Source organism: Vespula pensylvanica, chromosome 22, assembly GCF_014466175.1.
Source record: "Vespula pensylvanica isolate Volc-1 chromosome 22, ASM1446617v1, whole genome shotgun sequence".
Taxonomy (NCBI): Eukaryota; Metazoa; Arthropoda; class Insecta; order Hymenoptera; family Vespidae; genus Vespula; species Vespula pensylvanica.
In genome coordinates, this window is record NC_057706.1 from 3,622,625 (window position 1) to 3,766,803 (window position 144,179).

Below are 144,179 nucleotides of genomic sequence, written 5' to 3' on the forward strand. Positions count from 1 at the left end.
TTTTATTCTACATATAACGATTTTCTCTTGTTTAGTAGTTAATTTCGTTTATCAACCTGTATGGTAATTATTTCTAATTGTTCCTTCAATTTTTGATTTTTTAATAATATAATGTATTGTAAATACATATCTTTCCATTAATTTGAAAATCTGCCTGTATGATTTTCCATGTTTATGTAATTTTATTAATATCCTCTCGTATATCTCCATTATCAAATTTCTGAGATTCATTGTCAATATATAAACTAACGTTATTCATAATGAAGCACAAAATTCACTACACTATGTCACATCAATTGAATCTACCAATATTTACAATTTCTCCACAAAAACATTGTTTGATTGCTTGATCTTTAGGCATTCGAATACTTTTATGATCCTGTTTCGATATATCTTTCCAATGAATATTTCATAATTTTTACAAATATTATCCGATTCACATCAAATTTCGTATACATAATTTCGATAGTAGATATATTTTATAGTAGTTGCAACATTACTTTCAGAACTTAAGTCTAACATGCATGTTTTTATTTTTTTATTTAAATTTAACATTTTTAAAAGTTATTATTTAAATTTTTAATAGCCATCGTCCGAATACTTTCGTGAGCTACTATAGTAGCAAAGTTCGTTTAATTATCATTGGTACAACAGTGTAACACAAGAAATATTAGGAAATGACTTGAACGATATACAAGATAGTATAAATAATTTGCAACTAAACTTTTTAGAAGTAGAAAAGGTAGTGAATAACTTAAAATCTTGTATAAATTGATTGAAAAAAAGCAACCGATGTAAGAGTTATATTGATTGGAAGAAAATTCTCAAGAAGATGCGTAATTACCAAAAGATAAGATGACTTTTGGCAAGCTGATATAGTGAGTATAAGAGCATATTTAAATGTGAATTTTAAATTTCAATAACTCCATTACATATTCAATTCAAGATTTATGAAGAAACGATATCGAAGGAGGACTCTACGAATACGAATTATTAAAAGTTAAAAATCCCATTGATTCTTATCAATGGTTTAGAATACGATAACTTCATGACTTCAGATTTCAAATAGGAAGAGAATGGATCAAGCAATAAAAAATTTATCGACTTATGTCTTTCTGATTAACTATAAAAACTAAACAATAAGTGTATAATAATAATAAACAATCTTGTGTAAATATCGAAAAATAGGGAAAACACCAGCTGTGATATTTAAACCATTAGTATTATCAGAGCAATTTACCACATATTTGATATCATCACATATTCACTACATATTTAAAAAGTGTATTTTATAGTTTCTGCCGCAATTTTGTTATTTTTTGTCATAATTTAAGTTTATTAAATTAAATACTATAAAAACATCATGAAATCTCGCAAGAAAGAGCAGGCGATCTGTAGTGAGGCTCGAAACATTGGTTGTCGTGTCATCAAAAATGTTATGAAGAAACAAGAAAGAATCAATTCTTAATGGCATTCAATAGATGGATATTGATACAGCTAGTTTATTCACTAAATTAATTAGTAGTATTTATAAAATAAAGAAGAAAAATTAACATCTCCGAGAAAAAGGATCAAGAATAGAAAAGGTATTCCATAGCTCTGAGAAAAACAAAATGACAATAAGGGACATTATTTATGATTTCTGTATTGAAAAGAAAACTATAACTAATAACTTAGGGCTACTCGGTGTGTGATCCTAAATTACTAGGAGCTAAATTACTTAGCAATAACTAGATTAATTCAATTCATTGGTCACAACATTACATTTATCTAATTCTAATGCATCAGAGTTAATTTCCTCTGAAGAAGACTAGAACAGAAAGGCTTTTCTTCTAACAAGATATTATTATAGATTCATATGATAAATTATCCATTTTCATCAAATGAGATATGTTCTAATGAGTAACAATTTACAGAAATAAAGATATTCATTGGTTATAATATATATATAAAATTAAATATTACTGTAGGATTAAGAAAATCCGTGTGTACATGTGCGTGGGTTGTATGTCAAAAGAATACTAGTATCTATAAGATAGAAATGTAATCCTGAAAATATAAATAATATGAATGATATGTGAACGAGAGTATATGAGAAATAAAGATGAATATTTATACATGTGCAGAAACTAGATGACGTTTAGGACTTTGTGTATTAAGATGCAGTTTGTAGTCCCATATCCTAAAAGTTATACATGGATGAAAGAAAGGAATAATAAACGAGCAAAAGAAAGAAACGATAACCAATATAAAAGACTATGTATCAATAAGGAAAGATTAGAGTAGAGATCAGAGTATTACAGAGTAGATCAAAATAGAAAACACAGTAAAAAAGAGCAGAGCAAAGCAAAGTGGAACAGAGTAATTGAATACTGTATAGTATTAAATGTATAGACAAGAGAAAGTTTGTATATCTTGAGAAACAATAAAGAAACTATTAATATTTTTTATTTCAATAAAAGCATTTGTTTCCTATGCACTGTTATCATAATTCTGAAAGAAATAAAAATAATTATTTTTGTTTCGTGTTTTATATTTCAAAATACAATATAAATAGTCATATAACATTACGTAACTGAATGTAGTTTAAGTTGGCACTTTATAAAATGTTAAAGTATTTTATTACTGTCATATTTATCTTGGTCAAATCAAATGAAGGGACATCTCCGTCTCCTATATTTCTCCTTAGTATTATCCTTCTCCCCTTAGTAGCTTTTCTCTTCAAATAATATCTCGGTAATCTATCATATATGTAATGTATAGCTTACTACTGTGCTCTTAAGTTTATATAAAGAAGCCTCAATGGGCTTCATTTACCTGTTCTATTAGTTCTTTTCAAACTTCATGCTTGGCTCTTTTGTAATTCTGCAACTCTTCAATTAAGAATTGTTTGAAAGTCCTCCACCAAACATTAGTTTGTATTTATTTTTGCTGCTATATAGCCTTCTTCCCTTACGATGTTTCAAAGCACAGATCCAATACCAGTATGCCTGTTAAAACGGCTAGGGAAAGTTATAAACAAAATTCAAATATCTATCATAAGTAGAAATGTAAGTATCAAGTGTAATGTCTCGCGCAATATGCATTTTATTAATTATTAAAATAAATATATAGATCTGGTACAGCTTTAATTTTTTTTCAGTTAAGCTTACAAAAAATTGTTCAAAAATCACACAAGATTGTTTGATGATACCATTGCATGTTTTAAACATGATGTTAATCCTCTCTTTTTATAGAAAAATTCAAACAAGCCTTAACAATTCACTCTTGAAGTTAACAATTAATTATCATTTATCAATCAATTAGAGTCCTGTGCATTTATCACATGTTTGTTTCATTTATATTTTTTTATCTGATATACATTTATATTTAATATAAGATATATTTCTATATCTTATATTATGTAACTGTTCCGTTTATATTTCTTGACAATGAACTCGTTGCCTATAGATACGATGAAGCGCCGATATATAGAGAATAATAAATATAATTAATGCATATAACTAATATATAGATTTTACGACAACAGGTTTTGTCGAATGTTCCGTAAAAAATAATAATTAATGAATATTTATATACTAAATATTATTTTAATAGAAATTAAAACGTGTTCTCATTTTTATAGAAATAATATATAAGTAGCATATAGAGTTTTGGTTCAGATGTGAAAGAGAGTAGAAGTAATGTCCATAAGCTAAAAGAATAAGGAGAGTAAAGAAGTGTGAAGGGAAAGAGAGGCAGTGATAAGGAAATTGGACAGGAAATGAAAAGGGAACTAAGAGAGCAAAAAGTTTGAAAGGAGAAATGAAAAATCTAAAGGAAGAAAGAAAAGGGAGAGAAGAGAGAAAAGAGCAGAAAGGGAAATAGATAGAAATAAAGAAAAGGATAAAGAGGATGAATTTGTGAAAAAAGCTAATGTGTAAACAAAATCTTGAGAAAGATGCACATGGCCATCTTGCTATATTCAAGGAGGGGAATATAAAAGAGATAAAGAACAGTTAATCCTAAAATTAAAACTGTAGTTACAAGATAAAAACGTTATTACAAATCTACTTTGGCAGAAGATGATGAACACAGAATTTATTCTGCTAGCTGGTTGTTGAAAAAGATATACAAGTCCTTATAGTGAATATAATCAAATTCTGTTAGGTGAGATGGACTATCGACAATCAATTTTTTTGAATATAATATTATATAGATAATCTTGAACCTGCCAGACTGGTATTGGATTGGTGCTTGGAAACATCATAAGGGAAGAAGACTATATGGCAACAAAGATAAGTATAAACTGGTGTCTGAGAGCTTTCAAACAGTTTTTAATTGAAAAGTTACAGAATTACAAAAGAGCTAAGCGTGAAGTTTGAAAGGAATTAATAGAACAGATAGATGGAGCCCATTGAGGCTTCTATATATAAACTTAAGAGTACAATAGTTATGCGACATATTGCCAAAATATTATTTGAAGAGAAAAGCTACCATGGAAAATGTTATGATATAAAAGAAGTGGATGTCCCATCATTTGATTTAACCGAGATAAATATAGCAGTAATAAAATACTTTTCTAGGTTCTTGTTTCTATAAGACATCAATACCATCATGTAATCGTCTTAATAGAATTTATTTGTAAAATGTGATTCAAAAGTCTATTTTTCAACAATGACATATACTACATAACTGCACAACAAATCACTAATGGATTACTAGCAATTTATAAAAGATTTATCATACAAAATCTTAAAACGATTATATATTAAATTGTTCAGAAAATCCGTAAGTCATTCAACCAGGCAAATATAATATTAAAAAATTTATCTTTCTATTAATTTTGATTATGAGCCTATTGGATTATCATCATTTATCAATCTAAGATTAGTACTTGGAAATATAAATAATTTATGTGTATGCATGTTTAATAAAAAATTTCTCCAAAAACTAAATATTTATTATATATAAACTAGATAAATTTATTTGTAATATAAAATAAATAAAAATTCTCTAATAATTCTGTAAACAATTTGTAATGCACTAATGCAGCTATATTGCATTATGTAATAAAGCTGCAATAAAAGGTATTAGTAATATATACATTGTAACTTTGATCTTACATATTCCAATTCTAATATGATACTTAATACATACTTATATACTATAAATATGTATATATATTTTTGGTACCAGTTATTTCTTTTGATTATTGCTTTAAGTAACGTATATATTGTTGTTTCTTTAATGTTTTTAAGCAAATCTTGCTTAATATATAAAAGTAAAATTTTTAATTACTTAGAATTAATTGTAAATAATTGCAAATATATTATTTACATTTCAACATTCCAAACAAGTGTCAATATACATTTAAAATCTATCTTTATAAGATAAAACTTATTATCCTTTCATAAATTAATTGCATATATATATATATATATATATATATATATATATATATATATACACTTTTTAAGACAGAAGAACAAATGTTACTTATTACTTTGTGTAGAAACATTAAATTCATCTTGAGTATCCAATTTAAAAAAAAAAATACTTTAAAAACCTTAAAGTATACAACTGTAAAAAATTCTATAATTTTATCTTTACAGGTCTGGAACTTTAATGAATTATTTAAAATTGATACAAAGTATTCAAATTAAAGCTTCAATGAACGATTAATTACTTGTGCTGGTAATTATTTCTCAGATGCGTATGCTATAATGCTATACTGTAACTTTTCATGAACCATCACTTGAAACAAGAAAACTGTAGAATCTTATACAAAGAATTTTATACAGACATAAATACTAATCTCTTTTTATTAATAATCTTATACAGTATGGTATATTTTATCAGTCTGAGTTGCGTTTGGGTTGTGTGTAGGTAAAACAATAAAGCCAAATAAGCATTTATCTCGTCTATATTCGTATCCTTTCAATTTTTTTTAAACTTTTTTAATTTGCAAGTCTCTCTTGGATTGTCTGTCTCGCGTAACGATTAAATTCTGTCACAATGATTTTTCAAAAATCTTCTGTTAATATTCCATTTACCATTTGTAAAGCTGTAATATTTTTCCCAACTAGTTATTTATTTTAGAAATTTTTGAATATTGTCATATTTTGCTTATATTTTCAGTATCTTTACATATCCATTCCTTAGATATAAGATCGATTTCACAATCTTCATTTCTACTTCTCTCCTTGTCATCATAATTATATACCGCTTCTGAAGTGGAAATATAATTTTATCGAAATTTCTATCACTATCTTCACTATCTATTTTAATTACTCATTTTCTTTTTCTATTTGTCAAAATTTCCATTTTACAATATGGATTGAAATTAATAATATAAAATATTTGTATTATTTGATTTGACTGGTATATAAGAAAATTCATTGCAAATTGAAAGAACTTTGAACTAGTAAATCTACATGAGAAATAATACAGATAATTCTACATCACACGGTACACTCTGAATTTATACTACAACAATAATCTCAGTCGATGTGCCACTTACGTCTTATTTATTTATTTATTATTACAATTCCTATCAACGTGTACAACACGTTGTTGATAATTTTGAGATGAGAACATCTCAACATATATGGCACATCTTTCCAGTGCAAGTGCTTAAAAATATTTCTCCTATTTTAGAAAAATATAATGTAACTTTGATGATATAAAAATATATAATATCACATAACGATCATACATCGTTATGTATTTGTTATTGTTTTTAATGCAGCTTTTACATTCATTCTAATTTTTGATTTTGGAGATACTATAAAACAATCTAATTTTTATCTTTGCACTATTTCTTCCTCTTTTAATATCAATTGTTGGTTTTTCTTTGTTTCTGTTAATTTTGAAATATTTTATAATACAGTATCATATAAAAATATAAACATTCAAATAATTTAAATGATATGAAGATATTATTGATTAAATCAATAATACTTTTGAAGCATTCTATGATCTTTTCATCATTTTAAGCAAATATATTTTCACATAAATATCTTTCAGTAGTATTGCCAAATTATTGTTCTAAAATCCTTTTTTTAATATATATTAATTACATAATATACATTTAATAATTTGTAAAATATTTTCTTTATAACAAATGTACAAGTAATAGGAACTTTCACTGGTTCTTATTCTCCTATATCTGCTATATCTTTTTACTTGTTGTTTTTATGTGTATTTTTTTTTATACTTTTAGAACTATGATTCTATGACAGATTATTGTAATTGCATTAATAATCCTTTTAATATATAAAATATTACTTGTTTTGACAAATTACATAATTTCTCTTTGAATTTCAGATAGATCTATATCTATTTTTTCATCATTATCTTCTACATGTGCAATATTTGTTTTGTTTTATTCCATATATATAGTATTTCCATTATTATATTTATCATCATAATGAGTATTATTTTTATGTTCATTGTTATTTCCATTTTCATCTTCTAAAGATTTTTATTTTATAAAATAATAATAGAAAGAATCTAATATTTACATTGTTGATCAGATAACCTGTTTTTGAAATAAAATTTTTTTTTTAATTTATTTAAATAATATTTTAAAATAGTATAACAATACTAAACAGATATGAAAATATATTAAATTTTTACTTACAGATCAGATTCATCTTTTAAAGTTTTAAAATAAAGTAACTACATTTGATCTTTAAAGGAATGAAATTGACTTGATATATTAGATATTATTTCAAACATTAATTTTCTATAACAACAGCCTCCTATAAATTATTTTCTAATATTTTAGACAACAATTGTACAAATCTTTAATTTTATGAACAAGAAAAAAAAACTTTCTGAAGTAAAATTGTAAATACAAAGCAGTCGCATGTTAGTTTAAAATGTTAATAAACTATCCAAAACTGTTTTTATATACTTGATGAAATATTGCTGTAGAAATGCTGTAGAAATTTAAATAAATTAGCAACAGCTTTGAACGTCTATAATTTTTTAATTCTGCATTTTTTGTTTATAATAAACCGATTATAGCATTCAAAAACAGAAAGATGCTTAAAACTCTTTTTATAGATCTTTTAATATGGCTACTATTTATTGACTTGAAACATATAATTATCGTATAATTATCATATATCATATATATGCTACCTATATCATATATAATACTTCAGTATTAGTTATAGAAATAAAAGATCTTGTTTCTTTAGATGTTTTATAAATAAATAACATTGTTTTTTATTCATTAATTAAGACAATATAAAAATTTTATGCATCTATTCCTTAAAATTATAATACTTTATGAAAGTATATTTTCATTTTTACATTTTTTTTATTTCTATGAGCTATATAATCAAAAACGTTAATATCTATTTTACTTATTCTTTCAGAAATTGTTTCAAACTATGATAGTAAAAAATAGTATTAAGTAATATATAATTTTATGAGAAAGCAACATTTATTCCGTAATGATAATTAAAATGTATGTTTCTCTTTATGATGTGTTCGTTTTTCCCTCATTTTCATATAATTTTTCAAAACTGCATTTAGTATATTTTGAATTATATTTTTAGACACAAATAACGTTACTGAGTAATATAATTGATATTAAGTAGATCCCGCAAAGATTAGTAGATATCAAGTTGTAGAGATTTTAAGAGAATATCACCTTGACAAATTTATATGGCATTATAATTAACTTTATTTACTTGAGTCCTTAAGATCCAAAATATAATATTTAAATTGTCTTTAAACTGATATCTTTAAACTATTTTCTTTAGTATGAATATACACACACACATATATATAATACTTCTACTAATTAATCATATATTACAAGTATTTGTATCATACAATGTATTATGAAAGAAAAATATTTATTATTTTTCTATTTAAGTTAATATATTTCCATTTAAGGTTAGTTAAAGAAACAAAATTAATTGGCTTGACACTCTATAGTAATTCGCACTCTTATTCTGGCGGCTTTCCAGCGCTATGTAGTTGAGTAGCGGGATGTTTGATTCGTAATCGCTTTTTGGACATAAGGTTTCCTAATTTATCAACATTGGAATGACTCCAACAATTGTTACATGGAATTTTACAAAAATTAAGTCAAAAAAATTTATACTTCCAAATATAATTATCAAATTTAATTAATAAAGTCAAAATTAATTATCTCTTTTTTCTTTCTTTATCATATTTATAAATAACCAGATTATGTGAGAGATCCGGAATCTGGTCGAGATATCGAATAGATTTTTTTCAACTTTACAGTTAATAGAAATGAGCGTATTTAGACGTAAATAATAATACGATTCTGGTGTGAAATATATAAATATGATCAAATACATGTTCTCTATACTAGTATACTCTGTAGTACTCTCTGTACTTTATGAAATTGGTTTTGTATCAAATTGTTATTTTATTAATATTGGTATTATTTAAAGATTAGAAATAAATTGAAGCAATATTATATACCGCTTTCTAACGAAAGGACAGAATAAATGATAATAAATATATATATACAATATAAAAATAAATAATTATGCACGGGGCGCCATAAATCAATGATACATTTCTGAATTATCGATAGTTGTAATTGGGCTACAGATCTAGACCAATAGACTGTCTTTTAGATTATCCTTAGAACTTTCATTTCAATGAAAAGAGAAGACTATCGTCAAAAAGTTCATTCTTTGCCGAGTTCCTTGGAAGGATGGTTGCAGGAAAGAATCTTAAAGGTCCTCGCCTGCTCTTCTACTGTACTTGCAATTATTTAATTAGGTAAGATCTTTAGTATTTTATTTATACATCTTTTTTTTCTAATATAAAAATCTTTAGGAATTTTACAGATTTAAAAAAAATCTTTAAGAATTTTAAGAATTTTAATTTTAAAATCTGTGCATTTTAATCAAATAATTTACCAATTTACAAACCTAACATAAATAATTTGTAATTATCCTAATAAATAATTACAATGCAAAATTTTTTATTCTCATATATTTTGTTATCAGTATATATAATGTCGTATAACATTATTTTTGTATATGATTTTGAAACTATTATTTTTTGATTGATAACTTATTAATTTATAAGAAAGTTTATAAAGCTGCGTGATTTTTTGCAGTTTATAGTATATTTTGTTCAATAATTGTTTTTTCTATTACGTATAATTTTTCTTATTATATATTTTCCTTTTACTTATAATACTCCTTTATTACATATCTATTATGAATTTTTGTTATCTTTAGAACATTACATTTGTTTTCGTAAGAATTGCTTTATTACTTTGTCTTTTGTAAGCGTTTGTTTTCTGTACGTAACAATAGTTTTCGAAAGGTCTAGAAGAATATGTAGAAAAAATTGTTATTTTATGATATTCATTACAAGTCAATACGGTAGAGGTGACATTTTTTGTAATGTTTGTTGTCCCGATACGCTTACGATCGCTTTAGCAAGCTAACCGTCTTTCCTTTTTTTCGATTCATAAATTCATAAAAATTCATAACAATTCGTTTTTACTTTTTGTATCCTTATATAATTATATGATTTATAATTATATAATATATAGTTAATTTAATTTTGTATCCTTACGTAATTATATAATATTGCAATAGACAATTTTTATAAATTTGAGCCGATTTAATGTTATAATATTAAGATATATATATCTTTCTTTTTATTATGTGCTATTTCATTGTACATACTTCATTTCTATTTTGTATTTATAATAAATAATTTTATTACTCTGACTATTAATTTTGATATTCAAAGAAAAGTATAAATCGCAATTCAGAAATAAAAAATAAATAATCATGAAAAAGTTGTACAAACTTTGAAATAAGTTAATCTTATACATATAATTAAAAAAAAGTTCTTTTAAATATTTGTAATATTTTTTTTAATTATATTAATAATAATTGAATAGAAGAGAAAAGTATTTTTAATGATTATAATTATTGAAAAAAGAGAAATGTTTTTTACTGTATTTTTGTTTAACGATATTTTTCCACTTTTTCATAATTCTTTTTTCAGTTTGAGCTGATTATATTTTTTCTATATTATTTTTCTTGTTGTAGAAATAATTTTATTATATTATGTTATTTGTTCTTAAAAATCTTATGCAATATACAAATTATCGATAAATTTCCTGACTTCTCTTTTAGCATGATTCAATTAATTAATTTTAATATTGTTTTACAAAAAACAATTATGTATTAAACAATCTCACTTAATTTTTACTTTTGAATTTATATTATACATGAAATTATCAATTTTTATTTGGAATACAATTTAATATCTGCTATTTCTTTTCAGAGGATATACCTCCATTAGCAGAAAGAAGATTATCAGTATGTTTCCAGAATTACATATAGAAATGGATTTTTTTTTGCAAGTCCTTAATATTATGTCAGCTTGTTATGTAAGTTAATTGAATTCAGATTATTTCAACATTACATTATGTGAATTTAGATCATCTCAATAGATGGATAAATAGCCATAATAAATAGCCATAATAATCATAAATAAATTTATAACTCTAAATAAAATAAAGTATATAATTGCAGGGAACTTAATAACTACTTTGTTAATTGTTTTTGCTAGTAATTAAATAGATACTGATTTTTTATATGCAGTTAACAATGTGATAAAAAAAGTTCTATAAAATCAGAAATAATAATAAGAACAAATAAACAAAATAAATATTTTATAAGATTGACAATACAACTATGATAATATATAATTATTAGTACTTCTTGTGCAATTAGATATTATTATATCTGTTTAGAGCAGCATGGACACAAATGAAGTATTTTATTATCTAAAAAACTTTTACAATAAGCAAAACTAATTAACAAAGAAGCTCTTGTAATATACTAAAAACTAAAATAAAATATCATTTAATATTTTTTATACTAATTTCTATTTACAATAATATTTTTTTTTTTTTTGTAACACTGAATATCACTGAAGTATATTTTATAGAGTATCATGGTGTTAAATCATTTTATTTTTATGCCTTTGCATTCCATTGTTGCCAATAATACATTTGAGATATGAACTTTAAATCTACTGTTACTGTCTTAGTGATTCGATTGTTTTGCTAATTTCATCGTTTAACATAAACTGATGTGTCTGTTTATAAATTCATACTCTTTATATAAAAGTGTGAAAAAGAACAAAAATAAAAATTCATATTTGAAGTACATCAAGAGTAGATCAAGGTGATCAACTAGTAGATAACTTCCGAGGAGAGTGATTAAGACTTTCAACTTCGGCATCTGAGACCAAATTTGATAAAATGTTGCATATAATGCGAAAGGGAAAGAAATGAGATTGTGCTTTATGCTCTAACAGACAGGAGAAAGGAAAAAGATGTGAAACTAATGAATTTTGTGATAGTTGCCCTGGGAAATCCATTTATATGCATATAGGTGGTTGTTTAAAATATATGACAAATTGCAAAACATAAAATTTTCATTTTGTTGAAGATTTATAAACTTGAGTTTGTTTTATATAATATAGCTAACGAATGAATATTTTGTTTTATTGCAGCAATTGTATTTTTTGTTTTACACACACACATACATACATGTAAATAATATAGTGCTGAAGTTGTTGATATACTATATGAGGCTGGAATGCAAAGGATTAAATGTATGTTCTTATTCTATTATTTATGATACTTGAAATGATCATTGATAACTTCAAAACTTGTACAATTTTAATATATTATTCAATGGACAGGTTGCAGTTCATATTTGTTTTTAAAACTACTTGTTTTACAAACAAGTTGTTGTCAATTCATTTAATTTTGGCATTTTCATCATAGTTGCCAAAAAATATTTACTCCACTGGAGTCGACAGTGGTAAAAATGTGTTATATATAAATATAAATTTTATTTCTGTTAAGTATCTACATTTTTTAATTCTGTGTTTAAATCTTGAAAATATTCTGCTATCATAGCTTTTCTTTCAGCTATTTCAAAATCAATTTTACTACAATTTGTTTATCATATTAATATTCAAGAACTCTTCACTTTTATTATTTTTAATATTTAAAATTGAAGGAATATTTTTTGTGTATTTTCTTCATTTTTTGTGTAATTTCGTACATCTTTTGGTAACAGCATCTTCCTCTTATTGAAATGAAGAAATAAAGTTTATGGAACTCATTAGAAACAAATATCAACCATCTAGTTTTCATCTATGCACGTTAAAATGAAGATATAGCTACATTCTTACTGTATCAAAAGTGAAATTAGAATATGAATCTTAATTTGCAGCTTTTTACCAATGTTTCAATGTTACAATAAAGGAACTAATGAGTTTTCACTGCAATCATAAAATAGAAAATAAAGTTATTCAGTAATGTATACTGTATTATAAGATATCAATAAACAGAGATTAATGAGTTCTCGCTACATTCAAAAAATACAAGATAAAGCTATTCTCCATAATGTATATTCTCTTGTAAGATATCTAAATCTTGTACAAATGCTCTTAGATATTTTAAATACTCTCATATGTAACAAACTTTATGATCTTTTAATGTTTGATATTTCCTTTTATGAGTTCAGAGAAATTAATTGTTTTTATTTTCAATTTTATTTTCAATCCGATTACATCGAGTTCCATTAGGTTTGTGTGAGTTTGGATAGGCTATATCCTAAAATTTTGATAATTTCATATACTTTTGATCTTTCAGTTGTATTTCATAAAGACATACATTTTTTGATTGTTTGTGGATATCAAATAAGGAAGATATAAATCTTTATTCATCCTTCCAATATCTTTATTGACATCCATTGTTATATGTAAGTTAAGGATATGAGCATAGAATATCAAATACTTAGGCAATGAAAAAGTATTTTGCTCAAGGAAAGACTGCATTATTTGTATTATTTTAATTGTATAACATTACCATTTCAAACTAACACAATTTAAACATTAAAATATGATATATTCTGTGACTGCTATCTTAGATTCTATTCTAAACAATTTAAGTGAAATTAATATATATTATAGCCTTTTATATATGTAGTGGGTATTTTCGATGATATATGCGGTCAATCAGTTGTGTTTATTTGATTATGCACTTCCAAGATAAACTATAAACACATATATATAAGACTCCACCATATATAATTAACACAAATTTTAACATATGTCCATCACATGTACACATACATCAAAGAAATCATTATGCATACATATAAATTGATATATTCTAGCTCAATACAACAAATACAACAAAGCTCTTTCAATTTACAAAATTTCCAGTAAATTTTAGTATAAAAACGGACGAACTTTCTACTGTTCTATTTTGATTAGTATGATTTAAAAAATTCGTCTTTATTTCTGAATGTCAGATAAATAGCAACGGATGAAATTTTCCTTTGAAGTGAGAATAATATTATCCCCATTAACGACAACATTCGGTTGTTTTGTTGCATATGTTAATAAGTAAATTCTTGTTAATTAATTATTCTAATGAAATTTTAACTGTATTTGATCTTAGGATAATTAATAATTATCATAATTATTAATAAATCACAATTATTAATCTTGTTACATACTTTCATTATAAAATAATTAGCTTTATAAACATTATTAATATTTTGTAGCTCAGAATCGAGTTTCTGGTAGATCACTAGTTGCATGTAATTACTTCTACTTTTTTGTTCCATTAAGATGGAAGGAGACTACCGTGTCCTGAGAATTATATTGCTTTTGTTTCTAATAAGATGCATGAAATTGTGGCTAGTAAATTTAAGTAATACTTGAACTAGCAGAGGAATTGATAATGTGAATTGTGCAGATCACAGTAGAGAAATTGCCCATACCTGTTATAGGTAATAGTTAATATCGTTATTACATTTTATTTTGTATTGTTTTTATTTATTTAATTTCTTAATTTTTATTAGTAAAAACTTGATTAACTTCTTTTTGTTTTCACCGATATATACTTTTAACTTCATTTTTTTTTTACTTCATGTTATGAAAGTTTTCCTATATTATTACAAATAATGGAAATATTTAAGATGCTAGTAGTTATAATAAGACCATCTTGTGTATTTTTAATGATTGTTATAACTGAATATAGTTATTAATAATATTGTTTTGATTTTATTTTAGATTATTATTATGTAGTTATTATGCATTCATATAAATGGATGAATTAATCCTTGTTTCGATAAAATAAAAGAAGAGTTGTGAGGTAAATGTTTTTCTATTATTTTGAATTTGTTTGAGCTTTACGATTTCAATTAACTATTAGATATAGTTACCACATAGAGTCAGTGTTTATTAGAATAGATCTTACTTTTTTGTAATTATATAGAACGTATTTATATATAAATGAAATAATAAATATTCGCGAAGTGAATTTATTATACGTTTTTTAATTAATAAATTATGGCGTATTAAAGCCAGTGACATCATAGGTGATCAAAAATCTAATATACTTCTTTTATAAAAAAAATAATATTACCACTATTAAATAAATATTGAAATTTTGTAGTCAATATAATTTTACGATTTTTTTCTTATTAGAATAAATTAAATAAAAAATTTGTTTATCTTTTTTCAGATCATTAGTGCATTTTCAAGTTAATTTATGAAGTCAATCTGCAGCAATTTCAACCTACTTTATTTTCAATCTACTTCGGTGTAAATCTACCTTATTTTCAACCTACTGCGAATCAATATACTTACTAAATTGGACCCACAGCGTGGACGAGTCTTCTAGATCCCAGAACTTTCTAAGTAGTGAGTGAATAAATGAAAATCTTTTCAGTGTTTGTCATGTTGCGGATAAGTGGTTCGAATCGGCACGAGATATTGATTGTAATGTTTTCCATAAATTATTGACGAGCATGATCATTACTAATTCCTTTTTTTGGATTTACTTATGAGTTGTACATTTTTAACACTAACCGTACTAAGCCTCGGTCATTTGACTAATACACGATTTCATTATGAATTTGTGTGTGTGTGTTTGTACATACATACATACACATATATATTATTTTTTCTGATTATCATCAATTATTTGTAAAGTCTTAGATTCTCTTGTTAATCAATTTCTCACCTTCGGTTTTTTTTTCTTTCTTCTGAGAAAAATTCGTCACCACCGTTTCTTACCATAACCGGTCATTTGACCGGTGTACAAATTTTTTATCATTTTCTAAACTTTTCTACTTGGGATCATCTTTGGACTTAAGTATCATAACTATGGATAGTTGTATACACCTTAACATGATTTTGCTCTAATTTTACATGTAATGAACATGTTATTGAGAATAATCAAAATAGTTACAAAGTTTGAAAAAAGTAAAAATTTTTAAGTAAAAAATATGTTTGCGATAAATATAGTAAGGAAAATCCTATCATTTGCAAAAAGTGCCACTAAATAAATTAAAATAATTCTTCATTTATTTCTAAGTAAAGTAAATACTGCCACTATTGATCTCCAGTATGATATATATATATATATATGATATATATATATATATATATATATATATATATATATATATATAAATACGTTACTTCTTACAATAAGTTGATAATACCAGCTGAAAAAACATTTATTACATAAAATTTGTACACCGGTCAAGTGACTGGTTTTGGTAAGAATCACGAAACGCCGGTATGTTTAGTGTTAAATGGTTAGGCATATTATACACAAGGAATATTTTAATAGAATATTTTTAAATTGTTCTTAATCGCTTTATTCCTTGTCGCATTTTTGCACGAATATAATTTTACGAAACGGATAAACTTATCTACTATATATATTTTTCTACACATGCCTATTTTTATTAGAAATTATAATAGCAACAGTTTGAGTTGTTTAATTAACAATGTAATTAATTAAAATTTCTCTTGTTCTTGTTTGCTTACGATATTAGTAGTGAAATCAAATATTAAATCACCTGACATTGTCGAAAAAAGCACGTTATGCAGTGTATGTTTTACTTATTGTTTCATATTTAGTCTATTTAATTGCAATCTAAATCGATATATCGATGTTAAAGTATTAAGAAATGAGTGAGAAGACAAATGATTAGACAGATTCTGGAAATTAAAAAGTTACTTGTACAGAGTTTACGAGGTTTTTTGACTATCTTTGCATGAATATTAATTATTCGATCAATTTTATTGATAAAGAAAGCATCTGAACGGAGTTATTGCTTGTCCTAAATCGGTCTCAATATTTCAGTGATATTGGACAGCGGGTATGAATCTACTTTAGTTACATCATTTCATTTTTTGAAGTTCACTGCAACTCTTGTACGAACGTTGTCATCAAATAACTATCAGGTTATTTTTTTAGACGAGGAATAAATCATTCCTCAGGCTCTTGCTCGGTCATATTATTCCATTTTTCAGATTCATGATTTCTTATTCCTGACCTCTTTTCGTTATAATGCGATAATAATAGAATTTTTGACGTTCATTAGACGCTGCATACAATTCGAAGTCCCAAACAATTCGAGTTTTTCCTATGTACTTGGTTATTTCGCACGGCGTCTCAAATCGTATTATTTGTTTCGCATGTTTTGGATGACGATATTATTTGTATGATTGGATATCTTTGATGAGTTGATGAATTTGTCCTCTGTTAATGGTATATAATATTGGTTCTCTCTGTTAATTATTATAATTTTGTTAACATTTCTATAAATTGAAAATTATTTTTTTTATTCTTACAGATAGGGAGTAAACATTATTAACCCTATCCTATATTTTTGATTAATGATAATTTTATTATTAGAACGAGCATATTCTTACTGCAATATGAGCAAACTTCTACGACCTTGAGAAAGTTGTTCTTTCCAAAGTTAAGTTCTCCATTGAATTAAGTCTAAGTAAATTTGGATTAATTATTTGTATATATTAACAATCCTACGAAAAAACTCGCTAATCAACGTACATCGTCCAATAGTGTACAATAATAGTGTCTATAATTATATTAATTGCGATTATTCTTTCATCTACTTTTTGTCTAATTAGTATGTCCATTCGATTAGAAGACTATGAATTAGAAAGACCATCTTTTATTTTGGTTATTATATATTTTAAAAGGTTGTAGTTCCCAATGAGACGATTAAACATTCCTATAGTTTATTCCTCATTTTGAAAATTTGCTTTAAAACGCCCTGTTAGCTTTTGTATTTCATTTATCGAATATTGATCGCATCTAAATTGCTTGATTGATTTTATTATTGTCTCCGGTTCGTCAATTACTTTTCTAGCTAATTTCTTTTCTATCCTTGTGACATCCTATATTGACTCTATTTCGCTTTCTATTTTCTTTATTATGGGCTTGAGAGAATCCGTTACGGTGTATAATGGTGCATAATGCTACATTACGGTACATTACAGAACGTTATCGCGTGTCAATTAACAGATTTTGAATTAATTTTGTAATGATAATTTTGTAATGTTCGGCGGCACGTGTTGTCAAAATTATCTCTAAATCTATTATTTGACAGAAATGCTTCGCATATGGTATATTACACATTTGATATTTTTGTGCAATTTGATACCTTTTTATAGTTTTTTTAATAATAATATAAGAAAATTATAACAGTTATATTTTAAAATTGAATTTATAGCACTTTATAAGGTTTATCAGATTACTCAGTTATTGATAATATTTACCAAAGTTATTCGCTCGTGACTGCCGGCCGACTATCTTACTTTCGGCATCTCCTCAGTGTTTTCACTTCCCATGCTACTTTCTCACACATATGTTCTATTGAATTTTTTATATTTTTGTTGTTAGTGATTTTGAAAATTGTTTTATATTTGTATTATTAATTGTATTTGTATTATAAATATTTAAAATTAATACCATTATTAGTTTAGTAAACATATCTAAACAGCATGTAGATTTTTCTTTATCTGTATTTATGTAAAGAGAAAAAGAAAGTATTTTTAATGAGATTATCTTGCACAGTTTTCAAAATTGTTGCATATTTTAATTATCTCACTACAAGAGAGATTTTGAAATTAATTTCCGCGCATACATAGTGTGAGCGCATTGGAGATAAGAATGATTCAATAAACGGTATCAAGGAATATCCTTCGTGCAATAATATACACTCCTTATCAAAAAGATATCAGGTGTGCTATTTTTAATTTCTCAATGAAGCATATAAAATTTTATATCTATGATAATAAGTATAATTTCAAAATGACCCCTGCATATGCAGTTCGGTGGGAATAAGTCACAATATCATAAAGTTTTGTGGATAATAAAAAAAAATTGTTTTATTCGAACAACGAAATGAGAGCATATGTACAGTAATTAAATAATAATCAACATATATTGTACCTAACAATAATTATGTTAATAATTAAACATTCATTATTATTTAATAATGGATACATCGCCTTTGGTTTTCTATTATTTCTATTAGGCGATTTTTGGAAAATTTGGATATGATTTTGATTTAAGCTATACCACCTGTGTACAATAAAATTTTTCAATTTTTGTACGTGTTCATACTGCTTATTATTCTTATATATATCGCGAACAACTTGTAATCAGCAATTTTCAATAACATGAAGGTCTAGGTACAGATCATGGCAAAACGGTTGTACTATTTTCATTAAAATATGATTGGATCAATCTTGTGTATTGCTACATTATCTTGCTGAAAAATGAAGTTACGTTCAGAAACGAGTTATGCATGTTTATTTATTTTATTTTTAATTAAATTTATGTAACGGTCATTATTATTCATTCTTCTTTTTATGAATTTTATATTTGCCTTGTCGAAATAACTGATGTCGGTCCATTACGCTGTCTCCTTTCATTTGTCGTCGCATTGTTGACATTGTCTCTTTTCGTATATCGTGAAAGTAGTATCGAAACTCATCAGGACTATTCAGATCAAATTTTTCATCTAAGAATAGTATTCTTCTCCATTTTTCTTCCAATGATTTTTTTTTTTTGGCAAAGCGTAGACGTTCGATACTGTGTTTCGTCCTTAAGACTGTTCATCACTCCTGGGTTTATTATAATGATTTACTCTATCAAGTAAAACAGGCATAATTCTTGACGGATTTTGATGAACAAGGTCTCATTTTAAAGATGAAGCTTTAATTTATTAATTCTATTTTTAAAATTTTTAAAAAAGCTTTATTTTCTTTGAAAAAAGTCGTGTTAAAAAATGTTTTTTTTTTCGAGAATACTATTAACAAATTTAAAGCTTTTTCAAAAATTCTAAGAATAGGATTAATAGATTAAACATTCACAATTGCGTTCAAATTGTAATGTAGCATATTAATAAGCATTTAGATTCGTAATACAGAAATCATAGATTCGAGACTAAATGATTCGTGTCTTTTTATTGTTTCGATGTAAACGAAAATAATGAATTAATTTATTCTTTTTTTTCTTACTTCATAATTTAGTTAAATCTTACTATCCAATCTCTCATATTTATTTTTTCAATTGATGACTGACGTGAATTTCACTTTGATCTGTGCTAGATAGGACACAGCAACAATATAATTTTGTTTGATGACAAATATATATAAAATATATACATTTATTAATTATTTTTTCAAAATTAATAATTAAAATTAATAATTAATAATTAGACTATATATTATTTTTAGTAAAGATCAAAACATGAGTTTGCTTCCACATTATTTACGATATTTTTCTTCCAGCGTCATTTTCTTATTTCTTCTGTAAGAGTTTACTTTAAATAGAAGAATATGCTTATAGTATGTATATCAGGATACATGTGATGATGGTAATTCGTGATAAGAAAAAAAGGAAAAATGTGTCATTTTACGTCATGGTTTATTGCACGATCTTTCAACAAATCGTTTCTCTTTGTCTTGATACCTTAAGATCATATTGCATTTGTTTTTATATTGTTTAATATATATAAATTATATTTAACTAAATTTCTGTTATTATCATTATTTATATTGTATTATATTATATTATATTATATTATATTATATTATATTATATTATATTATATTATATCATATCATATCATATATTATATTATTATTATTATTGTTTTCAGTAGTAGTAGTAGAAGTAATATAAAGTGGACTAGTCATACAGTGAAAATTACGTAAAAGAAAAAAGTGAAGGAACTTCTACCTCATAAGTAGTGTGGAAATGAACTCATGTTTTTTCCATTTGTATTAAAATATTATAATATGTAAGTATTCAGTAATTATTTTTAATATTCGACAAAATCTTAATTTTGTCGTAAATTTATACACTGGTTCTTATGTGTCAATTATATTTATTATTTTCATCATGTCTGTTGTGAAACAAATGCGTACCGTGGATCTAACATGCATCACTGTGAGATGCACGGCTACTATTGAAAGAAGATATACATATGAGAGACTGAAAAATGTGACTTCATAATCTACTAACACTACATATTTTAACTTGCAGGAAATCAATTGTTATGTACGTGCGAGAGGGGAATAATCAAATGCTTTTATAATCAAAGCTTGTACACCGATATGATAGACGAATTCTTAATTTATATTTTATCCATACCTGTCGCTGAAGTTATGCACACTTCGAGTGAAAAGTGACGGGACAGCCTTAATTTAAGAATCTGTTTTTTTCGGACTTGTTTAATTTTTTCCTACGTCCCATAAATTCGTATAATATTATACTGTAATCTTTACTCATTGATGGATCGTGAAATATCGATCAATTTCTAAACGTATTAATAGAATATGTTATCATTTTGACATTGGTACGAAACAGTTTTTCTTTATTGTTTAGAAACATCCACGATATTGCGACTTATTTCCAATGAACCGTATATTCTAGGGTCATAATGTTTTGAAATTATTCGTCACGGATACAAAATTTTACATCCGTTATTAAGAAATTAAAAATTAATTATTAAGAAATTATAAAAACACACCTGGACTATCTTTTTGACGAGGCGTGTAGGTCTACAGTTCTTGCAGAGATCAACCTGTGTGTAAAAAAGGAATTAACTTGTGTAAAAGAATCCCAAATTAATCCAGCTTCTTTTATTGAGTCGGAATATTTTTTTAAAGATGTCCCCTAAAATCAAAAACAATATGTACACATATGATTGTGTCAGATTTGATCGCGAAAATACTGCAAAAATTGCTCGAAAAAGCAGAAATATCTCATTCTATATTTGACAATTATTTATTTACCATAGAAAGAAAACTTATCGAGAAATTAGTAACATATTAAATTTAAGCAAGAGTACCGTTAATTATATTTGTATAATTATATTATAAATAAGTATAATTATATTTGAGTACAAAGAGGACAAAAAAGAATATGTTTAAAGAAACTGTCTATACTTTAACAAATAATAATATTAATTTTAACATACATACTATAAGGTTTAGGCCAGAGTATTTTGGTAAGAATAAATGATATATTAATCTCTGTTGCCTTCAGAGATATACAAACTTCCTCTTTTCTATACATTCGCCCAACATTCGATGTTTGATATTCAAGGAGTAAAACTCAACTGAACTGTTCTACTCTGTTCGCACTCATGCCTACTATTTTATATCGATAATTATGCTTTTTTTCTTTTATTCGCTTATTATCGTTTTTTTTCATTCAAGTATTTATTCTTTTAAGGCACGGGCCTACGAACTACATCCAGACAAAGTGCGCCTAGATATCGCCTAATCTCCACATCTGCATATTTTTTATATATTGTTCACGTAGCTTACATTTATTCTTAGAATTACGCCGAAACTATCATTCCTTGACACTTACTAATACAAACATTTTTCTAGCCTTATAGCAGTATAGTTGAAGTAGTATAGAGTGAACTAATCTTATAATGAACTAGTCCTTTTCTTTGCTGTTCAACACTCAATCGGACTTTGTTTATTTTACATACATTCTTTCTTATAAACGCTTTTTCCTACAAATACTTTTTCTTCTTTGAAGGCGATTTTGTTATTTTCTATGCTGATCCTTACGAATTACGTGGCACAAATTGCAACGTACGAAATGTGATAAACATTACAACTTATGATTATTATTTCAACCGGCTTTTTGCTTTTTTCTTTCGGCGCTATATCGAATATTACATATCCGATACATAGTGTAATTGATGAAACACCATTAAGCTAACAGCGTAACATTTATACAGCATAATTATCTTCAATATGATGATAATGGTAATGGATGGTAAACATTTGTATGTAGTGTGTTTTGTTTTCGTGAAGTAAACGATTGCCTGTTTGTTATATGCATTTGTTTTCATATTAATATAAATAAATTAAATTTAAATAAATGTTTACTATTATTATTATATTATATTGTATTATATTGTATTATATTATATTATATTATATTATGTTATGTTATTATTATTGTTTTTAGTAGTAATTGTTAATGTAAAGTGAATAGACGTATTCGTAATTTATATTTTGTCCATATCTATCGCTGAAGTCACGCGTGCTTCGAGCAAAAGATGATGAGCAGCCTTAACAGTTCATAACTATTTAATAATATATAAACTAAATTATAACAATTTTTTAATATTTTGCTGCTTATCCTTCTTGTCTAATCATTTCTCTCAAACGTGTGGGCATAGCAGAAATTATTTTTACTAACTAATTTTGCGATGTCTTCATTTTTCTATTAAATGAGCTTTCAATGTTCATTATTTTTATCGGCGTTATTCTAAAGTTGCAATCCACTAAATCCCATAGATTTTCCGTGGGATTTAAATCCGGTGATTATGAAAGAGTATCTAATATTTTAAGGCAATTATAGAGTAGATATTCTTGAACATTCCGAGATTCATGTTTCGGATCATTGTCTTGATAAAACTTATAACTATCACTTATGGCCATTTTCACTGCACTTTCTGTTAAATTTTCTTTTAAAATATCTAAATATTTATTTTTATCTAAAATACCATCGGTAAAAAGTAGTTCTGCTACTTTCTCCTATAGCAGTTGAGATGCTCCATATCATCATTTCTTCACCACCATGTTTCAGAGTAATTTGAAAATTCTTTTAAATTGTGTATTAATTTTTTGCTATATTAATTTGTTAGTTGCACCCTAACTCAAACTTAAGAACTCAAACTTATTTTCGTCAACAAAAATTATGTCGTTCCACCATATTTTTTCTTTCGAAATGAATTCTTTCGCAAATGTCATTCGTTTCTTTCGATTTATTTTATTTATGAATGACTTTTTTCGAGCTACCTTTTTGTGACAACCACCTTTATACATCACTCGGCGAATTGTACTCACATGCACTTTTTTCCACTTTCTTCAAATAATTCGAAAGTTAATTTTGGAGCACTTAATTCAGGATTATTCTTTACTTTTCATAGAATTCTATTTTCCTCGCATGAATCAAATAGTTTTGCAGAATATATTCGATTATATCTTCTTTGATGTATTTTCTTATTATGTCAGTGACGATACCCTTGCTTAAATTTAATATCTTACTAATTTCTCGATAAGTTTTCCCCTTCTTTCTATCGTAAATAAATAATTGTCAAATGTAGAATGAGGTATTTTTGCTTTTTCGAGCCATTTTTACAGTATTTTCGCGATAAAATCTGACATAAAAGTAATTCAACGAAAGACATTTCGCATTGTATTTACAAACATTAATATCACCGAGTCACTTTACGGACTGTTTAGAAAGAATAACCTGGAGATATACATAAAGTTCGAATATTTTTGAGATCCCAAAACTGTGCTTAATTTTGACTAAAATTTAATATGTATAAACCAATGAAAAATAAAGCATATATTTTTATTTGTATGTATACTGGAATAAATATTTTAACCTATTACAACAAAATAAATTCCGTAAACACATAATAAATAAGTATGTGAAGTGATAATTTTACAATCATTACGTGTCCAAATATTTGTGAGAGAACTGTATGTAGTTCGAAGCATCTATAGACGACCAATGATCGAATGAAAGACACTATAATATAAAAGACACTATAAAAGATACTATAAGTGATTCCTGACATAATAGATTTACTAAATGTATAAAAGCTGTTTCTTGTATTTCTTCTCGATTCTTTTTAAAAATATTCGTAAGTAGTTTGCTAATGGTTAAAAAACTAGGTATGAGATATTTGTAGTATTCAGTAAGACTTAAAAATTGTTTTATGTTTTTTGCCAATCTTGACCTTAAAAAGTCTTTTAGTATCCTTATCTTACTTGCTGCTCTAATGACATGACCCAAGTATTTGTCATTTCTTTCTTTAAAAATGACACTTATTGGGTTACAACTTTAAATCTGTTTGTCATAATCTATGGGATAGTTTTCGGAATTTTACGACGCGTTTCGTTACCAACTTGAAAAAATGACAATGTTATTTAAATAGACGGAAAGTTCGTTCCCTTTTAACTCGGACAATATTGAATTCATTAATCTTTGGAATGTTCATGATGCATTTTTCAGTTCAAATAGCATTCAAACGCATTTGTAGTAACCATAGGGAGCAGAGAAAGTGATTTGTGTCTCTTCCTTGCTCATGGAAGCCAGATGCAAGGTCAAATATGTTAAAATATATAACACCTTCAAGTTGATCTAATATCTTTGTAATACTAGGGAGATAGTAACTATTTGTGACCATTTTCTCATTCAGTATTCTGTAGTCGATCATGAGTTTTTATCTCTTATTACTGTTTGAATCAGCTTTCTTTGGGACGATGCAAAGATGTTAATTAAACAGCAATATGATATAAAGACGATTAAATGATATAACTGTCTAGCAAATCGCTTATCTGCTTATTAATCTTGCCTTTATCGTATGTATCAGAATGTCGTAGAGCGATGGCTATTGAATCAACCGTCTCGATGTTATGACTGATGATATTTGTATATGTAAACTTGTCGTCTGGCAAATGGAATACATCCAGTGACTTTTGGATCATAGTTTTGGCTCTCTTTTTCTTCTTTATTTAATGGATCTAGTTTTATAAATTCGAGTGCTTTTTCAAAGCGAAATTCTTTTGCTCTGGAGATTGCGGTACAGAGACGATCATGAAGGGAGATTGGAGAGCGATGTTTTAGATTCAGAGGAAATATAGAATTATGGTGGTTATATATGCAGATTTATAATTTTCTTTCTCTGAGCCGTTTGTGGGTCGAAGATATTTGTTGCGATTCGGCTTTTTCATTATGCCCTAGGGTTGACGGAGAACACGTATTGCCCATTTCAAATTATTCGAGCTCGATCATGGGAATAAATATTTTGGTCTTGTGTTCCTTCGTATTATATAGAGATAAGCTTTGCCATCTGAATTTGATGCTAAGGCTTCATTAGCATATATTCCAATGTCGAATTGTATTCATTAATGGTTTTATTTTTACAATTAAAAATATTAACGTGGAAGACATTGCTCGTTCTTCCATTCACTTTTTTTGGCTTAAAAGGTATCGATATGTTTTCTACGTTCTCTTTAATAATCACTCATAAAAAGATCACGATCGCTTGAGAATTTGTTTCGAAAGTGATTAATATGCTAATTTAATTGAAGTAAACATGATATAGGTTTGTTTCCTTGAACTACGAAAGAAATATAAAAAATCAAGTAAAATCTTGAAATTAAAGATTCGATAATACAATGAGTTACAAAATAACTTAGATTTCTTTAGATTTTGCCAGAAGTTGTGTCGTAAGTAGAGATACCGACTCGACTAATTTAGGCGTGACTCTATACCATGCAAATAGTACATACTCGTTGCAATCTTTTGGTGGAGCTCCCTTTACTTTATTCTCTATCAGATAATTACAAACAGCTGCATTTAATCTGTCTCTATTTGTAAAGGGGCAAGATTCTTGACGCTTTGCTTGTATGTCCACGTGGCCATTCGAATTGTTTCTATGCGAATGATGTGTCAGGATGGGGTCTTATTTCGGCGAACAAAGAATTTTTTCAATGAAGCGATGAAGGTCTCGATTACCAAGTCGCTGACTAATTCTAAATAAATAGTTTGCGCAGAAAAGCAGATGAATACAGCCACGTATACCTTCAGCCTTTCGCGATTATGATTACGTTTTTCCCTAATATACAGTGATCTATAATAATCGATACCTACAATCAGAAATGATCGTAACTGTCAGTAACGCGATGACGCGGCAGATTGCCCATGATGTGATCCAGAATCGTTGGTTTAGCTCCACGGTATGTTATATAACCATGAATATGTTATGTAATGCTAATACCAACTTGCCAATAACGCATCCTTACTAATATTAAGGTAATTTGAACGCCAGCATGATAACAATATTCTTAACTTTGATCGTTACGTTTTTAGCTAATTGTTTGAATTCGTTAAAAGATGCTTCTACTTGAACAATTTTCAATATAGTGATCATAGAGTGCTCTAATTTTTTGACAAGCAATCCATTCAGTCTAGGCTTACGATCTCGTTTGTTCAAGTTAAGCAATAGACAATTTTCCTTCTTAATCTCGTAATTGGAGAAAGTCTTCTCGATTGCATTGCAAAACCCGCGGAGTTGAAAAATCGCACATTCGCTCACAATTGTTTCTTGTGGAATACGTAGTGTATTTAACAAATCTAATTGGTCTAATTATGCGGTCCAAGATGTATGGATATCTATCGGAATCGAATAGTCAGAACACTACTCATTCAAAAGAAGTTTGTGCATCATTATTTTGACGTTAGCGGACCATCCATCCTTTGAGAAGATACAGTGACTCAAAAATTGATCAAATGTTCTCATAGTGTTTGAATTTTTATTTAATTAAACAAATATTAATAAGATATGTAGCAAAATATTTGGTTACAATACATATATAGTTTTAGTAGTTTATATAATACACAATTTTAATATGTTACAGTTTTTAAACAAAATTAGATAAAATTAATAACTTGATAAAATTTTTGAATTTGAGAAAAATGAATGTTAGTATTTCGTATACCTTCCTTTTGCTTTCACGTCTCCAATGGTTTTTATGTATCATGATATAGTATTTACTATTATATAATCTTTTACATTGTTCAGCCTTAATATTCTCCCAAACGGTTTTAACATCTGACCATCATAATTTAATAATACTTCTTGAATTGTGATCGAAGTTGGCAACTGCTCTTTTTAATAAATCTCATAGGTGTTCTATAATATTTAGATCGGAAGATTGCAGGGACCAGTCTAAAACAATAAATTTGTAAGCTATTAACTATTGTTTGATGGTTTTAATTTGGTGTTTTGGATCATTATCGAAATTGTGATGGTCCAAAGTGTTGGAAAATGATTTCTTCTGCGGTCTTGTTCTATTTTCTTCCAATTAAACTTTTTTGCAAAACGGATGTGTATGATGCTGCAATCATTCAATCTTGAATATTTTCGACACATCCTATGCCTTCACTGGTCATACAATTCCAAGTAATGATATGACCTCCTCCAAACTTTAGTATTGAATAAACGTGATGTAATTGTAGTTGTTCTTCAATTCTCCGCTATGTTTATTCGCGTCCATCACACCCAAAACGATTAATTATCGTCTCGTTTGACCATACTATTCATGCCCAATCAAGATCTGTATAGTTTTTATACTTTTTCGTAAACTGCAGTCGGAGCTTCATGTGCACCTTGTAAGAAAAGATTTCTTTATTTTTGCACGTCCTCTTAGATTCACTTCTCGTAATGCGTTACGAACTGTTTCTGCAGTCATGTCAATGTTGGTATATAACTAAATCTTTTCGCATTTATTTAGTATTATCAATGTTATCGTTGCATATCGACTACATGATCAATTGCTTTGAGTAGCGGATTTTTGTTATAATGCTAAATTATTCTCTGATATGATGAATAATAACCAGGATTTTGTACATGTGACCTTTGTAATCGTTAATTTACAACGGTTCATAGTTTGCGAGAGTATAGTTTGATTCAAGTTTGGAAGTATAAAGCAATTTATTTTATATATAAGAATTCGATTTTCAATAATTCAAATTGCATCTTAACCGAATTTTGAATAACCTTACTATCATTGTACAATCCATGGACAGTATGTCATCATTCAGGAAATTTATTTGTTCGCCATTTTCTCGGACATAAAATACGACTTAAACCATTATCTATTAAAATACACGATACTTGCAGGTACAATTATCCTTTTGAGGTTGAATTATTGGTGTTAATAAAAGGCTATAGTAATATGCAATTGCGGAAAAATTCGTATTATTCGATAATATAGGCGTTGTTAGTATTGTTTCGTTATAATGTAACATGTAGTGTTACGTCGCATCACTTACGATACGATGGCAAAGTTTTGACTTTCTCGCTATTTGATCGCTGTTCGATCGTTACTTCGATTAATTTAGAGCACTAAAATATTTAATGATTCGATTGACAAATGATGCAATGTATGCTTATGCTTGCGGAGAAGACTTATTGAGGCCGTATACGCAGGTTTCGTTCGTTTCTATTGCCTTGATAGCTTGAGTGAGAGTTCGAATGCTTATGGAATTAATATCGTTTTGCAGACCGACGAGATTCTGGACCGAATCGATAAAGCTTGCTATAACTCTGTCGGAAGTTGTACTGGAAGCATTATTATAAACATTACCAAATGATTCGCCGAAGATAAGAATGAAATCCTAGTTTAACCCTCTCGCTATGCTTCATCAAAGCACCTCGACTAAATCGTGCCAAAAATGTATACGTTGCTCGCAAACAGTCGTCTTCGACGTTCGGATTTATTTCTTACGCCTGAACAACGTCGTTTCGACATATTTTAGACGCAAATAATATAATTCATATATATTATATAAATGAATACACACACAACAATATAATATATAACAATAATAATTTAATTAATAATTGGAAATTGTGGTACAATAATAATACAATAACTTAATAATATAACTCGATACGATGTTTTTTAAAACATGGAATCACGAAAAATCCAACATTACATTCTTCGCATTGGTAATTTGTCGTTGTTGCTACAAACGACACATCTTAAATTATTTTTTCTTTGGGATATATAAAGTGAACGAAAATGTCTTCTGTTGAGTTTTGATGAATAATTATTGTCGGATATAATAAAATGACGGGTTGGTAATTTTTGATATTTTTTAGTGTCTGTTCTGTTAATTTCAATTAAAATTTTGCTATCGATATTGTTTTGTCGGTTTTCAATTTGTATAGACAATATGCATTCTATAAGCATATATCGATCATATGGAAGAAATGTTTTCTATACTATTTAGTTGTCCGGGGTGATTGAATAGTACTGGTTATCATATTAGTCCTGTCTATTGCACCCATCAAATTCGAATCAGTTTCGGTACATCTACAAATTCTTCTGTGTGCATCGTCGAAATTATATAAGCATCTTCCTTATCGTAATATTTTATACGTAAAATGTTTTTAGACGAGCGAAAGCAGGATTTTCCTTTTTGTAATTTTTCGCATTCCTTTCCTCCTCTTCTTTAAGGTACCACACGCATCTGTATCATTTTTATGCAATATATCAAACAAGAGCGGACTTGTATACCAATTGTCTTTACAACATAAAAAGCGTGAACTGTATCTAAATACTGTTCCAGAAAGGACATCACAACACTTTTCGATTTTCTAATATCGTTATGTTGGGATTCTATCGAAGTTCTAGACCTCATATAAATAATGAAATCCTGGATATAACCCGTCTTACAGACACAAAGAACGAACGATTTTATGCCAAATGAATTTCTTTTCGATGGAATAAATTGTTTGTAATAGTCTTTCTACATAGGTTGCGATAAAGATAAAATGTATAATTTATCAATTATGTTTCAGATTTTCTTGTAGATGATCGAAATTGCATGCACTATCATCACTAAACTGTAACATTTGTAGCAGTTATAAGTGGCGGGCTCTGCTTATTATTTTGTACTAGCTATTATATTATTGTTATTTTTTATCACCAATAATTGTTTGTCTTTTCAACAATATACTCTACCAACTTTTCGTAAACAAACAACTGAAAATAATTTATAATTTTCCATGAATAATTTATTTCTGTTTGAATACCTGAATTTTATATGGTTGTAAAATAATGAATTATAAAATAATGAATTTTGGGGCTAAATTTTTCTCTTGTCCATATATATGGGTACTGGATACGGTATATAAAAATCACTAATATGGAGTAATGAAAAATATCTTCAAATAGCATTAGGAGAGAGGAATGTATCACATAGCATATTATTTAGTGAACACAAAAAAGGACAGTTCTTTTCCAGTATTTATTTTGCCCAGTTCAGAGTATTTAAAACAGGGTTACGCGTTACACCTTCCATGATGGTTACAAGTTAGTTCAGATGATCTAATCTTCATGAAGCAATTCCATATTATTTGATTTATATAATTTTGGAATTGTGGCAACAATGCCATCCAGCGTGTTTAATTGGCACATTTCAATAATCGATATAGTCACTAGGACATCTTTTTGTCGTGGCTTCGTTTTCATTATCGATTCGTGCCACATATATCTCTATTTAATCTTAATAAAGTGATAAGAAGTTATATCGTGTAAGCTACTATCTTCCAGCATTGTCCAATTAGTTTTTTTTAATTGGTTATGATTCCAAGGATTAAGTAATTAAAATATAATATAAAAAGGAAAATATAAGTAGAAATATAAAAAGGAATTAATCCTTAGAAGAAAATAATTATGGGATATGATAGTAAAAGATAAGTCAACGATTTCAGATACTACATGGATAACCAAGACTAGTAAAATAAAAGCAACTAGTAGCTTACTTATAAAGAATGTCTATCTCATACATATACGAAATGCTATGAGTGCAAAGGAAGATTGGGTTGCTTTACAAGAGTATCATCAAAAATCATTTTTACCAAGTAAGGTTTTATTATTAAAAAATCTATGTAGTCTAAAGCTTCAAGAAGGCGAAAGTATATTAATTCTATGATAGAGACAAATAATCAATTAGAGGCATTAGGCGAATTAAAGAAAAGCCGATTAAAGGAAATCTTAAAATCATTCGTAGCAATGATTTTAAGTAGTTTACCAGAATTATATAATAATCTTATAAATGGATTTGGAAGCAGACCAGAAAAAGACGTAGCGTTTAGTTTGAAGATAAATTCATAGAGGAATATCGACTAGAGACACAGAAAATCGATATGAATGAGAAAAGATTAAATATTCAAAGTGGAAACAAGCCAAAAATAGCAGAGAAGACCAACTTGATCAGGTATTTTTTCTGTAAAAGAAGAAGACGTTTAAAAAAATATCCACTGAAATTATAAATCATGGAAGAACAAATTTGAAAAAAGCGAACAAACTAATCTATATAGTAATCTTTGTAAAAGAACAAATACATATGAAAAGAGTATATGGTATATAGATTCCGAAGCTACGATATATAGAACTAATAACCTTTCGAGCAATTTAAAAGATAAGGATGAAGTGTATATGGTGAACGGTAAGCCATTGCAGGCAGGGGTACAAGTACGATTAAATGTCTGTGAAATTTTTGAAAAGAAAGAGTTATAAAAATAAAAAATGTTTAATATATACCAGAATTCTACAAAAATTTATTATTTGAAAACGAATTGAAAATGATGGTTTTAAAATTAATTTTATAATTAATCAATACACAATAACCGATTATAAAAAAATAATTGCGATAGCAAATTCTGTGGGAAAATTATCCAAATTGCAGATGAATCATAAAAATTCAATGACCTTGATTAAACATAAGGATTTTTGCATTCTCACAGGAGATTTTTGCATAGTTCAAGAAATTAGGACATGAGAATCTGAATAATATAAAATATTTATTAAAGGACCTCCAATCAAGGTGAAAATAAAGAACTGTGGGTCAAAAAGAACAAGAAAATTAGCATTTCCAAAAGATTCAAATAGAGAAACAAAAGAGGTATTTAACTTGATATACACATATTTATGCGAACTTATGCAAATCACGATGTCAGGAGGAAAACGGTATGTATTCGCATTAAAGAGTGTTCATTACCTTTCCTTTAAAGCGTATCTCACTTCAGCGATAAATATTGACAAAATATGAATGACTAACGTAAATAATGAATAATGTCCCCTCTACGTGGCTACCGTATCAGTATATAAGCTTATATAGGTTATACTCTCTTTACGCGTAACATAGAATCAGTTTTGTAGTGGATAGTGGACGTGCGTTTTCTATATATGATATTAGATACGATATTAGAACAAACTGGTAAAATAGAAAGCTACTGAATTATATACGTGGACAACATCTTAATTTCATTAAAAGTTATAAATGAAATTGCATGAGTAGAAAAGAAATTTTAAATTCGTTCATTATTTCACAACTTGGAAGTATAAAGAATTATTCAACTATTCAAGTCATAAGGTATTAAAATGATAATTTCTAGATATTTCAAAGAAGGTACATAAATCAAATTCTAGATATGCACGGATTGAGAAAATCAAAAGCATCCAGTATATCGTCAGATATAGATCAAAACAACAAACTTCTACAGAATAATAAATAACTGCAAAACTTGAACGGGAGATGTATTTAGCTGTGTCTATACTCCCTGGTATAGGGACAAGTGTTATTATATGAAGTAGAAAATTAAAAAATCTAACAGTAGTTAATTGAAACAAAGCTACAAGGATTTCTCGTTATCTTATACAATAAAGTATAAACTGTGATTAGGATACGATGCAAAGGAAGCAGAATTAGTAAAATATGCGGACATAAATTGGGCAGAAGAAAGAACTCGTAGAAAATCTAATAGAAAATATTTATTCAAATATTAAGTTAAAAATATTAGTTGGGTTTGAAGAAGTAAATTTGCGTAATTCTTTCCTTAAGCGAAACAGAGTATATGAGTTTAAGTGAATTCTGTAAAGAAACTTATAATTCAAAAGATTGTTGCAATATTTTCAAGAAGAAATAAAAGAGAACTATTGTAATTATATGAAGATAACTGAAGTTGTATAGAATTGGCAAAAACTCAAAAGTTCAGTAGGACATAGACACTATATACCATTTTATAAGAGATCTCAAGGAAAATAGAATGATTGATTTGATATATTCCAATAATAATTATACATCGTCAGATATGATAACAAAACCGGTTAGCTCAACAAGATTAATGGAATTCTTAACAAATTATGGATGGATAATAATAGAGAATGCTGATCTTGAGAAGTGTTGGAAGAAAGACAATAATGCCATCCGTAGTGTAACTAATTGGCAATTTTCAATAGTCTATATAAACAATAAATATTTCTCTTTTTTCTATTCTTGTTCTCATTAACATTCCCGTGCAACACATATCTATATTTGGACTTAATAAAATGATAAAAAGTTACACTGTATAAGCTGCTATCCTCCATTACTATTCAATTAGTTTCTCCCAACATGATGCAATGAAAATTATGAGCTAGGAGTTCACGATTTTTCTACATGTCTTCTACAAGCATGTCAGTAGGGATTCTAATATAACATAATATCAAGTTGAATCAAAAGAATTTTTCAAGCATTTCTTGAAAAGTAAACTTGCCTTTTTTAGATGCATACCAAATTCAAGTTGATATTGGTCCGAATGAAACTGTGATTTATTCGTCATGATAAAGGAATTAGAAAAACCTACAATGTTCTTGACATTAACTAATAATAATTAGCCAATGGGATAAATTATTTTAGTAACGCTCTAATCAAAGAAGGAAGAACTTCTAAAAAATTCAACTTCCATTGTAGGAAATATATAAAAAACGTGCAGTTTTATAGATACATGAAATGTATTTTTCCTAGTCCTGGAAATTATTTCTGTTATTCTATATCTAGACATCCATTAATGAATTTTTTAAACATTTTTAGTATCCACTTTTACCCTTGGGTCTATATGTTATAAAATTTAATTTATTACCTACTTATATACATAAATATATGTACAAGACCATGGTATATAAAAGTGATAGTATACATTGCAAACTAATAAGCGATTGGTTTGTTAAATTAGAATTTTAATTAGAATTTAAATGTAATTGCAGAGAGGATAAATTAGTTGATCAGATTTGTTTACATCTATATAATAAAGAATAACTGACGGAAACATTTAATCATTTTTGTATTACGATTGCCATTGTGTTTCATGTTGTTTCTAAAATTTCTACGTCTCGAGCATTTAAAATATAAAAATAACTACAAATTTTTTAAAAATTTAACAATCTCAATGTCTCGGACATTTATTCCCATTGACATGAGGAGCAGAATATGTATTTCCTTATTTTGGGAATTATTGTCCAAAGTAGAATCATTTGTCCGAAGCTTATTAAAATAATATTATAGAAAATTAATAATATTATAGAGTATTTACTTATAGAGTATTTAATTGATAATACTATTAGAGTATTTAATTAATAATACTTATAGATTATTATAGATTAATTATATTAACAATACTATTAATGTTATGGTATTAATAGTACTGTTAATATAATTAAATTTGTAGATCCTCTACAGAGTGAAAGAATTACATGATATTAAGGCTATGAGTCTTATCTTTTAATCTATTTTTTACGTCTATGAGTCTATGAAGAAATTTGAGAAAAAATGCATGAATTCTCAAAAAGATTGGAGCTCCAAATTAAGACTATGTTATGTTATAATTCTGACGGTATCGGATACTCGTCTGAAAATTGTAAATCTCGTATATTGGGACTGATAAATGCATTTAGTTCAGTTATATACTCTCAAATGTAGCGCTTGCCGAGGGCGAAATACTTTTTCGCGTAGTATAAATCTATCGATGTACCGATCGATTACACTGTGTAGTTATTAAATTAAATTATTAAATAGATAGATATGAAATGTTGGGTTTTTAAATGAATATTAAAAATCTTGTATATTTTCCTAAAAAATGTTTATTTAATCAAAGTAGGCTCCATTTGTTTCAATACACTTTTCCAACGAGTTTTTAATGCCATTCTCAAAGAAGTTTTGGTCTTTTAAGTCGACAACTTCTACTATGGAAGTTTTATGATTCTCTTCATTTTCGAAGTGTCTATTGCCTAAAAACAATTCGAAATGTTTCAAGAAATGATAGTCCGTTGGAGGTAGGTCGGGTGGATTTTGCAAAAGTTTATACTTTATGTCAGTTAATTTTGCAATTATCTGTTGCGATGTATGCGGTGGAACTTTGTCGCGTATTATTTTTAATTTTTTCTACATTTGATTAATGTACTAATAGTATTTCTCAGTAGTAATGCCAAATTCGTTCTTTAGTTCGTAGGAATGAGAAATAAATTTTTTCACTTACATTCTACCAAACTGTCATTACAATTTTTCTTGGGTAAAATGATGATTTTGGAACATAAGTGTTCGGGCCATCGATCAGATTTTTCTTTATTATCATCAAAAATCCATAATACATCTGTTTAATCAATTCAGCAGTTTATATTGCTAAATCAATTCGTGTTATCCATTTATCCATTTTTTAAATCTTTCTAATTGCGGAAAGGTGTCCTTCATTCTGACAACAATTTTTCTTGTTGTTACATTTGCCTCAATTTGCATCAATGAGAGAAAACTTCGGTCTTCCAAAAATTTCAATCTCTAGAATGAAATTTTTCACATTAATGTTGAACTTTTCTTTGGTTTACAGCGTCCTCTCTAAATTCCTGGTTTATATTGTGTGTGGCTTTTGCAGCATTATTGTCAAATTCGAACTCGTACAAAAAAAATTACACGTATATCAGTAGAGTTCGTTCTTATTCAAAAATCAAAATAAATAACTAAGATAAACAACTCTGCTGAAATCTTTTTTGACGAACTATATCATTCTGACAATAGTCAATATGATTCTTAAAGAGATTATATCATAAACAAAAACATAATGGAAGCATAACGAAATATTTATATGTAATTAAAATTCGATATTTCATATGCACCAACCTAATAGAAGTGTCATGATATTTGCCGATTATCCAATGTTGGTACAATTGTGAAGAAAATCTGTATTTTTTCCAGTATAGATTATAAAATCTAATATATAGTTCGTGGTATAATAGCAAAGTATAAATGATTTTATACTGAATCTGCTTCTTTTGTAAAGACTAAATTGTTTAAAGTAATATCGGCCTTGTAAGAACAAAAAAATTCTCCTTAATGCACACATCTTTGTATGGATAGAATGATTGCAAGAAACAAATCTTGAATGAATTAACTATCGGTCGTATCTTTATTAATGGATCATCATTATTATTATTATTAAAACGTAGCATTTGCAATAATATCATATCTGTCTCTTACCATTATTTTATAAAAAATGTTTTTCAACCAATTTTTGGCGTTAACATTGTGATGGCTAAAAATCTATACATGTTACATGTAGGTGATCCAAGAATGTATATGCGAATGCCTTGTATATACTCCATAAATTTGAAATAATTGTTCTTCTTTTATGTGATGTGTGATACCAACTCTTCTGAAAAGAAAAGTTGAAAAATACCCAACGATGTGGATTTGACAGTTAAATTTCCTTCTACTTCAGAATTTTAATAGCTTCATGGATTTGAAATTACGCTTCGATTGCGATAACGTTGAAAATATAATATTTCATTCAAATGAAAATTCTCCATATTCGAATTTGAGTCTGAATTATCCTTATTTGTAGATGTACTCAGTACTCCGAGCTATTGTAAATTTTTCGTTTTACATCTAATTATTTCATTATTGATGATTCAGTATTCTCCATATCTTTGGAATAAGAATATCACCGTCAGTACTGCATGTGGAGGCAGAGTCAAATCCGATATCTTGATAACTAAATAACCCCATCGCCGAAAGTTCACGAGAAATCTTAGCATCATTCCGGTTAATGTCTACTACGAACAATTTATCAGTATATTCACGTACAATTCCAAGTTGAACGTTAGTAAAAATTACAGTAAATTGTAAGAATGTGCCAGTAGCAATTAGAATTAACTTAACTTCTTTGGAAAGCCAAACATTGTAATTAAAAGAAAGTATATATCGGATATTATATTCTTTAACATATTGATGCCATGAGGGTTATCTGCAACGCCAAGATTAGTAGAATATTGTACATTTTTTTTTATATCTCCATTTTTCTTCTTGGAATATGTCCAAGATGGACATTTAATAAAGTTGGCAGATACATTTAATAAAGTGTATTTATATCACGTAGATTTTCTCTCATTAGAGAAGATCTTTATAATACGTAAGAAGAATTGTTTTAACTTATATTCTAAGGAGATCTTTTGGGTGTTTGCTTTTTCTTTTGGTTGTAATCTTCTTAGTATATTTTCTAAGTAATAACTTCCTTACTGGAATATTTGGGTGATTTCTTAGTCTTTATTTGTATTTAGCGCACATGTTGGTTATTTCCTGTTCTACTGATTTGATCTTGAGATCTTTACGAATTTGTTCGTTGCGGATGTACCAGGGAGCATTAACTATTGTCCTCAGGATAATGGATTGCATTGCTTCCAGTTTAGCTATGTAACCTTTTGTTGCTGTTCCTCATATAACGATTTAATATGTCCAAATTGGTTTGATTATAGTTTTGTATATTAATAGCTTATTGTTTATGTTTAGTTTCGAATTTTTATTTATAAGCCAGTACATATTCCGTCTTCCTATGCAGATTTGTTCTATTTTAGCTCTTATATATTGTTTTCATGTTAGTCTTGTATTCGTGTGAATACTTAAGTATTTCATTGTATTTGTTTTAGCATTTACTTTTATTTTCCATAGTTTTAACCACCGCTTGATTTATATGATATGTTGCTGAAGTGAAAGGTGTGCTCATATAGGGTCTTTGTGAGTAGCTAGGGTAGCCTTGTCGTCCGCAAACGTGAATATTATAGTATCATGTGTAGTGGAAACATCTGCAGTAAATAAAGTCTATAAAATAGAGCCCAGAACACTTCCCTGGGAACACCAGCTTCAATATTAAATGCCTTTAAATAAGAGTTCTGGACTTTAACAAAAAATGATCTATCTTCTAGGTATGATTTAAGTAGTTAGTAAAAGGACAGAGGAAAATTTTGTTTGATTTTAGATAGGAGGCCTTCATGCTACACTTTGTCAAATTCTTTCTCTATGTCTAGAAACAGAGCAGTACAATATTCTTTACTCTCAATAGCCGATATTATTGTGTTTGTCATTCGATGAATTTGTTCGATCGTAGCGAATTTGTTTCTAATGCCAAATTGGTGAGGAGGTATTAACTTATTATCATTGATTAGTATTTTCATTCTGCGTAGGATTAGCTTTTCTAGGAGTTTTGGCATTAGAGGAAGAAGGGAAATCAGCCTGTATAAAGATGGTAAGTGAGGAGTCTTTTTTTGACTTTGCAAGCATAATAATCTAAGTTCTTTTTCAAAAAGCTGGGAAAAATTTTAATTTTAAGGCTGCATTAAAAATTATGGTGAGCACCCTTGTTGCCCGTGGTGGTAGCTCCTTCAGTATCTTCCCTCTAATCAAGTCAGCTCCAGGCGACTTATTGCTTTGTGTTTCATTAATAAACTTAGTGACCTCCTTGGCTGAGGTTGGAGTCACGTTTTCAATGCAGTTTGATACATTTGCTAGCGAAGAGTATTGGTCAGGAGAAACTACAGAAAAGATAGTTACGTTTGGTTTAAATGTATTATGAAGGTAGCTTGTGAAAACTTTTTCTGTGGCACTTTTTGCCTGGGTGGAGTTTTCCTTCTTGATAGCTGGTAGAGGGATGATTGGCCGTTTAAGTCTTCTAGTAATTTTCTAGAGTGAATAGTTCGTATCGCTATTTGGTGATAGATTTATAATGTATGTATGGAATTCTTCATTGCAGTGGTTTTGTATTAATTGTTTAACTTCTTTAATAATCGTGTTTAGTCTCCTTTTGTTGTGTTTTTTTATTTTTATCAGGCACTTTTCATTTTACGTTTCGCTTTAATTTGTTGCAATATGAAGTCAGAGTAGAAGAAATATTTTATATTATTTTCTTCTTGTTTGATAGCAACCCAGTATGCTTGTTTTATTGTATCTATAAAATTTTTTACCACTGACTCTATTTGATCAGGAGTTTTTAGAGATATGTTATAATTTGTGTGTTCTTCTAGATATTCTTTAAATTTGGTTCAGTTAGTGGTTTTGTTACATATGTATAATGTTGTTTTTGTAAGTGATGGTTTTTGTAAAAGATGAAGTAATATTGGAGAGTGATTAGAGAAAAGGTCTAGATAGAATTGTGTTTTGAAGCGCGTCTTGTATATCCCTTTAATTACAGCGAAGTTTAATAGATCTGGAATTTTTCCTTGAGCAGTTGGCCAGTAAGTTGGTTCACCAGTAGATAATGTATCTAACGATAGACTCCTTATTGCATGGTGTAGGATTTTGCCTCTAGGTGAAGTTGTTTTGGAGCCCCATTGAGTCTTTTTGGCATTGTAATGAATTTATTCACCTGCAATGAATTTATTCCCTAGTACTTTACGGAAGTTTACGTATTGTTGGATGGATATATTTTCATTAGCAGGAGACTGTAATACTGCCGATAGTGTTATGTTTTCGTGTATTATATTGATCGTTACAACTGTAATATGTATTTGCGAGTCAACAATCGAGCAAAGAAGAAGGTGTTCAATTTCCTGTTTTATGATTATAGCTACGGGCTATCCCGAAAGGATATCTATTATCATAAATATTGTAGTGTGGGATTTTAATGTAGTTTTTTTCGCTGAGATGTGTTTCTGCTATGAGTATCACGTCAATTTTGTTAGAGTGTAGGAAGATTTTCAGTTCTTGAAATCTTTGATATAACCCGTTTGCGTTCCAAATTGCAATTTTTAGTGAATCTATTTTATTTGTTATTCTTGTTTAAGATAGATGTTAAAAGTTCTAACATTTTGTTGTGATCGTTGAGTTAGGAGATGGTTTTGTTGAATAAGTATGTTGGATATTACTTCTGAGTTTTTAGCTGTAATTATCAATAAGTTTTAATTTCAGGCATTTCAAACTCAGTAACATTATTTACATTCGTTATTAACGTCTCCCGCGATCAAGTTACATCTGCTTATATCCTATTGCTTGCATTTAACTATGGCCCTACGAAGAAATTGTTGCTGAAGTTTGCAGAGGTAATTTTGTTTGGTTAATTAAAGTTTTCAAAAGCTGATTTGTGTTTAAGTTCAGGATAGAGTTTTTGCTGTAACTGTTTCCTAATTATACAACCTTTGTAACTTGCTGGGTGATTTCCCTGATAATTAAAGCATTTAACATTGCTTACTTTGCCTGTATGTGGACAGCTCGAGGTCCAGTGCTTACCTGCGTATTTAACGCATGCTGGAGTTTTATTACAGTAATTCTTGGTATGGCCATGGTTTTGACAAAGTAAACATTGCGGAATATCTCTTTTTGTTTTGGGAAATTCGAAGAAAACTATCGTGTTAAGCAGCCTATCGATTTTGTATATATCTTTGTTATTATTATTCGGTTCGAGGTCGATGAAGAATAGTGGCAGCAGTTGCTTTGTATCACGTTTAATTATGTTGTTTATTTGTCTTATCTGATGATTCATTTTTTTTTAATTCATCAATTATAATACCAGTATCTATTCTGGGATCTAAGTACTACCTTTTAACTTTTGTCTTTTTTTGGCTGATAGGTATAAAAATTTGCGTTCTTCTCTTTTAGGGCCTTAGTGACCTTTCTGTAGGTGTCAGAGGTATTATCTTTCACTTTAACGTGATTATCCTTTAGTTGCTTTAAAGTGTACTCGTCTTTAGTTATTTCTTTCAAAAGATCAATTAGCGGTGCAATGACCTGAGCTTCTATATATATTGATGGGGGTTTCGGCTATGGATTATTCCTTTCCGTTCTATCGTTCCTTGGAAGTACTTCATCTACTTCTTGTAGTTTGTTAAATGAATTGCTTACTGGTATTTTGCTTAGCTATTTATCATGTGGTTCGCCCAGATCTGCTAGGGATAAGTAGCTATTTAATGTGTTGAATTTTTGTTTCTTTGCAGCATCGTATTTAGTGTTAGGGTTATCGATATCCATTAGACTTGTCAAAGTTTCTAGTCTCCGGGTTATCGATTGATTGTTAATGGTATAATTTTTGCCTCTTTTGTTAATAAATAACTTTAGATTATCATTTTGCACCATTAGTAACTCAAACTTGCCGTAACGGCAAGTTTGTTTATCATTCACTATCACAAGCTGACAGAGAATACGCAGACCTCCAAATAAAAAGATAATTATAGGTTCGCGTAAACCTATAATTATTAAACTTCGAGAAAAACAAGAATCTTCATCGAAAATAATTTGACTTCATAAATTCAAATTGAATTATGTTTAATATGCAACATTAAATTTGAAATAACAATCAAATCTTTAAATTAAGTTAATATATCTCATTCTATTTAGACATATCTTTATCAACTAGACATCTTTAAAATCATATGCTCTTCTTTCAATGTTATAAAAGATTTCATTCAGTTTTGCATATCATCCATAAAGAATTTATTGCCCTATAGAGAAGAGAAATCAAGGTTATTATCGATTTTAAAAGATTTCCAGTTCAGTTTTTATAGTTTCTGAATATGTTTCTATATGTGTATGTGTGTATATGTATCTGTACTTTGTGTGTGTGTGTGTGTGTGTGTATAAATTAATATTATTATATGAAATTCTTATATTTAATGAGAATAATATAAATACAAATGATTATATTGTAAGAATGGAAACAAAGTTCTTTGGTTATTATTATTCACATAAAAGTTTTATTCTTATTAATATTATCAATATTAATAAAATGTTATAAATTTAATTTTTTTATGAAAGAAACTAGAAAAAGTATTGATCTTCTTTAGGAAAAATTTTATATGCAATTCATTTATCTTTCTCTCAGTATGTCTTGTTAAGTGTTATTTAATTTATTCATATTAAAATTTTTTGTTTTATTGAAGAGACTGTGTCTAAATTTTGATAGCCAAATTGAGTATATAATAAACTCTGTGTACTTGAGTTGTCTTATATTAATGTAAACAATATAAATCTTTATACTGTATATATATGAAATATATTTAGTTGTACATATACTATAAAGATATTGTAAATATAAATGATATATCAATTTTCGTGTATTATAAGAATATTAGAAATTTTATTTTTATTGTATTTAACATTACTTTTATTTTTTGAATATTATTTATATCTACATATCCTTTTTTTACGAGTAATCTTGTTTTATGTATGTGTATTATTTTATTATTTGTAATTCTAATGAAAAGTTAAATCCTATTAATTTTATCGTAGTTAATGAAATAATAGTAAATCTATAATTTTATTAGAAAATAATAGACTGTAAATATTATTCATATTTTTCAGAGAACCATAAATGCAATCTGAGCTATGACGAGTAATAATCGTTACAATGGAATTTGTATAGGTTTTACATCTTATTTAGAATCAGTACATCATGGAAAATTATCAAGAATTGTATGGAGGAATTAAGTAAAAAGTAACTAAATGTTTACATTTTATTGTCTTATTTTACAATTTTTTATATCATTATAAATTTAATAAAACTTTTTTTCATTCTTTTTCAGATTATCATTACTTTCCAAGTAAATTTACTATAATTTCAATCAACTTCGTTTCTATTACTTTTCGATGTCAATCTATCACATTCGGGATCTATTATGGATCGATCAATTTCCTTCATTATCAACTTACAACGCGAAAATGTATTTAAGAGCCACTGTAGAACATCTTAAGTGGTGAGTAAATAAATTTAAATTCCACCAGCATTTATGGCGAGGACGAAAGGTCCGAATTGATATGAGTTACAGATAGTAATTTTTTCAATAATTTATTGACGGCCATGATCATAAGCAATTCATTTCAGATTTACTTATATGTGGTTTTATTTTATATTACAATTTTCATTTTTTATGTTTTTTCATTATCTGTTTATTGTGTATACTTATTGCGTAAGATAGTTTAATAGGTCTTCGTATTTTATTGATTCGAGTCGTTTAATTAACATAACAATTAATTAATGCTTCTTTTGTATGTATTTGTTTACGATATTGGTGGTGATCATTTATTTAACCAATTTCTTCGAAAAAATGCATATAATGTGGTTTACATTATATATATTGTTTGGTCTATTTAATCTGGATCTACTTTGGTATATCTATATTTTACCTCTAATCTATGTTTACCATAAAGTGAACAAAAAGGCAAATGTGACGAATAAATTTTGAAATATTTATATATATATATATATATATATATAATATTTCATTATTTTGACTGAGAAATAAACCACATTATGATAAATGTAAAAATATTTGTTTATTAGTAATATTATCAAGTGATACCCCAAATCAATTTACTCTTCTACACAGTAAGAAGTGCATATGCTACAAGGAAATAAGTTTAATGTGCAATATTGTCCCTTGACAGTTCAATCGCTAATTGTTATTTGTCCAGGTCTTTCGGCCAATATCATTTACCATAAAAATTATATTTAATAAAAATTTGTTACTATGCATCGTTCAGATATTATCGTATAAACACACAGATACACACGCACGCGCAACAAATATACAGAATATGGACCTTGATATTTATCTCACTTTACTAGTTAATATAAATAATTAGAAAATTGTGAGACATTTTTTCTTAAATTTTACTTCTAAATATTTCAATCTATACTGGTATTTTTACTATCAAGATGAACAATAATTGGACGTATTATATTAATGATTTGTTCTTCTTGTGATCTCAATATTTCTGCATTTATTATCTTTTATTACTAACATAGATTACTTCATTAGAGTATATTTTATTACATTGCTTGATTGGAAATTGTGTCAGCAATAAAAATATTCATTGACAAATAAAATTAAAATTATATTTATTATCATAACTATTATTATTATAGTTATTATAATTATTATGGGATTATTCGAGATATATACAGAACACGAGGCTTTGTAAAGCAATAAAAGAATATATTTTTAAATTAAAGTAAAAATACAGTGATGCAGCCTTCTGACTGTTCGATCGTGCATTTTTTATTAAAAGAAAAAAGAACCAATGTGTCTTGTCTTTCATTACTTTCGTATCGGTTCGGTCTTTTATCATTGTGTGTCTTTCTTAATTTATCATTTGTTTAACATTTGTCTCATCTTTTTTTCGACATTAACTACGCTTTTGTCAGTCTGACTACTATAAACGAATACTATTATAAACTGAACAGCACAAATTAGTTGCCAAATTATTAGTCGCTATAAATTATATATGTAGGATATTTTTATATCCTAGTAAATCTACTTAGAAAATATAAAGTAGCGAAACTCGAATCACTAATTCTTATGGTTAAGAAGGATTTTATTGATTAATATATTATAATGATACAACTTTTTCTTTATTCGGTCTATTCAAGACCGTCTGTTATTTTTTTAACTTCGTTTGGTTTACTCAAGATCGCCCTCTGTTGCCCTATTTTTCCATCACCTTTCTCATCCGTGCTCATACATTTGTTCGATACAAACAGGGATAATCGCACAATCTAGCCTTTGAAGTATTAAACGCGGTTTTCTCTTTCTTTGCAAAATTAAGCTTTGCATTCTTCTAATAGGCTAAGTAGGCTAGTCAGTGATTGAGCGATTTCTAAATATTTCGGTATGAATTTATAGAAGTGACTATATTGTTACGTGTAACCACGCGTTAAAATGTAAAAAAAAAAAAATAAGGGACTAAAACATTAATAACGAAACAAAAACAATTTATATACAATTAACATCTCTTCAAACTCTCTTCAGAAAATATACAGATAACTCGGAACGTTCGCGATTCACATTCTCTTAGGCCAAATTTCCGTTGAAGACAGACGGCATCGATATCTATTAAAATTCTTTAAGTAGCTAGAAACAGCCTTCTGGTTTTGAGTTCTTAACTCCTCCAAGGAGATTCATAATACTGCCCTTCCTCCGTAGGATTTCTTCCGATTTTTTCGTGTTCAAAATATCTATTGACAGCACTTTTCTCGTAGGATCTCTCGTGCTCCGAAGTTCTTGGTCCCAACCTCCAGATCTCCATGAAGTAAAATTCTTGACTTTCTCTCCAGAAGAGGAAGTCCCCTTCTAGACACATTTTCATCATAGAGCACCATAGGCATGCAGAGGCGATAGGCTACTATAGGCTTATCCTATTCGATGACCGACCTGGCATTCACTCTTAGAACAAACTCATTCCGGAAAACAAACTATGATTTAAGAATTCCTGAAAATCGGTTGTACTTTTTTATTTCTTCTTTCTTCGTTCCCAAATTGCCCATAAATTATATTTTTTCTTTCTTCATTTTTTTTTTCTTTCGCATTTTCCCCACTCGTCCCAGATTTTATATCTTCTCCGGAAACTGCTAAAACGGGAATTTTATCTGGTAGAATTTTCTAGGAACATATTTTACTTAACTTAATGAATTTTCTTCTCCTTCTCGAACATTAAAATGATACATAACCTCATTCTTATTAAGAAGCTCCTTTCGATACGATCAACATTTGAACTTACTAGGGAAACATCTGAACCTGTATCTATGAAAAAAAGTGCACACTATTATTTGCCCCTCCATGAAAACTCCTGAAATTATTTTTTCCTTGAAGACATGTTACTCTAATTTCTTAACAATGAGCTTGAGGTCTCTTACTTTTATTTGAATTCGACCCCGTTCCTCCCCCAATTCGACCATTTCTAATTTCCCCTTCGTAACGTGTTTAGACATTACGCCTGATAATATCCCTTTAACGTACATGTTCAATATTCTTCAACGTTTTTTTGGTTCTTCTTTTATCATCTCTACTTCGTTCCTGCTGATTTCTGGAAAAGTTTATCCCGACATTCCTCTGCTCCATCCTTTCTCGATGATAGTCTCCTATCCTAGAAAACTATCCTACCTGTTCATCCTTGCTAGACACAATTTGACTTTGTAAGAAATACGAAACATTGCTTTTTATTGTTCAATTTCTATTGCTCTCGTCACAGTCTTTAGAGACTTCACTCTCTCCAACTGTAATGTTTGAGGCAAGAGAGGATTTCTAACTGCGTTTATGAATTGTGTACAAGCAATTGTATTTTGTGTGTCTGCTGTATATTTCTCATACGCAAATCGTGATAGTTTGTTTAAATCTGCGGCCAACGTTGCCAAATTTTCCCCCGTTTTCTGCTTCCGATTGCTAAACTCCATATGGTTTCTTTGTATGTTAAAATTTTCTCCAAATCGCATCTTCAATTGCGTCTTTAATTTCAAAAATGTCAATTCTGAGAGATCTCTTACTGTCTCCAAAACAGATCACGCCCTCCACGTAAATATAACGTGAGAGCCATTGTCTTCGCTGACTCATTCCAATAATTCGCATTCGCAACAAACCCGAAATGTATCAAAAACTCTCTAAAATGTTTCGTTCTATCATAATTATCCGAGTTCACTGGATAATCTAATCCAACCACTGAATTTCCAATAGAATTTATCGAATTCTCATTTCTTCCCGAATTCATCCTTGCATCTAATGCACGATTTGATTCCACTAAAGGATTTTTGAAATTGTCTATATTCCTCTGCACTAGATTCATTTATCTTAATCCAAAAATCCCCCCTAGCCGGATTACTAATACTTAATCGATTACTTATATGGTTCCTCCTTTGAAATATCGGGACGAGCCTCTATTCGTGCAAGTTCGTCATTTAGCCTCCTCTTCACTTCGAATTCCTACCGCCGTTTCTTGAATTTCTCTAGAGCTCTTGGATAAAGAGAGTGAGCATTTGTATCTCCTTTTTTCTCCTTTCTTCTACTTGCCGACCTTTCTATCTCTTCCGTGAAATCATGTCTCAATAAAAAAAAAATGGAGATGTATCTCGGATGAGTCTTCAAAATTGTTACGTACAATCACGGGTGAAAATGAAAATGGACTTTAACGACAAAACAAAGACAATTTATATACACTTAATAGTTTTTCAAACTCTCTGAAGAAAAATATGCAAATAATTCGGAACGTTCCCGACTCACGACTTCTTAGATCGAGTTCTCTTTAAGTTAGATCAAGAAAACTTTGAGTCTGTCGAGCTATAGATGGCTTCAGAAACTCGAGTACGGTTTCAGTTTTCCTCTTTGATAGAAAAACACGACTGTCTTCTATGACGTGCTATAAATTTGATACTACTTTCAAGGAACTTACATTTTTTCCAATTAATCGAGAGGCCTCCCACTCGTGATTTTAACTTTCTTACCCCGTTCGCTAAATTTTTCAATGGTACGATAAGGTTGTCCATGTAAGTCAGCACTATTTTATTATTTATCAGATCTTTAAAAATTGCATTGATGTATCGTTGAAACATTGAAGTTGAATTGCTTAAGGCAAATGGAATTTGTAAGAATTCATATGTCCATGAAGGACTATGAGGGCCATATATTTTCGAGATCATTTGTCAACTGGCACGTGAATGAACGTTTTTAAGATCTAATGTGCTAAGTATCTTCGCGTCTTGTAATACGTCCAATTGAGCTATGAATGATAGCAGATATCTTATTATTTTTCTATTCAATTCTCTGTGATCTATTAATAATCGATTGGATCAGTTTTTTTTTTTTTTTTTTTTTTTTTTTTGACTAAGACTATGGGACTCGCGTACTTTGAAAGCGATAGACTCACGATACCATCTTTAATCCATTTCGTGATTTGTTTCTCGTTCATTTCGAATCTATTTCTCATCTGTCTTTGAGGGAGAAAGTCGTTGTGCTCGTCGGTTGGTTGGTTCGTCATCTTTAATCATTATGATCTTTATCGTTACCTTTCGACTCTTCTCCAGATCGTTCCCATCTATAGATGTTATACCTTTTCCCTTATGCCTGGATTGGAAATGTTCGATAAATCTATTAGATTGGTAAGAAATAATGTCGGTTTTCAAACTTTATCTTTAAAATTATATATATCAACTCAAAATAATCAATTTTAATCAAAATAAGATCCATCTGATTCCATACATTTTTGCTAACGTAAAATAAATTTTAATCTCATTAGCGTAAAATTTTGGTGTTCTAGAATTTATAAATTCTTTAAACGCATTTTCAGTAGCAATTTGGTTAGTGAAGGTCTTCCTTTCTAAGTAGTTGGGTCGAAGTGTTTGAAAAGATGATAGTCGATTGACGATAAGTCCGGGAATATGGTAGATGAGTTTCACAGTCCAATTTGTTTAACTTTTGTAATGTGTCGAGTATAGTCGTGTAAAAAAATTGGATTTTTTCGATTGACCAATGCCGGATTTAATTGTTGTAATTTTATGTATATTTGATCAATTTCTTGACAATACTTTTCTGCTCTAATTGTCTATATATTATCTCCTAGATTTAAAAAATTATAATGGATAATAATTTTTTCCAACCACTAACTAGTCAGCATAATTTTTTTTTGTTGGAACTTCGGTTTTGGAAAGTGTTTTGATTGTTCGTCGTGATCCAACCACTGTGCAGATCGTCGAAGATTGTCATATATGATCCACTTTTTGTCACACGTTACAAAACGATGAAAAAACGGATTATTTTTTTTTTTACGCCGAAGAAATGCAGAACTCATTTCGTAACGACGATTTTTTTAATGTTCGTTTAATTCATGCGGCATCCATTTATCCAGCTTCTTCGATTTTCCTATGTCTCAGATGATGAATAATAGTTGGATAACTTACGTCTATCTTCTATGCAAGTTATTGAGCCGTTAGCATGGATCAGCTTTAATGAATATCTTTAATTCATCGTTGTTAAGGACAGAAGATCGTTCACGACCTTGTTCATCTTGGAGGGCCTCATCTCCCATTCGCAATTTTTTAATCAACGTTGCATTATACATTCATTCACTATACCTTGTTTTAATGCATGATTAATATTACAAATCGTTTCCCTAGCTTTATGACTAAGTTTATACTTATATAAGAAAATGATACGAATATGCTTTCTGTCCATCAATAATCTGGACTGAGTATATAGAGTGACATCTATACTATAAAATGGTATTATAAAATAAGAACTTGAATTGAGCAAACTTCACCGACCATCGTAATACACAACTTAAACAAAGGTGAAAAGATAGCACACTTTCAATATATATGTTTATATCTATTTCAAAAACAATTTGCATACCTCTGAGTTCACATTAATAATGTATAGAACCGTTTTTATTTTTTATCACTTCAATTATACGTTTAGATAATGATTTAAACAGCTGTCGAATTTTATTTTGAGACAAATTGTCCCATATCTCTTTAAGAGATTTTCTCGTGGATGTTATCATTAACCATGTTTATATACTGCCCTTGCTATTTTCTCTGCCTAGATATTTTCAATAATATTTAAATTTGGGGAGCCTGCAGGCCATGACAGAAAATATATATTTTCCCGTGCAAAGTATGTTTCAATAATTTTTGCATAGTGAACTGCAGCATTATCTGGTCGAAAGATATATCCGTTTGTTGTTATTTGTTCACTGTGCTTGTTAATTTGTTCTTGAATTACTTTCAAGTATTTTTGACTGTTCATTTTCCCTTAATAAACAACAAATCAGTTTTATCGTTATATCCAATTCCGACTCAAATCATCAGACTATCTCCACTTATTTGTCACTTAGTTTTTCTAACTTCTTTCTTTTATAGATTGTGGTAATAGTATGCAAATCCATCTGGGCCGTTTAGATCAAATTTTTTCTCATCAAAACTTACTTTCATTTCTTTTTCTACTTCATGCAGTCTCTTGCAAACTGCAAACGTTGCTTCTTATGTTCTTTTGTTAATGGAGGTTCCCGCTTCATTTTAAATTGTTTGAGATGTCCACATGTTTGAAGAACATGACGAACACTTCGAACATCTGCTTCACGAGCAATTTCTCTTGCTGTACAAGTTGAATTTGAAACGATGCGAAGAATAGCATTACTCTTTTTTTTTTTTTTTTTCATAATTATCCGGACTTTTTAACCCTTTTCTTATAGCCATTCCCTCCGTCGAAGTAATACCACTGAACGGGGCATTGCGCCGTAAAATGTGCACATTGCACTCGATAGTCGGTAGTGATGTTCGCACTTACGTCTTTCGATGCTACTTTGGTATTCTCTTGTTATGTATATTTTTTTAAGTGTTACATAATAACTGTTTCGTCGTATTATGAGAAATATGAAAATAAGTATTAGGGGGATCGGAAAGTAATGTCGTTTTTTACATTACTTAGCATCAAAAAACATAAATTAAGACAAGCGCTATTGTGTTGATTGGTTTTCTTTGCACCCGATGGAGATAAGCATTGTAGCGTTATTTGCTATTTTTCGAAAGTTTTTTCAATAACTTTTGGGATTCAAACAGTTAAATCCATGTTAGTTTTATTAACAGCCACTTTAGAATTATAATCAATAACGTATAATTATTTTATTGCTGTATCCTTGTGCAATGACCTATTTTATTTGTGTCGACATTATCTGCTGTCTGAATGACAGGTGGTTAGCATTCAAATATCTTTTATCATGTCATTATAAAGCTAATGAATTACTGCTAGAAAGAAAATCTCGTAGGAATATCTGGTTTTTCTGTGATTTATCAGGAAAAATATTTTTATAATATTTCTACAAGCATTTGTTTTATTATTTTGTCATGTTGTAAATAAAGTGACGCTCATATACCAATTATCGACAAAGAGAGTGTAGCTTTTTTCAACATATATTCTAAAGGTTTCAAAATGATATTTTCTTATTTGTCTAAATTATTATGTTCGTTAGAGTCAGTAGATTTTTCGGTATATATAAAGATTTTTATAAGATATTGATTTTGACAGGGATAAATTACTTAAAGGACAATCTATCTTTAAAGTATCATTAACTTTTTCGATATCGCTATATTGTTCACAATTATGCTTAAGTGGAAGTTCGAATACTCGAATACGAATGGTTTCGTCAAATGAAAAATACAGTAAGTGGATTGTTACATCTATTATAGATTTACAATTAATAATTTCATTAGAACTTTCTTCGTGATATTCTGTTAAAATTTGCCTGATTGGTTCTAAATGTGTGATTTCAACAGTGGCTACGGAAGAAAATGAATTAAAAAGCTATCCTTTGTTTGAATTCGTTATATCGATGTGTATGTTTGTATAGGTACGTTATATTTCCTCGCATTTGGAACGCTAAATTGAATTTTTTTTTTTTTTTTTTTTTTTTTTTACTTAGAGTATTTACAATCAATTCCTCTTAGAAATTATAAATAAATTTGATGACATTATTCACGGCGAGTGTAGCATTGCATACTTAATTCTTGGTTATAGAACCATTTTACTTATACCTCTTTGTGAGATTAAGGGGTGGTTTATCTCTTTAATCTATATGAACTAATGTTCGTGTGAATTAATTGAATGGCTAAAGGATTTTGATGCTGTAACAGTTAGTTATGACGTTCGCTGTGTTTTAATATTTCTTGTTTTATAGTAGATATTGCTAGATCTTTATGTAGTGTGTCGTTTGTGATATACCATGGGGCATTACATATGCTACGGAGGGTTTTTAACTGGTATCTTTGTGAGATTTCTACATTTGAATTGTTAACCATACCCCATAGCTGGATACCGTAGGTCCAAACTAGTTTTATTGGATATGTTTTTTCTAGATTAATCTCCTATCAAGAGTCATGCTTAGGTATTTTATTGTATCTTCTTGCGGAATTGTTACATTATTTAGTTTAATTCGAGGGCATGTGTTCTTGCGTAGGGTGAATGTTATATGGAGCGATGTGGATTCGTTTACTTGAATATTTCAATCTTTTAGCCAATTTGCTATGACATTTAGGTGTTCCTGTAAGTTTCTGGTAACTAATATGAAATTGTCGTAGGATGCAAGTATTGCTGTATCGTCTGCAAATGTAGCAGTTGTTGCCTTTATAGATATTTGAATATCCATTGTGTATATGAGATATAGTATGGGTCCGAGGACACTTCCCTATGGAACTCCAGAATATATGGAGTGTAATGCAGTAGTTATGCCTTGAAATTGAATTTTGAATTTCTTGTTACTTAGATAAGCGTGCAAGATGACGTATAATGGATGAGGGAGTAAGTTCTTTAATTTGTAGAGGATTCCGCTGTGCCAAACTTTATTAAATGCCTGTTTGATATTTAAAAATATAACAGAACAATATTGTTTGTCTTCTAGATCTTTTTTATATGATCGACAAGAATGATTTGCTGAATGATGGAGTGCTGTTTTCTGAAACCAAATTGATGATCACGTATTAAGTTAGTTTCTTTTAATATGGATTCGATACGCTTTAGTAGTAATTTTTCAAATATCTTTGAGAAGACTAGTAAAAGATTAATAGAGTGATATGACGAAATTTTGTGTGGAGGTTTACCTGATTTGTTTATTACTATTATATGTGACATTTTCCATTGTTAGGGTAGTGACCAATACGTAATACAGCATTAAATGCCGAGATTAGTGATGTTATACTTTTCATAGAAAGCTCTTGATTATTTTACCTGTAATCAAGTTGTACCCAGGAACCTTTTTAGGATTTAATTTTGTGATCTCCAGTTTGACTTCATCATAGCAGAATGGTTTAATAAGTGGAGATAATTGATACGGAGACTTTAGGTATTCTCGAATTTCAAAATTCTATTATTTGTGACATCGAGGGTAATGGTTTAAATATTTCAGCAAAATAGATATTAAATGCGTCTGTCTTTTCCTGAGAGCTTTTAACCTAGGATCCTTGAAGGTTCTGGAAAGGAGGAATCTTTTTTTGCAGTGTTGTAATCCTTCTTGTCGCTTTCCAAGGGGAGTAGTTAGTGGCTTCAGCAGGTGTTAAATTATTTAGATATTTGGTGAATGATTCATTTTTATACTCTAATAATAATCGGTTAAATTTCCTTGTTGCTTTGGCAAGTAGATTTGGTATTTTATTAAGATCAGTCGGCCAGTAAGTGAGTTCGCCGCTTATGCGGTGCTTATGCTTTCCAATTTGAGAGACTGAATATTTTACAGGAATACTCTGCCTCTTGGGTTTGTAATTGTGATTATTTTATATTTTATATCCCAGTGATTATTTTTTGCATTGAAGTTTTCACCTATTAGAAATATATTACCTAGGTTAGCAAAGAATGTACCAAAATCACCTTTAGAGACTGAATGTTTTGGGGGCAGTAAACTGCAGCTATCGTGATTGGATCTAGCCAACTTTCTATTACTATACTTGTTGATCATAGATAATCATGATCGCGATTTTATAAAACATAATGTTTTATGTTGGATTTGATAATTATGGCGATACCCCCGTGTACTCTGCCACTAGGATGTTGGGTTGTATATACTTTATAACCTTTTATCTTTATGTAATTTTTGTTAGTGAAATGAGTTTCGGAGATGAGCACTACTTGTATTTGCTGGCTTGCGATAAATGCTTCGATCTCAAGTTTACGTCTCATGAGTCTATTTGAGTTCCATAAGGCAATGCGAATGTTTTTAATGCTCATTAATTTATTGTCGACTTAATTACTATTGCTGTTAACAATGTTAGTTATTACTGATCTGTTTACTATGTTTTATTAATATTTGTTCTAGTCTGCGGAGTGATTGTATGAATATATTAAGGTTGTTACTTGCACTGTTGTCAGCATTAGTAGCGTGCTCTTTAGCGAATCCTTTAACTGCTTCAGCGTATGTGGTGAAGCAGTTAAATTTTACTTTGTTCAATGATGTTGAACTATGGTGTTGCACTGTTGGCTGGTTAGGCAATATTTTAGGTCTCTGCCTTGGAAATTTATTTTGTTGTAGTTTTTTATGAACTAAACAACCTCTATAATTAGCAGGATGATCACCTTCACGTAGTGCACATTTAACTGGAATATTGGCTGATTTCATGCATACAATGGTGAGATGATAACCGGAGCATTTTACGCAGCGGAAGTTGGAGTTACAATATCGTTGTGTGTGACCGTATTGTTGGCATCTTTTACATTGCACAATTTCTCTTTTTTTCTTGTAGGGCGGTTCTATTTATATTATGCTGTTTAGTAATGTTTTAACTTAATATATTTCTTTATTGTTCTGTTTCTGCTTTAAGTCAATGAAAAATGGAGAAAAAGATTGGAGTGTTTTATTATGATTGACGTTGGATATATTCAATATCTCGTATCCTAGTAATAAAAGTTCGTCCTTTAGTTCAACCATATTTGCTAAATGATGTATATTGTGTAGGACAACCTTAAACGTCCTATCTTGTTTGAATTGATATATGTGAAATCTAGCATTAGCTTTTTTCAATTGTTTGACTATTTTTTTGTATGCATCTACATTCTTAGGTAATATTTTTACTTTATCATTATTAGCTTTCAAGCTGTAATTTTCTTTTTTGACGACCTTTTCTAATAAACTAATCATACTTTGCATATCTAGAACTTCTTCTAGGAAGATTGCTGGCGATGAGGGTATTTTATCAGGTGTAGAATTTTCCGACGTTTCATGATATTCTGGTGTTACTATCGACAAAAATCTGTTTGATGTCGGAATTCCTAATGTGATGGGGACTAGTTTACATTTTATATTCCATTCCTCTGGTTGTAAATTCCTTTTGTTGATCGACTTTGATCTTACTTGAAAAGGTCCTTTCTGCCATGCTGATGAGAGGCTTGTTTGTTATGATTGGCGTGTTGTTGTTATGTTTTACTTTGTTTAGGTCCATGGGCATTTTTACAATTTTTACACTATCTGTTAACTAAGTTTAAATAAACCGTGCAAGGTTGAACCTTGCACATCTTCTCCTTCTTATTTACGAACAAGTATTCGATTTTGAAGAATTTTATTATAGAAACGGAGAAAGGAACAATTTCACAATAATACACTAATTTGCTACTATTACAATACAAGTGAAGTCTATGATTCGTGTTTATCTCAGCAAGCTAACCGTTTCACGTCCATCCTTCTCGAAGGTAAACACTTGATTAACAGCGGAATATGTATGAACTCCAAGTCAAGAAGATAGATGTGTGATAATAAACATTACATTATTCTGGATGATAATAACCATTGATGGGTTATAAACAACGATATATGTCTAACTAAATTTATTCATCACAAGGATAATTATTTTTAAAAATCTATAGATTATTTGTTTTTTCAATCTATCGATAAATTAAAATTAAATGCCATTCACATGCGTCATTTTCTCGATATAGGATAGTGTAAAGGCACAAACATATCTATTTGAAATCATTGCAATATGTTGCACAATTTTTATTCTAGATCGCAACCAATTTTTTGTTACGTTTTGGACTGGTGCGGGCCTCCGGCTGTTATATCGTTCCCGAGGAGCTTATACCTTTTAGGATTTGTATTTTTTTGGTCTTTATTCTCTACGCACGGTTATGGCTCGGGATCGGTGTCAACGCAATGTTCAACAGAATTGTAGTTTCAGTCAGTGTATTGCTGATTTGAATTTATAGAAAAAAAAATTCAGAAGGAAACATTCATGAAATCACCGTACGAAAGTAATAATAACCACTTTTAATTGAATAAATCAAAAGATAATACACTTTTTTTATGCTACTTAACGAATAAATCTACGAATATCTTATTAAGATCACTAAACTAACTCACTAATTTCACCAAATTAACAAGCTAAAATTGAACTGCTATAATTATAGATTACAACAATTATACTACCGTACAATATTTTATGTCGATTAATACCGAAACGAAAAGTTGAATTTCAAGTTTACTGTCCGAGAGTTGGTTTTTGTGCTGATCGAGTACTCATTCGAAGGAGAAAGGTTTTCTACATGAGATCATTGTTTTCGATTTTCAAGACAGACTTTTAGTTATATGAAAATTACTTATTTTTTAAATATGATTTTTGCAAAGAAGGTAACATTTTTTAAAAATTCGATAAGTGTGGAAAGTCTTTATCTTTAGAATAAGTCCTTGATCACCAATCGAACAAAAGCTGTCCATGAGAATTCATGGTGTATACCTTTAAAGTGGACGTAACGCATATTGAAAAAATTTGTGTCGGTAGTGGTAGTGATATTGTCGACAACGACGTTAGTGGATTGTTAGACATACATTGACAAGTTCGCTATCAGCGTTCGACTTTCTATGCAATCGTAGAAAGTTTGGCTCTAAGAAGAATACATTTCAAATTCAAGTCTGTTTTTCATCTCCCGATTCCTAAACTATCTGACTCGTTTCGTCCCGCAAACACTCTTCATTCTTCATTAATTCTATCAACTTCTCTTATTTGATATTGCTTGATATCTTATCTATTGCTGTACTCAGATTTTACACAATAAAGTACTTATATCAAGTTCATAAGAAAGTTCATAAAGAAAAAAGAAAGAGTATTTTTTCTTTCGATAGATGAGGTAGAAAACGAATGTTCACCTGATGCTTACCGATATCGATAAATTTATCAAGGATACACCGGTATTTCGTCAACATATCACTGGTTGTTCTGATAATACCGTTTTGCCGAATTATACGTAATGTTTACTATCGGTATTGTCGCTGGTATCTAATACCGACTTTATCGGTACGAATACCCTTTTTTACAAATGTATAAAAGAAAATTTCTTTAATCGAGTAGAAAAAATTCATTTAACAATAATACATGATATTTGAACTCGAAATTAAAGCATTGCGTACGGCACTTTGTTCGCTTAACACGCTTCGAGGACTCGCACATTTTTGGATGCTCCAAAAAGACTGTACAATGCATATATGTACTTTTTAAATTCACATTTATAAAGTATTGTTAAATATTACTACATATTTCTTATTATTTTAGAATGGATACATTTATTTAGAATAGAAGCTTTTTAATTTTAACTATTATATATTATATAAATAAAATTAAATCGATTAATTATTATTTATTTTACAAACTTAAATAATGCTTCGGAATATGATATCCGGTGAAATATTCTCCTTTGTGCAATGGTATTTGGCGTAATTTGCAACTATATCTGGTTTCATTCCTTTTTCTATTGAACGAACAGACTTACATTTTTTCTCGAGAATTTCTTCTTGTCTTTTTCCATTATTACTTTAAGTGTATGCTGTTTTCAATAACCAGAAAGTCTACATGGTGGGTCGATGCGTATATAATTTGTTGTATTTGAAATACTTTCATAACTATATTCATTGATTATTCTTCCGTTGTCCATAATTTCGTTACAGCAAGTAGAAAATCTTTATATTTCATCTTTTTATCATTATAAAAATTATAAATTCTGAAGGTATTGAATAGGGCGCAGTTGATGAGATATAATACCACTTTCTTGGACGATTTAATTGTTTTTCTCAATATTAAATAGTATAAGAGACATTAATCTGCAATGTCGATGCCGTTCATGTTTAAATTATAATCTACATATAAAGATCCATATTAAGATGGTGCCATTGTTTGAAATACAATGTAAGTATTGTTACAGTGTTCTACAGTTTTTTTCTTTGTCCACAATAAATTTCTATATTACAACACTCCGTGCCGTCCTGATTTAAGACATTTTCCATTTAGGCCGTATAGGCCAATTACATTGTTTTGCTTCTGACCTATGTCTTGTAATGATTAAAGTAATACAAAAATTATAATTATCAAGAAAAGGGTGTATAGTTTAAGATGCATCAGACAACAAGAAAATAAATTAATTTTTCTAGGAATTATTTGAATAAACTCGTGGATTAACATTACTCTACCAGGCGAGTCGCATCCTCCCACATAATATTTTTTATGATGTCTAAATTAGTTTAAAATAAAACATTTTAGTTCAACTATGTTTAATATTATCTTTTACGTTACAAATTTGTATACAAAAGAATATTACGGTGAATTTTGTTAAAGTATGGTAAACATAAATGAGATTTATCGATACTATCACAGAATGTTACAACTTTTACGGTAGAGTTTTTTGCGACTGAGAACCAAACATTTTAATGTTATTTTTATAACAAATTTCACAACGATGTAATACTTGTAATACTTCTTATTGAATTAAAGTTTTCCTCCTTTTTTTTTTAATTTCATGACGATATATTTTACTATATATATATATATATATATATATATATATATATATATATATATATACATACATACATACTATGAGTGGAGAAGAGTTATTATTATAAGACATCAGAGTCACAGTTAATTTTTTCCTAAATTCGATGGTTGATATTTTTTGGTTTGTAAGGCTATTATATATAATCCATACATTCACTACAGCTGTGTTTAGATACTTATACAATTACAATTAGACACAAATACAATTTCTTTTTTAAACCACTTAATCGGTTTTCGTAAAAGACTGCAATACGAAACCATTTGATCTGAAACATCTGCATAGGACTTTCCTTCATTATAATCTATAACAATTTTTAGTTTTATATAATTATTTCCTCTTTTCTGTATAACGACAGTTTGATTAGAGTGCTTAGTTTATAATAAAAGGATATCACTTGTCTTTCCATTTGAGTACAGTCAATCCATCTTTATTTTCTTTGGCAACATATTCATGTCGCTTTAATTTCTTTGCAAGCAGATCTTTTGGAATTCTGCGATGATTTGATCGCATCGTTCCAATTAGTAAAATATAAAATATTTTTCCGAACATTGAAACAGTTAGTCGACTTTGAGACTGTTCACTTCATTCAAAGGAAAGTACTTTTCCATGAGTTTCGCACTCGATTTTGAAGGGATATTCTTTTTTTTTTAACTATTTCACAAATTGATGTATGACATATAAAACCCCATCACATAAAACGGATGTCTCAAGACAAGTCTCTGAGGGTTTCTTCCCTTTCACGAATCAGGAACTCGATGTTTTTTATTCACCCATCGTAAAGTAAAGTTGCCCATATCATTACTTGACAATTTATTATTTATTTCACAATGCAGCACACCACGGGTATTTGTGCTAATAACAGCATTTTAGCATCTAGTTTGATATGGAACGTATAGGGCACAGTTGATTCTTTTGCTATCTATAAATTTTCCAAAATAGAAATTATATAATTCCTATAAATTTTTCAAAATAGGAATTATATAATTTCGCCACATTACTATCGACGTCCCCTATCAAACTGGACGCGTTAGTTGGCAACAGGATGCATTACCTATAATATTTTATAAAAAATATCAGTGATTTACATTTTTTGTACGCAATTAGTCTCACCATATTTTTCACCATTGTAGTAATATCTTCGATCTCTATAGTTTTCATGATGGCCAAAAACAGCCGGAACATGGCATTGTGTATATCCTTTTGGAATTTCTCCACGAACTTTACGTTTTTTACTCACATATTGCGAAATAAAATTACTCGTACTTTTGCTTGAAAATTTATTATTTATTTCATGGCATGATACAGCGCACCACCAGTATTCATACTGATAACAGTATCTTTGTATCCTGTTTAATACGAGCGTAGGGCAAAGTTGATTTTTTTGATTTTTGATATTTTTTTTTGATTTTTTTGTCATCTATAAATTTTGCAACATAATTCCGTCACATTATTATTGACATCCTATAACAAACTGGACGCGTTAGCTACAACACGAAATATTGTCGATAGTATTTCGTTTAAAATGCCATTCCTTGTACGTTATTAATCTCATCAGCTTTTGCTTACTTGCACTGTAGTAATATTCTGCCGGTTATCGATGACCGAAAATATGGTACGGTCCGTTACGAATATCCTCGCAATTACTCCACGTTTCTACATAGAGGTTGATTGTTCTGCCCTTTGCGATATTTTATAGCTACCACAAGCAGCAGTTCGCAAACGTACCATATTTTGCCGCAAAATATATAGGTCTATGACGGTGTCGTGATTTTTATTTACATGAAGAGCTTGCAAACGGCTATAGTAATTACATAATAATTGCTTAATTGCTCATTCAATTCTTTTTATTAATAATTCTGGACCGTAGGGCAACGCACGTATGAGTTTTCAGTGTATGCTGCTATCTCCATCCGCGATTAATTTTGCATATTTCAATCATTGCATATACAGCGAAAACTCTCTATTATTGCGTCTGATTCTATTTATGTTATCGGATCATAAAATTTTTTAAAGCGTTTATGTTCGCAAGAAGCTACTTTCTCACGGTGTACCCGATCGCAGAAAGAAGAGTACTGAATGCGAACTTCAATATATAAAATCTTTTTTATTATCAAACCAACGATCGCGACTATAACTCGATAACGAATTATACTGATTTTTATACGACATTTTGGTCCATGATCTATCCGCGACAACGTGGTGACTTAAGGAATGCTATGTGATTGACTGCTTTTAGACAAGCAATACTCGCCCCCTCCTCTGCAGCTTCAGACATTAATCCTATCATGGAAAACTTCGGATACAATAGCATGGTATTTTAGCCATGTATTACTGAAGAAGCACGGCATTTTATCGCGATACAAGTTTTATCACGGTACAAAGTTCTTCTAATTGCGAATGTTCGCGACATATAGATATTATTCCAGATACCATATAGGTGTTGACATTCAAATCTTTTTCTGATGTATTATCAGTTTCAATATGATTAATCAAACCGCATATACAACATTTTAATTTTATTATATTAATACAACGATTGCGGGATTCTGAAACTGGATACAAGTTAGCGACTATACAAGAAAAAGGAATACTATTCTGTTGACAGATTGCTATGATACCTATAAAACGTGAAATATTCATTATTCGACGTTCTGACAATTGAAACGAATTTTTATCACTGTTTATCATTTTTATCACTATTTATATTGGATACGTGTCCTATTTGCAGAGGAGTTGGAGAGAAATTAGAAATATTTTTGCTTATCTGTATAGATTCCAGATATGGATTCTGTGAATTTACACTTTGTGTGTTCGAAGAGTTGGGTAAACTTATTGAGCTCTCTTCTTGAAATACTGATATTTCTTTTCCCTTCTTCCAACAATAATTTCATTTAACAAACTAAAATGTCTGTACGTTCGATGAAGATTCTTTTTTCTAACACTCTCTTGTAGATACCGCTTGTCGCTGGCATTTTCCGAGAGATCGTAAAATGTCTGAAACTCCGAAAGTGTAAAGAAACACCACAGGATTTACACATTAGATTTGTTGTCTTTTTTATTTTATTTGCGTAGTACACCTAGCACCTTCTTCTTTTGCCTTTATCAGTTTGAGGAACTTGTATTAACTGGTGTAGCTTTAGCTGTTATGAATGTCTCTCAGTCAAATCACGATGTGAAGCACAGAACATTGTAGGAACTTCCAAATTCTCATCGGTATCGGGTAAATTATCCATTAACCAAGCTTTACATATCTTTAATAAAAGGTCGTTTAACTGCAGATCCTTGGATGTTACATTAAAATATTGGTATGCTTAGAACGAATTGAATAAAGCAAAATTTTCTTTTAGTCAAAATTTTTAATCCTCGTCATTTGACTCATTTTCACTATCATTATCGCTACCATTATTTTGAAATGGTAACATTACTGACACATGTTCCACTAAACTGTCTTTTTCCCAATAGGATTTCTTAGCCCTTTTGTCCGCTGGGAGTAATTCTTGCAGTTGTTTGTTGTGATAGATTTAATCATACCAATTAATCTATCGATCAATTTATTACGGGTTAAAATGGGAGGATTTCGTAACCTTATCTTTCTTTTCTATCATATTAATTCAATGGTATTTAGCTCACACATATACGGAGATAATCTTAAAATTATACGACTATGGAGTTTTATTACCCACTAACTCGACTTTAAATACATTTTCAGGATTTTTATTTTGATTTACCAAATCAAATAATTTGCATTTCCTCAAATTTTCTCCATGTGGACCTTATTTTTTAGGAGCAACTTAATCATGTCTTTCTTAGTAGCAGATTGCTGTATTAACTTCAGTCGGGTGATATGGTTTATTCATCACTACCGCAGAATTAGCCGGTATGTTTGCGACCAATATTTCTCGTATCTATTTTCAAAATTCGTAAGCATTCATCTCGTCATAGTAGTCGGCAATCGTAGTATTTGCCTTAAAAATGAATTCGGGTATTGCCTCAAAAATTAATAGGATATTTTCTAACTACCTCTCAATATTTCATCAATATTACACTGTCAATATTATACTTTTCTTCTAATTTGTAGTAGCCAATTATTTTTAAATTTTATTTTTAAATTATTTTTAACGCAACATAAATATTTGGTCTTTGTATTGAAGTTTCGTGAATGTTTTGTACTTGTGAACTGTGCTCATCAACAGTCTATGAGGCTTGTTATTTCTCTAAGAAGTGTATTTTTGCCAAATAGTTGCTAATAACTTCGGACCACTCGGTACTTTTTTTTTTATCAAGAAGTTATAGTAGAAGTGATAAAAGTCATTCCTTGCTGTTATTTTATTTCCTTCAGAATTGTGAGGAAACACGTTTCCCATTCTCCTTAGTCTTACTTTCCTCGAGATGCTAACTGTTTCTTTTTTTGCAAATTTGGCATCTACTTTCCGAGTCCTACTAATCGGTTCCGTGGACAAAACGGTGTAGTCAGTTGCACGAACACTGATGTGTTGAATGCTGTAATGGAGTTGATTTATTCTTGCTTCTTCATTGCGCTTCTTCGTGAAACGACGTACAATATCTCGGGATCGTCCATTTTATATTGCTGGAATCCATGCTATTTTATAGTACTTAATCCTTTGTCTATCAAAGGCATATATGTATATGCGTCCTTATAGCTTTATTAATACCTACGAAAGGTGTATATATATGTCCTCATATGTTTATCAATATTGTTACGCGCGTGATCATTCGTTAAATAAACAAGAACTTTATTAATGAAGTAGAACAACCACATACAGTATTCAATTTAACGGATTCTTTAAAGAGATTTCGAAACAAGGTAGAACGATCGTATGACTCGCCTTTCCATGCCGAGTTCCTTCGGAAGACAAACTTATCTTGTTGTTTTTCTGTCAAAGTCATTGCTACCTAGAGACGGCCTTCGAGTTCTGAGTTCAATCCGAACTCCTCTAGGTCGGCTCGTGACAATATATACGAATATTTGTATCGTCGAAAGCTTGTTCCTGTTGCACACACCTACTCGTGCTCACCTCAAAAGAATTTTAATTTGTGCACCTGGAGTGCACACTACACTCCAGGCGCTTTGATTAGTTGTCATTTATGCAGAATGAATAATCCTTACTTCAACAAAAAAGAATACTGTATATTCTTTAAAGCCTCGGAAATAACGTTCGTTGAAAACACATTTTCAAATTTGACATAATAAAAGAAATTAACTTTTTTCTTTAGAAACTAATCATCTTTTTTAAATTTCAGTACTTTAAAAAAAATCTCACGGCATAAACATCTTGAGACGAGTTTCTTTGAGAAAGAAAGAAATAATCAAATGGGCATAACAAAATATATAGTTATTTTGTAATACAAACATAGCTTATTTTGAGAAGGAAAAAGTACTGAATTATTCCGTCAATCTCCATTATTTTTTACTTATTTCCATTCATGTAATTGAAATTATTATAGATACAACCTTTTATATCTACAAAAGAGCTATAAAAGTACAAAATTATAATAAGAAGAAAATATTTACTCGTGAACAATGCACTGAACGCATGAAGTTGTGCGGTGCTTATTGCAGATTGGGTGTTTACATTCAGTTTTAGTTTTCCCGTCTTTCAAACTTGGACAAATCGTACATCGTACGTGTTGCTTTTCATAAATTTAACCTCAGAGAATCTATCTGTATCATACTCAGCATTAATTGTGAGCATGCTTTTAATGCGAATTTTAAATCCTAGCAAGGATGCATATAAAGTTCTTTCAGACAAGATTGAAGTGAATTATAATATTTTGCCCAATTTTTACATTTCAGTAATATTCTGATATTTATAGAAACTATATCCAACATCCCTAAGAAAATTGTTACGGACCAACGATTAGTTTTTCTATTAAGAGTGAATGAATGACATAACTGATCAAAAGGATTGACTCCTTTATTTTCCTTATAGCACTGTGTAATACATGGTTTTGCATTCTCGTTGATTGCGTTTGATTTTAACTATGATGAAGCTAGAGGGACTGTCTTGTTCTTCCTTGGTGTATGAGGAAGTAATATAATTGTTTGTGAAAAACAGAATTTAAGTATTTTTTGAAACTATTTTCATTTCTGCTGGAATTTCACATTTGTTTTTCTTTATGATTCCAGTGATAGAAATCTTATACGATAACTTCAACATTGTTTCCATAGTAAATATATTAATGAACCAGTTGTCATATGTCAAAATTCGATCATGGATATCATAAATCGGAGTATTTGTCTTAATCAGGAAATATTCGGGAATTTGTCCTTTCTCAACATGTCTTGTGCTTTCTTTTTCCAAGTATGATATCATATGAATTTGAACATGGAAAAGAAATTATTATCATTCTAGATACTAGATATTTATATACTATAAGCACTATTATTTACATACCATGTATGATGGTATGTAATGATTAATGAAAAATGACTAGCATCATTCAATGACATGATCTTTAATTCATATTTGTCTGGTTTTGATTTTATGTGAACTTTGAATGAGCATCGACATTTGGTACTTAGTAACTGCTGCTCATCTATCGTGCAATGTTGATTTGGCGTGTAGTAAATTGGCGTGACGATAATTTGCTATAAAAATAACTCATATTTCTCTGATGAAAAAAATTTATTTGATATATTTCGAGTTGTTTTCTTACCAAAACGCAAACAATTACTCAAAAATAAAAATCGATGCAATGATATCGAACATCTGTAAAATGAAGTGCCACATGTTCTTTGCTTCATAATTGATGATTACTGATATGTGATATTTTCCATAATCCAAAATAATATGGAATATAAGATCCTTTATCTCCTTGGAATCCTATGCATATTTGCACAGACATCTTCGATTATATCGTTAGATCGTTAGATTCTGTCGTAGATTGATAATTATTTAACAATTTATTCCATCCAAACTCAATCAAGGTACCATAAAGTCTTCCATTGCATGTAATTATAAAACTTTATATATTTTTTATATGCTTGTATATTCAGATTTTGAAACAGAAATGTCTGTAGATCAAAAAGATTTCTGTGAATCCGGTAATATCATAGTAATGACTATAATGAAAGATTATCTCGGGAAAGGTTACACAAGAAAATATAAAATTTAATTTCAGTCTGTGCATAGTTGATCGATTTGATAATGTGGTTGGATAATTCATTCTTTTCAGCAAGGTTATCTATTGTCTCTGAACAAAAAACAAAAGAAACGAAAAAGATTTCCATTTCGGTGGTGATTAATATTTTATAGTAACGTTTTCTTTTCTCGAGTAAATATTCTTGATCGTATGAACATATTGGTTTCCTCGTCGTTTTTTTTTTTTTTTTTTTTTTTTTTTTTTTTTTTTTTTTTTTTTAAACGTAAAATGACTTACTCTTACTGATATTGTCGTTATCGGCAATATCAACGTCATAAAATCGTTTCAAATCTTTTCTAATTTCTCCTTGTTTCTCATTGTCGCCATCGTAATCTTTTGGTATTTTCTTATATTTCATATCGTCATTTATTATATTTTTATTAATAAGTAATTGTTGTAAAAATGTAGTAATCGATTTATAAAATTTTGGTAAAATCTCATTGGATTCTAATTTTCGTCGTTTAAGTTTTTATATTTCTCTCGTAAGACGTCACTTGATTTTCATATTGCACTTAAAATCCAATTCTATTTTTTATTTTCGCTATTATTTTTCTTTCCATCATTTTTGTTTATTAGCTTTAATAGAAAATTTATCACTTATTTTCGTATTAACTTATTTTCGTATTAGTAAAAATCAAGTACTCCGCTTGATGAACATAAGATTACTAGTATTCGATAAAAAGTATTACGAAAAAGAACTTTAATGAAGGAATAACAACAATTTATATATAATTAACAGCTTTACAAACTCTCTTAAGAAAATATACAGATATTTCAAAACGTTGTCAAGTCACGTCTTCTCAGGCCGTGTTACCTTCCAAGACAGATGATAAAACTGTTGTTATATGTCAAATTTTCTGGATACCTAGAAACGGTCTTCCAGTTGCGATTTCACTCCGAACTCCTCTAGGTCGACTTTTAAGAATATATTACTATTGAAAGATGAAATTTGAATTTAATTTAATTTAATTTCAAAAAAATAAAAGAAAAAATTTTTCATCCTATCTAACATGTATTATTTTCTCGTAAAGCGTGGCAAAAGGAGGACTTAATGCCCATCGCGATGTGTTTTTTTCAGATCCATGTGCACTCTTATTCAGTCCAGTTTCAGTTATTCCCACAATTATAGTCTTATACGTTTTTTGAATATGAGTTTAAACTCAGTTTTATATAAATAAAAAATATACTACTTATTAAAAGTGAAAGTATGAATTTAATTTAATTGTAAAACAAAGAAAAGTGAAAAACATGTATAGGATATTTTTTGTAACCCTACCTGGAAGATATGGACCCATTTTTCAGCTCCAGTGATTAAGCGATCAAAAAATGCTCCTGTATTGTACTGCTAAAACAATAAATTGTATGTGATACCATCCTTCTTGCTTAAGTGATGAATTCTGCGATTTATTTTCGATGTAGTTTTACGTTGTCTACCATTCTTTGGTTGATCAGAATATGTACCAGTTTTTAAAAATTTATATCAACTTTGTTTGTAAACAATTTCTGATCTATTAATAATAGAAGATATTTTAGCAAATGTATTATTTTGATTTCGTAGCATCACAATTTGTTCCCTTTCATCTAGAAGCAAATTTCAAGATTTACCCAATGAAGTACACAATGAGCTCATAAATGATAAACAAATATAGACATGCGCAGAAACGACATTACTTTCCGGTCCCCCTAATATTAGAAAAACTTGAATTACTTACTCTTATAGTTAATAAGGAATTTATTTATTAAAATATTATAATGGTGCAACACACGCTGGTGCGCGCACACACACCCACATACACTTCATACACAGATCCTAGAACCTTCCATCATTGTCCAACACAAACATACACACACACAATTCTAAAGAATACAATGCACGAACTAACGTGGATAATAAAGTAATCTTTTAGTAAATTTGTATATATGTATGTGTGTATCTATGTATGTATGGATGCATGTATTTACACACACATATATATATACCCCCATGTTTAATCGTTGGTAAAATGCACTGTCGTTTCAAATTTTCTCTAATTCGACGTTTAACATCATATTCCATCAGAGGAGATGAGATTGAATTTTGATTCGTCTTTGAAAATAATACTTTTTCTCAATCCTCACTTATTCAATCTCTATGGACTTTCGCAAATGTTAATCTTATTTTATGTACTCGACATTGGTTTCTTACGCGGTCATCGCCTTCTTAATTAAAAATCTTCTGAATACCTTCTAACTATTTTAGCACTGATTTTTATATTATTTCAGTCATAATATCAACTGTAAAGCAAAAACGATCCTTCTTGCTTAAGTGATGAATTCTGCGATTTATTTTCGATGTAGTTTTACGTTGTCTACCATTCTTTGGTTGATCAGAATATGTACCAGTTTTCAAAAGTTTATATCAACTTTGTTTGTAAACAATTTCTGATCTATTAATAATAGAAGATATTTTAGCAAATGTATTATTTTGATTTCGTAGCATCACAATTTGTTCCCTTTCATCTAGAAGCAAATTTCAAGATTTATCTATGCTTTAATAAGATGTAAATTAGAACAGCGAAAAACGCATTATATATGGATTTGAATATATCTTTATTATATTATTGAAAGATGTGATACTTAACCCTTTGGGTACACATTTATTTGAATTTTTTTTGTACTTGGAACACATTTAATTTTGTGGGCAAATAAAAATAGTAGATTTTATGCAAGAATTAATTTATTTCGTATTATTCATTATATATACTCCACATAATACAAACTTTAGGCCGCTAGTACTACAAAATACTCTTAAAACACATAAACTCTGGTTATAATAAATAGCAAATTATTGATAATTTTGAAGCGTGTGATACTTTTCAAAATAGGTTGGTAAATATAGCGGTATTTTGCGTTCTTTGCACTGCCAGGTAGTATCCTTCCTAATTTGGTGTTTAAAACAAACGTGGCACCTTTTATGTGGGTTTTTTTTTATTTAGTTAGTGGAATATATTCGGAGAAGTGCGCCCAATTTTTCACCTGCAAACAAAGTGGTGTATCGCCACTTACAGAGCGTCCACGGCTTTTATAATTTGGCAATGTGATTTTCTCTAATAATTCTTCAGCAATATTCAAACAGAAGGAAATAATGCTTGTTTTAGTTGTGTTGGTAATTTTAGAATACAAAACATATGCATTATAAACGGCTATATCCAGTAAATAAAAGAATATTTTCTTATATCTCTTTACACATTTTCTCATAAGAGGGAAGCACGATAGTAGTTGATCCATCTTTTATTTTTCGTTTTTTATCATTGTCTACAAAATTAACATTTGAGTAAAGTAAGTTCCGTGCTAAGTGTGTAAACATCTTTTCTATCTTTCCATTTCTATCATTTTCTATTATACCACGGCAGGATATAGTTTTTACTTCTCCTTTTTTCATCTTAAGTGAAGCAAGCAACTTTGGCATATTCTTTCTGTTTTACTTTGAAATAAATCAGAATGAATTAGTTAAATCTCGTCTCATTTTCAACGATCAGAACGTCATATACGACTATGCCCAAACAAATGCGTGACGTTATGACACGTCAAATGTAGCTAAATGTAGCTAAAGGGTTAAATAACATCTGTATAATCGAAATAGAAACTTTTCGTCTTAAACATATAACCGCTACTGTAATGTTGTTGCGTCATAAGCACGCAACTACGAGAACACGTTTATTTGGATTTCTTCCACCGGGCTAGCGATGGTATTCAATGATATTCTAAAATGTTCCTATTGGTCTAATATCATAACGAATGACGTGTACTTAATCAAATTTTCAATGACTTTAACGTGATAAAATCCATTTTTCAAAAAGAAGTTACTATTATCTTTATCTTTTAATAGGTCTAAACTGTCGTCATTCATGTACGATATAAAGGAATTATCACTCACGATTATTTTATTTAGTTCACGATAGTCTATGTAGAGTCTAAGTTACCCGTTTTTCATCTCATTTACGGGTTGCAAAAAATGGTATTAACTGAATCGACTTCTTCAGGGATATTTCTACACTAATACATGTTTGGTACTTTATCCACTTCATTACTCACCTCAATATTCGGATTGACGTTCAAATTGTTCAAAGCACGCCTACATAATCAATATATAATCCGGTTCAAGAAGCTTTTCGAATCGGATGTTATCCGGTTGGTTTAATTTCGAGCTTATCGTTTAAAATTACTTCTACATTCGTTTTTTTTTTTTTTTTAAATTTACATCTACAACTTTTACAACATTCGCGATCTTACAAAAAGATGAAAAACGGTTTTTAGTTAGCCTGAAAGATAATAGTACCAATAGATTTGTTACGATTGCTGAAATTATATTTATCATTAAATTTTTTAACAATTTCTAAATTAATCCGAGATGAAATGTATACATTATCTTTTCTTTATTTTTATTAATTTTGTAGAAACAATATGCACTTAAAATGACTACATCAAATAAATGAAAAAAATATTTTTTATATTTGGATACTAATATATTAGGATACTTTATACTTTCTCGGATGGATTCTATGCTAGTTATAACTTTGCCTTTGCTATCTATTGTAGTCATAATTCTGATATAATCTACTATGCAAGACGGTTTTTGGATATTGCCCGATATTTTATCTTTATAGTATTTACAAAATCCGTAAAAGAAGTTAAAAGTATGATGTATACTCTTCGCATTGCTGTTGAGTGCGGTTACATTGGACGAAGATCGAAAACACATTTTACTTCCTTTTAGTTTTTCTCCTATGGTAGACATCTCCTTTCGTTTTATAATATTCCACACGTTTGTTGTATTATCATGAAGATAAATGAATAAAACTGGATTAGTTTTCCGAAATATGACTCTAATAAGATGATTGCAATTATGTCTGATTTTCCAAGAGATTTGTTAATTATTTTTATTATCTTCGATTCGCTGTTTGTACATACAATAAAGTATAGTATGTATACAGTTTAAATTTGCACAGTACAAATAATTTGATGCCAAATGTATTTCGTTTGAATAGGATATATTGTTTGAACGACTATTTCCCCTTATATAATAATAAATTTCATTGATTCATAAGTTACTGGATGGGCTAAAATAATTTTCAAATGATAGGCGAAGCTTATTACAAAATTCTCTTAGTTTTATCATAAAATTAGTTGTTATAATTCAAATATCAATATGTAAGAATTTATCCTTTGTCCAATATTCGGAATAATGTAATTTTTTACTTGGAACATTAGTAAACGAATTACAAAAATATTATACATCTTATTCAAACTTGCCTTCATGAAGTTTCACAAAAGAGTATATAGAACCATACATTTTATACAATATTTGCGGTACTCAGTTGTGTTTTTTTTTTTTTCTCTATAACAAACGATATTAATAAACGAAGGATGAAGAATTGCTTCTTTCAATAGAAAGTAAATATATCTATCACATTCCCGAATGAAAAAATAGCACACCAGTAAATGTTATGAATTTTTATATTTAAACTCAATGTTCTATAAAAATTTAATAATATACATTTCATATATATATTTTTAAAATTCAATATATACATTTCACTTAAATATCATAATGTTGAAATAAAAAATGAAAATAATAAGTCTTTCCGGTTTTTTAATATAATTTTTATATTTAAAGCTGGCGAAAAGATAGCACACTTTAACTAATTCGCTGAACAAATATTAACAAAATGACACTTCATATCAATTTCATAGTCTGTTGAATTTCCTCGATTTTCTATAAGTCCTACCATTCGTTTTGATAATGAATTAAACAAATTGTGTATTTTTTTTTTTTTTTTTTGTGGAAGCCTGACCTACTCTCTCCTAATGCATTCCTGAATTATATTAAATTGACGATTATCAGCGTAAATTCCTCGTGATAGTTCTCCCCAACAATTTTCTATGATATCAATGTTAGGGGATCTCTTAAGTCAGACGTGAATAGACCTAGAAGATTTCAGACGCGAAAAATGCTTTTACAATTGAACCGTTTATTTTGAAAGTGATGTAAGTCCATTTTTTTAAAAAAATGAGATATCACATAATTCGTGATTAATTTACTATAAACTTTTAATTTATAATTAGTTAAAATCTTTACAAATGCCACTGCTTTGTCCAATTTTAAATTGGCCAATAATAAAAATTACGTATCGATTGATTATAAAAGTGGTACAAGTTCAACTTCCATTCAATCGTCCATAGATATAGGTGGTAGGGTCACGTGGTTACATTGTTTTATTTCACGTGTCGAAGGTAATCTTCTTTTATTTTCTTCCAAAAAATGTAACATTTATATTAACATCAAATAGTAATACAGGTAAGAAGAAATAATAAATCAATATTATTTTATAACAATTGAAAATATTTATATTATTTAATTATAAATAAATTCACACAAAAATAAAACCCATGAATATAAACAGAAGAAGAATCTTAGAATAGGAGGATGAAGATAATTCCACTAAAAAAAATATGTATTTAATGAAATATAAAAAGAGAAGACGAATTATATAGGTAGAATCTATATCACATGAAAATATTGTTAGTCAAAATTACGATTCCACAAAAGAAAATATTCACAACGAATAAGCAAAATTAAGCAAAACGTCGGACAAGAGTATTATACAAAGAAAGGTAAATTTATTCCAGCAAAAAAATTGTAATCTAAGAATTGTAATTGCTCGAAGAAATGTGTAGAACGTGTTAGTGAAGCAGAACGTAAAACAATTTATGGTTAATTCTGAAATATAGGTAATTTTAATAAGCAAAATTAATTTTTTTATTGTAATATTGATCGAGAAACTGTAAATAAAAATAGGCCAAGAAAATATTTGGGCACTTTGAAAACTTATGCTTATAAATTTTACTTGGTAACTTCTCGTGGAAACATTTTAATATGTAAGAAGTTTTTTATTAATATATCTACTGGGCGAATTGATCGTATCTTAATAGTGCACGATAGTCTGAAAGATATGCGTGAACAAATGTCTTGTAGAGAAACTAGTAAACTAACGACAATTACAGTAATAAAACACATAAGAAGAATTTGAAAGTCATTTTACTCGATCCAAAAATCCAGAACAAATATTTTTGAGTCCTGAATTAAGCGTAAGAAATATGTCTAATTTGTACTTGAAGTAAGTAGAAAAATATAAGTTCGGTTAATGAATGAATACTCAGGAAAATCTTTCAACGAGATTTCAAATTACATTTCCATCTAAGATACCTGTGCAAGATGCGACCTTTTCAACATAAAAATTTAGACAACAAATAATGACGAAGAAGAAGTGACTTTTGTACGAAGCCATGATATTCACATGAAAAATACTGAATTAATAAGAAAAACATTACAAGAAGATAAAATTCTGGCATTAAAAAATCCCAATAAATATTTTGCCTTTTCTTTTGATTTACGAAAAGCCTTACCCTATCGAAAATTATTTGTTTCAATCGCATATTATAAGCGAAATATATATCTTTTAAACGAGGGACTTGATAATTTCTACGAGAATAAAATTAATGTGTATGTGTGGGACGAAACTACTGCTTCCAGGGAATCGTAGAAAATAGCTTCTTACTGTCTGAGACATTTACAAAATGTAACGACTCAAAGTTATGTTATTGAATACAGTGATATGTATACTCGATAAAATTGGAATTTATAAATGGTATTGATGTGCTTGAGAATTGTCCAGTCTTTGGAAAATAACATCGCAACAAGTAATTGATCATAAATTTTTACTCTCCGGAAATTCATATCTTCCAAACGATGCAGATTTTGATATTATAGAAATGGCATTAGGAAAAAAGAATTTCTTGTACATACCGCGGGATTATTATGATGTTACAGGACGATGTAGAAAAAATAATAAATATATTTTGCACGAAATGAAACGAGAGAATTTCATTTCGGAAAAAGATCTACAAAACGCAATTCAAAAATGCATGAGAAAGAATACTAACGGAGAAAAGTTATACTGGCTGAAAATATGTTGGATGAGATTTTGCAAAAGTGCACTGTATACTATTTTATATAAAATATCGATGGAGGATATAAAATTTAAGACATAAGATATTTATCACCTACATATCAGGGAAGATCGTGAAAATTTGAAAGAATCGCCCTGGCTCCTTTGTATAACGATGCCAGATCTATTACACACGAAAAGTATAAGTATATGGAGCAGTTATTATCTTATACACCTCCTGTGCATCAGGAATATTTCAAAACACTGCCACATAAAGAGTATAAATAAAATCTATTTATCTTCTTTCTGTTTACATTATTTATTAATAGTAATATCTTATATTAAGTTTAACAATATATAAATATAATTAACGTTCAAAATAAAAAATACTACTCCTATTTTATTTCTTGTTATTATTTATAAACACAATTGGATTAATACAAAATATATTTTAAGTGATATTTAATTTTTCATAATTGAAATTAATTGATTTTTACAATTGACTAATTGTCAAAATGGTGTAAGTCCTTTTACAGCCAGTAAAAACATATTATTTTAGTTAATTTCGTTTAATTATAATCTAATTATAATATAATTATAATCAAATTACATATGGATAATTTAGTAGAAACATTGTCAGACTTGACATAATTAATGTATATTTTTGAATTGACTAATATGCTATCCTTTAATTTTCTCGAGACAACAAAAAATGGATTTGCACCACTTTCAAAATAAACAGTCCAATTCCTACTTTATTAATAGATGCGTTGTCCTATTGGAATATATAATTTAGTCCTACCGTGCGAGTTTCATTCTTCCTACAGTCCTGGACAAAATGATAGGGCATATGTTCTATCTTTAATTTCACGAAGACAACTTAGGATTTCTGAATATAGTAAATGATACATAAGTATTACGACGTAAGAAAAAGAAATTTATTATTAAACAAGGTCGTTTTTTCTTTAACATTAATTATATATAAAGGAATCACACAAATTTTGTAGACAAAATTATAGCGCATTAACAAAATGTATACATATATTTATAATAAAAAGAAAATTTACCTCCTAATTAATATGAAATTAATAACTTTTTTTTTTAATGTATTTTATGTGGGTGCTATCTATCATGCAATGATATTCAACACTAATTGTGGAGATTGCATTGACATGAAAAGTGAATATACTCAGTAGTGTATCGTTAAGGCTAAATTTAGTTTACGTCACTAAATTTATATGGTAAATATAAAAAGTGATGTCTTTTTAATCTTTTTCGTTTATCTATGATACCTAATACTTTTGTAGCCAAGTTGCTGGAGTAATTCTTCAGTCGTTGTTGGTATGATCTGTTGCGTTTGGCGATTTTCTCTTTTACTGTGAATATATTAGTTTCTTTATTTATTTGCTTGTTCAAGATATACCATTCTGCGCTCAAAATAGATCTCAGTTTTTCTTTTTGTTTTTGTTTAGTTTTTTATGTTTGACTTCAAGGTTATGCTCCATAATTGACAGGCATATGACCATATCGATTTGAGAATAATTTTGTATATTAGCAATTTGTTATAAATTGTTAGTTGTGATCTTTTGCCGATTTGCCAGCATAGTTTTCTATATTCTTCGTTTAATTGTTCTACTTTTTTTTACGAATATACGTTTTCCATAGAAATTTTCTGTCTAAATGTACTCCAAGATATTTAATTGTTTCTTGCTGCTGTAGAATGTACTTTTTTAGTTTCACAGTGGAGCATGTTTACTTTCTGGTAACAAAGATGACGTGTCTGAATTTTGTAGAATTAATTTGGATTCTCCAAATGTGTTTTTAACTAAATATTCTATTTCATTAAGGTGTTGCTATAGTTTATTTGAAGTTTTGTATGGATCCTAGTCAGAGGCTAGTATTGCTGTGTCGTTGGCAAAGGTGGCAACGAGGAAGTCCGTCGGGAAGTCTGACGTATAGAGGATATGTAACAGTGGCCCTAATACTCCACCTTGTGGAACTGCTGATTTAATCTGGTAAAGAGGAGATACGGTCTACCATCGCATTTCGTGAAAAACAGTTTGAAATATGTTATCGGCTGTTCAATATTTGATGGTACTTTCTAGAAAGTCTAATTCTTCTGTAATATCGTGCCATTCATCTAATGAATCTTCATTTTTACTTTCAATAATTCTCATTCTTCGTCTCTTCTGCGATTTAATTTTGCTTCCACTATTTGATATATTAGAACCATCATTAACATAATATTAAAATATTTAGATCATTTTGTGATACTTCAAAATCTAATACATCTTCACTATCACTCAGCTTAAAATTCTTATCATAATATTGATTCTTCTCCATGTTTTTTGTCATAAAAGGGTCGTAAAATAATTTTACTTCAATATTACCGACGTAACACGCTTTGTCTACAGATAACAATTGCCAATGTCGACGATAAAGCATTTTCAGCGTAATCATTTCAAAAATAAAATAATCCCATAAAGGAGACAACGGAGTTATGGAACAAATGACGAATGTCTATGCAGCGGAGCCAACGGAGCGTAAAAGTTAATTGTTGAACGTTATCATACTGCCTCCCATTGTTGTATAGCACGTGCGAGTTCTCCCCAACAATTCTTGAATTCTATATTTAAATCTGATAAGCATGTAGGTTATGGCATAACTGATATATTTTCTCTGGTAAAAAATGTTTCTACAACTTTTGCTACATAAACGGCAACATTATCATGCTAGAAAATATATTTGCCTTTAGTAATTCGTTGTGCGTGCTTATTTATTTACCCTGAAATTAATTTTATATATTTTTGGTTATTCGTTTTCCCGTCGATGAATCGTAAATCAGTTTTATTTCTTTATCCAATTCCGGCCCAGATCATCACGATACCATCACCATTTGTCGTCATATTTTTATCACTTTTTCTTTTCACAAATCATGAAAATAAAATAAAGATTCATCTGAATCGTTCATATTAAACTTTTTTTCGTCAGTAAATAAAAAACATTTCTTTTTCCTATGAAAATGTTCTTTTGCAAATATTAATTGTTATTCTTTAATTCGTTCTTCTTTAATCGTTGTTTTGTTAGTGGTGATTTTTGTTTCATTTTTAATCCTTGGATAAACTTACACTTCTGAAGAACTCGATGGACACTTTGGATGTTTACAGTGAAACCTGCTTCGCAAACAATTTCGCGTGATGTTATTGTGGAGTTCGAGGTGATACGTATAATAACCGGTTTTTCCGTTGCGGTAATGTTGACAGTCTTTTTCACAACTTTTATTCTTCCCATAATTTGTAGGATCCTTTAAAAAATTATATATTATCTTACGACTTCTTTCAACAATCCTTGAAATTTTGAAAACAGTTAAGTTTTGATTTCTTAGTTCAATGATTCTTTTAATCTCGGTTTCACTTAATTTCTTTCCACAATCCATATCGAAACTTATTCGTGGAACGTAACATTTCATGCTGCTAGTTTGGTAGATCACGAATTACCGAGGAATATCAACAGAAGTTCAAGTATGCTATCATTTTGCTTTCAGCATTTATTTCTTCTTTTGTTTATTCAGGAAGTCAATGAAGACAGTCTTATTTAGTAACAGATTTCTTCTTCCTTTGTTATTACATTTATATAATATTCGTTATATTTAGAAATTCTAAATAGTTCTCGATAAATTAAAGATAGCACACATTTATTATCATTTTGTCCGGAACTGTAAGTAGCTTTTCAATTACTTTTTTTTACATCAGAGCATTCATTTGATGGTCAATAAATACTTACTTTTTACGTACTTTTGATAATTGTTCTTTCCTAATATCATGGACAAATTAAAACCATCGAGACTATCTAAATTAAATCTTTTTTTATCAGAAAATATCACTGATTGCCATTTTCTTTTCCAAAGAACATAGTCCTTAGCGAAATTTAAATGATCCATCTTATAACGGCTTATTAGCAGTAGTTTTCTTTGAATTTTTTTCAGTACGAAATGTTCATACATTTGTATAATATGACGTACATTTCTAATATTCGTTTTAATACCTATTTCTTGAGCGATTTTCCTTGTAGTTAAACAAGAATTTGATGCCGCCCGAAGAATTACTCTTTCCCTCGCGTTTAGTTAACGCCGACGGTCGACCTGTGTTTTTCTTCTTTTCGTAAAACTTCACACTTTTCGAACATATCTTTTATACTTTGAATTGTTGAAGGACTTCGTTCTTAGTATTTCGGATATTTTTGCCGAAGGTTTACTTTTCTTGAATAAATTTATGATAATTTCTTGCTTTTCATATATTGTTTCTTTGCATTTTCCTTCTATATTTCAAATTATTAACAATAACATGCTATCGCATCGATTACTCTCAAGAAAACTATTGAAATTTTCTGATATAATGTTTGTTTTGATCCAAACGTCCAAGTCCAATCATATCTCTTATATTTATCAATATAAATAATATGTCCCGATGAAATCTCATCATTCGACGAATGCTCAAATCTTGTAAGTTACAAAATATTATAATTAACTTTTGTTTATTTATATTATATGCTATTAATGTTAGTTAACGTAACTAACATCTGAGCCTATCTAATTAATAATGTAGAAAATACAGATCTTTTTTTTCACATACTTATTGTACGAATACTTTTGTTCCTCACTGTGTATCTTATATCTACGAACTGCATTTAGACAAAGCGCGTTCAGATAAAATGCGTCAAAACATCGCACATCCATAAACATTCATTTTTATCGGTCGCTACTTCTAGGATTACGTTCTTATTTTATATATATTATTCTTAGAATTTCTTTGACATTTATATGCATTTCAACATTTTCTTAATCCTACATTATTAAAATGAATTGTATTAGACAGATGCAAAGCAAATAATGCACTTGATATCAATCATATATGTGAAAAATATTAACGTTTATCTAGAAATCGTACGTATTTTCTTATAAAATCGTATTTGTTTCTTATAAAATCATATTGACTTCGTATTAGTTGTTCTGTAAAAATTATTGATAATGGATTATGTCTGATGTCTCATTGTTAGCTCAATTCTTCAATTCACGCGTATCGGGTGCATGAGGGTTACAACATATTCATACAAGCATATACAACGATACGTTGAATGGATTCTGCTAATGTGCTTTTACCACTTCATTTTTCACGCAACTACATTTGTCTCAAGCAATATTGGATGAAAAGCCATAATTGTTGATGTACTGTTAATGTACTGTTAATTCGGAAGAAATAAGTCGGTCGTATAACAATAATATAAGGCTGTAATGTCTTTATGCAAAACGCTTGGAAAGAGAAAAAAAACACATAATTATATTCTGCATATGTATGGGCATGCGCGCGCGCGCGCATATGATACGATTATGTGGTCTTATTGCTGATATTTATCGGCAATGATCGCATAAGTCTACCCATGTTTGATTGCAGGTTTGATTGTAGATAATATACCAATATTCGGTATTGTTTAATATTGAATTTTCTTGTTACTATTCTCATCAAAGTACCCGTGAAATTCGCATTCTGGTCGGTTAAGACTTTCTTAGAAACACCGTCTTGACAGATCAAGTATTTTAGGAATATCTTGTATAACTAGCAACGAACCAATTAAATCTATATGTACATACTCAAATCTTTGACATTTCTATCTTTTTCAGGCAAAAGTTTTTTGGGAGGGTGAATTTTACTGCACTGAAAATTCATTCTTAAGACGGATGTTATTTTTAATTCAGCTGCCATACAAGTATCTATCAAAAGTATCCAATAAAATTTTTTGAAATTTCGAACTGTTGGTTTGTTCGGAAAAATATTTTCTAATTTTTTGTTTCCAATATTTCTACTCCTTTATTAATTCCTCTGTAGAAATAATGACTGATACGGCATTTCTACCGTATTGATTATAAAAAATGCATTAGCTGTAATATTTTTCAAATTATTTACATGAACTATGTTTGTGTAAATGAACTATGTTTGTTACATGAACTAAATTGGCTGATAAAATCTAATTGTGTAACTCGTCGAAGAGTTGGCTTTTTATTAGCTCTTTGCTGAAACGCGTGTATTAATGGTGTATGACTTGTTTTGATAGTTAATTTCTTGTCCGAAAAATGTCTGAAAACGTCCATCAACATGTCTGAAAAACTTTGGACTATTATAAACGGCTAACAATTCCCTGTCTAATGTCAATTCCTTTCTAATTTCTTAAAAAAAAAACCATTGTTAAATTGATTTAATCAAGAATCATTGTTAAATTATTCTAATGCTATAGGAATATCCCGGATGGCAGTATCAAAAGGGGACGGAAGTAAAGAGTGTTTATCTTAAGGTGACAATAGAGAAGCTGCGATCACTTGCTTCTGTCATATAAACTCGAGAAAATATTTACATCGGACGTTAAGAATCGAGCAATAGAAAAACAGGAATAAGAAAAGGATAGTCGTTTATAATTATAGTTCTATAGTACTTGGTGTATTCAGTTTTTTTTTTCTCAATAAATCATTGTAAGACAAGTTCGAATTGAAAAAGATAGGTTTTTGTTGAAACTAAAGATTAAATTTGCCTTAATAGTAAGCTTTGGCTCTTGGGACACCAGATTAAAAATCCGTAATTATTGGTACGTCTTGACTATTCTAGAGATAAATCCAAATGCAATTTAGACGCAATTTGATAATTTTTCCAAAATTTTTGGTCGCTTTGAGGAAGCTCGTTCATTGATAATGGTAAATGAGTTTTTTAACTGATATATGTTTACTATATTGAGTTTTTCCTAATTAAGATGAATGAGCTTAAGTTTTCTTTAAAGCAGCGGGAAAGGCATCTGTACACACAACAAGATTTCACCAGACAGAGAGCAAAAGCAAAAAGAACATGTGCTTGCAATTACCATGGATCTCTCATTAATCGATAAAAGAATACTGCTACCACTTCAGGAAGAGAGAGATCTCTAGATATAGGTATCGATTTTAATAGTTGTGATTTCAAAAGTCATTGTAAGAATAATTTTTTTACTTTTCCGAAAACCTTAAATTTGCTGTCTTAATTTATTGGTTTTTTATCTTTCTTCTTAGAATTTTTAAAGAATTTGTTCAATGGGATCAATCACTTAGCGACCTTATTAAAAAACCTTCGATAAGAAGCTATGATTTTTATTTAGTTTATTGTTACTAATTTCTGAAATATTAGTAGTTTCTTGATTAAGAAATTATTGTATTGTCTTTATTCTCTGGTTATGCTTATCCAACAAAGCAATGCCTTTCTATTATTATATAGCCGAGCTAATATTATAACTTAAATATTGCATATTATTTCAAGTGAATATACATTTAGGTACATGTATCTTTAGACTATTATTTATACATTTTTTGAACAATACGCGCAGATGTTTCTCGCCCTCAAAAATCTAATCTCCGCAATACAAAATAAATAAGTCTTCGAAAAGGATGGATTGTATTCTTATGCGTCCATCTTGGCATTCTTCATGGTAACGTGAGCGCCAGAAATAGCGACCATTTCTTTTATCTCCGTATGCTTAGTTATCTTGCCGCCAATTCTTGTTAAACTTTTTGGTCCTCGTTGGTAATCGTTGTATCTATAATGCGCCAAGCACTTATTCACTCAAATTTTGTTTGTTGTCAAGTTAAGTTATTCCTCTTAATTTAATAGTAAATCGGATGGTTTTTATTTTCTAAATTCACGTTTGTGAATAATTTTAGGAAAAGGCTAAAAAAACAAGTTACTTGTTCCCGAGTTTATCGTTCAATTTTGAAGAAGTCCACATTTTTAAGACTTTTCTTCTAATTTGTAATAGTCAATTATTTTTAAATATTTCCTTCTTCACGCAACATAAATATTTGGTTTTTGTATTGAAGTGTTGTGAATGTTTTGTACTTGTGAACTGTGTTCATCAACAGTCTATGAAGCTTGTTATTTCTCTAAGAAGTGTATTTTTGCCAAATAGTTGCTAATAACTTCGGACCACTCGGTACTTTTTTTTTATCAAGAAGTTATAGTAGAAGTGATAAAAGTCATTCCTTGCTGTTATTTTATTTCCTTCAGAATAGTGAGGAAACACGTTTCTCATTCTCCTCAGTCTTACTTTCCTCGAGATGCTAACTGTTTCTTTTTTTGCAAATTTGGCATCTATTTTCCGATTCCTACTAATCGGTTCAGTGGACAAAACGGTGTAGTCAGTTGCACGAACACTGATGTGTTGAATGCGTAGTGGAGTTGATTTATTCTTGCTTCTTCATTGCGCTTCTTCATGACACGACGTACAATATCTCGGTATCGTCTACTTTATATTGCTGGAATCCATGCTATTTTATAGTACTTAATTCTTTGTCTACCAAAGGCATATATATGTATATATATATATATATATATATATATATATATATATATATATATACATATATATATGCATCCTCACAGCTTTATTAATAGCTACGAAAGATGTATATATACTTCCTCATAGGTTTATCAATATTGTTACGCGCGTGGTCACTCGTTAAAGAAAGAAAAACTTTATTGACGAAGTAAAACAACCATATACAGTATTCAATTTAAGGGATTCTTTAAAGAGATTTCGAAACAAGCTAGAACGAAAGACTCGCCTTTCCATGCCGAGCTCCTTCGGAATACAAACTCATCTTATCGTTTTCCTGTCAAAGTCATTGCTGCCTAGAGACGGCCTTGTAGTTCAGAGTACAATCCGAACTCCTCTAGATCCGTAACAATATATACAAATACTTTTATCGACAAAAGCTTGTTCTTGTTGTGTACACCAAGTGGAGCATGTCCTCCTATTGACAGAATGCTATAATATTTATCAAATGTGAAGTATTCCTTACTCCACATTCTGACAATTGAAACGAATTTTTATCGCTATCTATATTTCATACGCGTTCTGTTGGCAGAAAAGGTGGAAAGGAACTATAAATATTTGCTTTCAATTTTGCAGATTCTAAACATGGATTCATTTTCAATTTGTGCTCTGAATAGACCTCCAATTTTTCTTTCTTCTTCCTTCTTTCTCTAATGCCTCTTCAACGCCAATAAATTACTTCTCATTTTTCTTATTCTTCTTAGACCGCCATTTCTGGTTGACATTAAATCACTTTGAAGATAAAAATGATAAAGCTACTGAACGCGTGACGCTTCAAATGTTTAGGAGTAATGAGCAATATGAAATCCAATGCATTACTAAGGTAGTATGACAAAGAGAAACGATAACGGCCAGAAACAAAGCATACATTATTTGTAATTACATATTATTTGTATGAGACGTATTTATCGATGAACGATTATGTGTCGAAATTATCAAAGATACGATTGTTCGCGTGATAAACCATAAATGACATATTTTTTCTTCTTTTGTTATCATAAATTACCATCATCATATGTGCTATAATATACACAACATAAATATACACATAGTGTACATAACATAAGTATATTTTTCTATTTCTTCTTCTTGTTTCTGTTCTTATTACTTTATTATTGTATTACATATTATTATTATAGTAATAATAGTAATAATGTGAAGTGAACTCCTACAGAGGAAACCATAACAAAATAGAGTTGGAAGAAAAATGTAGATAATGTGGAAATGAATTCATGTTTTAATCTTTATTAAAAGTAATATATAACATATATGTTTACTAATTAGTAATTTTGGAAAAATAACCGACAAATGCATATACTTTATATGTAATTGTCATGAAATAAAATTATACTTTGCACATCTGTCCTACTTAGCACAGATCATCGCAAAATTCACGTCAGTTATCTATAAAGAAAATGAATATGATTGGATAGTAATACCTTACTGAATTATCAAATAAGCAAAAAATATATAAATCAGTTTATTATTTTCGTTTATATCGATACAATAAAAAAAAAGCACCACTGGAATCATTTAGCCTCGAATATATGATTTCTTAATCACGAATGTGGATGCTTACTAATGTTTTATACATTACTCGTAGAATCTCTGTCTTTTTAGTTATTTTGTTTTATCTGAAGGGAATTATAAATTTTTCCAAAATTGCACAATACTTTAGAAATTCGGATCCATTGACATGAATGATTAGACACGTATTTCCTTATTTTTGCCATAGAATTATCTGTCCAAAGCTCATTAAAATGACTGAGTAAGTTACTGTAACTTCTTAATGTGAACATCGTGAAACCTTATTTCTTTACGCTTGGAAATGTTCAAAAAATTTGAATCTCAGTTATTCATACACAAACAAGCAGGCAATTGCTGCTTCATGGATCGAAACATAGACCATCCAAAGGTATGTATGAAAATCAGTGAGGATATAAGCTTTTTTCCTCGGCCGCAAATTTCGAGGCGTATATTTGTGAATAAACTATTCTCGTAAAAATTTTTTAACACGATTTTTTTCAAATAAAATGATTCTTTTTCAAAAAGTCGCAAAATAGGAATCCTACATGAAATTTACGTCATTAAAATGAGACCTTATCCATTAAAGTCAATAATTACACATGTTTTCATCACTGGTGTAAATCATTATAAAGGGTGATGAACAACCTTAAGACAAAAAGATATTGAAGATAAGTGCGTAAAAGAACATAGTAAACTATCACAAACTTATGCAGCAAAGCATGATTTTAACAATTTCACAAAATTCCTACTGGAACTTATTTATTTCTAATTATGAAGAAGTATTTCGTGCCATGTGTCAAATATCTTCGATAAATTCAGGAAAATCATCACAATCGAACGATTAGTGTCAAGTTCATATGGCACAAACTAATCTATAAGAGTGATTTTCATCAAAATAAAATACTTTTATTTAAATCCAAATTGCTGATTGAATGAAGTATTATTATTATTCAAATGGCTGAGGAGATATTCTTGAAGACAACTTTCAAAGATCTTGTCTAACACAAAAAGAAAACTGTTTGGTCCATTATAATTATAATAATTATAATTATTATATATTATAATTAGTACATATTAATTCTATCTCTAGATTTCCTAAGTTTTGAAATTGGAACAAAACAAAATATTTCCCAAGAATTTGAAAAATAGCTGACCTTAGTGACTGCTCGAGAGATATAATAAATCTGTAATATAACTTTCTAAGAAGCATGCTTTAATGTCAATGAAGAAATTTTATTCTCACCTGAGGCTTTTTAATTATCAAAATTTCTTATAATATTACTAATGAATGCATGAGAGATAAAACTTCTTCACGGAGGATACCCTCATTGATTCCAATTGAATTATGAAATATCTTAATGTTAATTCCAGGTTGATGTGAAGCTGCATTTATATGAATATCAACGAAGGATTTATCAAGCACATCAACTTCTTTTTGATAAGGTACAATAATTCCGTAATGAAGAGAAGATAAGTTCTTGATCGTAGATGAAAGTATGGTGTCTTAATCTTCTACGGCAACATATGAATGATATGTTTTTGGTTGTCGATTAAGAATTTGCGACGATAAACTTCGATGCAGTGTTGTCTCTCGAAATGGCTTGCAATGAATTTTCTTGTTTTCTGCTTCTACGAGAAGCTTTTCTGCTTCACGAGAATACATAACATACATTAACATTCCTGCAATAATGCTGCGCCTAGTGTTATGTTAAATATTCTTCAAAAACAAAATTGACTTGTCTCGAAAAAATCACTAGATCTCGTATTAATTCTGATGAATATTTTTTGTTGGGATATATGTGTGTGCGTTGTAACGAGCGGCTTAGAGGTTTTTTGAATAAGCTCGGAACAAATAGGCCATTTCTAGATGCTAGAAAGGTTCTGATAGAACACAATAGGCATTTGTCTATCTTTGACGGGTTTAGGACATGACTTACGGACGCTCTGGATTGAAAAGATTATAAAGAAATCGGCATATATATTTGTAGATAACGTCGTTTTTAGTTTTAATAGAATTTTGTTGACGTTTTTTACATGAATATTCAATATTTTGGAGTCTTATCCGGAAAAATAATTCTGCTACGAAGACATGGCTTCGCAGAGAAGACGTAATGGGCAGCGAGCAAAGGAAAGAGGGAAGATGGAATTATAGACACTTACTCTTCTCGTCCAAGAGTTTCGGAAGAAACTTCGGTAATAGCGTAGGGAGCTCAAGTCGGAGAGGAAGCAGAAATTCATTGTCTGAGGCTCGTGCAGAAATATGCCAGATAAATATTGAGGATCCGATTAAAGGAAATTTTTCGGCGTTCGGCTCAGTTGGTTTTAAGAAATTCAGGAGTTCAAGATGGGCTGTCAATTTATCGTCAAGTTTAGTTGTCGAATTTAGCAGTAGGTCTATTTATATTATCCAGTGATATTTAATATATCTGATGAATCGGGAATTTTTACCCCAGTTCGAATTTGTTTCGAAAATCAACTGTTGAAGTGAGCCAGCGAAGTACATCGTATTTGCGTTGGATAGCGTTGTATTGTATTGAAGACAACAAGAGATTCGGCAGGTCTGACATTCTCAGAGCTGAAGGTGCAACAGCTACAGAGCTACAGTCAATCTTACAAGTGTTCGTACCCTTAGTATTAATTTAAAAAATTTATTGAAATCAAATGATGCATATAGGATTTTGTTATAAATTTTTTGTTGTAAATAAAAACATTTATAAAGTTTAGTTATACCACATTTCAACCAAATTGTATAATTAATTACGAAAATATATTAATTTAAATCTGTATGACAAATAATGACGATTCACAGAAGTATTCGTACTGGCATACGTCTTGATAGAAAATTACTTATTATAATAATTTTGTTGTTGAATAATTATTGTTTACTATTTTGTAGGACCACCTTTATGCTTTATTACCACATTCAATCTATTATATTTTGCTATTCATACACAGTTTAAAAATAACTCAATTATTTTTAAAGTGGGTATGAATAAACTTCTATAAATGTGTTTATTTATAATAAGAAATTTCTAGTAAAATTGCACACGTATTATTTGATCTTAATGAATTTTTAAAATTAAGATTAAGGGTACGAATACTTATGAGACTAAGTATGTATCGAATTTAACATTTGAAAGCAAAGAGCGGGGGAAAACGTGGTAATTTTGGCTACTGATTTGTTCTGTTTCGTCTGGCTTATTCGGAGTGTGCGCTAAAGATTCAAGATAAAATTACATGTTCGCGATTTTTAAATGCGGTATCGCATCCTTTTATCCGACAGACGTTACAAGTGGAGGGGGTGAAGTCCCTTAAAGAAGCCGTAGTCAGGGCCTTGGAGATCAAGGATATTCAGGAGAATAATATTTTTTATTTTTTGCATGATCAAGTGAAATCGGACAGGAATGTGCAACTGGAACGATTTTCCAGGAAATCTTCGTCAGGAAGAGATGGAGAGAAGGATTGCAAGTGACAAGTCCTTGTGGAACTCGAACGAATCAAAATGAGAATGACAGAAAGAAACCTCGAAGTGAGGGATTAGTGTTGGTCGAACGAGAAGAGGGATCATTTCTAGTTGGAATGTCTAAAGATAACGCGGAAGGAAAAGTAAAAATGATCGAAGTAATAGTCGAAAACTGTTTGGAAATGTTTTAACTTTCCTAAATGATCAATATGCACAAGATCTAACGTGTTATTTTCCTCTCTTCGCGCTTCCTTTTCTATTAGTTTTCTTTTAATAAAATCAACTAAAGATTTAATTACTATGATTAATGACAATGCATAATTTGATGACAATACATAAATTTTCATAATTATCGGGTAAACTACTGTAATGTTATCGATAGAAGCTCTGCTCTCAGTATTTGAATTCCCATATCCAAAGGTCAGCTTTGTTTTAAAACTCGTTGAGCAACTTGTTTGCGATAGATTTTTTCGCATTTAATGGGAATCATTACTTTACGGTATGTCTGTTGGAAGGGGTCTTCTATAAGTGTTGCACTAGTTCCATCTTACAGGAATGATAATCATATTTCTTCGTAATCTTATTAATAGAATTTCTAGATAATCCAATCTAGAGTAGAATAGTAACAGTATGAATGAAGTATGCTGGTTTTCTTCGAAATGTGCTAATACTATAACAGCATTATCATCATTTGTAATTGTTTATCTTTTTTTTCTATTTGAGAAATTCCAGGATTTCTTCAAAATGTTGATGTTTCAATGTTATAAAACCTTTTTGGACAAGGATAATGTTTTTTTAGATATATTGTGTCGTTAAAGAGATTACATTGGTAGAGAATTACAACTGTATGATATGCATTTCATTGACATTCACTAAATACCAGGAACATATCCACTTTCTCCTTTCTTGAAAACATTTTTCGAGAATAGTTCTTATTAACTCGTACAGATTGTGCTTGACTATAAATACAACGTTTGTCCGAAACTGTTCTACATATTATGGTTCTAAATAGAAAGTGTGTCTCTACTTTGCGTTGTAATTAAGTAGCTCTGTCTAGATATTTCTAGAGAGAACTATTTAAGACTCGAACGGGTTACAATTACATAGACTATCCAATGTATTATATACATGTTGAGTCAATAACTATTAACTCTTTGAATATTTCCAATCTTATTTTTAATTTTATGTATAGCTTTTATAATGCAATAATGCGCATACATGTACAACGCGAATCTTGAAACCATCTTTAACCATTCATCTTTTTTATCTTATAATTTTTCGAATTTCAATAAAAAACAAATACGGCTTGTTATAGTTATGTAAATTATCAAACATTTTTTTTAAATACTTCACTAACTATTTTTCTTTACATTGTACTCTAATGTTTTTTATTTAGAATGGTACGAGAAATCGATTCATACAAAAAAAAAAAAAAAATCGTAAGGTTTCGTTTAACACAATAACTATAATCTTGAAATCTTGAAAAAGAATGTTTTCATCGTTAAATATACATCTTATCTTGAGGAATTTTTTATGAGATCATAAATAAAGGAGATATTTAAAGTGATAATAGTTATTGACTCATCCCCTGCATATTTTTACTGCATAAAAATTCCGTATTAAAAAATTCTAACAAAAAATACAATATAATAATGGATTAGTTTTCGTTCGATATAGTAAAGGAACATGCATCTATGTTAGTTCCCTTTCAAAGTTATCCATTCTTATAAATGTTAGAAGTTACTTCTATAAAAATTGAATTGATTATATTTTCAATTTCTTATTAATATTATTTTATTTCGACGAACGCAGCACGAATTCTTTGTGTTAATTCCTCACTCGTGTATACTTTTGTCTGGTAAGCTTTTTTTCTAATTTCTCTTTCAACTATTTAAGTTCTGATGGCGCGAGCTACAATCAACAAGGTCGATCATGCACTGAGCCATTTATAACTGTTTAGCCATATACTCGAACTTATGTATCAACCGCATAGGCCTTATGATATGTATACAATGTGTTCAAAAAAAAATATTCAATATTTATACAGTATATAGAACACATACTGAGTAAAAAGATTTTTGTGAATAAAGGTCAACCATTTCTGAGATATTAACATTTTTGTGTGCTATTATTATGATTGACATACTTTTGGCTTTTCGATTTACAGATGTTCTACATGCCTTCTATTTCCATACACATTTGACATCTTTTCACAGATTTCCGAACCCTGTCGAAAATTTCGCATCATTGTCAGATGGTTTCATAAACATTGCAGATACGGTTTCGTAATTCTTCCATGTTAGTCATCGGCGAAGAATACACTTTGCTAATATCTCCGTAAAAAGAAATCCAATGGATTGAAATCGGGAGGGGTGTATCTGGTCATCACATTCAATCTATCTTTGACTGAAATGAACTTGATTCGCAAAGACATTGATGAAGATTTTGAAACAGCGTATAAGAGAAAACTCTTTGATTAGGAAACTTTCCCATGTAAAGAAGTCGTGTAGTTAATGTTAGACGCTGACAACTGACTAAATGCCAATTTAATCTTGGAAATTGAATGAAGACATTCAGAACACGATTTATAAATACAAAAGAAAATATTATACGCGATGATAGAAACCAGTAAGTCAATCAAAATACTAACAAATAAAAGCATTTCTATCTCAGAAATGGTTGATCTTCCGACTTTATATTTACTAAGTCTTTCTCACTCAATATAGTGTCTTCTATATACTGTATAAATATTGAATGTTTTTCTTTATACCCTGTATATTATACGTATGTGACAAGGTACAAATTTTGTAATATGTCTAGGAAACAATTATAATCAATTCATTAATGAACAAAAGTGATTTATTTGAAATTGAATAATGAATTAGTAACATTTTATTTTAATTTGTAAATAAATGCTTAGTTTAAATTATTAATATCTTGAAAAAACTGGCAGAAAATTAATAATCATATAATACCTTTCGAAACAATATGGTACATGTAATGTAAATCGAGATTTTTTGCACTCCCACGTTTCACTACGTTTTTCATTTTTTATATATACTTGACAAACTCTTGTTAGCTTTTGTTTCGATAGTGTGGTTGAAAAATGATTCCAATGTCCTTTCAGTGGTATATCTCTCTATTCGAAAGCCGCCATTGTCTTTTATAATCTGATAACAGTACCTTTTTTAATAATGTTTTGACTAGTATTATTTTATATCCAGTGTAACTTTGTTTCTTTTCTGTATGGTTTTTTTTTTGTGCAGAATATGCGAGTTAAAGAGTACCATGTCAAATATAATGTAAAAGAAAATTTTTCGGTACCCTTTCATGTATTTTCGTAACAGGGAATCTAATGTCCGATTTTGGTGATCAATATCAATTATTCCCCTTTATATCGTAGTCAATAATAGATTTTGTTTTAAAAGTAGGATTTAGTCAACGTTCGTTTTGTTCAGTTATTTTTAATTTCGTACTGTGTAAAAATAATGTGAATGTCTTGTTTATCCTTCCACTTCAATGTTAATATTTCATTGCAGCTTCTTATTTTGCATATTTTTCTTTTTAATTTTGTCTTGACAAAATTTTCCGGCATGTTTTTTTCTATTAAAATGTAGTATCCTAATGGTATTTTAACTAAAGTTAAAAACAGTTTCTGCGAAGAATAACAATTGTCTAAGTGCAAAATATGTCTTTTCTGTAACATTGGCTGTGATAGCTTCATGACAACACTTTCAGATGTACTGTTATCAGGATTTGTCTTATCGTTACCTAAATATATAATATTTTAAAATCATAACTATAACCCGATGCTGACTTACATAGTTTATAACATTTTATCTCGAATTTCACCCTTTCCGAAAAATTAAATTGTTCGTAAGATGCGTTCCTTAAATTTCATTAGCAATTCATCGATGGCGATGTCCTTTTCCATTGAACATACTTTAAATTTTTGTTGAAAAAAATTTGTCACAAGTTTTATTTTACCTAATTTATCAATATTGTCAACTATATGTCATTGTTTACAAAATGTAAAAATCTAATATTTGTAGAAATTTTTTCAATGGCATAGTTTTCCTGAATATTGACGATTCTATAACAGCTCTTTTAGATCATTTCAATTTTTGCCTTTTTAACTGCCATATAACGCAAAGTATACTTTTATTTTATTATAATCCATAGGGATTCAAACTTCGTTCTTCTTTTTATTTTCATTACGTAATGTTTATCCTACGTACTAATATTTTTCCAAAACATATTGTCAAATATTATATCAAAAAATTTAATTCTTTTTTGTTTTTACTGTTCTAATTGTTCTAAAATTGCTTCCTTTATTCCCGACTTTGATTTGGTCAACTTTAGTATGTTAACTAGAACGTTGGTTATCTTGAATGAAAAATTTCTGAAACGGAATTTTTAAAAGCAATCCTGACACGTGTATTCTATTAAGCAATCAATATCATAAACTTCACGTCTTTCTTTGGGAGTCTCAACAGCTTTCTTTTCTTTGCGGAAATAGAAAAGTAAAATATGTCGAAATTGTTCGTTTTTACAGTCCATATAAAAATTGAGTTTAAACTAACAGTTGCAAGTAAAAGTCATACAATTTGCTTCTAAACTAAAAGTGACATCTATCGAATGTCAAAAGGAAGAAATCATAGTATTGACAGAAGATCTTCAAAACAAATATAATGCTATCTATTTGTCAGAACCGAAATTATTTTCTTACCAATCCATTACATTTACTGGGTCTAAAACTTTAAGAACAATATACCGTAACATACATGGATGAATAATTGGCAGTTCTTAACGGACTGATTGCCTCATTTGAATCTATTATGGATATTCGTTCTGACTCGTATTACATTCTTATATAGTGGCCGAAGGCATCGTGTTATGCGGGGTCAGATTGTCTAAGTGAATTCTCATCGAATCAATACAGTAGTTTATCTCTTCTCAAGGTTTGTCCCAACGCGAAAGTTGTACTCAAACATGTTTCTTGGATCTAAATTCAGGGCTTCGCTCAGGAGGTATAACCACACTATTGCTGCCAAGGCCTCCAACCTTGTTTAGCTTAATGCCGCATTGATGAGTCTTGCTTCGATTAGGCTTCACTTCCTGTTGGATACTCGTTTCATCTTGTCTCCACCGGATATTGTGGAAGATATATTACATGATTATTGCCTGTGTCTTCTCGATCGCTGTCCACAATCCAAGTGCCTTGACACCAATCGGTCTGGCGTCATCTTCTTCCTTCGTTATGGGGATTGCGGCTTCGATGGTTTCCCTCAGTGCAAGGAGGATTATATCTTCTGTGTAACAGAATACGAGGGGGTTGCTTGGTAAGGAAGATTGTATAGGGTGATCCATGGGATGGTGTTCAAGACGAATCTCTGTGAAACAGTGTTCATTTCCGTATGTGGCTTTCTCACTTGAAAAAATTCTGTTGGTAAAATACTTGTCAACGATGTGTATCAGAAGTATTGGCTACTGCCTATCGCGTATGCCGTTGTATATCGAATTCCATGGTTATCAAATAAAGGTCGATCTTGAGTAGAACAAGTTTTACCGTCTTCCATCGTGTTGTGTCCAACAGACGTGTCGTGAAGCAACGGGTCCATCATGGTGCAATGATTCCCAAAATCCTAGACGATTCTTTCTGGGATGTTATTTGAACCCAGCGCTTTGTTGACCACGAAAATTTTCCTCCTAATTTGCAGCAACTCATCGAGGGTGATGGCTTTTTGCAGCCGTTCATTGTTGGTTGGTCACCGGTAATGTTCACTGTTTCTCCCGGCTTGTTCTTCGGTTCCTTCTCCCGAATTCTTTTTGCCAGTATATTGGCGTAGTCAGTCTGGGTTGATCACAAAAGTGGTATGTTAAGAGGGATCGATGTTGCTCGGGTCGTACGTTCGTACACGTTTTTTGCTCATACAGCCGAAGAAACGCAATGACTTCGCAATCCCAAAAAAAAATTGCGTTGTCCTATCCAGTGCGCATAGGACTGGTTTCCGCCAGCTTGATGGCACAAGCACGCAGTACAATATTACCGGGAGTGTTGGAGAGATCTTCTTCGCTTCGTCAACTTCCCGTAGTAGTCCATGATCTTAAGTACCGCACGGTGAATTTATCCGCCTTTTAGATTATACAATTGCCACCTTCCGTCTTTTATGGTTTGAAAATGTTCAATACTTCTGATGGCAAGCCGCGAAGATTTAATATTCTTATATTACTCATAGAACTTTTTAGAAGTTTGCACTGTCATGAATTTTCTCTTTTTCTATTGAGAAATTCTCTGATAAAGATGATGACGATAGTGACGCTTTCCGCCGCTTCCGTCTGACGACGCTGAACGTAGAAAATGAATCGTTTTGATCTCCACATTATGTTGTACTATTTCGTTTTCTTTCTTCCGTGGTGTTGATTTTGATAGTGGCTTCTTCGGAACCTGCAACAGACTTCTTATCGCGAGATGATAACAGTCACTGAGGCGATACCTGAAGAGCTCCGGCTGGGTGTCCGAATTCCCAGTGGTGGTTAGTTAACTTCTGAAACAAATATAAATACTCCATGAATTAGTTTGTCATCTTCTTCGGGTATATTTTTGGATTTAGTTTTGAATTTAATCTATTAGTTCTAGTTCGGTTGACTGCTCTATGGTTACTGAATCCGATCTTCCCGAGGCTGGTGAGTTTTCGGAGTGTGGCTCATACTCGCTCTGTCCCAAATTCTATCCTCGAACAAGTATTTTGTAGATTAATTCTTTTTTACAGAGCAACTCACCTTTCAAGAATTTTATCGGATCCACACGAACCCACTACAAAATCCTACATTCATCGTCATTAGATCTACTGTATCTTCAATACTATTAACGGTCCTTACGATGATGCTGAGACCATTCAGATCTGTACTCTAATAGAATTGTTCCTAATGCGACATAAACAACTAAGTGATTGCATATTTTAAATAAGAAGGAAAATTCAACATTTTTGCTTAAAAATATAATTTTATTCAATTAGGTATTGCCCGTTTTCGTGGATGACTTTGCTATCTTTCAGGCAGTGTCATAATTCAATGTTCAGAAAACTTCTGATTTTTACTAGCAAAAATTGAATTAAATGTGATTTTATATTATCGGCGTCATTAAAAATTTTACCATTTAACGAGTTCTGCATGGAACGAAATAAATAGCAAGTTCAGGGCTATATGATGAATGTGGCATCACATCCCAACCTAGTTCCAATAATTTTTGGCGAATGACCAAAGATGTGTGGGGCTTTGCATTATCATGCTGGAGAACAACGTCCTTACGATTTTCCAATTCTGGCCGCTTTTCTTGAACTGTTTCGTTCAGTTTGGCGAGTTGTTGAACGTACACGTTTAAATTAATCGTTTGGTTTCTTGGTAAAAGTTCGAAGTGCGGAATTTCTTTATAATTCCACCAAACTGACAGCATAATCTTTTTTTTTTGGTGTCATTTTTTGGTCTCAGCTTTTGGTGTCATCTGGGCTGGTTTATCTTGCATCACGCACGATCTTCTCCGATTAAGGTTGTTATAAACTATCCACTTTTCGTGGCCAGTAATCAGCCGTTTCAGAAATGGATCAATTTCGTTGCGTTTCAGAAGCGAATCGCAGATGCTAATGAGTTGCATCGAATGAATTTCCTTAAGCTGATGGGGGACCCATAAATCGAGTTTCTTGACATATCCAAGCTGTTTTAATTTTTTTTGAATGCATCTATGAGATACATTGAGCTCCTCTGCAAACATGTGTTGTGGTATGACGATCTGAATCGATAATGGCCTTGATATAAGTCTCATCAACTTCAACTGGACGGTCAGATCGTTGTGCATTTTTCAGTGAAAAATCACTAGAACGAAATTTGGCAAACCAATTTTAACACTGTCTTTCTTTCAAAGCTTCATTCCCATATACGGCACATAACTTCTTGTATGCTTGCGATGCGTTCTTGTCTTTTCGGAAATAATACAAGAAAATATGAAATGCGCATCTTGTTCTATTGTTAAATTGGGATAAAAACAAAACTAAATAACTAATCGATACAATTTTTTTACTAAATTAAAGATGAAAGTCCAAACAACAAGAAAACAAAATAGGTTAAATGCTTTGAACACGTTAGCAAAACAAAAGAATGTGCTAATGACATTATTACCTATTGACAAAATCCGCAATGACTTAGTTGCCAACCTTGTAGTATAACTCTGGATGTGGCCTGTTTGACTAAGAAAGACCAATTTTCTGTTGGTGAGATAGCTATCGACGATGCGTATCAGGAATATCTTTAATTACTTTTCGCGGGTAACATTGAATAATGGATTACATGGTTGCCAGTTGAAGGTCTGACTTTACCACACAAGTTTTAATTGGTGTCATCGACTGCTTTGAGAAAGTCAGAAGAACCAGAAAGAGACTTTCATCGATCATTCCAAAATGCATATACATTTGAGGAAACCTCCACTAGGCTATTTCTTTAGCTACTTTGTTTCAATCTCCTTATTGTATAATTATTACTTCTTCGTCTTTTGTTAAGACATATTTGGAATATCTCTATTGAGAAATATGTACATAATATGGCAGTCCTCGATTAAGCTTTATTGTTCCACACACTGAGATTTTTTTCAAAATTAAGTCTATTGCGAGTTTTATACTATACAAGAGGCGCTTCTACGACGCTCTGGCATATCATGCGACAACTCGAGAGGCGTTCCTACGGTGCCCTGGTGTTTTATACGGGAATTCTGATGACGACTAAGCAGCAGTTACTTTTTGTCGGCCTCCAAGAAATAAGAACAGTATCTGTTTGTAGATAAGTTCTTGAGCTCTATGTCTTTCTTTCCGGATAGTTTATTTCTTACAATGGCAATAAGATATTTTTATCTCAATTTTTCTCGTGAATGCAGCTCGACTTGGGTTCTTAGTCGAGTTAGTCTGAACTTTATAGTTATAGCAAAGAAAACTTTATTTTCAAAGTTATCGAGCCTTATAAATATGGGTAGCGATCAATTCAGTTCAAGTAAAGGTAAATTCGATTTTTCGACTACATTACCTTCATACACGGAGCAATTGTTAATGAAATAAACGAATCCAGTGGCCAAGATAGTGACGAAATAAGAGATGTGAGAAGCCGAAAAATCAGAATTATAGACAGTAAAACCAATAGTGAAACTATAGAAGATGCAGACAGTTCACAATGGATACGGTGTGGAGATTCCGAAGAAATGACACCAAGAGTACAATTTATATTCGGCGAAAAATCTGCAGGACTAAAAATAACTTCCAATATAAAAGAACCAATCGATTTTTTTAAAGCTGTTTTTTATCAATAGATTCGTTAAAGAAATAGTTTCTGGAACGAATAATTATGCGAAAAAGAAATTGGAAGGGAAGACGCTATCGTCGAATTCGATATGGCGAAGTTGGCGTGATGTAACCAACGAAGGATTCTGGGCATTTATTACTATTATAATAGATATTAGTATTATGCAGTTGGCCAATTTGCAAGAGTATCGATCGAGGAATAATGTCAGTTACATTCCTTTTTATACAGAAACATTTACGAGAGATAAGTTCAGTCAGATATTCTGGATGCTTCACTTAAAAATTATTTCCCCAGATAATACTAATCCGAGAACAGGTTTGCAACGAGTAAGTTGCTTTTTGGATTACATCAATTCTAAATTCTTGGATTATCAAATTTAATGGTCGAATTTCATTTATTACATATAATTCAAAAAAATCAACCAAATGGGATATCAGAGTTTATACTCTAGCTGATTCGAATACTGGCTACATTTGTGGTATTCTACCTTATTATGGATCTCTCACAATAGAGCAATTAGTGGGACCTGATGTACCAGTTTCCATGATAATTCCGATACACCTTTAAAATGATGTTAGACAAAATTCATGGTGCTCAGGGACACCATATATTTACGGATAGATATTATACAAGTTATATTTTGGAGAGAGTTAGTCAAACTCAAATATAATTTGACCTAACGAATAGAACGGAATTGTCAAACGAAATAAAAAAACCAAAATTCTTAATACAATCCAAGGTAGCTCATTGAAAAACTAACACTCTACTTTTAGCGTGGAAAGATAAAAGGACCGTCATTTGTTTAACCACTAGCAATAACATAGGAATGACTTTCGTAAAAAGGATTTTATGAAGTGATGTGGAGGTCAACATTAAGAAACCTAATATTATAGTAAATTATATAAAATATATGAGTGGCGTTGATCACGCAAATCAATATGCTTTGAAATATTGTTTTCTTCAAAAATCCTTAAAATAGTGACGTAAACTTTTTTTTGAGGCTTGGCAATTTGTTTGTTTAATTTATACATACACTTATATAAACTTGAGAAAAAGAAAAGAAAGGAAAGATCATTTACTCATTTGCGTTATCTAAAAATGCTTATTCAGGAATTGAGAGAAACCTATCGCCAGTCTCGTGATCGTGCGTCGACGTTAAGCATCAATGAACCCCGACTAAATGAAAAGCTTCATTCTTAGAAGATAAAAAGAGATTGCAAGGTCTGCTTTGATCAAAGTAGCCTGGCTATATACGTGAAACTTCAAATTATTTTGATACGTCCCCTTACAAACTAAGGATCTCGGGGATTGTTTTGTAAAATATTATATAAAAAACAATTACAGAGTATAATAATTAACAGATTTTATTTTGCAAATATAGAAATTTTTGTTATTTGTATACTTTTATTCGAGTATTAATCATTTGAAAATACCTGTAAAACACTTGTTTAATATAACCAAAATCTTCTCGAGTTGCTAGTTCGCCCAAGCGAAAAAATCCTCAAGTGCAGAGGGTTAGTATTATTGGAGAAATGAATAAATGTTAATATTTATCTGGGTCTATTATGGCTCATAGTCCTGGAAAAAATTGGAATTTTTATCATTGGGTTTGTGGACCAGTAATCGTCCATTCATTTTTTTTACAAGTCCCATAATAATTACTAATGTAAACCATTTTTTAAGTTCTACTACAGTTACATCGAACCTTTTCGCATTTTTTTTTTTTTATGAGATTTATTTCTACCATAATTTTGTCTGTAGTATCTGTTTGTTTCCATGGCAATAAATTCAAATAAATCGTTTCCAATAAACAGATCTGGAAATTTGTTTATCTTATTTATATTTGTAGAGAGCATAATAGGTCTCGGAGAGCCTATAAAACCATCATTATTCAAAGATGGATCACATTTTATCAAATTCAATTCTATTTCTTCCTCAGTTTCTTCAAAATCACTCGATAAAGGCATGGTCCCTTGATTTCTTCGCAATCAAGAAATAATATTTAATCTATAGAATCTGTATCACTTGTTTCTTCTATGTACGAATTATTAGATTCATCAGAAAGATCAGAGAGCGTATAAGCATAATAATTTTTAAAAATATTCTCTTTTTTATGAATCATGATTGGGATATATTTTTACATAATTACTAAAATTATAAACCGAAATTTTATGTGACACTATGAAATACTTTTAACAATTGACTGTCGGCTTCTACATGACACCAATGTATTGCAACCGGCAATCAAGTATCTGTATGCATATGATACTAATGTGCTATCACTGGTACTTAAGTATCGATTTACATATTCCATCAATGTGGTATCAACGGACATGAAAGTACTAACTACCCTTTACATTCTTCACTCAGGCGTATCAGCAACTTAAAATGTTTCGCGGCATGTTTAATAAATTCCTTACCTCTAACTTAGAATGATTAGAATGAGTACAAATTAATGTATAAAAGTTTGATATTTTACTATTTTATGTATCTTTACATCTTAAAGAAGAAAATTTCTTATATATTAGTCTCTGTACTGTTGTTTAGTATAATGTTTTATATAGTAATTGCCAAGATGCATCCCGGGTTGTCGGGGCACGTCTTGCAGTAATATGTTGTCTGGTATCTTTTGTCGGAGTCATTTCGTCGAAAGCAGATTCTGCAATCTATTCCTATTTCCTGTTAAAATGACATATTCAAGTGGAAATTCGGTGAACAAATTTGGTGAAATCTCCCTTCAATTGATCAACTAAGATTTTCACGTATCGCAAATGATTAAACGGCCATTCATTTCTCTGCTTTTTTATTGTTTTATACAGAATATATGGATTGATTACATATGTTTTTAGGTCCCAAAAAGATAGTTTTTGAAAATAACCATCATTTCAAGGATTTCCTTAATCATTTGCGCTGGCAATTATTTCACAGATGCGCGTGCCAGAACGCTACACTGCAGCTCTCTATGAGGCGTCACTTGAAAATAGAAAACTCTGTAGAGTCTTATATAAAGAATTTTACACAGATATAAATACTAATTATTTTTTATTAATAATCTTGTACAGTATGATATATTTCAAAACAGTCTGAAATATGTAGTTCTACGAGGTATTTCTTGCACAAGTTTTTCTATTTTTTCTATTTTGCATATATTCTTGCATAATCTTCTTTGTGGATCTTTTTAGTATTTATGGGGGAATATTCCTTGGAAAATGTTCTTATTGCTTTGTTTGGGAACGATGCAGTGTGTTACGAACAGATATTCTTTCATGTTTTTATAATCAAGAATTCTACCACATCTGACGGAAACATCGAAAATGAATATTTTTTACTTTTCACTACATATATTTTCTTGCAAAATAAAACATAAGCATCAAAAAATGTTATATCTGCTAAATAAAATAATATTTTTCTTTATAATTTTTTACATATTTTCTCATTATTGAAAAAGAAGATAAATAACGATTTTGTAAATCCATCTCACCTATGCAATCATTATATTCCGAAACGACGGGCTTTGTAACAAAGCCATTTATATTATTACATATTATTTTTCCATCTCTTTTTTTCCACTTCCATCATCTCAATTTTTTTATATTTTGTGGACATTAAATATATATCTTCCTTGTTTTTATACTGCAACAATAATTACAGTCGACGTGCCACGAACGTCTTTTTTATTTCTGTGACAATTGCTATCGATGTGTACAACACATACAACATGACAAAATTATTAGACAAGACATCTCTTTCCAGCACAAATAATTAAAAAACAGTATGTTAAAGCATATTGATCGGCGCGATCAACACCACTACACATATATATTATGTAGTTTATTGAATTTTTTCATATTAATTTCAACACCACTTCATAAAATTCTTTTTACAGGAGTCAAACTTGTATTATACCAATTGGTTAGGTTTATCACGACTTCCTTATCTTTCCATGCTAAAACTAAAGTATTGCCTTTTCGGTATGCTATTGTAGATTTATTACATTTTTTTTCTTTTTTTTTTCTTTTCTCTCTCTCTCTCTCTCTCTCTCTCTCTCTTTCTCTCTCTCTCTCTCTCTCTCTCTCTCTCTCTCTCTCTCTCTCTCTCTCTCTCTCTCTCTCTCTCTCTCTCTCTCTCTCTCTCTCTCTCTCTCTCTCTCTCTCTCTCTCTCTCTCTCTCTCTCTATCTCTCCTTTTTTTTTAAGATTTGGCAAATTCTTCCAATTTGTTAGGATTGTTCCAGTTAAATGACATATTCGGGAACAGTTTCCGTAATTCTTTCACCAAGGTATAATTTACATAATATCTGTCTGTGAACATATGACGTCCCTGAACACCAGGAATTTTCTCTAACATTATGCAAAGATGCAATAGTATTCTTGTTATTAGAATTGATAGGAAGGTCTTATCAATTTTTCAGTCGTGAATGCTCCATGATAGAGTACAAATATATACATAATAGAGTACAAATATCCATAATGCCATAAATATAGCCCGTTTTTGAATCTTTTAACGTATAGACCCATTTGGTTGATTTCTTTGGATTATAAATAATGAATGATATCCAACCTTTAAATATAAGAGTTGACTTATCCACACAAATTTGTTTTCTCGGTGTAAAATAGTTCAAGAATTTTGAATTGATATAATCCAGAAAGCAATTTACAAGCTGCAAACGTGTTCTTCAATGTATATATTGTGCCGGAAGTGTTTTTAGATGAATCATTCAGAAAATTCGGTTGAACCTGTTTCTCGTGAACGTGTTTGGATAGAATGGAATATGATTGATATTATTTGTTGTTACTATACTCTTGTATATTTGCAATATTAGTTCTCATATTTATTATTACGCCAATAAATGACCATATTTCTTCAATAGTGATACTGCGCCGAGTTCACTATATTGAGTACAATGATAGTATGTTAGTACCTAATATTTTTTCGGCGTAATTATTGATTTCAGTAACTTCATTGTTCACATCAAATTTCATTCACTAGTTCATTTATAAAAGATAACTTAAAAAAATTTATTTGTTCTTTTACGTTTGAAGATACTTGCGGTTCTGCAAGTTTCTTTGGTTATAAACTATATTATTCGGATTCTTATATATTCAGAACTATCCGATTGTACGTTTTCTGCAGTAGCACCATCGTTTTCACTGTTACGGTCTATTATTCTGATTTTTCGCTTTTGTACAATTCTTACTTCATCATTATCGTTATCACCGTTTTTGTTTTTGTATCGTTAAGCTCTGCGTATATAAATATAATTTCATCGTTCAGCAACAAAAAATCAAACTTATCTTCACTTGAACTGATGTTTTTATCATATTTCATGCTTATTTAAACAAATTTATTTCAACAAATTTAAAAATAATATTCTTATTGCCACGATTGCCAAGCTCAAACTGATGCAAAGAGATACAACTTGATGCATGATTTTGGAGAAAGGTAAGATAAGAAAATCTTATCGCTATATGAAGGTATATTTTACACTTCAAAAAATTATATATTGTACAACATTTCGAGTTTCAAAGAAATCAAACGCAAGTACGCGATTACCGTCGCTCGATGTATCGCGTCAAACCGATAGTTGATACAAAAGTAAATGGTGAGCAAGAATCACCTCTCGAGTGCAAAGGATGAACTGAATCCTATGATTAGCATTGGATGATAGTGGATGAAATTGGATGTTTGAGGGATCAAAAATTAAGATGTGCACATATGGGTCCTTTTTCAGTGCTACATTTTATTGATTTCTAATATGTACAATATGTACAATTCTTGGAGCTGTCTGGTTTATCCAAACTGTAATATCTCCACTTATTATTTTAAGTTACTACGTTTGTAAAAGCATTCCCATGAAATATCATTATATTTTAACGTATTGTCATGACTACATTGCAAGGGATCTCCCAAGCAAGTAAGAGGGACAGAGAGCACAACAAATAACATTGGTTTATACCATATTATTTGCTGCTTCGTGTATTCTTTCCAATATCTGCAAGAACAAAATAAATAAACAAATAGACGAAATAAACAAATTTATCTTTTTTCTTTATAGATCATACTAAAGCTATTGTGATCATTTATCTACAAGAGATAGAAGAACATTAATTGGATTAGCTAGACATTTAGAAGATTGAAGGCTGTTGGAAAAAAAAAGGATAAGTGGATACAGATGGAGCATTTCTTACTATACTACCGTACGCTAATGTGTGATTCCAGGAGCTAACTTATTAATTTATTAATCTAGCTTCCGTTATGCTTCAGTTATTCCATGTTCTAGTTCCGAATGTTAGCTCAGTTCGCACTCTGCGCTACGAGTTACCAAAAGCAGCACCAGGATTACTTACCTCCTGCTTCTTTTGGCTTTCATTATCTCACATTTGTATCCAACTCTTATCGCCTTCTTTCCACTTCTTATTGCATTTCAAATTAGTGTCCCTATTCGTTAGATTCATATTCTCAACTAAAGAGAGGGAGAGATGCAAAAGTCTTCAATTTCAGAATCATGGTTATATATTAATGTCAATATTATCATGTCAATTCGAGAAATAAGAGATGTAACCCAGCCTCGATTTCCAGGTTAAAATAGAAGGAGAGAAGTATCGGTTATTAACCCTTTTTTGAGCCTCGTGACGAAAGTGTGCACATTGCGCGTAGACAGTTTATCTCAGAAGAAAATAGACTTTTCTTTAAAACAATATGCTCGTGATTTCTACATAAAAGATATAAACTTATTGAATAGGTATAAAAAGTTTGATTAATAATTGAAGATAATGAAAGAATAATGTTTAGTTTTAGTGATTAATAATTTAATTCAATATGATATGTTTTGCTCTATAATTGTCTATTCCTTTATGGCACTTAATAGTAATGAAAAAAATAATGGTAGAATAAATGTTATTCGAATTGTATGGTTCATTTCTTTCGTCAAATAATTTGTGCGGTGGTTATAAAAGGCGCTGCTATTCAAAAACTAAGTCGCAAATATTGCTGCCTTTAATTGGCGTACGTCTCTGTGGGTCACATCGTGTATACCGAATATATCCGGTGTACTCTTGTGTCGATTTCTTCGTGTATGTTGGATATATCCGGCGTTAAGAGCGAAAGGATTAACTAACTTAAACACTTATATAAGAGCAACTTTTATGACGGACACGATAGAGTCAAATAACGAGATAATAAAATCAAACAATATACATTCCCTTTAAAAAATCAAACAAATATATATCTTTCTATGACCAAACTAAAGAACAGAGACAAATCAATAATACAATATACAGTAGTGCGTATTTTTAAGATTCGCCTGACTATGATTAGTGAAAGATTCGTAAGTGGAACTTTCTTAAAGAACATTTCATCGGTTTCAAATGTTATAAAGTCCATCAACAATAAGAGTCACGATTTTCAAAATTATTGCTGTGAAATTCTTGATGAAACGATAGGTGAAATAATTGAAATTCCTGTAACTTCAGTGTACGTGATATAGTTGATCTATTAGTATTACTAGTGTTAATTTCTCATTCCAATTACTAACGTATACTAAATAACGTATACACGTGCATTTTGGTCAATTACATTTCTTACATTTGTCTCGTGTATAACAGTTCTAGATATTTTTTACTGTTTTTGTTTACAACACTATTGATTTGTCTAAACTTTCTAATTATTTTAACATACGATAAATGTAAATTAATTCAATCCTTTCTTACTTCGAATAATAAGCCATTGTGAGACATTTACCAATACATGAATGATGTTTTCGCAGTTAACTAGCGAACAAACCTTATTTATATCTATTGATAAATATATTGCCGGCTGTATCGTTGTAGATGGACATCACTTTGAAGATTTATAATATAAATAGTACGTTCGTATACTATCCTAACATTGTCTTATAATTTTATCACATTTTTGTTGTTCAAGATTCTTTGAAGATTAAATGTTAAATTATGTTTCTTCTGCAAGATAGAATGAGAAAAAACATATTTTTACCGAATAAAAAATATTGATTCACTCGAAAAAATCTATTTTTCGATGATATATCATCTTTGAAACCAATGAAAATATAAACATTTTTCATATCATTAAAAACATAAAAAATATTTAGATGGTTTTCAGCAACTGAGATACCCATATATTTTAGAAATATGTTGTCCAATTTTAAGAGTCTCTGATTTTTTTTTTTAAAGCCAGGAAAGTCAATTTTGCTTTTAAAAAGAACAAGTCTTTGCTATGAATTCACCTATTTTGAGGTAATCTTCTGGAAATAGAGGAAGATAATTTCAAAAATTTTAAATGACGATAAGGAACAAGTTGCATAGTGTTACTAAAGGTCTTTTAATTTTCTTTATCATGGTGTGTTTTGAACTTTTTCAGGTACAATAGAATGAAAAATTCACTTTTGTAAAAAACTTCTTATTTTATTCAAATAAAAGTTTAAAAGGGGTACCGTTAACTATATGGAGTAATATCTTAGTTTAGAGCTACGTCAAACATTCTGCAGTATATTTGATGAAATCTGAGAGCATTCATCGAAAGTTCAATTGAATCCTGTTAAGTAGCACATATTATGGATTTTAAATGTTTGTATAGAAGAAATCTAAAGATATAGATATGGATATATGAGATAATGGATATATAAAAGTATAGATAACACTTCTTTACCAATCCAATTTTGCACAAGAGCTCCATCTTGTTGATAAAATACTTCACCCGGTACATTTTCATCATTTTCAATGATTTCTACGAAAATTGGATAAATATAATTCTCAAGTAAATCAAAGTATGATTTTTTAGTCAAATTGTTTGATAAAAAGAACGTGCCAATAATTTTGGTATCCAAAATAGTACTCTACAAATTTCATTATACAGGATTTTTCTCCATTATTCAGGGAACGTTCTTCTCTGAATATTTAAAAATTATAATCTAAACAATAGCGGTAGTTATGTCGATTATTCAATCTGTTAAGAGAACAGAACATTCGTCAGATAAACAGTAAGTTTAGATTATTCATGATACGTTCACTCATTTCTTCAATATATGTTATCTTTGTCGAACTCTTGCACAAGGTGCGTATTATTCGGATAGAACCAAGAAGTTTTTAAAATACTAGAAACATTTTTACGTAATATACCTGGATTTTGATTTTGAATTCTTTAATAGTATGATCGATCTCAACATATCTAAATGCTGTAATTTTTTCTCTTTATTTATATTTATCCATTCTGAGTAGTATTTCAGGTTTTGCACTTACCCTATTTTATTTCAGATACAATTTTTTCTCAGATACATACATACTTATGGTAAATAGGTTTTTTTTTAACATCTCATTAAATATTTAGATTACAGCTTCAACGTAATCGTTCTTCTTGAAATAGAATGTAACAATTTTGACTTTTTTTACAATACTGGAAACAATTTTCGCAGTTTAAAATAAAAAATCATGAAAGCCAACTATAAATTTTGCTTCAAACCAACTATAAATTTATTCTATCAAACTTATCAAACTATTCTGTCAATTGACATCAAATTTATAGATTCGTTATACCTGCAATTGATTTCAATCGCTCCAATAGCAAATAAATATTAACTAATTTTAACAAGCTTTTGATCTTGTAATATTGTATAATATTTGAAGTTGAAGAATGCTTTTAAATAAGACCGAATGTACTGTAGAATATTCGACATAACATTGATCTCAGACTTTGTTATTGCATATTTTGAACATTTAATAAAATAATAGGTGTTTTCAATAATGAATTTGCATTCTATTGCATCTGAAAGTTCAAAAAACTTTTTTCTTGAGAACTATTAACTGAAATTTAAAAAATAGTAAAATTCCAAAGAAAATTAAAAGACTTTTAATAGTGATATGCCATTTAATATTTGTTATCATTTAAGATTTTTGAGGGTATTGTATCACCATTAGGAAATTGTTAATATCTTTGTTAGGCCAAATATGTGAATTTATGAGAAGGATCTGTTCTCTTATATATCTTTATTAGCCCAAATATTAATGAGAAGGATCTGTCCTTGAACACAAGATTCATCTATCTCGATGAAAAAAAAACAATAGGATTTCATAAAAATTGTAGAATGCGTAGGTATTTTATAATATTCTATTGTTTTGTTGGAAGGAAACGTCATGATTGCGTATGATTTAATAGTCAGGAGACGTGTTGTTAGAAAAATGTTCGTATCTGTCTAAGTATCGAAAATAGATAATTTCGGCGTAATTCTACGAATAAACGTCAGTTTATAGGTCGCGACCTAAAATAATATATACATGAATGAAAGAAAGCGATAATAAGCAAGCGAAAGAGAAAAAAGATCATTACTGATATGAAACACTGGTCATGAGTGCGGAAAAAGCAAAGCAGTTCAGTTAAATTTTACTTTTTCAAGCATCAAGTGTCGAACGAATGTATAGACAGGATTGTTATCCAAATATTCTGGCCTTAAATACTGTACTTTTCAGGATTCGTTCGGAATAAGGCTGGTTACATTGGGAAGCATTCCACGAGACGTATCGCGAGTGACATTGAGAGTAACTGATATATATTAAATACAAAACTTACGAGTAATTTAACAGTAGTTGAACTAAAAAAGAAATTGAAATTATTAGGATCGTTATACATGGGAACTACCAATAAGTTGATAGTTCGTTTTAACGAACCAGATCCGTCAGATACGTGGAGAGAAAGAATGCCAACTGGAAAAAAAAGCAGGACGAAGGAAGCGGAAGAGAGTGAGGCGCTTTTCCAACAGAGGATCATGATTCTGAACATCTTTATCACGACAGACGAATGATAGAAGAATAGTTAAATGCTCTCAGAGAAGAGATCGAGCATTTAAAAACATGAGAGATAATCATAGTAGCTGACTACTATCAGGTGATAATGTAACTTGGACAAGCAAATGCTAAAGCGAACCCATAGATTGGATGATGAATATTGAAAAATACTAATCGGAATGAGACTACGGGGAAGAATGCTAGAGTGGTTTTATTTTACATCAGAATTACTGGAAGTGTCGGTAGAGGCCTTATTTTTAGAATATAAAAGCATGTTTCATTATCGTTCCAACAAAATGATGTTGCGTAGAAAATTCGAGGAGCATAGTTGGATAAAAGATAAAACATTCTGCAATTATGTTTAGGAGAAAGTAAAAATGCGATTCGCAATCGAAATGGACAGGATCATCGAATAAATTGTCGATGGAATGTCTGATCTAATTCTGAGAGACGAGCACTGGTAGTATGCTTTCGTTGAGGATAGAACTGCTCGCAGCATTTAAGAACATGAGTTTATGGGGAAAGAAAGTTACCAGAAATAGCGAATTTAGAATAATACTTTTCATCAAAAGCAAATAGAAGTAGCTAAATAAAAAGCATAAACAGCAGCCATCGCAGAGTGAAAGAGGATTTGCTTTAACAAATTGACTGCTGCGTCCCCTGATTTAGGAAATTATGAATAGGCTACCATCATTCGTATGTAGATGATAGTTATATTGATTAATTATGACGAAGTTTGATGGACTTGAATTTAAAATGATATAATAGAACTGATAAATTATTATATTAATAATATAGAAATACAAATGTTTGGTTTTTGTTTAAAGAATTATTTTAAATATACGATTTGAAAACATTCCATGTATAAACTGATCGGAGTAATCTGGTTTCTATAATACAATTCACATCCACGTCTAATGCTTACTTTAAAAGCATTTTTTCTAATATTGCAGTAAGTGCAATATTGTGCTATTTAGATGCAAAAAAAGGTTGTGTTATGTTTGTAGGAATATGTAATAACTCTTGAGCTAATAATTCTATGAATTATCTTATTTTTATGTTCTTTTCTGTTGCTAGCTTGTAAATTATAAAAGTATTTATCATCATAATTTCGAAGAAAAGTTGTATACCATGTTTTTGGTACATTTTTATCCCTTTTCTTCTGATTGTGGTTGCATACGATATTAATTAATCCGAGCGATCTATTCCAGACTTTCTTCTATTGTATGCGAAAGCTGCTACTGATTTTAATTTTCCGGATACTTGTCGGCTAATAAAAGATGCTGTTAGGTCTATTTTTTATACGTGATGAAACGTGCTTCATAAATATAATTCTCGCATCCTAAGAATTCTTCCATTTCAGCACTTTGATACCATTATCATCCTCTTCGGAAATTATCTCTTCTATTATTAACTTATGCTTAGAAATATCTTTTGGGATAGACTTTTTACTATTTGTAATTGTAATTTGTAATTCTAACTATAATTGTTTATTCCAACTATATGCGTCTTTTGGTTTAGATAGGATATAGCTCATTTATAGCTAATATAAAAATTATCAATATATCCTTTATCTGGAAAGCCTTCCTGCAAGTTGCAGACATATATTATATGTCAGTCCAGTTTCTGTGATATCACTAACTGACTTTGTATTATAGATCCCCATTGATCATGTATATCCTTCAGGAAAATATAATTTAAATAATTTTGTTTCATATTTGTGTGTTTTTTTTTTTCAGAATATGTTGCTTGAATATTAATCTTCCACTCCATGAAATTAATGTTTCGTCAACGAAGATATTTTCTTTTGGTGTAAATATTTCCTGATCTTTTTTTTTTGTAATATATTGAACAGTGGATATACTTTGCCAAAATTACCAAGAGTAATAGTAGTGTTATTAGTAAAATGGAAGTTGTTCTGTCGAGAAGTATTTGAAATCTATTTTGTGGCATGATTTCTAGCACGATGGTAAACGCGAGCAAATCAAAATTCTACAATAAGTTTTTTGATCAATAATTGCTTATAGTCTTACAAAATTCATCCACAAAATCAATTTCAAGAACTTCTATTTTATTCGAATTAGTTAATGTCCGTTTACTTCTTCTACAAGCAGATTTATTAATTCGTTATCAACGAATAAAGAAAATACATTAGACGGATTTATAGTATCATGTAGTTGCCAGTTGATGCCCGCAGCTGTTCCAGACAAAATTCGTTTCATTTAGCGCACTGAATTGCAATTTCCTCGATATTATCATATTCGATATCTTCTTCAATAATTCATCATAACGCAATAGAAAGATAGTGATGTGAAAATAATATTTGACGCAGTAAAAAAAGGGCGTTTTGATAGTTATATATAGAAATGATGTATTGTTCAAAAATCATAGAGAAGACATTCTATTAGTTATTCCTAAAACAATGTAAATATAGACTATTAAAGCAACATATAATAAAGATCATTTTTCTGTAGCGAAAATTAAACCTTTATTGTTTAAATATTGGATGCCAAGACTGAAAATCGAGAAAGTGATAAAAAACTGTATTTCTTGTATATTAGTCGAAAAAAAAACAGGGCAAATAGGAGAATTATTTATACGTCTTAAAAAAAAGACAATTGTTTTCAGAAACTTATCATATAGATCATTTGTGACCTCTACAAAGCGACCTTCTGCAAAGAAGAACTACGAATACATTTTTACAACGATTGATACATTCACCAAATTTGTGTGATTGTATGCTTTGTGTAGAAAGTACAAACGCAATTAAGGTTGTTAATAGATTAAAAGAACAGTTGTATGTTTTTTGAAACCAAGAAGAATAATATCGAATTGCGGTGCGGCTTCTATATCAAAAAAGTTCATCTATTATTGCATACGAGAAAACGTAAATATACTAAATCCACTATAAGAATTCTTAGAGCGAATAGACGAATTGAACGAATAGACAAACGAACGATAGACAAAGTAAACTTGTTAACTAGGCTATCAGAGTTTAATAATGAAAAATAGTTTAAATGTCTAAATATATTATATTATATAAATATATTATGACTGTAATACTATATCATAGTTATAATTCAAAGAAAATATAAACATTACATATACACAAATATCAGATAGTGTTAATTCTACGTATACATATATCATAATATCTATTATATATATATATATATATATATATATATATATATATATATATATATCATATATTCTATTTAAGTACCACATATACTAATAAAATGCTTTTAAAATTGAAAATCAAAATTCACTCAAAATTGCCTATTCTGGGAAACAGTAGTACACAAATCTAAATAACGATTTTATTATGACCTGCGTGCAGGCATTTTTCTTCATTCATGATCAATATTTCTATCGTTAAAGATTAGAAATGCATAACCTAAGAAGGATCCATTTAGAATAGAAAGTAAATTGGTGCCTCTTAGTATTTCCAAATTAAATTCTCGCTATCCTATTGCAGTTTGTCAATAATTTATAATTTTCAGACCTTTAGACCACTCATGCGCTCACCTATCACTTCTGGAGACAAACAGTTTGGATCTCTGATATTTTTCCTTATAAAAGTGCACTTCGACAAATTTTTCGAATTTTGACGTGAGTTAAATCTCGTTTCATGATATAATAGACATTTTGTTAAATTATGGACTAATCAAAATCGTAGGAGTAATATCATTATCGAATAGGAAGCAAATCTAAGCAAGTTTCATATCTGAGGGGGAAATTAGAAGGAATCAGTCAGAAAAATCTAAAAAGTTAGTCAGTTTTTATCGTCCTGTAAAAACAATTTTAATAAAACCAATCACTAATTAGCTATTAAATATTCTGTATTTGGTAAAGCCGGTAATAAATCCATTTCTAGCTGGTTCCGTTTCTATTTGGTAATTTGTAAAATTAGTAACCAAGTAATAATTCAGTACTTTGCAATCTATGAAAACGGTAACTAAGTAATAATAATAAGTTTATATTCTACATTTTGTAAGATCCATAATCAATTAATAATTCCGTGTCCTGCATTTTATAAAGATGCTAATAAATTTATGGAACTACATCTAAAAATCAGCGAGTTTACAATCAATTGAACAGTCAATTTCTTTTGATTTATATTTTTTCACAATTCCTTTTGAACGAGAAGCTACTCTTGCATACTCCAATACTTGTAGAAAAAATCAGCAACTTGGAATCTTTATTCTAATACTCTATCTATGGCCTCGTTTTTTTTCAGTTTATTTATCTATGATATCACCTCCTATTTTATATTATCGATCTATGTCTCTCTGTCCCGCTATTTAATTATAAATTTATGTATCATATGGTTAATTCATGGCAAAGGTTCTACAATCTGATTAAAAAGTGACCACGCTATGCCTCCATAAAGGACTACCAGAAAAATAATTATTCTGTAAATATTAATTAATTAATTCCCAAATTAATTCCCAAATTAACTTTTTTCTTAAGCTCTTCTCTTATTTCATTAATTAGATTTAGAATCGATTCTAAATACTTAAATTTATCGACCCACTCCAAAATTTTATCATAAACGACCAAATTTCCATTATTTAGTTTTTTTAACGCTTATTTGCAGCCTGAGTTATTTCGTTTTATCTAATAGAGTCTTTAAATTGTGATACTACTACTGCTACATAAGAATAACATTCTTACAAATTACAACCACTATTTGTCTTTAAAAATAATAATTGCTATACTAATTTTTTTTTTTTATATATATATATATTTTAATTTTAGGATCAGGATATTTTTGTAATGTAGATGAATACCGCAATGTAGATTAATACCGTAACAATTATTTTTTTCTATATTTATTTTAATTTTAGACTTACATCACGTTACAAATTATATTAACACTTAAAACAGGAAGTAAGCTGATGCTTTTTAGCATTTTTAAATGATATCCTTTCACGCCATTATTAACTCTTTATAATTTTTAGACTCTTAGGCCCTCATATGTACAACTATCATTTCGAACAGTTTAGACCTGTAATTTCTTTTCTTATAAACATGCACTTTTATAAATTCTTTAAATCTTTGAGCCAAATAAATGTCATCTTTTGCTACAATAGATTTTTGTTAAAAATATGGACTAATCAGAATTGTAATGGCAAAATTATCATCCGATAGGAAGCAAAGCTTTCATTCTCAGCAAGTTTCGTAAATGATTTGTAGATGAGCTAAGTGCATGTGGAAAGGGGAAGTCAGAAGAAATCAATCAAAGAAAAAGTCTAGATAATCAGCAATTGCTTTTACAGAATGACAAATATCGACCAAGTGATTATATCTAATAAGTGATTAGTTTTTACTTCTGTATTCAGTGTTAATTCTGCATACAGTGAAGCCAACAATTAAGCAATAAGTCCTTATTCTACAGTCTGTAAAATCAGTAATCATGTAATAATTCAGTATTCTGCATTCTGTAAAATTCAGTAACTAAATAATAAGTACATATTCTGCATCTTGTAAGATAGATAATTAGTTAATAAGTTTGTATTCTGCATTTTATAAAGACACTAATAAATATGAGTCTTCGATCAGTTAATTGAACGTTCTATATTGGCTCACAATTACTTCTGAATGTTGTCTGACTAACTCATTGAAACGAGAAGCTACTCCTGTATGCCATTTCTAGGGTAAAGATAAACAACTTGAAATTTTTATTGTAATGCTATGTCTACATTCTTCTCTCAAGCTATTAATCTATAAAATATTTTTCTATATCATCCTATCACCTTATGTCGCTTTATTTAATCGCTCGTTTTCGAATTCACGTTCCTTAAGGTAAATTCCAGATAAAGGCTTTTTTTGATCAAAAGCTGATTATTTTTGAATTACGCCACAGAGCATAACACATGTATATCAACCTAATATTATTTATTTTCTTGTTGATTTTTAACAGAATTATCTGACTTATATCATACATAAATGTAAGATATTTTCTGGATAATATAAGGATAAACTATACCTGGAAGATATAAGCTAGCGAAACTTGAATCATTTACTCTTTACTCTTATGATTAATGGTATTAATTAAGATATTATAATGGTGTAACTCTTTCTTTTTTACTCTTTACTCTCAAGTCGGTTTACTTAAGATCGCTTTTTGTCCTTTTTATTCTTTACTTGATTTACTCAAGATTGCACCCCGTTTTCCTTTCTTTTACGTTTTCTTTGTCGTCTTTTTTATTCTCACTCCCATTCGTGCACACGTATTCAGGACTTTTGATCGTTCTTTATCCTAAGCGTTACTTTATCCTATTTATTATTTATCTCACTTACGCTGCACTTCTATCTCATTCTCATTCCTAGCCCTCTATCCTCAGCCCTCTATCTTCCTTTTATAAACAAATGCACCTTACAAAAGCAGATCATATTCTTGTTCAACTGTCGATCGACTTATCTTATGCACATATACACACAGTTAATGCTAGAACCATTCATCCCACATATATAATGTATATATTGTTACATATAACTCCGCTTATGAATATAAAACAAACTTTAATTACAAGAATGCATAATTCATTTACAAATATATAGATTAGTAAGCTCTCTTTTAGAATATCTAAATATTCCGGAACGTTCGCAAGCTATGATTTCATAGACGGATAAATGCTCACCGTTATATGTCAAAATATTGGTTCCTAAAAACAGTCTATCTGTTCCTAGTTCTCTCAGAACACCACTATATCTATTCAAAATAGTGTCATCGCTCTTCGTAGTTATCCTGACAACTGAGATCCTCACCAAGCGGGTTTCTCTCAACTTTTTCATGTCTTAGAACTCCAGCTGTAGGATATCCATTGATAACATTTTATTCGCTTTCCTGAAAGATCTTTCATATTTCAATATCTGTGGTTCGAACCGCAAGATCCTCAAGAATTAAAGTTATCTTTCGGGTTCTTCTACAGAAGAGATGATCCACTTCTAAGCACCTTTCCGTTGTAAGCTGAAGTACAATAGTCATGCTGAAGTTATAGACTACCATGAGGCTATCCAATTTGATGACTGACTTGGCGTTCACTTGGAGCATAAACTCGCTTCGCCCGGAAGAAAAACCCACGTTTGTAGATTCGTTCCTATTATAATATGTTCGAGAATTTCATCATCAATAAATAATGCTGCTATTGCATTAATATGGTTGTGAGGAAATACTTTAACTTCTACGTTTTCAACAAAGCTTTTAATTTTCTTTCTGGATCATGTCTTGTCAATATACTAGTATAAAATTCATCTTAGGTATCAGTAAAGCTATCAGAGTCTTTACTGCTTCTTCTTATTCTAGCATTTCTTCGTTTAAAACTTACTGAAACATCATTGTCCGTCTCACTATCATTATTCGACTCTAATTCATAATCAAAAAACACATCCACATAAACTTCACTCATAAAATTATCTTCTTCTTTTATAAAAAGAATCTTTTTGTGATGACTAAATTTTAATCTAAACAAATTTTAAATGAAAATATTGCCAACTTTTCTAAAAAAGGGGTAATGAATGATGAATTTCTTACTGTACAAGTATAATTACGTTCATTTGACGATACTACTATATTAATTCCTTCACTTATAATGTTGTGTTAGACTTATAGTAAGAAAATCGGATTAAACATGAGTGTTATGGGTAAGAACCGTGATAAGCCGATCAGGTCAAACGTAAACAATGTGTCAGGCTTGTGGTTTGAAGACTGATCTTAACATAAGCAATATGGGTTAAATTTGTTGTTTTAATTATCCCGATATCTTTTTGTCTCAGTTGGGTAAAACTCATTAATTTTCTTGTCTTAGTTACGTGTTATTCTTGGCCGCATTCACATATTGAAATATATTTTCTTAAACATATTAGAAAAGTACCCCTTCAAAAATGTCTTCATATCTAACATTGATGAGGATAGTGAGAGTTATGTTAATATCGCAAATAATGATTTGATAAATATTTTTAACAGTAATAGTGATAGTAGTGGTAGTTTATTTACTATACAAAAACATTGTAAATGACTGGTTGTTGAAGATGATATCGATGATATCAATATAATGAATTTAGAAAAAAAAATTAATAAATCGAAAATCAGGAATTGTATGCAGACTCCTGGCATAAAAGCAGCATTTTTATATCAGTTAAGTATAAATAAAAAAGAATGAGACATTTTTAATATAATATTGAATAATATGTTCTGGAAAAAATATTGTAATGGAGATGAATCGGTATGAAGATCAAATAATAAACAATAAAAATAAAAGATGAAAAATCGACGAAACTTGATTTCCTATAGATTGTAATGAAATGAAGATATATTTTGAATTATGTATGATAATAGTTTAGGTAAAAAATTTTCAAATGAAAATTCAAATGAATTGATCTAAGAAGGCCGTTATAAAAACGCTAATATTTAAAGAAACGATATCATTTATAAGATTTCTACAAATTACTAGATTTTTGCATTTTGTAAATAACATTATACTAAGACAATTTGTACTTTTTACCAAAATTATTTATAATTTTACATAACAGTAAAGCTAATGTTGGGACAATACGTTTGAAAAGAAAAAATATATCAAATGATTTTGTTAAAGCAAAATTAAGAAAGGGAGAATATAGAATGAGAAGTTTTGGGATATTGGCATTAAAATGGAAAGATAAACGAAATTTATTTTAGAGTTTATATTATTTTTAAAGTTTATATTATTTTTACAGAACACGAGAACACAGCAGAAGTGATTAAACAAAAGTCAATTCAATCGTATTTCGAAACTAAAACGTGTCATTGAATACAACAAAGGAATAATTGGAAAATATACGAAATCATATTAAGAAGTTTTCTTTTATGTATTTGATATTGCACTTTTTAATTCACATAGTTTGTTCGACAAAATAAATAATAGAAAAAAACAGAATTACGCTGATTATAGAATTGATATGGCCAATCATTACTGAAAAATGTACCGTTACCAGAATATAAAGGACGAGGACGATTATTAATCGGAGATTTACCACAGAGATCGCACGCGAAACGTTTGGATTATTTTCCCAAGTATATTGACCCAACACCATCAAAATCAAAGCCATCAAGAGCCTATAAAATTGATTCGATAAAAATAAAAATAAAAAATAAAAAAAAAAGTGAGTGCAAAAGACACAAAATTACATTACAAATACCAATGTGCTTATCGAAAGATACCATACGATCGAAGATTATTAATTTTCTATAAACTTTGTCCAAACGTTAATAATTTAAAATAAAGAATTATTCAGAAATTGTAATAAAATGTTATTAATTTATTATTTACTTCAAGATAATAAATGTTTCTTTTTTACTGATGAATCATTCGTAATTATTTATCAAACAACTTGCAAAATTAAACTAATTGTACCTTACATGCCATAAAACGTGTACGATTGTCATAACTTCAAACGTTTAGCCAACACGAAAAGGCTCGACAAGAGGTTAATTATATTTAGCAATATTACTGTTTGGATATTGTTGTTTACTTGTTTATTTACTATTCACGTTAGATGAATGAAATGTGAAAATTAAACTAGTGTGATATGCAAGCCTTATAGCTAGGAATAGAAGCGCCAATTTTGAAACGACGTAGAACTATGTCGCCCGTATTCACCTAAAGAATTTGATTACATCTTCGATAGCGAAAGTACTAAAATAAAACATTCGGTTCATGATTTTCAGCCGAATATCTGGATTATCTTATCTTGCCCATCTATGAGATAGTTATTAGCCCGGCCACGTACTTCACCTGGGTTCGGCTGCATGAGGATGCAGACGTTACCTATTTCCCCTTCTTCGGAAGTTCCAGAGATAGCACCTGACTTGACAGGTAGTTCTTTTGCCGTACAGACCAGTAAATCTAAGGTAAGTACTTCTGCCGAGTATGCAAAATCTCATATGGGTCCGTTCCTATGTTGTGTTTCTTGATACGGAGCTTGACTTTCCTGGAGAACAAAAGTGGCAAGCATATATTCACTAATCTTGTCTTTTCATTATATTTAATCCATTCGTACAAAAGTATTAATCACTCATATATTTTCCCTAAATTTGTCTATCGTTGATTAACTCAATATTTGTCCTTTTTATATACGGTGCCAAATGATCCGAATGGATGATCATATTTCTTTCTCTTGAAGACTCTCTTATGGAGGATATCACATCATTGATATTACTCCTAATTTTGTATTCCAACTACTCTCAAGTTTCTATGCTTTTCCTTTCCCGTGACGTAAATCATCGATGTTTGAAGACCTCCTAGTGAGATCTTGACATTCGACTATTCGAAGTAAGTCTAAATTATTTTGAACACGTTCTTTGAGCATTTTATTTTCCTGAAGAATTAAGGATCACCATATATTGTTGAAGGCACTGGAGATATCGAATATTAGCGTGTTAACGTATCTTTTTGTTGAGTCGGAAGTAATTTGGCGCATCTTTACGATTGCACATTCCATTATACGTTCCGAGACGAAACTGATATGCCTGTCTAAGATTTTTTTCGGCGCGAGCGAAGTATCGGCGATACTGTAATTTCCATAGTTTCTCGAAGACTTCTTTTTCATTCTTTCTTTTCTATGAATAGTATAAGTTGTTCTTTGTACCAACGCACAACTTGAATTAATGAATTCCTTCACTTATAAAACCAAACATTATAAGTAATATATATTATAAGGAATATATCCTTGTTGTTTGAACAATCTTGGATAAAATGATAGCACATGTGTCCTTCTGCTATCTTTAATTTCTCGAAAACAATTTAAAATTTCTAAATGTAGCAAATAGTACATAAATATCAGGACCCAAAGAAAAGAAATTTGTTATTAGATAATATCATTGTTTTTGACATTTATTATATATAAATGAAAGTCTATTTCGGAGATAAAATTAAACTACATTAGAATCATACATATAATCATCCATACAAAATGTATACGTATATTTAAGCCAGCAAAAAGTTTACATCCTAATTAATGTGAAATTAATAGTGAATATAACTGTCTTTGTTCTTTATAATTTCGATCATTCAGTGTGGTAAAGATTTGTACAACTTTTTGATGGTACTCTTGAAGTCAATTATTCCATTCTATTATAGTTAATTCTTTTAATTGTATCTTATTATCTTCCATTCTTGTACGCAGCACGTACAAGTTCTCCCCAACAATTCTCGATTATATTTAATCTTGGTCCAAGTCATGGTATAACTGAAATGTTTTCTCTTGTAAAAAATGTTTCTATAACTTTAGTTTGATGAACGACGGCATTATTATGCTGGAAAATAAATTGATCTTTAGTAATTTGTTATGTGTGCCTCCAAATAGGAAATTTAGTTAGAAACTTTCTATAATTTTGCTTATACTATTGAAAATTTGTAAAAGATTTCTCTGTGATCGCAGAACCTTTATATTTGCAAGTGGAAAATGAAAAGATGTTTTGTGAAATTGAGATTGTCAGAAATCGTTCGAGAGATCAAAGAGACTTTCGTATCATCGACGATTTTAGTTTTTCTAAAGTTTTGATTAGAGTTGGCTGTAAATAGAAAGTAGAAGATTGACATAGAACATGCACAATTTGCGTCGCTAGGCAACAAGAAAAAAAAGTCAAGGAAAAAAAAGAGAAATGTAGATTTACAATATAGATATGCCTTTTGAACAAGTGCAAATGGATAATTTAGATTGGTTGTCGAAATTTTCATGAGGAAATAGGTTTCTATTAATAGTAGTAGATTGTTACATCAAGTGAATAGAAGCATTTCCATTTAGGAATTTTAGGATAAAAATAGTAAATAAGATTTTTGTTGAGCAGATTGTTTCAAGACATAGAATACCGTTAGAATTATAAATAGATCTGGATAGTAATTTTGAATCTAAATTATTCAAGGAAATTGTAGAGCTGTTAGAAATCTGCAAAACTAAGACAACAGCATTACATCTGCTATCAAATAGTGATATGAAACATCAGCATGGGATAAGAATAGATTATTTAACGAAATTCCTTAATCAGCGCCAAAGGGCTTGTGATCGATGGATTTCTTATATTTATTGGCCTATAGATTTGATTTAGATCCAAGAGATCTAAGGATACCATTAGATCTTCTTCGGAATTGTCCATCTGGATGAAAGGAGGAGAATGCGCTTTATGCAGATGGACTGAGGCTGAAGATGAAATTAGACAAAATCCACGGAATCATGAGATAGCGAATCAAAATGAAATCTTCCAAGATGAAGATCTGGTGTGATTGAGAAGTGAATAAGACAAATTTATAAGAAGGCCAAAAGATGTGATTGTTCAACACTGAACTCAGAAAAGGCAAAGCACAGAATCTTGAAAGTAATTGGGAAGAACCATACAAAATTTTATGCAATTTCGACTAGAAAAAGAAATTATAGTAATTATGACATGAAAAACCGATCATTATTGATCAAGATTTAAAGAATGTACTGAAATGGACTCACTAAGAGATCTGGTAGAAATTCTAGAAGTACGACAAAAGGTAAATAACATCATATTACCTATAAGGTGTTGATAAAAGCACACTAATAGATGCCCAAGCATCGTACGAAAATCTAGGCCGCAAAGAATGCTGCTATTAGCAACCGCGGCATTCTTCCGAGGTAAAACTAAAGGACGCGTTAGAATGGATTGCCTATTTTCACGGATATTGTATTCCAATACTTCAGTTTTGTCAATGCGAAAGGGCCCAAAACATCTTATCATGGATTATGAAGTCTCCATTAGTAGGGTTAACTATTGGTTTGGTCAATAAGTAATGTAACGGTATTGTTGCATATTTCTTTCAATTTTAGAATATTTTCTGCGTAATTGTTGATTTTTTTTGTAATTTTATTTACCAATTTTTCCGCGAAAAACAAATTGAAATATTGTATCGACTGTAATATTTGAAAGAACTTGTGATCCAATAACTTTTGTCTATACACTAAAGTGTATTATTTTTGAAATATCTAATTCTTCTGTAACATCATGCTATTCATCTTAGTCTTTTAATGAATCTTCCCTTTCACTTTCAATAATTCTCATTTTTTGTCTCTTCCATGGTATAATTTCGCTACTACTACTTGAAATATCAGAATCATAATTAATATTATCTTGAGATGTTAAAATATTTAAATTATTACTTATTTAATACTTCAAAATCAAGTACGTTTTGATTATCACTCCATCGGAGTTATACAACAAATGATGAATGTCTCTGTAATGAAGCTAACGGAATGTTAAGGGTTAATATTGTTTGCTACTGCTGCAAAAATACGGTCCATAACATGTCAGAATATTGAAAAATAGTATATTGCAAGGTAATGAAGACAAAATAAATTCTTAAAATATTTGATTTGCCGATATTGAGTTATACGGTTCAATTGGAGTGTCAACTTCATGAACATCTTGGTGAAAAGATTAGTAAAAAGTTAAATATTAAACAATAGTAAAGAACAGGTATCACCCACAATCAAACAAATACGTGACGTTCTTATAGAACATTGGAAAACACATCGATCAATATTCTGATTAAGATGACTGATTCGATTTAGTGTAATTATAATGTGTAATTATAATACAAATGTACAGGAATGCGTTTTATCAAATGCTCATTATTGCAATTGATTTTCTTCCTAGAGGATGGAGGGATCTTAATGACGACAATCAATACTTTACAAATGGCTTCAAGGAATTTAAAAACTAAATACCGAAATAAGAACAGATCTCGAATGGCGAAGTCTTTATAACCGGCAAACAGTATCAATTATATCGTTAATTCGAAATAAAGTAAAAATGAAAACTTTTTTGCCAAATAAATCCGTTATGACAGGTATTAATAAACTAAATCATGGTAAATGCCTGAAAAAATTGACTAGATTTAATGACGAGATCACTTTCGAGGATATGATTAAAACTCGTATTGGTCATGATTGGAAGAATATTGCTAGAAGAATGCAAATGAATGAGACGGAAATGATATATTGCAAAATTATACATAAGGTTATACATTTACTTAACGAGAATAGCCAGAGACAAACAAGGAGATAAGGTATTGTCACAGGTCAGTTGAGCAGCAATGTAAAAAGCGGAGGATAGACATGCTATGCGAACAAAAGCAAATGTTTGTAGATAGTGTAAATATTACGTATAACCTTTTGTTTGTTTGTCTTTCTCTTTTATTATATTTTACTATAATATATATTTTATATATTTTATATAACAGTTCATCAATCCATCAAACTCTGCCTCAGAAATTGCATAATTTGCATAACCCACGGTCATATCGATATTGTTTTTCTTATATATTTTTTCGATAATAATATAATGCCATATATTGATACATGTTGCCTTTTTCTGAGAAACGATTGCTCTTTTTAGAAATTTATTTTGAGTCTCAAAATCGTTGATTACGTTCGTAGGATCATTTACAGCCACAAATTCCGCGATGCTATGATTCGCAGCTGGACGAAATAATTTTCTCAACACCGTGATATTGTTTCATGTTATCAGTACAAATTCTAGAAGTAGGATTAACAAATTTTTTAATATATGGTCACAAATCTTGTTTGCTCTTTTCATCCATGTAAAGAAAAACCGCACTCTTATCTTCCCTATAATAGATATCCAAAACAACGATGGACATTTGTTCTATAAACCGGCCTCGATGGTATTTCCTTTTTGTTAAAAATGTCTCGTCAATCTGTACAGTTTTGCCCTCGTTACCAAATATTCCTACATAATGAGAATTAATAATCTCAGCTATTTCACAACAACATGAAAAATGCAGTTTCACTACTCAATTCATCATCACCACGTTGATGACCCCACGTTGACAAACGTAGATTTTCAATCACTGTGGTAACTTTTATTCGTAAAATAAAACAAAATTACAATCGCAACAATGTCCTGCAAACTAATTTTACATATTCTTTCTTCGAAAAACGTATTTCCACTGGATTTATGCTTCTGCATCTTTTTTCTTTGTTGCCTTTGTTGAGCAATGCCATATCCAGTCTGATTTTGAACGACTCCATTTTTCGACCTTTATTGATAAGTTATAACAATTGGGCGGTACTGAAGTACGTACAAGAAGGAATTACTTTCAGTTCTTCAAGAAAATTGTACGCAGTTTCATTTGTGGAAAGAATTTCGTGAAAAGAATTAAAAATTTAAACATTTTTTAATTTTGGATTAAGATTAAAATGACTATTCGTGCACATGATATAAAGCTGCAAATATTACTAAGTATTACAGCGAATTGAAGAGAAACATTTATGTAAAATAAAAATAGTGTTGCGTTTTTACGCAAAAAATGTAAACAACGCTAAGACGAATGCTGACTGGCCTCCATTTACTACATATAAACAAATAATGTCCCAAAGTACCCTTTATTGTATGTATATAATGTTTAAAATTTACATATAATTCAATATTGCTTATTCGTCATATCTATTAGTTATGGAATTTTTAAAATATTTTTCCCGTATTTTCCGCTAAAATGTCATTCGGAAATCACTTTTACATTACGGCACCAAAATTATGGGAATCTAACCTTTGGAGAGTATGGAAGATGAGGCAGAACATTCTTTAATTGATAATAATTTGTTTTTGACGGTTGAAAACACATGAGGCCTGGCATTATCATGCTGGAAACAGCATCTTGTCTGTTCTTGATAAATTCTGACCATTTTGTGGCAATTGTTTCTTTTAAGTCCAGTTGGGAATAATATTTTACCGAATTGATTGTTTCACCTTGTGGAAGCAGTTCGTAATAAATGACAACCTTTCAATCTCATCAAATGGATATCAAAATTTTCTTTGGGTGAAAGTAAATCTTGCTATCGTTAAAGGCTTCTTAATCCTGACCCAAAATCGTTTAGTTGTTTACATGTAATATTCTTGTAAAGAATCCACGTCTCATTCCCAGTAATCAATTTCTTCAAAAATAGATCTTTATGATTTCGTTCAAAAAGTAAATCACAGTTAAATAGGTTGCTCTTTGTTAATTGATACGGAACCTATATTTCAAAGCGATTGACTTAGCCGATCTTTGTAACATTATCATGCACTGTTATTCGCGGATTTTTTTAAATATCCATCAATTCATGAAGAGTATATCACGGATTTTCCTTAACCATGGTCTAGATCAATTCCGTATCCGTAGTGGACATGGTTGCCGTGTTCTTCATCTTTCAGATTAAAATTAGCACTTCTAAATCTTCTAAACCAACTATGAACTATGTGAACACTTGTAGCACCATCCCCATATATGGTGCAAATTTCTTTGCACTGTGGCATCTTTAGCATTGTTGCCTTTTTTAAAACAATGCAGCATTATATATCGCAAATGCTTCCTTTGATTTTCCATTAGAGGCGTACAAAAAGGCATATATAAGACTTCAATGCACATGAAAGGTACCTTACAACAGCTATAGGACCACTAAAAACAATAATCAAAATATTTAACAGATTAGGTTTCGTGTTTCTATACACATTGTCAGATGAAACAGCTACGAGCAGGTAGTGAAAAACAATATTTTCGGATAACCAATATTTCAGCTATAAAATATCAGTATTGTTCTAATGGTTATTTGCGATACTAATAATAAATTTACTCTTATTGAGTATATATAAAATTTAGTTAGACATGAAACATTGAACATCCCGCAAGAGCAAATACAACTCCTGACAATAATGAATCAATTTTTTTTTATTGATCATCGAAAAAGATTAGAAGGGAAAAAGCAAATATCTAATTATAGATTATCTTATGCTAGAAGAAGGATAGAGAAGACCTTCGGAATGCTCGTCTATTTATAAACAAAGATTACTTTACCTATTCGTTTGGATTTAAAAGCCGTTGACTAGTTAGTAATAAGCATTGTATATTTTCATTATTTTTTGAAGACAGATGATAAAAAACGTACATCAGAAAGGCGACTATAATATCCGCGATAGTTTATCGATTTACAATTAGAAAATGATTAAGTAATTGAAGGAAATTGAAGAAATGAATAAATACAAGAACAACAGTTACGATCTGCTGATGCATATTGAGTGAACAGAAATGTCACCGCCATATTTAGCAGAATGGAACATCGCCACATTTTAGCAGATTATTGTATTGTCGGAGTAAGACAAATTTAGACAGTACAGCTATATTAAAAAAAGAATTAACGGGGAATAAAAAACAAATAATACCAATTTTCATATAAAATATTTAATAATAATATTTTACATAAGGAGTTACATGGTATCTGTGCCAAAAGTAATACGTATCAATAAGAAGTATAATGAAACAATTGTTGTTTCGGTAGTATAAAGTAAGAAAGGAAAGTGTAAAAAGTGGTAAAAATAAATAGATAGGTATGACAAATCATAAGGAAATAAAGGCGTAAAAGGAAGACGAGAAAGAGATAATCAGAAAACAAAGAAGTCACTGATCATAAAGATAAGGGGTTTTGTCGATAAACGATCAACATGGCAAGCGTCGTAACGGTAGATACATAAGAAAAAGAAAGCCGAAATGGTGATAGTTGTTGTCCGATAGATTAGAAAATAAGTACAAATGAATAGAGCAGGAATGGAGTCGAAGAGAAAAAAAATCGAAAAATAGGAGTAAGCTGATTTTAGCTAAACAGTTTACTAAACAGACAAAAAATGAATAGTCGTAGGTTAGTTTTAGATTTATTTAAGAGGAAAAGAGAAGTCAAGAAAGATTATGGAGGTTCTATAAGAGTTCATGAAAGTTTTAAAGTAAAAAAAAAAATAGGGAGGTCTCCTACATATGAAATACCAGAAGATAAAGGAATAGTAGAATTCTAAAAAAAGAATAAAAAAGACGAATATAAAGATATAGACATGAAAAAAGTAGATAAATTGATGGGAATAATGTTGACAATTAAAAGAGGCATGTAAGATATAAAAGAAAACAATAATACAATAAGTTTGGAATTAAAAAGATTGAAGAAAGAATGGAAACATATGGAAAGAAGAAAAGAAAGGAGTAGAAACAGGTATAAAAGAATTGGAAATGAAAAGAAGTTGAAGGACTGATTAAAATTCTTACAGCAAAAAGAGGAAGCAAGAGAAGAGAGAGAAAAAAACGATGTAACATTAAAGAGAGAAAATGTGTCAGATAAGAGGTAAAACGTTGAGAGAAACGATAACATAAGTAATAGCACAAAATTTTAAAGTGGATGCAGAAATAGATGCATTCCGAATAAGAAGGGAATAGGAATTAGAGGACAAGGAATTAGGGGGAAAGAAGAATGAAGAGATATCTAGAAGAGAAAAAATTAATGCTAAACGCAGGGAAGTCAAAGGTGTTAATCTTCAAAAAAAGGAGGAACCAAAAGAAAAAAGTCGAATGAAAATAAGGCGAATATGAGATATAAATGAAAGACTTTAAGTAGTACACTTCCATTTCGTAGGAAATATATAAAAATAACATGTACTTATAATTGCTTATTAGTTTAAAATATACAACTTTATTACTACAGTCTAAGCATTTCGAAAAATTAAAAAAGATTATTTTTTAATCTTGAAAATGTTTAATAGGTTTCTTATTACAGGCTATTCTTTTCTAGCCATATTTATTGAATTGAAGTTGCTGTGAAATTCTCTTAAACAAGAATTAGGAGGGAAAATAATGATGAATAGGTAAATCAAACTATCATCTGCTATGGCATATTTAAAATTACGCTTGTTCTAACCAATCTAATATTATTATTCTATATTTAGATGCTCATTAATAAACTTTTTAAACATTTTTAATATCCTATTTCATCTTTTAGTTTATATGTCGTAAGAATTGATTTTTTATTGATTTATTACATGTGTATATACAAATCTACATAGAAAACAACAGTATATAAAAACATGTACAAAAGTAATAATGTGCATTCCAAATTAATAAATAATTAGTTTTTTAAACATGAATTTTAATTAGAATTTAAATATAATTGCAAAACAAATAAATTAGTTGATTATATCCGTTTATCTCGATACAATAAAAAAAAAAAAAAAACGACGGAATCATCCAATCTCAAACCTACATGCTCTAAATCAAGAATCTAGATGCTTGCTAATGCGTTAAACATTGTTTAAACAAATTTTTTTAAACTTAGACCTATTCACATGAATGATAGAAGACATATTTGCTTATTTTTGCCATAAAATCATTTATCTAATAAACTGTCCCTCATTATAATGCCCGAATCATTTACCGTAGTTTCTGTATGTGAACATCATGAAACGTAATTCCTTATGTATACTCGATGAAACGTATTCCTTATTTTGAATGAATCAAAAAATCTGAGAATCATTAGTTTACGCGCATAAAGAAGCAGTGATCTCTATTTCAATATATGCTCATTCATATTAAAGATAGATAACTTTACGAAGGAAAATACAACCGATCTTCATTGGATAGCAGACAGTACAGCAAAGCACGTATTTTAAATTCATTGAAAAATCCTACCAAGCATTGGAACGAATCATTGCTCTATATTTTTTCTTCAAAACTAAAGTATTAATCGTGTATTAATGACATAGCATTACCTATTTTCAAAAATTTCTTGGATTGCATAACGCATCGCTGTCTAATATTAGAAATCTAATCTTAATCCAACGCGAATAATAAATATCATTCTTGTTTGCATATGACCATCATCGATTGCAAGAGCGTCCACGCGGTTTATTTTAAGACTTTGCTAAACTATCGATCAAACAACATATTTATAGAAAATTGTAAGCAGCACTTACATACCATTACGTACAAATTATATACAATCCACCAGTCATCGATTTAATAAGAGATGACTCGTTTCATTTTTTCTATGGAACGCCATAATACTTTGAATGAAAAACAAAATGTATTCATCTGACATTGCAAGGTTATTCAACTCTCTTAGTTCAGTAAGCCCAGTGTTAATCATTGCAAAATTAATTATCCTTAAATTTTCGCAACATCAACTGGATTAGAACACTTCCATTCCTATTTACATGTATACTCGATGATTCGAACTTCGAAATCAATTACTGTCTCTAAAGGAAATGTCAATCTCACGTCGCGTAAAATTTATCCATACTTCCGAAAATATAAGATCTTGTGACACGAATCAAAAAGCGTACGGCATGTACACCTATATGTCTTTTTGGTTGATGATTTCGAACAATGTTTACTGTACAGAAATGCTATAATTGAATTCACGCAGTGCACCTTTGAAGTCATACTGCCACTTTTTGAATTATACACAACATCTTACTAGCTCAATTATATAAAACGAGGTATGTAAATTAATCGAATTGTTTCAAATTCTTTTAGTTCGATTTATCACAATAAATTGAATTACATCGTGTTCATTAAAATAGTCAATTTTTGTCGCTAATCATGTAAGGAAAATTCAGACATTAACCAAAATATCAAGCTATGACTATGTTTCTTTTGCTGATGTTTTATTTCCATCTATTCTTATATGTTTGTGCTGAGCTTATATGTATATGCTTGTGCTGAGCATGTATATATCCTTTTTATTGTGCCATCTCAAGTAAATTGCAAGATGAACTAGTTGGAAATTCTCATTTTTGAATTTCAGTGATGTAAGTCCTTCTGGTATGTGTTTTCCACTGCTTTTAACAATTCTCCAATATTTGTTCTATTTTCTTTTTTTAATTTAAGAATAAGTTGGAAAATGAATATCAATTATCGAAATGTAAAGTATATTCGTATTCATTATTACATTTTCGGAAATTAATCTATCGCTGTTTTGACTATCGTTTTGATCAATATAAATTCTGAAGTGTAAGCAATATCTCAATTCAAACTCGTACAGTTCATAAACTTTATCCCAAAGTATTGATACAATAAACCAGATAAAAAACAACTGCCTTTTAAATTTCACAAACAATTAAGTAAGTAAGTAAGTAAGTAAGAATTTTATATAATAATACGGCATGCTACAATAGTTGACCTAAATATTGGTGTTGCCATCATTTTGCTTCTTGTTTTCATCTTACGATATTCATCTATTTGATGTATGGAAAGACAAATGAATATTATATAATATAAATATTTACTACGTATATTTTCAGTTTCCATATATTCCACTAGTTCTCATCTTATTTAAATTTGATACCCCAAGATGACTTTCTGATGGCGATATCTAAGAAACGATTTCGTCGCTTTCAACTTACGTTCTTTGAAATGTATTAGTGCCGCAAATACGTCCTCGGGGTGATGAATGATCCTTCTTAGCTGGCATAGTATCCGACGATAATGATACGTAATCGATAGTAGAGGGATACTACTGTTGGACGCTCCCCGTTAATGTAATACAGTGAGTAATTGGATTTCTTCATCAGTTAGATTGAAATAGGTCTGAATAGCTTGTATCTTACCCTCCTAGATCTCATATCTCGTCGTGTTTTCATAATAATCTAGCATGTCTTTGATTTCTTTCATTGGAGCTCCTTTATCCTTAATGGCACGCTTCTGACGGGTTCTTCTTGGGTTAGCTATTCCATATCACGACTCATTTTTCCCATCATCTCTAAGAGTTGCTACTGCATGGCTTGCAACTGTTTCACTTGTGCTTCTGAAACGTCCCTTCATTTCCATCGTATACGTTGCCTTTACCGCGGCTCCTTTTCGTTGGTCTCAACGCAGTTCTTGACGCTCATCATCGCTGCTATCCAGCTGTTGGTCGGATCTGTTTCGTGAAACCTAGTGATAAGTTCAGACTTTTTTTCTTGCGTAGAAATTTCATCTCGTGAGAATTGCCTTTAGCTTTTCTATTTTTAACTCTTTCATTAAACGATTCATATCATTCTTATGATATTTTCAGTTCACTTTTACACTTTTCACAACACAACACTATACACCGAATTTCGTGCATCTGTATTCTGTTTCCGGGACAAGCCCCTAAAATATATAAGATATTTTTTGTAACCCTGCCTGTTCTCTTTTCTTTTTGCTTAATCTATTCAAAATTGACCCCGGTTTTCTTTTTGTCACGTCACTTTTCTTATCCCCACTCACATTCATGCGCACGCATTTGGAATTGGATTCCGATCACTCTTTGTTCCAGTCGTTACTTTGTAATGTTTGCCAATATGCTACACATAGTCTCTACATTTTGAGTCTATAAAATATAAAAAAAATTACAAATTTTTCAAAAATTTAATATTTTAGAAACTTAGATGCATTAAGCTGTTTATTGGATTCGTATTTCCTTATTTTTGCCATAGAATCATCTATTCAAAACTCATTAAAAAATGTCCGAATCAGTTATTGTAGCTTCTATAGGTGAACATCATGAAACGTATTTCCTTGCATTTGGAATGGGTCAAAAAATCTAAGAATCATTAGTTTACGCACATGAAGAAGTGGTAATCTCTACTTCACGGAAAAATGCATAATCATTCAACGAAAATCAGTAATGAGGCTATGAACTTCTTCTCTTTTGTTGCAAATTTCAAAAGGCACCATGATACAAAATTTTTTTTCTTTTTTCGTTTCAACAACATTTACATCAACAATGAGAGTGAGAGTAATTCTTGACCAATTTTGATGAACCAGGTCTCATTAGAAAGATGAAAATTTAAACCTTTTTTGAATATGTTAGAAAGCATTTTATTTGTGCATAAACTATTCTTGAAAAAATACGATTTTTGAATACGATTTTTTTTAAAGAAAATAAAACTTTTTCAAAAAATTAGGAATAGTAGAGTCCTAAATTAAACCTTCGTCTTTATAATGAGACCTTGTTGATCAAAATCGGCCATGAATTACGCCTCCTCTCATTGTTAGCGTAAACCATTATAAAATCAGTTGTGATGAACGGCCTAAATAATACATTCGGATTACTTCGAATCTGGGGATTTATTTTTAAATTGCGTATCATGGCAATAAGAAATCTTTAGAACACTATTTTTGACAATCACAAGTGTAACATATAGGATGAGAGAGAATAGAGGTAAGAGTAGAAGATAATGAGTAAAAAGAAAAGTACAGTTGAAGATCACGAGAATAGTAAAAGAAGATAATGGAAAAGGGAACCAATTGTGAAAATCAAACACATCATGGCGAGGACGGAAATTCTGAATCGGTTCAAGTTACTGATTGTAATTTTTTAAATAAATTATTCTCGAATATGATCATGAATTATTCTTATTTTATTTAAATTATTTTTTTTTATTATATAAACATTCCTTTTTATTTAATAATGAGTTTTTTTAACAATGAATACAATTTTAATTGTGCATGTTTTTTCATTATTTGTTTATTGTGCATGCTTATTTTATTAATTTATTATAAGACCTTTTTATTTTATTGATTCAAGTCGCTTACTTAATAGTGCAATTAAATAACATTTTTTCTATTCGTGTTTGTCCATGATACTAGTGATAAAATCGAATATTCATTTATCCAATTTCGTTCAAAAAAAGTATGTAATGTAGTTTACGTTATATGCATAGTCTTGCTACTTTGTAATTAATCTATTTAATCGAGATTTACTTGGATATATTTATATTGATTTTCAATAAAATGAACAAGAAGACAAATGCGATGAATAAATTTAAGGAATTAAATAATTGATTATAATTTTGTTCTTTTATTAGAAGAGCCATTTGTCAAAAACAGTCGTTCGAGATTTTTTGATTATTGTAGCATAGAAAAGTACTTAAATATCCAATCAACATTGTTAATAAGAGAAAGGACAAACCATTCACGTTTTTTAACAAAAAATCCATAAGAATGTGCAGATGTTACTTGAGAAGCATTATTAGTATAGATTTAATTTTGAGTAACCCCTTTCTCACGATTGTCACTGCATTAATAATTATGCATGATATACTTTGCATCTTAACATGGATATGTTAGGTAATGGATTGTATACATATTGTTATGAGAAATTCTTTATCACTAATATACATAGAAAATATTTCATTATTTTGAATATCAAATTAACCATATGATAATAAACAAAAAAATATTTTTTTGTTATTAGTATGTTTACATACTAATATCTGGAGATGTTCAGAATAATTGATTTTGCGGTTGGGTCGAATTTCGAAGCTTTAATTATTTGTATTACATCAAATGGACGATATGGTCAGCAGCATCGTTTAGGCTTCTGTTTGAGTTGATTATTTACATTATAACATAATACATTTATTAGAAGATTCTATGCTATAGATATACTTGATACAAAAAATAAGAAATAGAGAAAATAAGAAATTAGAATAAAAATCACTTTTTAGCAAATTGTGATCTAATAAAATTAGTTTTTTACAGTTTATTTTAATTTATTTCTAGCTTCAAGAAAAATACTTTCATTTACGCACAAGTGCTTGTATTTAATTCTGAAAGAAATTTTTTTGTCACTTTACACAAAATAGGCAACGTGATTGTTCACTTTTTATATCATTTTCATTTTAACACTTATATTATATAGTATCAATTTCTATTTTACTTTAATTAATTTTTGTTTTCATTGTAAAAAGGATTAATTGCATTTAAAAATAAAAAATCCATGTTTTTCAGAAAAACTGTGATTATTTAAATTTATATATATATATATATATATATATATATATATATATATCGTATAGTATATATATACATATACGTAATTAAATAAATACATGAATTTAATTGATATATTTATTTTTATTTTAAAAAATAATATAATTATATAACTTTTATAATTATAATTTTATTTTTTATTGTTAATTATATTTTTACTTTTTAATTTCTTATATTTATTATATTTATATCCATATAATCTTTGGTAGTATTTGGTAATATTTGGTATAATATTTGGTTTATATCAATAGTCTAGATTGTTAAAAAAAAAAAAAAAAAAAAAAAAAAACCACTGAAACAAAGAAAGAAATATATTTCGAAAATTAAAATAAAATCTTACAATTTTTAAAATAAAAATTAAAAATGAAATCTTACATTTTTTCAGATTTTCTAAACATTTCCGAACACAAAGAAATGCGTTTCATGATGTTCGCACTAAAAAGTTACTCATTTAGGTAACTCATTTGATTACTTTAATGAGCTTTGAATAGATGATTCTATGGTAAAAATAAAAAAGTAAGAGTCTAATAAACAACTTAATAATTATAAGTTTTTAAAATATTGTTAAATTTTTTTAAAAATTCGTAGTCCTTTTTATAATTTATAAACTAGAAACGTGGAGATTCTATAAGCAATCTATAACACATTCGCAAATATCTACATTCGTAATTCAGGAATCGTAGGTTTAACGCTAAATGATTCTAATGTTTTTTTTTTTTTTTTTTTTGTATCAATATAAAAGAAAATAATGAATTAATTTATTCTTTCTTCTTTACTTGATAATTTAGTCAGGTGTTACTATATAATCTTTTATATTTACTTCACTGATGGTTGACATGAATTTCATGGTGATCCGTGCTAGGATACCGCAGTAGTATAATTTTGTTTCATAACAAATACATATGAAGTATATACATTTGTCGATTATTTTTTCAAAATTAATAATTAGTAAGCATGTATATATTATAAATTATTTTTAATAAATATCAAAACAGGACTTCGTTTCCACATTATCTACGAGATTTTTCTCCCAGCGCAGTTTTGTTATAGTTTCCTCCGTAGTAGTTCACTTCATATTATTATTATTACTACTACTATTACTATAGTAATAATATATAATATAATAATACAGTAATAAGAACAGTTATAAAATGAAGAAATAGAAGAATATACTTATGTTATATACATCATGATATGTGATGATAGTAATTTATGATGGCAAAAAAAGGAAAATAACTCTTCGAGATCGTGCGCAAATGTACTTCCATGATAATATGAAACTGGGATAATATGCGATGAATGTTTTAAGACCGAGTGCGATCGACGAATATGTAACGAAGAATGTTCATTTAGGAACGATCTTTCTTTTAAGAATTATAATCCCGTTCCTTTCAATTTCTAACAAATTAGTGCAAAATCAGTGCATATGATTCAACTAAAACTTTTCGATATTGCAAGCGCAATGGAGATACGTTGGAAGAATGTCGAAAACGTTAAAGCAGTCGGAAACAGCGACAACTTTTCCAAGGAATTGCGCGATCTCGAAGTAGGAAAAACGGAAGCGTTCGATAATTACTGTGAAAATAAACGAACTCTCAATGTCCGCACATTTAAACTAAATCGAACATAAGGAATACCGTCGATCGCTATTTTGTCAAAAGATTAAAGGAAAACACAGGATTTTTAATTGAAAATATAAAAAATAAACAGAATAAATGATTGTATTCTTTGATGACGATATGGATAAACTATAATTAAGATATAATAGTATAAACATCATGACATACGGATCTTACACGATCGATATTTTTGGTTATACTGTGCATTCTCGGTCAGACTTTTTCAAAAATACGGCAGATGTAAATTTTATTAAAGAGAACGTAAAGTGGAGTAGCATATCAATGCCTTTTTTAAATAAAACAAAATAAATATTCCAGAAAAAACGAGTGACGTCTCCCATACAAATACTACGGATGCTGAAAATAAAACGAGTTATTTACTCTTATTGAATATAAGAATATCTATTGATGAAGCATTGGTATTCAATGTAAATGATAAAATATACTTACGTATAACTAACACAAACGAAAATAACGATAAATTACCTATTTTGATGAAATAGCTGGAAGACTTTGAAACCGTCGACTCGTGTATTTCGTCAACTTTAGAACATGGTGAAGAGATGACCAAATTGCAACAAATATCGGCTTATACGGACGGATTAGAGAACGAAAACACAAAATCCGCGGATTCACCGCCTTAATTTCCTCTCATGATTACTCTTACTTTCCTCCACGATCCTTCCTTTATGGCGATTTCCTGAGCACCAGACTTACGTTTTAAAAAAGTGTTCGTATGCGTGAAACTAGAAACATTGAATGAAGAAGAAAATGAAATAGCAGAAGCAATGAGAAGAAAATTTAAATCATCAGATTTATTTCATTTACTAATAACCATACACTAATATCGTCAGTTATAATAACGAAATGGTCGATTCGACAATACCGTTTTCCTGTTATGATTGAAGAGAATTATAAGGATGAAGTAAATAGATGGATAGAGAATTATTCGAAAATGACGTCTTACGATGACTAGCGTGTACGTGATTGTTGGTCGTTTACGAGAAAAGTTGAAATATCGTTCGATTAGACAGAAACCAAGTTCAGTCCATGCATTTTCTACGAGATTAACAAGAATCTAACGTTCTTAAAAAAAATATTCCATGATTTACAACGGCAAATTAGTGACATTTCGTAGAACGGCGTGATTTTGGAAAAAATCCATAAAGCACGCTATAATTTCGTTAGAAGTTCAACTAAAATTCTGGAAACATTATCAACCGACTGGCAGTATCAAATTACATAAAAAACATTTAAGGATTTTAAGATTTTTTCGTTTCACCTTACGATGACCATTTCAGAAGCGTCCGATACTATTAAAGCCGATTTCTATTGATACGGTTTGACGAGAGTGACATAATATAATATAATACTTTTATAACGATTTACTTTGATTGATAACGGACAATTGGCATCTCTTCTCAGACCAATACGATTCTGGAACTAGTCGCAAAAACTCGCAATAACTTCGGCGAAAGACGTGATATAGTAAATACATAGGAGCGAAGTTTTGATTTAAATGGATTCAAGGTTTTAAAGATTTTTTCTTCTGGCATTACGAGGAAATGCATACTTTACCATAGCTCGAAAAGTTAAAAACATGAAAAGTTAATATCTCGTCCGATTCTACGGAAAAGAGTTTTTATCAATATGGTTTAACGAGAGTAAGGAGAATATAAATGTTTGTATCATATACATTTTTATTATTAAAATATATAAATATATATTATTAAATTCACGATTTGTATATTTTTATTTCATATTAAGTAACTATTATAAATTTAATATATTATTATTTTACAGATCTTTTGCCTAAACAAATTCATAAATTTTTTATATATTAATTTTTACACTATTCGCATAAATTTTTAAATAAAAAATATAGATATATATTTGTTTTATATATAATATTATATATATGTTCAATTTTTATTAATAATTGATTTTATTAAATTCATTAAAACATAACTTTATATTTAATTATTTATTCATATATTGTCAAAATTTTCATATATACGTATAATATTTATAAAAATCCATTATTTTTGTCAAAAATTACAAAAAATTATAATAAAAAGTTATTTTTTTTTTATCAAAAGTATCGGTTTACAAAAATTTTTTATAATTTTTATAAAAATCATTATGTTATGAAAGATTCTTCAGAAAGGTTTTATAAAAAACAACTTTTTATCGTTTTTTTATTATGTTTAAATCTAAAATTGAAGATTAACTTCTAATCTTTCTTTTTATTCTTAAATGTAAAATTAAAAATTAACTTTTGTCTTTTTTTAAATAATGTCTATATCTATATATTTAAAATAAAATTTAAATTATCTTTATTTTTAATTTTTTTTTTAATTTAAAAAATTCATAATATTTATTTAAATCTAAAATTTGAAAGAAGAAGTTAATTTTTAATCTTAAAAATCCATAATATTTATCTAAATCTTACAGACACATGAAATAAAAGTTAACTTTTAATTTTTAACTTTTAATACCAATAAAATATTTTCTGAAATATATTTACAATCTGTTATTATAATCAGACATAATATTAAATAAATCAATATTTAAACTTTATATTTTTATAATGATAGTGCTAGAAAATACATAAATCTTAAAAATATTAACAAATGGACCATAAATTTTTATTTATCATCATTAATATAAAAAAAATTTATTTTTTATTATATATTTATTTTTTATTATTTTCTTATTTCTATAAATCATCTAAATTAAACTGGTAGGTTTTAAAAATATATCTAAAATTATTTTCTTAATAAAACTTTATTACATGAAATATAATATTAGTAATTTATTTACCTGATAATTTATTTATTTATTAAAATCTCAAAAATTTTCATACTTCTTATATTAAAATATAAATATTTCATGAAATTATAAATTATAATTTAATTCATTTTAATTATTAACAACATAAATTTTCTTTTTATGAACAAATTATTTTTAAATAATACAATTTATTTTAATAATTCTTTTTTATCAAACAAATTTTGTTATTTATTACTTTTTTTAATAAATTATATTCATTTATGAATAATTTTTTGAAATTAATACTATAATTTTTATCTCTCTTTTACGAATTTATATAAAAAAACTTTAAATAAACATTTCACTTTTTTATCGATCAATCAATTTCAAGATTAATATTTATTTTTTACATACTTTTTAAAATTAATTTTTTATATAATCTACTTTTTTATTTCTTTTCAATCCATTTTTAATAAAATTGGATCGCTTTTCCTTACTTTATTAACCTCCATTAATTAATCTAAATTTAAATTTGATATTAATTTTTATCATATCAAAAACACAAAAACTAATTCCATTAATAATGTTTAACACGTGTTTTAATCAAATTAATAATAATTTGATAATACCTATAATTATATCCGTTTTAATTTTATCATCTTTAATTTTAATTATTGTAAATATTAATGTTTCAACAAAATTATACTTTTCTACAAATTATTTAACATGAATAATTTATCTATATTTTTTATTTATTTTCTAATTAATCTTCTTTCTATAATTTTTATAAATTTTATTTGCAATAAATTAAATATTAATTCATTATTGTATATAGCTTTACATCCTTTCTTAACTTTCAAAATTAAAATTAACTCTATAAAAATTATTATAGAAAATTATTTTCATTTATTATTTTTAACTTCAACTTTAATTTTAATTTGTACTTTAACTTTTTATATAAATAATATTTTTTAAATAAATATATCTAAGTAAAATAAAATTTTATAATAATTAAAATTCCTTGAATAAATTTATTTTGTGTTTATCTATTTATATTATATTTATATTAGATTCTTATCTTTAATTTTTCTTCTTTTTATCTTCTTTTTTTGTTGGTTCCATATATTAAGATTTTATAATAATTAATAATTTAATCTTCAAAGTAAAAAATATAAAATTAATATTTTTATAAACCTTAAAACAAATTTATTTTCTTTAAATTTACATTTAATATTTTTCTTTAAACTATTAAAATTTATTTATATTCAACAAATCATAAATACATTAGCATTTATGTTTTATTTTATTTTTCCCTTATGATCAGGAACTTTAAGTGCATGAATAAACATAATTATTCGATTAGTATCAAGACTCTCCAGAATTTTAATTAATAATGATCAAATTTATAACACCATTGATATAATTTATGTTTCCAGTATAATTTTTTTTTCATAGTTATACCTTTTATAATTGATGGATTTAGAAATCAATTACTCCTTCTTGTACTTGATGTTTCCGACGTAGCTTTTCCTTGAATAAATACTATAAGATTTTGATTTGTATCTCCATCTTTTTTTCCTTTCTTTTTAAGAAATTTTATTGGAACAGAAGTAAGAATAGGATGAACCTTACATCAATTTTTATCACTCTCTATTGATTAATCACCCTCTATTGTTGATCATAATACTTCCTCTATCGATTTAAGAATTTTTTCTCTTAAAATTATTGGAATTTTATTACAATTTCAATTAACTTTATTATTACTTAAAAATATACAATTGTTATTTGTAAATATATATACAAAAAATTATTCATTAAATTTTTCATCTTTATCCCTTTGATTTGTTTCAACTACTGCAATTCTTCTTCTTCTTTCTCTTCCTATTGTAGTAGGAACAATCACTATATTTTTCAAATTCAAATTCATATAAAAATCTAAATACATCCTTTGTTGATTTAGCTGGACGAGGAGATTCAATTCATTATTAACATTTATTTGGATTTATTGGTCACCCTAAAGTTTGTACTCTTATCTTTATATTTCTTCCAGGATTTTTAATTTCTCCTATTATTATAAACAAAAGAGGAAAACAAGAAATTTTTTGATTGTAAGTTTATACAATAATTGTTATTGGAATATATTAGGTTTTATTGTTTGAGCTCACCATATATTTAATGTTGGTTTAGATATTGATATACGAGCTTATTTTATTTTATTTATCAGCTGCAATAATTATAACTACAGGAATCAAAGTATTTAGTTAATTAAATAGAATTGATGAATCGAAACTACATTTTTCACTCTCCATATTTTGAAGAATAGCATATATTTTCCTTTTCACATTAGGAGGCCTAAGAAGAATTATTTTTTCTAATTCATCTTTAAATATTATTCTCTATGATACATATTATGTAATTGAACATTTTGTTTTTTCTATAGGCGCTGTATTCGTTATTATTGCCTTTATTTTTTGGATTTTATTCAAATAAATTTCTCCTTAAAATTTAATTTACTCCTTTATTTATTGGACTTAATTTAACTTTCTTCCATACATTATCAGACTTTTCTCCACGATATTCTGACTATCCTGAGATGTACCCTGTTTGAAATATAATTTCATCAGTTGGTTTTATAATTTCTTTTTTTTCAATAATTTCTTTTATTTTTATTATTGGAGAATACTTCTTATCTCAACGACTAATTTTATATACATTTTTTATATTACATAACTTAGAATGAAATCATTTTCCTTTTTCTTCTATGAACCATTGTTATGAACCTTCCCCATACCACAAATTAACTTATATAAATAAATAAATGATAACATAGCAAAATATTGCCTTGATTGTAAACATCAAACATAAAGAATTTTATTATTCTTTTATTATAAACTTCGTTAAATCTTTACATTCAAGATTTTAATACTCCTAACATAAATCAATTAATTATTTTCATAATTATACCATATTAATATTAATTATAATTACAACTTTAATTTCTTATATATTTATTTGTCTTATTATTAATATAATCGTTAAACGATTAACAATTAATGAATATTTTATTGAAATAATTTGAACAATTACACTTATATCAACTTTTTTAACTTTTTTTTATTGCAATTTCTCCATTAAAAATGTTATATATATCTGTAGGAAAGATTTAAATTAAAGAATATAATTATAGTCAAATCGAATATGCCTAATCGTATTTACATTTTCTCCGTTTTTTCTGCGTGACATTGTTTTGTTTATTAGAAGATATCTATCTCGCGACGGTTAATCGGTTGATGGGCACATGGTGAAATAGAAAAAGATTGGTTCTCAGGGATCCGATAGCAGGGAAAGAGTTTAAAAAACGGCAAGAGCAAACTGATGGGATGAGAATACCTCGCGCTAAAATCGATGAATATTATATTGAAAATAAGTGGTGAATATTCTCTGTAACTTCGAGAAAGGAAGAGTGACTTCGTTGAAATTTAACCCGTCATCCTATATAATTGAAGAATATTTTTCTTCTACTTTAATTGCTGAAATCATTGGTCATTAATGATATTGACATTATGAATTTTCCGATCATTTAAATATTAGATTTGAATCATATATATTTCGTATAAAAAAAGATAATCTTTCTTAATTCCGTCTTTTTGATGTTGCGATTAATTATTCCTTGTAATACTTCAATTCGTATTCTTACTACATCTACGAATGAGATTCATTATTGAACTATTCTAACTTTAAAAATTAAAGTTGATGCTACATCTGGACGTATAAATCAAACTTTTCTTTATATAATTCGTTTAAGAATTATTTTTGGTCAATGCTAAGAAATTTATGGTATAAATCATAGTTTTATTCCAATTATAATCTAATCTACTTCAATAAAAATATTTATAAACTAAATCAAAAATTTGAATGCATATTTCATAATTTTATTATTTTAATATTTCATTTCTTAATTAATTCATTAAAAACCTATAACGAAGTAAAATTCTCAAACTTATAATAGTTACTAAAAATTAATCTTTAATGAAAAAGTTTAAATAATTCATAACATTTAAATGTTATAAAAATTTCTAATATCTTTTTATCCCGCAATGAAACCCTATAAGATAATTTTATCTTTATTTACTATTATTATTTTAGTTTTAATTTTAATTAAAATAATTTTTTTATAAAAATTTTATTAAAAAAATAATTTTAATAATTTTTAGAACAATCTATATCAATATAAATGGAAAATTTTTTGATAAGATACGTCTTTTCTTCTTTTTTCAAAATCAATATTGATTAAGAAAATTTTTAATATCTTTTATTAAACAATGAATTTTTATTAAAAGAATTTAATGATTTAAGGAAATTACACAAATATTATTTTTTCTCTATATTTATAATAATTATATTTATAAATCTTTTAGGTTGACGTTTTACAGTCTTTACATTTTATATCCTTAAAATATTTATCTGTTACATTATCATTATCAGTAGTTATCTGATTAAGAATTATACTTTACAATTGATTCAAAATAATAAGTTTTTCCTTCGCTCGATTAGTTCTTTTAAATATCCCATCAGCTTTAATAATATTTATAGTTCTAATTGAAATAATTAAAAATATCATTCGTCAAATAACTTAAGTAATTCGTTTATCAACTAATGTAATTGCAGGACATTTACTTTTATGTATTTGGGATCCACAGTTTTAGTAATTCATTTAAATTTAATTTTACTACTAATCAGAATCAATTCTATTTCTTTATTTTGAGTTTATTTTCTTATATCTCTTTGACAAGAAAATTGCAAAAGGTATTAAAAATACTATATCCGACAAAAAATGTTTTAACATTTAATTCTTATGATATTCCTCTTTTAAATTTTAATAATATAATTACATCACAAATAACAATTACCTGATTTCACCATTGCTTATTAAATAGTTCAAATTCAACATCAAGTTTTACATTTATTTATATAAATTATTTAGGAATCCTATTCTCAATTTGTAATTATATGAATATAATCAAGCTACATTTACCATTGCAACTTCAGTTTATGGAACAATTTTTTTTTATCGATAAAATTTCATAGAATTTATATATTCACTGGGACAATATTTCTACTAAACTGTTTAATTCAAATAACAAAAATCATTTCTTAAATTTTATCATTTCGTTTATGAAAGTCTAATTTGATATTGCGCGCCCGAATTTACCCGAATTAACCCGAATTATACCGAAATGCTTATAATCATCCAGATTCACCTGAATTTAAACGAATTTACACAAATTTGATCGAAATTACTCACATTTGATCCGATTCTCCCGAAAATGCTTAAGACCATCCGTTTTCACCCGAATTTAAGAAATTTTACACGAATTGTCCAAAATGGTTAAGAAGGATTCACCTGAATTTAATCGAATTTACTAGAATTTGCCGAAAATGCATAGATTTAACCCTACTTCCCCGGAAATACTTAAAACCGGGTTTTACCCGAATATAACTGAATGTATCCGAATTTATCATGAATTATTAAAAATTCCACGATTCAACTAAATTTAACCAAATTTTCTCCACTTTGTATGAAATTCTTAAATATGCACAGATTCAACAGATTTTAACAGATTTTACTTGAATTTGTTAAAAAATGTTTAAATTGGATCCTATACACATGAGAATGTTTAATGCATCCTGGATTCATCCGAATTTAAACGAATTAATCCGAATTTTTCCGAAATTCTTGAATACGGTTTGATTTAAATGAATTTAACCGAATTTTCCAGAATTTGTCTGAAATTGTTTAAAACCATTTAAATGCACGCAAACTCATTGAATTTATTCGTAATCATCTGAAATCCTTAAATATCCACAGATTCATCCGAATTACATAAATTTACCCGAATTTGTCCGAAACTGCCTGAATTTGACGAGGTTCACCTGAAAATACTTGATATTACTCGGATTCATTCGAATTTAATTGAAATTGTCCAAATTTGTATGAAATTGTTGTATTCTATCGGATACATCCAATAATGCTTAAGATCAGCCGGATACACATGAATTTACCAGAATTTACCCGTGCGATCCGAAATAAAGAAATACGCTCGGACACAAAAAAATTTATGCGAATTCACTAGAATATGTACAAAATTGTTTCAATTCAATCTGATGCACCTGAAAATGATTAAAAACACCTAGATATTCCCATACTTTGCAAAATTTACCCGAAATTATCCGAAATTATCTGAACATATACAGAATAAATAAATTTGCATGGATGCGCACGAATTTCTGCCGAATTGAGTCAGACCTCTCCGAAATTTTTAAATTAGTACCTGAAATACCTGAAAATAACTAAAACCACCAGAAGAAACCTAAATTTAGCCAAATTTACACGAATTTGACCGGTTTTAATAAATTTGCGTGAATACTCCTGAATTTTTGAAGAATTGATCTCGACCTATCTGAAATTTTTAATTTAGTGTGGGATACCCGAAAATGGCTGAAACTACCCGCAAACATTTGAATTTACTCGAATTTACAAGACCCTATATAGATTTAATAAATTTGCCTAGAAGCAACTAAATTTAGTATGAATTGAGCCGGACATGTTCGAAATTTTTAAATTAGATCACGTAAAGATAAAAATACATATAACGACTCGGAGACACTTGAACTTAGTCGAATTTACCAGGACTTGTACTGAGTTAAAAAAGTTGCTCAACGCTACAGGAGTTTGATCGAAATAAGTTTGACATGTCCGAAATTTTTAAAGTAGATCGCGTAAAAATGAAAATGCATAAAACCACTTGGAAAAATTCGAACGTAGCCGAATTTATCAGAACTTCTCCTAAGTTAAAAAAGTAAATTATTTTCATGATTAAATCGATAGAAATTGAATCGAAAAAAAGATTTTTGTATAAGAACATTCGTGGATAATAGTAGTATACGCGCCAGGTAATAATAAAAAGATTTGAAAAAGGAGTTCAACAATCTACTTGTAAACTTAGAATTAGACAATATCAATAATTATTACGTAATTACGAGAAGTAGATTTTTTGACAAATGGTTAAGACAGAATCAGATAGACTATAAAATGATACTATGCACAACTAGCAAACCTTGATGTTCAGTAGGTAATTCATAGTTTCATGATTGACACATTGTAGATTCTAAGTAGTAAATAAAACAAAAGTTAATAGAAAATAAAAACTATATCATACGATAATGATTATAATGCACTAGCTATACAAATAAGGAAAGGTAACTGTATAGTATTTAATCTTGAAGAATTCGAAGAAAATAATAAATATAATTCGAATAAATTGAATTAGTTCAAATTTTAAAAATACTTAG

General features: G+C 29.1%; 1 long non-coding RNA gene across 1 annotated transcript; it reads left to right on the plus strand.

Annotated features, from left to right (window-relative positions):
• The first annotated feature begins 9,681 nt into the window (after positions 1–9,681).
• On the plus strand, positions 9,682–117,094 carry LOC122636502. Its single transcript, XR_006328959.1, has 6 exons — positions 9,682–9,762; positions 11,296–11,401; positions 15,572–15,750; positions 43,382–43,514; positions 43,603–43,773; positions 116,543–117,094. It is a non-coding gene; the product is annotated as an uncharacterized LOC122636502 (long non-coding RNA).
• The last annotated feature ends 27,085 nt before the right edge of the window (positions 117,095–144,179 follow it).